Source organism: Cervus canadensis, chromosome 7 (genome assembly GCF_019320065.1).
Source record: "Cervus canadensis isolate Bull #8, Minnesota chromosome 7, ASM1932006v1, whole genome shotgun sequence".
Lineage (NCBI taxonomy): Eukaryota > Metazoa > Chordata > Mammalia > Artiodactyla > Cervidae > Cervus > Cervus canadensis.
Window position 1 is genome coordinate 19,839,926 of NC_057392.1, and position 143,765 is coordinate 19,983,690.

The 143,765-nt window shown below is 49.1% G+C and overlaps 1 protein-coding gene across 1 annotated transcript; it reads left to right on the plus strand.

The window, feature by feature from the left end:
- Window positions 1-7,119: 7,119 nt before the first annotated feature.
- Window positions 7,120-85,146, plus strand: UMODL1 (uromodulin like 1). Its single transcript, XM_043474133.1, has 22 exons — window positions 7,120-7,204; window positions 11,650-11,892; window positions 19,372-19,533; window positions 20,996-21,117; window positions 23,485-23,671; window positions 25,727-25,867; window positions 39,738-39,992; window positions 42,603-42,715; window positions 44,667-44,886; window positions 50,979-51,232; window positions 52,453-53,104; window positions 54,262-54,519; window positions 56,322-56,434; window positions 60,099-60,312; window positions 61,928-62,065; window positions 63,793-64,112; window positions 74,181-74,326; window positions 74,823-75,059; window positions 75,657-75,816; window positions 78,039-78,123; window positions 83,023-83,224; window positions 84,809-85,146. Exons 1-21 carry the CDS (start codon window positions 7,120-7,122, stop codon window positions 83,202-83,204), a joined length of 4,287 nt encoding a protein of 1,428 aa, XP_043330068.1. The 3' UTR covers window positions 83,205-83,224; window positions 84,809-85,146.
- The last annotated feature ends 58,619 nt before the right edge of the window (window positions 85,147-143,765 follow it).

The window sequence follows — 143,765 nt, forward strand, 5'->3', positions numbered from 1 at the left end:
GGACCATAAAAAAGGCGGAGTGCTAAGGAATTGGTGCTTTTGAACTGCAATCCTGGAGAAGACTCTTGAGAATCCCTTGGACTGCGAAGAGATCAAAGCAGTCAATCCTAAAGGAAATCAACCCTGAATATTCACTGGAAGGACTGATGCTGAAGTTGAAGCTCCAATACTTTGGCCACCTGATGCGAAGAGCTGACTCATTGGAAAAGACCCTGATACTGGGAAAGATTGAAGATGGGAGGAGAAGAGGGTGGCAGAGAATGAGATGGTTGGGTGGCATCATGGACTCAATGGACATGAGTTTGAGTAACCTCTGGGAGATAGTGAAGGACAGGGAAGCCTGGCGTGCTGCAGTCTATGGGGTTGCAAAGAATTGGACATGGCTTAGTGACTCAACAACAACAAACCTTAATTAATCCCTTACTCCAAATACAGCCATAGTAGGATGAAAGATTCAATCTATGAATTTTGAGGAGACAAACATTCAGTCCACAATGTACTTGCCAATTTTTCAACACGAATCTATTTTCTTGCGAAGCACACAAGGATTGCTGCCAGGTAGTACTGGTTGGAGCCGTGACAGGCACAGAGGCAGAGCTGGCGTCTGGACTGGGGCCCTGGGCGCCCAGTGCTGGGTGCTGGGTGTTCTGGCACCACCCCCGGCTCTGCTAAGGCCCCAGTGCTCACCCCCAGGACTATACAGAGGGACTGAAGCTCAGGACAAAACAGCACTCACTGAAAACCGCCTACTGTGGGCAGTGTGAGAAACAACGTCAGGGAATCTCTAAGTGAGAGTGAGTGACGGTTTGCAAAGGAGCCAGGCAGGGCCAACGCCAAGTGTGAACAGCTGAGGGTGGGCCACTGTGAGTCGCCTCTGCAGGGGAATCACCCAGACGTGGCTGAGACAACACAGCCAAACCCCAAGCACACCTCCCTCCACCAGAGGATGGAAAAGGTGCTTTCCTAGTGGGACGAAGGTGTTATAGACCCATTCAATCAAAGGGAGGGACCTTCCTGGGCATGGCTGGCAGAGCAGGGCCGTGGGCTGGGCGGTGAACGGGAAATGCCCAGGGTGGTGACTTCTCAGTCATCTCTGGAGACAAGTCCTGAGGGCCTTCTCCCGGCTCTGCAGGCTGCAGAAAGCCCCCCACACCTGGAAGCCCTGGAACCCGGCCGGGTTATTTTAGGTTGATGCCTACGCTTCCTGAAAGGATGAATGTACAAGTCGCCTCCAGACCCCACGATCTTCAAATGTTTCTCACTGTTCACCGCAAAGAAACTGCTGGACGTGTGACTGACTTGTGGAGTGGAGAAGGGGGGAGGTGGGCAGAGGGCGGGGGTGGTGGGAAGAGCACCTGACGAAAGGTGGCTGAGACTGCACCTCTGACCAGTGGGGTGCATGAGTGTCCTGGGGGTGACTGTAACACAGTCTGACAGGCAGGGCCCCCTGAAACAACTGACCTTCAGTTTCTGACGATCCTGGAGGCCAGAAGTCTGAAACCAAGGTGTCAGCAGCGTGGTTCCTTCTCAAGGCTCCTTCCTCACCTCTTCCAGTTTCTGCTGTGGCCAACAACTCTTGGTGTCCCTCAGCTGTGGATGCATCACTCCTGTCTCTGTCTTGGTTACATATGCAAGACTCTATTTCCAGATAAAGGCACATTCACAGAGACCAGGAGTTAGGACCTGGACATATGTTTTGGGAGGGCCACTTTTCAGCGGGGACACGGGGGCACCTTGTCCAAGGGCATCTCACTTCTGTCTCTTCGTTTGCAAACTGCCCTGGGTCTGGATTGGACAAGGGGTTGTCCACCTTGCTGTCTCCCTGAAACCACCCCCCTCAATATGCCTTAAAGGAAGAGGGTTCTTAATCAATGAGGTCCCTCTGCATAGCATAGGGAACTCTGCTCAATGTTATGTCGGAACCGGGATGAGAAAGTCTGGCGGAGAATGGACACATGGATGTGTATGGCTGAGTCCCCTTGCTGTCCACAACATCGTTAATTGGCTATACTCCAGTATGAAATAAAATGTTTTAGAAAAGAGAAAGAAGTAACTGCTCTTCCCCGAGAGGTTCTAAGCCATTTCCTGGGCTGGGGATGGGGAGAGGGAACTGCTGTTTCTTAACAAGATTCCCAGTAGTTGACAAACTCATCCTGGTTTTCATGGGACTTTCCTGGGGTTTGTAGTGAAAGTCCGACATCCTGAGAAATGCCTCAGCCTTGGCAAACCAGGATGGTTTGTGACCCCATCCTTAGGGCAGGCAGGAGTGAAAACCTCCAGCTTGACACCCTGGGGTGGGCCCTCTGGCCAGGAGGGGGGACAGTGAGGCTGCCACCAGGAGTGTCACGCCCCCTACCACTGGCTTGCTCCTTCCCTCTGCCCCAGAAACGACTTCGCCCAGGGCAGGTGGTGTAGCCTCCAGGCGCCACAGGCAGAGTCGGATGTCCATCCAGAGGCAGCGCGGCTGTTGCAGAGTGTGCCTTGGGCGTGGGCCCCTGTTCCCAGGCCACCCTTCTCCTGCTCCTCCCCTCCCCGTTTCTGGGCCCTTCCGTGCATCCGTCTCTGTGTCTGTGTCTCTGTGTGTGCCTGTGTATGCTTATATGTTTGTGTGTGTGTGTCTCTGTGTGTGTTTATGGTGGAGGAGAGATGAGTGTGTGGGGAGGGACCATAAGAGCAACCACACTAAAAATGAGGATGCTCAGAACCCTCCAGAAGAGATGTCAGCCGTTATGGGGCAGGCTGACATGGTTTTGCCATCTGGTTTCAGGGAGGACCAGAACCCCCTGAGTGGTGGCTCCAGAGTGGAAGTCAACTTTGATGCCCGTCGAGAGGAGTTTTCCGGCAGACCCACACCCCATGGGAAGGGCTGCCCCACACAGGGCTGTGTCCTCGGGGATTTGGAAGGGTTTGGTGGGTTTGCTCAAGGGTCTGTGTGCTCCTGCGGGACTTGAGCCCCTGGGGCCCCTGAACAGTCTGAGAAGTTTGGGGTGAGGCTGGGGGCTCCTGCACTTCCAACAAGCCCATCCACATGATTCTGATGTGGGTGTCCTCACTGTGCCCCGGGAAACATGGCTCTAAGTGACCGGGGTGGCAGAGAGTGGCCTGGAGTGGGTCAGGAGCCGAGCCAGGATCCTAGGGAGTCTTTGAAATCCAACATTTTCCCATCTTGATGAAGCTCCTCTTCAGCTCTTCATCCATCATGGACTAGTGTCCAACAGACTTTGTCCATTCAGGACTTCATCCATCATGGCTAGTGTCCCTGGAAATGACCCTTTAGAGATGGGGGCACCTCCCTGTCTCCAGCACCAACCTCACCATGGGCAACAAGCAGAGCTGTCTCCAGACCTCACCCCGTCCCCAGGTGCCCCATGCGGCTCTCACCCCCCATCGCCACCTCTGCCACCCACGCCTCTTCTGTGCATCCCGCCCCTGCCTGGGTCAGAGAGAGCAGGAGAGCACCTGGCACCCCATGGCCCCACCTGCCCACACTTCCTGGTGGACAGTGGTCCCCTGGGCTGCGTGTGGAGCAGGATTCTAGGAAGGAGGCTGTGAGCAAAGCCGCCCATGCCCTCCCCGCCCCAGATGACCTCTGGAGCCCGTAATGGCCCTGCACACGCAGACGCACATGATGCCGCATCCCAGGTTGACCCTGGGCATGTATACATTCTGGCCTGTGGGGTAACGGCAGGTGTGATTCTGTAGTGGAGTCAGCTGAACCTCCCTCTTAGGACCACAGAACTCAGAGCCAGAGACGAGAAAGGCCCTCTGGAGGTCACCTAACTCAACCCCTCCTCCTCCAGATGGCTCAGCCCAGGCTCCGTCACAGATGGCAGCGAGCACAACTCTGTCCTTGAAGATGTGTGTTCCAGGGTAGGGGAGCTCACCCTCGTCCTGCCTGTTTGTATGTGTTTGAGAGAATGTGAGGGTGTGTGTCTGCACATACGGGCACACATGTGAGCTTGTGAGTGTGCAAGCATGCTTGTGCAGTGTGCCTGCAAGCATTGTGAGACAGCACACACACACACGTGTGTGCCAGCATGCATGTGTGCTCACACACACACACATGTGGGTGTGAATGTGGACATGTGTGAGTGAGCCTGCAAGTGTGAGAGTGAGTGTGAGTGTGTCATAGGTGACTGTGTGAACGTGCCTACATGTGTGGATACTGTGGTGTGAATGTGTGAGTGTGAACGAGTGTGTGTGCAGGTCCTTGGATCCAGCCTGCACCCCGCTGGCTTCCCCCAGTCCCCTCGTTCTTGGACACGGCATCGGCAGGATGCTGGACTTTGTGCTCCAGAAGGGGCACCTGGGGGCCCTTTGCTGGTTGAATCAGTGGCCAGATGCACCCAGATGTGACGTCCTGGAGGGCCATCCATCGCCCTGCTGGTTACAGGGCATGGTTCTTTCTCCTCAGCGTGTTAACAGGGGAAAGTCAAATGTGGGAAATCCCTGTGGCATCAGGCAGAAAAGCACGCTGGAGGGAAACACCTTGCTGTGGATGAGCCAGAAACACACAGCCTACATGCTTACTCTGCCTGTGCCTGGAGGATGCAAATGCAGGGTAAGAGAGGACAGCTAGACCAGGCTGCCGAGAGTGAGGGAATTTTTAATCCCATAGTTTTGATATGAAGAGAAAGCATACTGTAACAATATTTCATGGACAATTTCTAGTTGGCAGGAAGCGCTCAGCAGACAAAAGGTCTGGATTTTGCTCCCTTCTCTGAGTCTGAGGCTGGGTTCTCTCCTGGTTGAACTGTGTCCAGACAGGGGTGGAGTGTGAAGAATGTGGGCTTCAGAACTGAATCCCACTTGCTGAGGGCCTCTTGGACTCTCAGTCTCTTTATCTGTACAAGGAAGATAAGGGACCTACTTCATAGGGTGGTTCTGAAGATGAGAAAAAGTGGTGCCCAAGGCCAATTTCCAGTTTCACAAAATACAAGATTATCTTTGATTCCACCTCATCTTTTAAAGAAGTGCTTGTATCTTATAGCAGCAAAAGTTCTAAGAGGTGATAGAATACTGGAATACAGATTCAACTCATATTTTAAATGTTCATATTTAGCGTCATTGTAATACTTTTCCTACTGGTAGCTCAGCTGGTAAAGAATCTGCCTGCAACTCTGAAGATCTGGGTTCAATCCCTGGGTCAGGAAGATCCCTTGGAGAAAGGGATGGCAACCCACTCCAGTATTCTTGCCTGGAGAATTCCATGGAGAGAGGACCCTGGCAGTCCATGGGCTTGCAAAGAGTTGGGCATGACTGAGCGAGTAACACACATACACACATTTATTCTGTTAGTGCTAATTGAACTTTATTCTCTTGAATGTTCTATTACAACTTTAGCTTGCATTTTTTTCTTATTGACACTTTTTTTAAACCTCCGTTAGAGCAGCAGGATTTGTGAGTCAATCCTGGAGTACTGTTTTTTCTATAAAGGGTACTGGCTCCCAGGAGACTCGCTCTGAGCCCCTTAACTGTATGATTATTTCCAATTCCTTCTTTTTTTTTTTCCTCATCCTGGCATCTGTGATCTAGTCGTTAACCATGCAAATGAGCAGTTAATCATCTCAGGGGTTAATCTCTGGAGAATTAAAGATGTAGTCATGTTCTTAGGGAGTTAGGCCAGAAGGGCCCTCCTGGCAGAACTGTTCTGTATGCTGAGCATGAGGGAATTATACATCTGAACCATGGAGCTGAGCTGGATCTTTATTATCCTATTTGAAAGTTTTCTCACTAGAACCAATGAGATCTTTGTATAATGTTCACAACTGTGCCTAGTTTAATATTAAAAATTGTACCACGTGATGAAAGATGACCCAACAGAGGAATAAGAAAGTGGCATTGACTAGGAAGTATATGATATGAAATTTACAAATTCAGTTTACACATGATGGCTACTGAAATAAAACATAAATCATCTATCATTCTGTCATCATTTGTTGTTGTTCTGTCTCTCAGTCATGTCTGACTCTTTGCGACCCCATGAATGGCAGCGCACCAGACTTCTCTGTCCTTCACTATCTCCCAGAGTTTGCTCAAACTCATGTCCATTAAGTTGATGATGCCATTCAACCATCTCATTCTCTGTCGCCCCCTTCTCCTCCCGCCCTCATTCTTTCCCAGCACCAGGATATTTTCCAGTGAGTTGGCTCTTTGCATCGGGTGGCCAAAGTATTGGAGCTTCAGCTTCAGCATCAGTCCTTCCAATGAATATTTGGGGTTGATTTCTTTTAGGATTGACTAGTTTGATCTCCTTACAGTCCAAGAGACTCTCAAGAGTCTTCTCCAGCACCACAGTTTGAAAGTATCAGTTCATCCTTACCATGTTTTATTCCTCTGGCCCTTCTTGGGCTGGGCCCACTTTTATAGAATCGTGGAGTTGTTATTTTTTTTGGAGACAGAACTGTTTGAGGCTCTGCTTTGATGTCACAAGATGAGAAGCTGTTTCCACGCTGTTAAGTGTCCTCCCGGGGTGCATGTCTGGGCGATGTTACATTCACATGCTCTGTACTAACTCACTACCCCCCTTCCTCCCGAAGGCTCACTTCCACGCCCTATGGCTTTAAATTCTGGCAAGTGATGAGAGCTCTGAGACCGCAGCTTCATGGCCCTCAGACCCAGCCTCAGGCAGGGATCGCTGGGTCACAGGGGTAGGTTTATGGCTTTTGATCTATTTGTCCAATTGTGCAAAGGATGCTCTCTGAATCTGATGTACCACTTTGATTTGCTGCTGTTTTCTCCTGCCAGTTCACGACGATAAAGTAAGAGAATACTTTGGACTTGATGGAGGGAGTCAGATTCGGGTCTGAGATGTGTTTTTTGCGTAACAACGAGATGGGACCCAGCGATGTAGTCTGGCAGGTGGGTACTCACCTTTCCTGAAAGATGCCATCTGCCTGGATGGAGGATGGGCCATGGCACCCCGGTGACCCGGCCACAGTGGTGGCTGGTGTTTACAAGCAGGCATAAGGGACTGCTCCCGGCAGTCCCTCCTGTCTGAAGTCACTGCCTCGGTCAGTGGTGCCGGGGAGAGACGGGCCCTCTCTCTGGGTCCAGGCAGCCCAGGCCCCTTCGTGCTGCCACTCAGGAGAGACCTGGAGTCACCACCACTGCCCAGCCATGCTCAGGACCCTTGGGCTGGCCCTGCTGGCCCTGCTGGCCCTGGTCATCATTGTGAACCCAAGCCAGGCCAGCGGCTTCACAGGTGAGGGGTCTGGGCTCTGTGTGGGCGATGCTGGAGGGGCAAGGGCTCCCAGGAGAGGGTCTCCTGAGGACAACAGCCCTGCTGAGAGTGGGGGCAGGCACAGATGCACCTGCTGGGAGAGTCAGGGTCTGCTCCTTTTCAGGCAAACTTTCTGTCACCGCAAAAGAGGTGATAGGAATGCTTCAGAATCAGCTGGGGGTCAGTGGGGTTCAAGGGCAGGTTCTGAGTCATGGGGTCTGGGGTGGGACCCAGAACTCTGCATTTCTGACAGCGGCACAGATGCTATAGGCCTGCTGAGAGTAGCACATGCCTGGAGACTGAGAATTGAAGCCCCTGGAGCCTTGGCACATTAGTCTTCAATTTACAGAAAAGGGGAGGGAGACCCAGAGTGGCCAGGGATGCACAGAGGGCCACACAGCTGGCCAAGGGCAAGATTTCCACCAGGACGACCCTGCCCTAGACCCAGACTCTGACCCCCTTTCCCCCACCAGGGAGGGGGGTTCAGGATGTGGGTCTTCCCGCTCAGCTGGGGCTCTGCCAACCCCATTTCCTCGACATTAAATGAGGGAGCTTGTGGCCCAGGGGTATGTGAAGGGTGAAGAACACATCCAGGGCCTTTTAGAGACACATGTCAGCTGCCAAAAACACACTGGGATTCTCAAGCCCCAGATTTCAGAGCACTGAGATTGCAAAGCTTTTAAGTAATTTTCTCCTACACATCCATCTTTTTCTGTTGGGAATTCAAACAGAGCCATTCTGTTCCTATTCTCAGTTTCAGTTTTGAACTGGTTTAAAATTTCTTCACAACTAGGCAGAATTTTGTTATTTCTTTTTTATGAACTGTGATTTTGTAAGAAAACTTGGTATTTCCTCCAGAATGAGTAACGTGCACATCGTTCAGGTCAGTGGCAGGACGATGGGACTGTCGGGAAGCCAGAGGAGATCTCAGGGGGCGTTTCGAGTGCATGAGGACTTGGGTGGGGGCAACTCAGTGGTCCATCAGGGCTGTAGGTCTGTCTGCTCCCAGATTCCACAGACTGGGGCAACGGCCGTGATGTCATTTAATCCTCCTACAGTCCCAGGCACAGCTACGATTTTACAAAAGGCAAGACCAGGGCATTGAGGGGACATGAAATGAGGTCAGAACCACACGGCTGGTATTTGTGGAGCTGGTGTAGTGCTGACCTCAGCACCCACCAGAGCACTTAGGTTTTCTCCCTCTGGGATTAGAATCTGGGAACCCCACCTCCTGTGCTCCTGAAAGGATTTGTTGAGCAGCAGGATATGCCCAGTGGTTTCTGTGGTGGGCTCCGGCAAGAAGTCAGGCCTGGGGAGGACTTGGTGGCCTCCAGCAGAATGTAAAAAACGAAACGAGGAGAGGCAAGTGTAGTTCGGAAGATTTGTGTGTGTGTCTGTGTGTGTCTGTCTGTGTGCCTGTGTCTCTGTGTGTGTTTGTATCTATGTCTGTGTGTGTGTCTGTGTGTCTCTATGTGTCTGTGTGTCTGTGTGTTTGTGTCTGTATGTGTGCCTGTGTCTCTGTGTGTGAGTGTATATCTGCTGTGTGTATGTGTCTGTGCGTTTGTGTGCATGTGTGTGTGCGTCTGTGTGTGTGTGTGTGTGCTCATGCCTGTGTGCAGAGGGCTCTGCTGAGGATCAGCTGGGACCTTGTCATGATCAGGCCCAGAGGCTTTCTGGAGGCAGAGGAGTAATCTTTATCAGTGGTTGCATCTTGTCTTCAGTTCAGATGAAAAACAAGGTCTAGGTCAGCCTCACCAACTTCTCCACGCAGGAAGTTTTGTCCTTTTCACCCCATTGCTCCACAGTGACCCTGTTCACTGTGCGTCTTCTTCAGCCCCCGCAGTCACCTCTAAGCTCTGGCCTCGGAAGCCGCCTGCTGCTGCCCCACCCCACCCAGCCAGGGGCCTCCTGGTCCCTCCCAAGGCTTCCTGGGACCCGCTCTTTGGTGGCTGCAGGTTGCGTCCACCCCCAGGGGCCTGCCATCCCCAGGGAGGCCACCATGTGGCTTGGGAGTAGACTCGCTCTGGGGTGGTGGGATTCAGCTCCCGGCTCTGTCCAGAGGAAGGCTGCAGGCTCTGCCGCCAGCCTGGGCATGAGGGCTGGCTTGGCCTCGTTTCTTCTGGGCATCACCAACCCCCAAGCCTTGCTTTCTGCATGCTTGTGGGCACCCATGGGCTTCCCAGGTGGCACTAGTGGTAAAGAGCCTGCCTGCCAATGCAGGAGATATAAGACACGCGGGTTCAATCCCTGGATCAGGAAGATCCTCTGGAGGAAGGCATGGCAACCCACTCTAGTATTCTTGCCTGGAGAATCCCACGGACAGAGGAGCTATCGGGCTACAGTCCATGGGGTCACAAAGAGTCGGACACGACTGAAGCAACTTAGCACCCAGGAGGACAAAGGTGGGAGTCTCCAAGGGTGTTGTCCTGGCATGGGGATGAAGGTGATTTCTGATGTCCCCTCTGGGCTCTGCCCCAGAAATCCGGCTTCTCCCTGAAGGTTTACACTATAACATAGAGCCCCTACCCAGTCTCATAGAGCTTAGAGTTCTATATGATGTTGAGTATATGAAAACTGAAGATACAGCCAAGTCATTCATTTGTCCTTCACTGACAGCCCATGAATGCAGTGGGTCCCACACTAGCCTCAAATGTGGAGGGCACCCCATGGTCCCCATATCAGCCCCGGGGTCTGCCTTGGCAAAGAACCACAGACTGAGGGGCTTGGTGGTGGTGGTTTGGTCGCTGAGTTGTGTCTGACTCTTTGCGACCCCAAGGGCTGCAGCCTGCCAAGCTCTTCCATCCATGTGATTCTCCAGGCAAGAATACTGGAATGAGTTGCCATTTCCTTCTCCAGGGAATCTTCCTGACCCAGGGGTTGAACCCGGGTCTCCTGCATCGCAGGAGGCCTCTTTACCACTGAGTCACCAGGGATTCCTGGGGGACTTAACAGTTGAGATTTATTTCCTCTCAGGCTGGAGGCCAGAAGTTCAAGATCAAGGTGTGGGCACGGTGGATTCCTCCTAAGTCTGGGATGGAGGGTCTGTCCTAGACACATGTCTCCTCAGCTTCCGGGGGCTTGGGTCTGCTTATGATTTGAGTGACCTTGGCCTGTAGGAGCATCACCCTGATCTCAGCCTTCATCTCCCATCTTATCTCCCTGTGTCAATTTCCCCTCTCATAAGGACGCTGGTCATGTTGCATTAGAGGCCACTCTGCTCCAGTATAAACTCATCTCAACCAGTTATGTCTGCAGAAACCGTACTTCCAATTAAGGTCACATTATAAGGTCCTGGGCCTTAGAACTTCAGTGTGTGAATTTGGGGTGGGACACACTTCAGCCTGGATGTGAAGAGCTGATGCATTGGAAAAGACCCTGATGCTGGGAAAGATTGAGGGCAGGAGGAGAAAGGGACGACAAAGGACAAGATGGCTAGATAGCTTCACTGAATCAACAGACATGAATCTGAGCAAACTCTGGGAGACAGTGAAGGACAGGGAAGTCTGCATGCTGCTGTCCATGGGGTCGCAAAGACTCGGACATGACTGAGCCACTGAACAACAGCCACCATCCTTCAGCCCATAATAACGGTCCCTGCTCCATGCGGCAGTAGAGGCTCCCTGGGCAGATAGAACACCCCAGGACCCCAGGTGAGCTGGTCCATGACATTGAGGCACGGGGCTGGTGGGAGCAGGTGCCACAGGGTCTCAAGAACCAAGTAATGATGCTGGCGAAGGCCATGGGCATCTGTGCCCAGGAGCCAAGCTCCAGGTGAAAGACATTCAGGGCCAGATAAGGCTACCTGGATGTTTCACTGCAGGCGCCGTACCCTCATCTCCTGCTGACGATAGCAAAAATCAGACTGCACTTTACTGTCTATGCACGTCTCACATGAGCTTGACCTGTGTGTTTATTTTCCATCTCATTCCAAAACGGGTGTCACTGCCAGTGTGCCCAGCACATGTTGGGCTGGTGTATTCATTGAGGGAAATGCTATGTATTCATGTTCCATGTGACAGCCCTTACTATGGAGATGAGAGGTGTGCACAGTCTCTCTGGCCCAGAGAGTCTGAGGACACGAAGCAGAGCCCAGGACATGAGCCCCAGATGCTTTGTTCCTGTGTATGCCTCCCTCCGGTGTAGAGTCAGCACCGCTAGGATAGGGAGCAAGGGTCAGGCTGGGAGGCACCTCCTGCCTTGCAGAGGAGGATTGCTCAGCGCAGGTGTCATGCTTTATCCCTTGAGTCTCCATGCCTGCATTGCCTTCTCAGATACAGGCCAGTGGGCAGATCCCCTGGGGTCTGCCCTGTGCAGGGGTTTTGCTTCACCTGCTCTTGCAGAAGCGGGGGACTTGCAGAGGACCCCTCAGATGATTTGATCCTGGCATTTTCTTCTCTTGTTTCTCCATCCTCCTCCCTCCCTCGTAGAAAAAGGCCTCTCTCTGCTGGGCTTCCGGCTGTGCAACTACAGTGTGATCCGGAGCGTGCAGAGCGTGGAGGCTGTGCAGATGTCCCGCCTGACCCGCGTTCCCTGCGGCGGCTGGATCCCCTGGCGGCGCTGCCCCAAGACCATCTACCAGACCCGGTACCTGGCGGTGGAGGTTCCGGAGCCCAGGAATGTGACCGACTGCTGCGAGGGCTATGAGCAGCTGGGCCTCTACTGTGTTCTGCGTGAGTCCTGTCTGATCTTGGGATAGCCACTGTTCACGCCCTTAGCCCCGAACTGACTAGCTCCTTCTGGAACGCTGCTTCTCAGCCTCCCGTGTGCACCTGGGTCATTCAGAGGGCTGGCCCAAGCACAGGGCACTGGCCTCAGCCCAAGGTTTCATATCCAGTGGGTCGGGCGTGGAGTACACGTTCTCACGGGTACTGATGCTGCTGGCATGAGGCCCCACCTTGAGAACCTGTTATGGGTGTTGGCTGTCAGACATGGCTGCATATTAAAGTCCCCAGAGCTTTAAAAATGCCGATGGCTGGGTCCCTTCTCAGAGACTGATGGATTCCATCTGGGGCAGAGCTTGGGCACGGAGATCTTTTTTTTTTAAGGCTCCTCCAGCAATTCTGGGGCTTCCCCGGTGGCACTAATGGTAAACAATCCACCTGCCAATGCAGGAGACATAGGGTTTGATCCCTGGGTCGGGAAGATCCCCTGGAGGAGGAAACGGCCACTCCAGTATCCTTGCCTGGAGAATCCCAAGGACAGAGGAGCCTGGTAGGCTACAGTCAGTGAGGTCACACAGAGTCAGACGTGACTTAGCGCTTAACAGGCACAAATGTGCACCAGGAATTCTAGCTGGCAGCTAAGTTTGAGAACCAGCATTTGTATCTCCTCTATATTGGCAGCCAGTTTTTCATTCTAAAGACTGTGAAATCCTTATCTAACTCCAATCTGTAAGCGATGGAAAGGGGCCCCTAGGGGCCCCTAACTGTCCAGAGGCCTCCAGGCCCTCTTATCCTTTCTGTGTGACTTAAAGATGCTTGGGGTGGTGGCCAGCACTGGTGTGGCTGGTCCAGGCCGTGTCTGAGATTGAGGGGACCAGGCTGTGTGGGGGTTTGGGGCTCAGCCTCTTGACCCAAAGGGAACTTCCCAGACTTCTTCCAGGGCGAGGGTGCAGGCGGGTGCATGTGTGAATGTGGGGGAGGTGTGATCGTTACTTTGAGTCAGTTCCAGAGCTAAGATGAGTTTCTGAGCAGTCAGGAGGTCGCCCTGTCCCCACACCCGTGGTGGAGGGGAAGCGAGAAGGGTGGGGCTCCGTGGGAGGCCATGGGGCACCCTGAGATGCAAGGGCCACCACCTCCAAAAGCAGAAAGCGCCAGTTTGGGAGGGTGCAGGGAGGTCCCACATACGCCAACGCCGGGGCTGGAGGCCAGGACAGGCAGCAGGCTAGGTGTGGACCCTGCACCCTCAACCCCGGGGGCTATAAGATGTAGAGTCGGGGATCAGTCAGATCCTGCGGATGGTTGCGTGGGTGGCACACAGAGTCTGTCTGAGCTTCCCTCCCCTCAGGCCCCCGAAGCTCTCAGAGGTCAGGAGAGCTATGTGCACTGACCCCACTCAGAGGCCAGACTCAGAGATGTCCGGACAGCTCAGAGTGAGCAGGTCCGAGGAGCGTACCTCTCCCTGGAGCTTTGATGACACCACGATTACCAACGCCACCACCAGTAAAAGCCAGGAAGGGCCAGGGGCGTCAGGTCTGGGGCTGGGCGGCTGCTGTGTGTTCATGCTGGTTCCCTAAAGGGAAATTTGTGGGCACTGGGGGGGCTGTCCCTTGGTGCTGGGTCCGAGGAGTCTCTCCCTGCGCTGACTGTGGGCCTCTCTCCACTCTCCCTGTTTCTAAGGGCCACGTGTACAAAGGGTGGTTCCCCCGCCCTGGGAGCACCCTATTCCTGGGGGCGGGGTTGCCATGCTGGGGAGGCTTTGGATGGGGCTCATGGCACTTAGCTTGGCGCATCAGATTCTGGTTGATGGAGGGGCCACCCTGCCCCGCCCACCTTCACCTGTGGAGGCCACACTTCCCACTTGCTGGCTGTCATGGGGCTGGTGAGGTCACAAGTCCAGAGGGCCGGAAGCATCCTTGGCCCCACCCAGCCCCAGCAGTCACTTTTCTCTGCCTTCTGCTGTCCTGCAATTCTGACAAGCGAATTCTCCCGGAGAGAAGGCAGGGAGGAACCTGCCGCTCATGTTTCTTCCCAGCAGACCAGCCTCTTGGGGACTCAGCCCCACTTTTAAAGTGATAGTGCTTTTAAATAGAAACCCACCAGGCAGGAGAGGCCCAGAACGTTCTAGCTAAGAGTCCCGTGGGAAGATCTGCTCTGGGAACTGCAGGTCGTGGGGTGGCTGGTTTTTGAGGGTGGGGAGCGGGTGGAGGCGCTGGGAGTGACGGAAGGAGCAGTCACCCAGAAGGTCCCCCTAGGCCCCACAAAGGGGGCTGAGATGGGGTGGGGGGTCCGCAGTCCCCCCGGACCTTAGAAGGGTCACTCCAGAAGCAGCAGGAAGAGGAGCCAGTCAGGATCCCCAAAGGATGGAGAAGAGAGAGGAAAAGGGGGCTTGATTGCGGACATCCTATAACGTTCAGTGGAGATTCCTGGTCACCACTGGACAAGAGCTGATGGGGACACAGACCAGGGAAGGCAGGTGCCTTGACCAAGATGGGGCAGACTCGGGCGTGAGTCTCCCTGACCCCCGTCAGGTTCAGTGTGTGGTGTTGGGCCCAGAGCCCACTGGGAAAGTCCTGGTTCGGTGTCTGGACCCCGCTGGGCAATGCGGCTGCTGAGGGGGCTGGTGTGTGACGGCAGAGCTAGGGCAGGGACCGGCAGCGCTCATTCTCTATGGCTTGTGAGGTCCCCGGCGAGCATCTGATTCCCCCCACCTCCAAGCTCGGGGGCACCATGTGGGCAGCTGGAAAGTACCGGTCGGAAGAGTTTACGCCATGGGTACCGGCAGCTCAATTCTCTCCACGCCTGCCTGGCTTTTCTGACCAAAGCCTGAATGTTGGACCAAAGTTGGTTCCATGATGCCTCCTGACACCCTGGCTCTTTGGAACCGGAAGTGAGAAGTCTCTGGAAGTGATGCACGGAGACCTGTGCCTGGGGCTGACCGTCAGAGAACCCGGCAGAGGCCAGACCCTGGACGTGGTGGCCACAGGAGGAGCCGGGTGTCTGGGAAAGGAGGAGGGCAGAAAGCAGCTCACCTGGGTGTGGGGCTTCTCACATCTCAGCAACCTCAGCTCAGAGGTCTCATCCTCAGCAGCACCAAAACCTCAGCCTTGCTCTCTTCTTTCTCCTCCCACTCAACAGCCAAGGACCTAAAAAAGGGAAGAGCATTATGAGAACGCGTGGCATGTTTTTCAGTCTAGATGACCTTTTCAATTTTTTTAAGTCCCACATTTTGAAAGCAATGATAAGCCATACATGGTTTTATTTAAATGTCTTCTTAAAATACAAAAAAAGAATACACAAGCCATGGAGAAAATTTGGAAACAAAGAAGTGGAAAAAAAAAATGGGAAATGGCCCATAATCACCCCCCTCCTTGCCCCACAAGAATAACCACTGTTAACATTTTCTTCTAGTTTCCTTCAGGGCAGACGTTTTACAAAAGCATGGTCACCCTGTTGAAGACATTTTGTTGTACGCTTTCACCCCTTGGCAATTTATCTGGAACATCTTCTGTGTCAATGGATCGCATTCTCCAGCATGATTTAATGCCCACAAGGCATTACCTCATAGGGATGGATCAGCACTAAGCAATCTCCTACCGCTTAACATCTCGTAGTTTCCAAGCTTTTTTTTTTCATTATAAATAATGCTGCAATGGGTAACGTATGGTGCAAACCCGGCTGCACACAAGTTGGACTATTGACCCAGGATGGATTCCTCAGAGGAGGACCGAACATCCCAGTGGACGCTCAATACCTGCAGTTCCTGCTTGGCTGGTCTCCTTCACACGACACGCCTAGGACCCCGCTGGACTGGGAGCCTACCCCAAACTTCCCATCTCCTGGGCTGATGGCCAGGGTCCCTTTGAGGAAAGAGGATTCTGAGGAGGAGTATAATCTGATTATTCCAGAGTGGATCAGACTCCCTGGCCCTGGAGAGTCCTCAGGGCGGTGGCTCAGATAGAAAGCTCTGCCTTATCTCATTGAACTGTGACTAACGTGGGATGGCCAGGTATTGGGCAGTCCAGAGGCATTGTTTGTGTTGGGTTAGGGAAGGAGAAGCAGATTTTTAACTTTCTACCAAGCTGGAACTGTTGACTGTTCTCTTGGGCTCTCCGTAGGCTGGCCAGCCCTGAGGGACAGAGAGAAAGTGCCAGAAGCCTTCAAATTAAGCCAGACTGTAACTTAAAAGCACTTCTATTGTGATCAAGCAACCATTCTGGGAAGTCAATTTTTCTTCGTGTCCTATAGTTTCCTTTCATTCAGATAAACCTCTTGTTGTTCAGTCGCTCAGTCGTGTCCAGCTCTTTGCAATCCCATGGGCTGCAGCACCCCAGGCTTCCCTGTCCATCACCAACTCCCGGACCTTGCTCAAACTCGTGTCCATTGAGTCAACGATGCCATCCAACCATCTCAACCTCTGTCGTCCCCTTCGCTTCCTGCCTTTGATCTTTCCCAGCATCAGGCTCTTTTCCAATGAGTCGGCTGTTCACGTCAGGTGGCCTAAGTATTGGAGCTTCAGCTTCAGCATCAGACCTTCCAATGAATATTCGGGGTTGATTTCCTTTAGGATTGACTGCTTTGATCTCCTTGCTGTCCAAGGGACTGTCAAGAGTCTTCTTTAGCACCACAGTTCAAAAGCTTCAATTCTTCGGTGCTCATCCTTTTTGGTTGAGAATAATTTTAGATTTCCAGACAAAGATTTGTCAAGACAGTAAAGAAAGTCCCCCGCCTCCTCTCCCAGAGTCCCTAATGTTAGTTCTGACATTTCCAGGGTGCATGTACCAGTAAGTACCAACCCGGGTGCCTTGCTCTCAGCTCTACTCCATGCTTTATTTGGATTTCCATTCCCCACCCCCCCGCCCCAAGATCACTTTTCTGTCCCAGGGCCCAGGTTATTAATACATTCAGATTCATGTATCAAATATCTTCAGTGGTGAGGTTGCTGGTTTTTATGATGGGCGAGAAAGTACGGAGCTCCGGATTCCTGGTTGGTGGCCCTCCAGGGATTCCCGCATTTCCATCCCAGCCCCGCCTCTTGGGCTGCCCTGCACGTCTGTTCTTCATGCCCCCAAAACCTTCCCTGTGTGGCCGCTTCTCCAGGACTTCAGACGTCGAATTAGCCACTGAGACAATTAGGAAGTGAGGAAGGAGCGAAGGGCAGCGTGGAGAGGAGAACACTCCTGAAAGTGACCGCCAAGCCTGGACTCAGCTTCCACAAGGAGAGAGCTAATGGGGACCCTCTCTGCATGTGTTTCAGCAGCTAAATCTTCTTGGGTGATGCAGCCACCCTGGTGATGTGTTCCCAGCAGGAGGGGCCACTCCCTCTTTTCTGTCTGTGGAGCACCCTGCAGAGAGCCCAGGGGACCCCGAAGGACCACCGTCAGTACTCAGCACTTCCCTTCCACCGGGCGAGCCCACAAGTCCCCCGAGGGACGGGTCCTCCCCAGCTCTGTAGGCTTCTTTCCAGAGTGTGGTTGTCACGCCTCCTCTGACTTTCCAGGGGTTTGAGGGGCCTGGAGCTGTGCTTCTGAATGTCGTGTGGGACACAGAGCCTTACGTGGATCTGGGCGGGAGCCGAATGGGTTTGAGTGACACTCATGCTGGCATGGAGCACTTATCCTTGGGTGGGTAGCCAGACCTCATGCAGGCCCTTTCTCAGATGCTGGTGCTGGGGTCTCACCTTCCTGGTGCTTTTCTCCCTGCTGCTCTTAGCCCCCTGGAGCTCAGGGCTGTGAAGCCTTTGGTGTCCTGTGCTGCCCTCAGCTCCATCCACTGCTAGGCTTGCACAGACCCACAGGTTCTCCTGGGGGTCAGCCCTGCTGCCCCCGATGCCTGGATACTGAGTGTCCTGTAGCGTTGGCTCACCCCTGGCCACCTTCCTCCAGAGCAGCATACCCGGCTTCTCGCAGGTTCCCGCTCTGCCCATCCTCTGTGCTTTTCTGTCCCTGAATATGGGCACCCTGGCTCCTGGCTAGATCCCCTAGGAGCCTGCAGATTCTTAGATAGTTCCTGCCTTTCTTAGATTGCTAAAAGCCCTTTTTCTTTAAATGCCCACTCATGACTCCCCCAGGCCCCTGGCTAAGGGTCAGGGCACTGGTTTCCCCGAGTCTCACATGGTGGCTTCAATCACATCTGCCCGCACGCCCTGCCCCCCCACATCATTTTCACTTCCTGCGGGCTCTTGCCTACGCATCCGCATCGTCTGCCCGGAGCTGTATCACTCCACGCAGAGCACGTTGTGAGTGGTGGCCCTGGAGACGTGCAGCCCACAGCCCTGCTGCCTGACCTCAGTGGACCTCCCGGGAATTGACCAGGGGAGGGGACAGTCCACGCTGCCCACATTTCCATGGGCAGGTCCTGGAGGCTTGCCAAGCTTCCCATCTGCACAGCCAAACCCTGGCTGTGCCCGAGCCCGTTCTTCCTATAGCTTTCTGACCCAGTCCACCTGCTCACCCACTATGCCATCACTAGGCCCACTCCTCATTCTTGCCTTTACCCCTCACTCTGCACACTGCTGCCCCCTGCCCAGGCACAAAGGCTGATGGCTTGCAGGCTCCTATAGACCCCATCTCATGTTATTCTGTGTCCCCATCTTCCAGGACCCTCAGGTGGCTCTCGGGGACCGGAGCTGCCGCACACCATATGTAGAGCCCCCAGTACCTGCAGTTTGACAAACCACCTTTCCACCCCTCGGCCAACGCCATGAAATCATCCACATTCTCTGCTCCTTCCCTCTCCTATCCTGCTTCGCTGACCTCCCCAAGGGCAGTCTGACATGCTCGTCTGAGCTGTGTCCTGCTTGCCGGGGAGGCAGGGGCCTATCTGAGAGCCCATTGCGATGGTCCAGGTGAGAGATGGTGCAGTCTGGACCAGGGTGATGGGTGCAGGCAGCGGGAAGCCTCCGATGCTGGAGCCCTGTAGACTCTTCTCTCCAGTTCAGTCTTCTCTGCCCACCTGCTCCCGGACCCTGCCTTCCTCCCCGCAGTGTTCATCTGCTCGAACTCCCATAGTTCCGTTTGTACACTGGCCCCCATCCGCTGGACTCCAAGTACCCTGAAGGCAGAGACTTTGCCTCTGGCCTTCTCCTGGGTCCTGGACACCTTGTCCTGAGCCTGGCACATAGTAGGTGCTCCATAAATACTGGATGAGTGAGCTGTTAAGATGCAAAGCAGCAAGGGGGCCTCTCAGGGGGTGGTGGGGGCCCCCTGTACATGGACTCCTAAGGCCAAGAGAAAGAGGATACCCAGGCCCCCAGCCAAAGTTGCCCTCCTCCCAGAAAAGTTGGTCAGGATATATTAGAGTCAGAGCAAACGGTCTTAATGGCTGCTCTGCAGGGTGTGGCGAGGCCCTTGAGCGGGTTGCTCTGCGTGGCTCGGAGCTGCAGACAGATCCCTCTGCCCAGAGGCATCCGGATGTAGCACCACGTGTCCCATTGGGGATTCTAGAGTCAACACCACTCATCACTCATCACCTCATCACCTGTCCCCCCAGCCCTGAACCAGTCTCAGGAGTTTGCCTCCAGACCTGGGAGCTGCCCGGTGATGGGGCTGGAAGCGTCCGCCTTGCTGTGCACCCTGGATGCTGACTGTCCTGGTCTTCAGAAGTGCTGCCCCTCATCAGGGGGCCACTGCTGCTCAGCCCCTGCAGCCCCAGGTAGGGCAGGGGCCTGATCTGGGAGGAGCGGGGGTGGGTTTCTGGAAGCAGCAGCCTGGGTTTTACAGGGAGCCTACAGCCTGTGTCTGGCCTGTTTCACTCATCAATATCCGGCCACTGACCCCTCAGGGGGACGTGTGCTCACAGATGCCCTGAGTGGGGAAGATGTTCCCGGAAGAGCAGGGGCCCCAGTTTCCCCAGACTGATAGGGGGAGCCCTTGGGGCTCCGATGAGTCTTCTGGGAGCTGAGCTGTGTCAGAGCTGGGTGGTGTCGGGCTGTCAGCCGGTGCAGCCCCGTGGGGACCCCCCTGTCTGGCAGGTCCGTGGCCTGGTTCTCAGTGTGGGACCCTAGGAGAAGGCATTCGTCAAGGTTCAGAGCTAGGGAAACACATAAAATTGTATTCGTTTTATATAGGCTTCCCAGGTGGCACTAGGAGGTAAAGAATCTGCCAGCCAATGCAGGAGCCACAGGAGACTCGGGTTCAATCCCTGGTTTGGGAAGATCTGCTGGAGAAGGAAATGGGAACCCACTCTAGTATTCTTGTTTGGGAAATCCCATGAACAGAGGAGCCTGGTGGGCTATGGTCCATGGAAAGAGTTGGAAAAACTGAGCACACACACATCATATTATATATGGTGCAATATATATTGTAATTCATTATTTATTGGTATAACACATAACTTAGCATAGTATAAAGTAATAGTATATATAATTTACTGTATTATATTACAGGGTTCCCTGGTAGCTCAGCTGGTAAAAAGAAATCTGGCTGTAATGCAAGAGATCACAGTTTGATGCCTGGGTTGGGAAGATCCACTGGAGAAGGGATAGGCTACCCACTCCAGTATTCTTGGGCTTCCCTGGTGGCCCAGCTGGTAAAAAATCTGCCCGCAATGCGGGAGACCTGTGTTCAATTCCTGGGTTGGGAAGATCCCCTGGAGACAGGAACAGCTACCCACACCAGTATTCTGGCCTGGAGAATTCCATGGACTGTATAGGCCAGGAGGTATTATATTATATATGTATGCATTATAGTTTATATACTATAAATAATATATACAGTATTTTCTAGTATCGAAGTGAAGTTAAACTGTTAGTCTCTCAGTTGTGTCTAACTCTTTGCGATCCCATGGATGGTAATCTGCTGGGTTCCCTAGTCAATGGGATTGTCCAGGCAAGAACACGGAAGGGGTTGCCATTCCCTTCTCCCGAGGATCTTCCTGACCAAGGATGGAAAGCAGGTCTCCTGCATTGCAGGCAGATACTTTACCGCCTGAGCTACCAGGGAAGCCCATCTAGTATACATTGTATGCAATAATACACTATATAGTATACCTAGGATTATCTGTAGTATGAGAGGAGCCGGGAGAGGAGGTGGGGGAGTGTGTCACACGGCCCCAGTGACCTCTGGTGGCCCCACTCTGTCCTGGGCCCGTGGCTCACCCACATTCCTTTGCACAGCTCCAGAGAGCAAGCCGGAGGGCTGCTGGTACAATGTGACAGTTGTGGTGAAGATGGACTTCAAGGAGCTCCGGCAGGTGGACCCGAGACTTCTGGATCACATGAGGCTCCTGCACTCCATGGTAGGTTGTGGGGGAGGAAGGGGCTCCATGAGTAACCCCAAGTGATTGCCTCTGAGCCAAAAGTGAGATCTTCCTTAAAAATGGCTTGAAAGAGGTATGATTTTCATGCAGCAAAATGCACTCTTGCAAGCATGCCGTTTGGCGTGTTTTGAGGTACCCAGTATACAAGCCCCGCATCCTCATGGCATAGAGCAGGGAACTCCTCCTCTCTCCAGGGTCTGTTGCTTAAGCACAAGCGTGCTGGGTGCAGCCGGCCCAGGCCCTGGAGCTGTGCCTTTGAGTACCTCCCTTAGGGATCCCGAGTTCTGGCTCCCGATTGAGGGAGCATCTCAGAAGTTTGGAAGGTGCTGGAGGGGGCCTCTAGGTAGGGCTCCACCCCCTCAGCACCATCCACAATTGGGGCTGGACCGGTCTTTGCTGTGGGTCTGCCTGTCCCATAGGATTTTGCAGCAGGCCTGGCTCTAAGCACAAAATGTGCCCAGCTGTGACAACCAAAACTGTCTCTAGGCGAAGCCACAGGTCCCCTGAGGGGTGACACCAGCCCCCTGGGGAGCCCCAGCCTAGACACAGCTCAAACTTTCTGATGCCTCAGCAACGCCTCCAACCAGCAGGATATCTTCACCTGCTGGGTGTCCCCCGCGCCGCCACCCAGGTCCTAGGAATCCAGTTGGCAGGGGCAGGCACTGCCCGTCACCCACTGTGAGGTGCCTGCCCTATATGATGGTCTGACCTCAGGCCCAGCTTCCCAGGCGAATGACCCACACAATCCCCCACATGCGCCGAAGGGCCCTGCACCTGGGGAGTTGCTCGGCCATTGCCTCTTGAAATGCTTAATGATTTCTGAACAAGGGGCTGCCCGTTTTCCTTGTGCACTGGGCGTGGCTGGTCCCGCCTGACCATCAGGCCCCACAGATGTGTCCCATGTGCCATGACATCAGAGCCAGAGTTGGCTAGGGAGAACCCCTAGCCACTCCCTCTCATTGCTCTGGGCTGTCCAGTAACTGGTTTGAGAGGTACTCTCAGTCATCACCTTGACCCAGAAGTGTCCTTGACTGCCCCCACTGGAAGAGATTTCTGTCTCTCCTTAGCTTGTTGCAGAGTTTGGGATGCACAGTAGGCCAGTAAGAACATGGCCAGTCTGCAGCCAGACTGCTTGGATTCAAATCTCAGCACTGTCACTCATCAACTGTGTGACCTTGGGCAAGTTACTTAACCTCTCTGTGCCTTAGATTCTGTTAAACAGAAATCATCATAATCCTACCTGAGACAGCAGCTGTGAGGTTTAGACAGTCCATGTAAAGAGCTTAAGATGGTGCTGATCTGGGTAGGTTCTGAGCTGCTGTGGTTGCTGGTTTTTGAATGTCGGTGTCTCCTGTCACCCTTTAACTCTTCATGTGTATAGGGTTTTTTCCTCCCTGCCAGAGGAGCCTGTCCACATGGGCTCCTGACTATAGCAAATGCTAGGCACTCTGACTAAGGGCTTTGAAAAGAGGCCAGTGTTGGCTTTCTGCTCTGCCAACCCCAGTGAAGGGTTTCAAGCCTGCTGAGGAGGGTACAGGCTTTGGTGCCCCAAAACACCTTCTGGTTCCCTGGGGAGACTCGGGAGCTTCTTGGCAAAGCCCGCTTCAGTGAGGCTCTTCTGCCTGGTGGTCATGCTGCTTTGCCTGGCTTCCCAAGGCAAATAATACCTTGAGATGTCAAGATACTAGACTGGAACAAAAGGAAGTCAAGTGGAATGAGAAAAGGGATCATTAAACTTCAGAAAATATCAGACATGACTTGACACCTAATTCCAGACCTGCTTCTCTGTTGTCAGCTGCAAGGGGTTGGGGGGGTGGTCCCATGCTGACCTGTGTCTCTTTTTGGGGCTACGGTGGCAGAGCTCACAGGCGGGGTACACATCAGATCTCTCCTTGGCTTCCCCCCGTGTCCTCACACCATTTCCTTCTGCCAGTGTCTGTCTGTGTCCAAATTCCTTGGTGGAAGGACACTAGTCATGTTGGAGCGAGGCCCACCCTAATGAGCTCATCTCAATAATTAATCTGCAGCAGCCTTGCCTCCAAATAAGGTCACAGTCTGAGGTGCTGGGGGGCTAGAACTCCAATGTGGAGATTGTTTTTGGTTGGAGCGGGGGTCACGATTCAGCCACAAAGTATTTATAATCTGGTTTGCAGGACTTTTATTGGGATGAAGGCAGAAGTAAAAATATTGTAGAGATTTTTCTTTTTTGTGCAGGAGAATGGTGCATGTGTGTGCGTGCTCCATGTGTGTGTGTACAGCTTATAACATCTCTGGACCTCCATCCTCTCCCAGTCTACCTGATGGGGTACCCTTCTACCGCGTGATGCTCTGACCCTGGTTTCACAGGTCACCAGTGCTCTACAGCCTCTGGACACCACTGTCCACCACCTGCACTCAGCCGGGAGGGACACCTCGACCACAGTGTCCTGGCTGCTGCTGGGCCTGCCAAGGCCGGTGCCCATGGCCCATGTCTCCGCAGTGCTGGACGGCGTGGTGAAGCGCATCTATGAAGTGATTGATGTCCAAGTGCAAGGTGGGGCTTCCCTCAGTGGTCCCCTTGGGGTCAGGGGCCGCAGGAGTGCTGGGAGGATCATCCAGCTGGGGGGTAGGGCGGACTCACCTCTGGCTCACCCCAGCTCGAAGTTTAAACTCTAGATGCCGAAGCCAAGATTTTGAGAACTGGTTCTGTACCAGCACCGCCTTCCTCTCCCCTCACCCCACCTTGTCCACCTCTCACGATGGGTTTCTCCCTCCATCCAGGTGGGACTGGAGGCTGAGTCCCAGAACAGCCCACAAGTAACCCGCGTCATCTGTTCGTGGGGTCCCAGATTGCCCTTTAGTCTCTTTCCCACCATGGCCAAGGACATCCTTGTATCTAAAAGGCTCTTTTTTCCCAAGGACATCCTTGTATCTAGAAAGATTTTTTTTGGCCATGCCACACGACATGTGGGATCTTAGTTCCCTGACCAGGGATTGAACCTGAGTTCCCTGCATTGGAAGGCAGATTCTTAACCACTGGACCATCAGGGAAGTCCCCAAAGAGTCTTGAACCAGAATTTACACAGAGCTGAATTTGGTGAAGCACATTGATGTGTTTCTGGAAGAAATTATCTGATATTTGTGTGTGTGTGTGTGTGTGTTTTTCTATGTCAGAGGTCAGCAAACTTTCTGAAAAAGGTCAGATAGTAAATTTTGTTTGGCTGTGGGCCTCATGGGCTGTTTCAGCTGCTTAGCTTTGCCACGTGGCGTGAAAGTAGCTGTGACCAGTCTGTGAGCAGACGGGTGGACTTCAGTAGAAGGTTCTTTCGAGCTACAGGAGGCAGCTGAAGATTGCAGTGTCCCTGGGAGGGTGGCTGCTCTTGTGAGACAGCTCATTCCAGGACGCTGGAGGTCACACACCAAGATGCCAGAGTCTGCAGCCTGGGGAAAGCTGTTTTGCTGTTGTTTAGTCACTAAGTAGTGTCTGACTCTTTGAGGGCCCGTGGACTATAGCCCACCAGACTCCTCTGTCCATGGGATTTCCCAGGCAAGAATCCTGGAGTGGCTTGCCATTTCCTTCTCCAAGGCGTCTTCCTGATCCAGGGATGGAACCCACATCTACATTGGCAGGTGGATTCTTTACCACTGAGCCACCGGGGAAGCCTGGGGAAAGCTCTAATGATGGCATTTAATTATCTTCAAATTCCACAACTATTATTGAAAACCAGATTGAGCAGTACCCATTAGCCAAGCACTCGTCTTGTCTGTTCTGACAGGTTTCTATTGGGGGAGCCCTGAGAACTCTCCTGTAGGTGAACAAGGAGGGATTGTGTCTCAATCACTTGCATCTCAGGGGCAGGGCATCGGAGAGCATCCATTATGGGTGCAGATTGAATTGGGTGGTTTGGGAGAAGAAGGGGTGAGGATGTGGGATTTGTTCTAGCTTGGATGCTGTCCCAAAGCAGAGGCAATTCTGTGACTGGTATCTCAACAAATCTTACCCACAGGAAGGGGCAGCCAGCATGAAGATGTGCTAGGGTTGGTAAAGAGTGGATAGCCCCGACAAAACCCACTGAAAAAATAAATAAATTAATTAAAAAAAAAAAAAGAATGGATAGCCCCTCACTGTGGCCAAGAGAGGGGGTTGGTACTTGGCGGGCGGTGCCGGTCTTCTTCTGTATGGCTTAGATAAGTGGTCTTGCCTTGTGTCACTCTGTCCTGGCCATGGAGAAGCCTGGTTGCCTGTTCTGAGCTGTGCTCCCACCAGATGGGGAGGGCCAGGCCCCTTCTGCACGGCAGGGGCTGCTGAGCCCTCTTTCCCCGTCCACACACTGCTGCCCACAGGGCTGATGCGTGGGGAGGATGCCCGGACCCCACGAGTTCAGGCTCAACACAGCCCCAGAGTGATTTGCTCAGGCCACAGCTGTGCCCTGAGCTGCGGGCTGGCTGCTCCGGTGGAGGAGGCTGTGGCCGATGGGGCCTCTAAGTCAGAGCGTTAAGAGGGCCCCCAAGACCGCAGCGCCATCCACTTCCTCAGCTCGTGTGACACATCTTGAGGTTGATGGGGATGGCCCCGACGAGCGTCCTCACCTGTTCTCCTTCTCCGCAGATGTGAACGAGTGTTCCTATGGTGAACTCAACACCTGCTCGGGGAGGGAACTGTGTCTGAACGTGGAGGGCTCGCACCAGTGTGTGGGTTACCTGAAGTCACCCGGCTCGTCTCCCCCGGAGCTGGACGGCACGTGTGCAGGTGAGCAACTGGGCTCTCCGGGTGGGGAAGGAGGGCCTCAAGGAATCTTGCAGGCCGGACGGTCCTCTGACCGCAAGACCCTCTCTTCTGGCAAAGAGGGAAAGACTGGCTTATAGAAGAGAAGCCTCACTTAGTTCTTTTGAGCGTTCTTGACCTCATAGCTGGATATTCTTTTCTTTTTTTTAATTGTAGTGTAGTTGATTTAGCATGTTGTGTTAGTTTCAGGTATATAGCAAAGTGATTCAGTTATATATATGTGTGTGTGCTTTATATATTTATATGTATATGTATATATGTATAAATATGTATTTATTATATTCATTATATAATATTCACATTATGTATTATATTGTATATTATATTATTATAATATAATATTATTATATTAAAATTATATGACAATATTATATAATATTATATTATATTTAATATATTATATTATTTAATATATTTATTATAATTATTTATTATATGTATATGAAACTATAAATATGTATTTATATCATATATTTATATGATTTTTCAGATTTTTTTGCCTTATAGGTATTACAAAATATTGAGTAGAGTTCCCTGTGAAAGAGTGGGCTATTCTTATCCTCTCCGAGTTGACAAATGTTTGTTTATGTGCCATTCACCATGCTAGATGCTGGTAAACATTTATGAGTATGGTGTGACAGATATATGAATAGGTCATAATCTTTGCTCTCGGGGAACTCGGTAGAGAATGTGCCAGATGCTCTCCAGGCTGGTATGTAAACAAGATGCCTGTATAATTTATTGTTTAAACGGGGACTCTTTAGGAGTGAAGGTGGCATGATTACTACTTACACTGGGTCCCCAGGAATAACCTGGACTGTCCATGGGTTGGTATGGTCAACTCCACACCAGTTTAAACTGGTTAAAAAAGCAGTTGAAAGCAACCAACTAGATGGTAAATGAAAGTGCCGAGCGCTGGTGGACACACCTGAAAGGAAGTCCTAGCTCTGTGCGGGTCTGGTCATGGGGTCATCTGCGGAAGCCAGGTGTGAACAAGCTACTGGTGTGTGTGTCTGGGTCCTGTAAGAAATCATTGTATTTCGCAAAGAGCTGGAATCTAGGTGGTGAAAGGCAGTGAGGAGAGGTGGATTCAAGGAACATTTTAGAGACTGAAGCTTTGGGACTTACTGATTAATGAGATGCAGAAGAGGAAGAGAGGAACAAGGCAGCGTGTCCTGGGGTAACCATGAGTGGATGGCAAATGAACTAGCAAGACTAGGGTTATTATAATCATGTTTGACAATAACAGTTTAAACTGAGATGGAGATGAAAGCAAGTGGAGATGCCAGGTGCTGACTGTGTTGGATCCTTGGGGCTGGAGATCAGAGCGGGGCCTGGGACGAAGTAAACCTGGGTCGTCCACGTGCAAGTGGCATTTGAACTCTGGGCTGGTTGGGAGAAGGGAAGGAACCCTGTATTTAATCATCTTCCCAGGTGGCTCAGTGGTAAAGAACATGCCTGCTAATACAGGAGACATGGGTTTGATCCCTGGGTTGGGAAGATCCCCTGGAGAAGGAAACGGCAACCTACTCTAGTATTCTTGCCTGGAAAATCCCATGGACAGAGGAGCCCTGCCATCTACAGTCCATGGGGTTGCAAAGAGTCAAACGCGACTGAGCGACTAAACGACTCCAGGAGCAGGGGCTTGCTGAAGTGAAGTGAGGTGGAAGGAAAAGCAGGAAAGATGATACCCAGAAGTCAAGAATGGGTGATGCTTTACAGACATTTACCAAGAAAGGGCTCAGAGAGATCAAGCAGGATCTGGAGACGATGTGGGCTTCCAGTTCAGTTCAGTTGCTCAGTTGTATCCGACTCTTTGCACTTCCAGGAGGGTCTTATTTAAAGGTGGTGATGCCAAAACATATCTGTGTGCAGTGGGAGAGACACACTCATTCTCACAGCTTCAAATGGTGGGTTGGAGATGAACAGGTAGAGGGTTCAGCTTGCACCGACAGGGCACTGATGGTCAGGGGCACATCCATTCACTTACCGGATACATTTTAAAGAGCACCTATTACATGCCAGTCACTAACTGCTCTAGTTGGGATTCTTCAGGGTCCGAGATTCCCTTGCTCCCTGGGAACTCATATTTCAGTGGGGAAGATGACAAAGATGTGGACAAATATGATATGAATTATGGTGCAGCAGTTCTGCTATGGAGGAAAATGGTGTAGGAAAGAGATGGGGCAGGTGCGCTGTCTCAGGTGGAGTGGCTGGGGTGGCCCCTGGGGTGGGGTGACCTTTGTGAGTGTGAGGGAGTCACGAGACTGACAAGGGACAAGAAGGAGGTGGTGGGCTGAGCCGTGATCCCCAAATGACTGCTTCCTACCCCAGTACCTGTGAGTAGGATATCTCACACCACAGAGGGGCTCTGCAGGTGGGATTAGGCTGAGAACCTTGACACCGAGGTGACCTGGATAATCTGGGTGGGTCCAATGTCATCACAGACTCCCCAGGATGGAGAGGCTGAGGGTCTGAGCCAGAGAGAGCAGATATGATGAGGCAGGCAGAGAGGGGAGAAGAGCTGCCTCGCTGGCTTTGGAGGTGGGACGGGACCACCAGCCTCAGGGTGTGCGACCCTCCAGGGACTAGAGCAGAACGAGATGGTTTTCCCTGGAGCCTCCAGAAGGATTGCAGCCACACCTCGATGTTAGGCTTCTGGTCTCCAGGGCTGTGAGAGCACATTTCTCTTGTCTTCAGCCACTAAATTAAAAGTTCTTTATAGCATAGACTTTACTTTCACCACCAGACACACCCACAACCTGTCATTGTTTCCACTTTGGTCCACCCCTTCACTCTTTCTGGGGCCATTTCTCTGTTCTTCCCCAGTAGCTTATTGGACACCTACCAATCTGGGGGCTCATCTTCCGGTGTCATGCCTTTTTGCCTCTACATACTGTTTATGGAGTTCTCAAGGCAAGAATGCTGCAGTGGTTTGCCATTCCCTTCTCCACATTTTGTCAAACTCTCCACCATGACCCGTCTATCTTGGGTGGCCCTACATAGCTTGACTCATGGTTTCATGGAGCTACACAAGGCTGTGATCCATGTGGTCATTTTGGTTAGTTTTCTGGATTGTGGTTTTGATTCTGGAGACGGTGGGATTGTGGTTCTTGTTTGTTCTATCTGCCCTCTGATGGAGGAGGAGAAGAGGCTTGTGCAAGCTTCCTAATGGGAGAGACTGGCTGTGGGGGAAAACTGGGTCCTGCTCCGGTGGGCAAAGACATTCTCAGTAAATCTTTAATTTTCTGTTAATGGGTGGGGCTGTGCTCCCTCCCGGTTAGTTGTTTAGTTGCCCTGAGGCAACTCAGTCCTGGGGTCTACAAACTCTATGGTAGGGCTCATGGTGACCTCCACGAGGACTTAGGCCGACACATGTCTCCCAGGACAGCTGCTGCCAGCGCCCTATCAGCAGATCACTGCTGACTCACGCGTCCGCAGGAGACCCTCAGAGAGTCAGACAAAACTTCGCAGCTGAACAACAATAAAGTGAAAGTGTTAGTCGCTCAGTCATGTCTGACTCTGCGGCCCCGTGAACTATGTAGCCTGCCAGGCTCCTCTGTGCATGGGCTTCTCCAGGCAAGAAGACTGGAGTGGGTTGCCATTTCCTTCTCCAGGGGATCTTCCCAAACCAGGGATCAAACCTGTGTTTCTTGCATTGCAGGCAGATTCTTTACTCTCTGAGTCACCAGGGAAGCCCAAAGTGTGTGGTAATTCTTCCCAGCGGCCACAGGAAATGAATACCAGGAATCAGGGCCCAGCAGCATGGAATTCAAGAACCGGGAAGCCGGTGGGGGTGGAGCCCGGCGGGAGGGTTGGGGACAGGAGGCAGAGCCAGGCAGGGCCCACATGGTGTAGACACGGCAAGACCACGGGGAATTATAACATTTTACTCTAGAAAATTGTAGACAAGTATACACACAGAGAGAAGAGGATAACAGATAATCTGATGATGCTTGGAGGACCCATGTATCATATCCCCCCCTCCATCCACCCCCTCCCCCCCATCCCCATTATGCTGAAGTCTCCTTCCTCAAACCACTTCATCTGTTACTACATCAGAATGAATTCCTAGGAGAGAAGAATGAGATTTTTAAAACACTTAAAAAACCAAAGCAATAATTCCTTAATATCATTGAACAGTGTGTTGAACTTTCTAGTGGTCTCACTATTGTCATAATTTTTCGGTTTGAGTTACAATTTAAATCAGGTCTACCCATTAGTAGGCTTCAGGTTTGATCCCTGATCGGGGAGATTCTCCTAGAGGAGGAAATGGCAACCCACTCTTGTATTCTTGCCTGAAAAATTCCACAACAGAGGAGCCTGGCGGGCTAGAGTCCATCCCCACAAAACAGCTGGACGCATGCATACTCACCCATTAGTAATGATGTCTCTTATGTCACTTTTTAAACTAGAAGTTTCCCCCTCCATCTCTGTTTCCTTGCAGTCGCTGGAGGATCCCGCTCCCTTAGCCCAGCAGAGTTTCCCACCGACTGGGGTCTGCCCTGACCCCTGCTGGAACTTCTGTAAACCACAGCTGGCTCTGGGGCAGGCCTCTTTGGCGGTGCCCAGGCCCCCTTTGTATCAGGTGAAGTTAATGAGTGCTTACAAGTGCGTTGAATTCATAGGGTGGCGGAGCAAACCAGCTCTACCGAGACGCAGCCGTCAAAATCTTACAAGCCCGGCCGGGTGACACAGCTGTCCCTTCCCACCCGCTGCAGTCGGAATGCGCTACACACTCAGCAGCGTTGCGTGCCCTGCTCCCTCACTCCAAAGCCCTCACCAGCGGCTCTGGAGTGGTTTAAGGGCACCCCCAGCTCCCTCGTTCTTCAGGGGAGGGGGTACATATGCTGCACCCCCTTCCGGACTTTCCTGAAGGGTCCCACTCTGCTCGCTGCCTGAATGACATACACTTCGCTGCCAACTTCCTTCCTCCTGTGACCACGTTATGCCCAAATGTCCCAAACAAACCGCCGGCTTTGGAATCCCTGTCTCTGGGCCAGCTCCCCAGAGAACTCACACCAAGTAGTAACCCAAGCACATCTTCACCCATCTATCAAACCTTGACGCTTGGCTGTGGGGGTGAGGAGTACAGGGGACACTGAGATGTTCCACATGGTCCCTCGACGTGAGACCACCTGGGATGTGAGTGCGTGCCAAAGTCACAACGACAGGAAATATGACGTTTTAGACAGAGGTCAGTGAAGAGAAAGATTTTTTTTTTTTCTCATCTGAATTTTGGACCTGAATGCTACCAAACCAAACTTAGGTCCGTTTGCCCCTGTGTCACAAAGCCAGTCTACTAATGCCAGTCATGGTGAAGGTCATGAGCCTGCTGAGGCAGGCTGGGCAGCGGACTGTGAAGGCTGAGTCGCATTGGTCATCAGAGTCATGCAGTGGCCATGTGGATAAGCCCCAGACACCAGGGATGGAGGAGCAGAGCGTGAAGGAGGCTGGGCCTGAGGGGCCAGGATGTTCTCTTAGGGCAGACTACCTAAGCCACCCCTCCAGCCTGACCCCTGGACCTGCCCCTACCCTCACCCCGTGTGAAGAACCAGCTCACAGCCCCTCTACTCCACACCTTGGAAGTGAGCAAGGGAAACTGTTACTTGTTCTTGTCCCACCCACCCCACCCTCACTGCAGCAGGGGCCCCTCTAGAGCCTCGCCTGAATTTCTACCATTAAAGAGGCCAAGAACCCGGGTCAGTAGCAGGGGGACAGAAGAGGATGCTGTTGGGTAGGTCTTTGATGGCCTTAGTATCTCCTCTCAAGCAGTTCAGCAGAAATGTGGGTACACCTGATTTAATCTGGCCTCTAGAACTTCCTCTTATCATTCTGGGACCTGATCTATTACTTTAACAACATGATAATAGCAGTGGAAAGATAAGTCACCCCCAGTCTTAGCACCCTAGCAAATTATTTTTATTTTCCCCTGTCCTTCTGTTTTTTTGCTTTTTTAATCTTATTTAAATCCTGCTACATATGCAATTTTATATTCTGGTTTCTTTACTTCTCATTATATCGTGTAAAGATTTCTGAGAAGCAACCTGGTCTTTGTGATTACGATTTTCGATGGTTGAGTAACAGTGGTATGTACAGCATATGATATAATGCGCTTAGCTATTTCCCTCAAGGGTGGCTTTTAGGTCACCTCCAACATTCTGCTCTGAAGACTAGAATGTTCTTGCTAACGTAAAGTGGTTATGGAGAATATTGTTATAATTGAGTTTGAATTAATAATTTAATCCACATGTTCCTTTCCCTTTGAAGGGAGGCTATTCCTAAAGTCTCTGGGTTTTTAAAAAACTTTTTATTTATATTGGAGTGTCTGGTGGCTCAGACTATAAAGGATCTGTCTGCAATGTAGGAGACCTGGGTTTAATCCCTGGGTCGGGAAGATCCCTTGGAGAAGGGAATGGCTACCCACTCCAGTATTTTTGCCTGAAGAATTTCATGGACAGAGGAACCCGACAGGCTACAGTCCATGGGATCACAAAGAGTTGGATACCACTGAGCAACTTTCACACTCATAGCCGATTAACAATGTCGCGATAGTGGACAGTGAAGGGACTCAGCCGTGCCTATACATGTATCCATTCTTCCCCAAACTTCCCTCCCATCCAGGCTGCCACATAATATCGAGCAGGGTTCCATGTCCTATACAGTAGGTCCTTGCTGGTTATTCATTTTAAACAAAGCAGTGTACTCATGACCATCCCAAACTCCCTAACTCCCTTACCCCACCATCTTATCCTCCTGACAACTCTAAGTTCTTTCTCTAAGTCTGCGAGTTGGTTTCTGTTCTGTTCAGTTCAGTTCAGTCGCTCAGTCGTGTCCGACTCTTTGTGACCCCACGAACTGCAGCACGGCAGGCCTCCCTGTTCATCACCAACTCCCGGAGTCCACCCAAACCCATGTCCATCGAATTGGTGATGCCATCAAACCATTTCATCCTCTGTCGTCCCCTTCTTTTCCTGCCCTCAATCTTTCCCAGCATCAGGGTCTTTTCAAATGAGTCAGCTCTTTGCATCAGGTGGCCAAAGTATTGCAGTTTCAGCTTCAGCATCAGTCCCTCCAATGAACACCCAGGACTGATCTCCTTTAGGATGGACTGGTTGGATCTCCTTGCAGTCCAAGGGACTCTCAAGAGTCTTCTCCAACACCACAGTTCAAAAGCATCAATTTTTTGGCACTCAGCTTTCTTCACAGTCCAACTCTCACATCCACACATGACCACTGGAAAAACCATAGCCTTGACTAGATGGACCTTTGTTGGCAAAGTAATGTCTCTGCTTTATAATATGCTATCTAGGTTGGTTGTAACTTTCCTTTCAAGGAGTAAGCGTCTTTTAATTTCATGGCTGCAATCACCATCTGTTTTGTAAATAAGTTCATTGGTATCATTTATTTTTAGATTCCACATAGTAGGGATGTCACACAACATTTCTTTCTCTGACTTAACTCAGTATGATAGTCTCTAGGCCCATCCATGTTGCTGCAAACAAAATTATTTCATTTCTTAATGGCGGAGTAATATTCTGCTGTATATGTGTGCGTGTGCATATGCGTGTGTGTGTGTGTGTATACAGACCACATAGTCTTTTTATCTTTTAAAAAAGCACCTGCCAGCCCCACTTCTGCAAGAAAACACTCCTCTCTTGTGCCCTGGGCTTTGTCTGATTAGAACCTTGTGCCTCTTCTGTGCACAAATGTGCCCACAAAGCTTTTCACAGAACCCCTTCAGACCATCCCAGATCACCTGGACTGACCCCCAGTGAGCATGAGTGCTAAGTCACTTCAGTCGTGTTCGCCTCTTTGAGACTCTACAGACTGTAGCCCACCAGGCTCCTCTGTCCATGGGATTCTCCAGGCAAGAATACTGAAGTGGATGCCACGCTCTCCTCCAGAGGATCTTTCCAACCAGTGGTTGAATCTGAGTCTCTTATGTCTCCTACATTGGCAGTAGATTCTTTAAATCCTAAAGGAAAAATCAATCCCAAGTATTTGTTGGAAAGACTGAAGCTGCAGCTCCAATATTTTGGCCACCTGATGTGAAGAGCTGACTGGAAAAGACCCTGATGCTGGGACAGATTGAAGGCAAAAGGAGAAGGGGGTGACAGAGGATGAGATGGTTGGATGGCATCTCCGACTCAATGGACACGATTTTGAGCAAACTCTGGAAGATGGTGAAGGACAGGGAAGCCTGGTGTGCTGCAGTCCATGGGGTCACAAAGAGTCAGACAGACAGAGACTCAACAACAAGTGCCACCTGAGAAGACCAATGACCATGGAAGGTTGGAATCTGCTCAGGCATCTGCAAAGACATCAGGCTCCATTTACAGAGAGAAATACTACCAAACTGCCACGCTGTTGCATTGTAAGTTTCCCTCAAGATAAAGGGCCACCTGATAGCTGAACATAAACAGAGAAAGCGAACCGCCCCAAATTCACTTCCAACAGGGCAGGAAAGACATAGCTAGTGTCTCAGATCAGAAATTTAGAGTGAATTCCAATTGCACATGGCTAAGGGAAACAGCACATGTTTTAAATTTAGAAGCTAATATAATAAATGAGCTATCTGCTGGAATGAGTTAGAGGTATAAATCCATGGAAAATACAGCACAAATATCAGATGCTTTTCTTGTGAAATTAGTCACCCAATTAATGACACACGGGGCAGCTGGATTCTTGCACAAAACAAAAACTGTAAGAGATGTCGCCCAGTTTGCACTTGATGTTCCAGGAACGTGTTCTGCATTTAGGATGGATGAAACTGGATTCAAGGGTCATCCTAACTCCCTTCAACATGGTCCCTTCCCAGTTGAAACCTGATGATGGTGTGCATCTTGGTAAATAACTGTTCTGGGTCTGCTGCTTGAGGAAGGCAGGCTGCCAAAGACGGCCACTCAAGTTCACATGCCTGATCTGCAATCAGTTTTTTGACAATTGAAGGCTCAACACCTTGGCTCTGGCCCAGTGTTTCTACTTTTATAAGGTTCAGGTGTCTAACTGAGAGGTCCAGGGGTTAAAGATGAGCGGAGCCTGACACGGGAGATTTGGGAAAGGTCATGGCGCCGTCATCAACCTTCCTGCCCCACCAGACATGGGTCAGGGCTGCCTGGAAAAAACGAGGGCTGAGACCCGTGGACGCAGAGAATCCAACGTGCCTCATGAGATCAATGTCGACTCCTGAATTCAGATTCACAGCCTTACCACAGGCAAGGGTACCCTGGGATCACTCGCAGTTGAGAATTGACTGATTTATTTTCTGGGACCACATTTTAAGAGGGAGGGGCATTGCCAAGCCGGCGGCAGCGACAGAAAGTGTCCTGGCCGATGAACTGAAATCCAAGTCAGAGGGAAGGCGGCAGGGTCAGAAACGAAGGATTATTTCCAGTTTACAGTATCTCAGAGTCTGTCCACAGAAGAGGGAGGCAGTGGCCTTAGCGTGTCAGAAGTTGGCTGGTTTTGCAGCAACACGGAGAACTTTCCAACCAGCTGTGCTGTCTCGCCAACAGCTGCCTTGAAAACTACTTAGACTGGGGAGGTGGATTCATTTTCTGGGGCTGCTATCATGAAGCGCCGCAAACTTAGGGGTTTAAAGCAACAGAGATTTGTTCTCCCACAGTTTGGAAGGGCAGAAGCCTGTCATCCTTATCCCTGGGTCCAGGTCAAGGTGTTGGCAGGGCAGGTCCACTTTGGAGGCTCTAGGGAGACCCCTGCTTTGTATCTCCCTCTTTCTGGGGGAGCACGAAGTCCTTGGCTTGTGGCCACATCACTCCCACCTTCGAGGCCGACACAGCATCTTCAGTTCTGCTCCTTCTTCACGTGGTCTCCTCCTGTGTGTGTGTGTGTTCACTCTCCCATCTTGTGATTGCACTCAGGGCCCACCTGGATAATCTGGGACCGTCTCTTCTCAAGACCCTTAATTTCATCATCCCTGAAAAGACTCTTTTTCCAAGTAAGGTCACATTTGCAGGTTCTAGGGATCGGGAGCTGGTGTCTTTGGAGGTCAGTCTGTTCCCGGTGATGGGATCATTTAGGAGTACAGCACAGGGCAGGGGGCAGGGAGCTTTGTCATTAGTTATTGGACAGCTTTGCCATTTACTTTCTCCTTGACCTTTCTGGGCCTCAGTTTTGTCCTCTGTAAAATGGGATCATAGTAGTACCTGGTATTGTTGGAAAGGCTGTGTGGTACGACATGTCCTGTGCAACAGCTTTCAGCCAATGGCATCTCTAAATGTGTCACCGAAAGCTTGGCCAGCAGTGTGATGGAGTCATGGAGGGGGCGCTCCATACACTGTGTCCCCTCTGCTGATATGATGCCAACCACACTGGCTGGCATGTCCCATGCATGCGTCTGGTATTGCTGTGGACATTAACCCATCTTTGTTTGCCTCACTGACTGGGGCACAGTAGGTGCTCAATAAACATCAAACCATATGAAATTGCCCCTGTAGTTGGTCAAGCACAGTTGAATCTGGACAATGGCAAATGTCTCCATTGGAGAAAGCTACACCTCACCATTTGGGAGACGGTGAGGGACAGAGAGGCCTGGCATACTGCAGTCCATGGGGTCACAGAGTTGGACAGGCCTGGGCGATTGAGCAACAACAGCTGCACAAATGAGGTAGCATTGTCTGCAGGGAGGATTTATGTCTGTGGATGAGAGGGCCACGTACCCACAGCATCTTCACTGCAGGAACCACAGATAGACGGCAGCTTCGGAGGGGTTCACAGTCATCTAAATGGCCTTTGATGGCTCCTCAGCCCAATGACCCAGGGACCCACTGGTATCTTAATTTAAACAGTGAAGATGGGAATTTGTCTGGTGGTCCAGTGGTTAAGACTTTGCACTCTCTGCGGGGGACATGAATTCAGTCCCTGGGTCAATCCCTAAGACCCCACATGCTACACAGCAAGGCCAAAAAAAATACATTTGAAAAAAACCCAAAAATACCCTTGAATGTGTCTCCAGCCAGCCTGATACTCTCAGCTCCTGGGAATTCTCTCCAAGAACTAGGAGACACTTTCTATTTTAATTTCCCTCAGCCCTGGAGACACTCTCTGTAGCACGTGCTTGTAAAGGGCCACACACAAGCCCTAAACATGGATTTGTTTGCAGTTCCCTGCCCAGTGATGCCTGAATGACAGCCGGGGTGTGGGGTCGGAGCCCTGATGAGAGCTGGCTGCCGCCGCCCAGACCTCGGGCCTCATTCTCAGCCCATTGTCCTGTTTGGTGGATGTTGTGTTACCATTTGTGGGATTGAAAACGTATTTGGTGTTGTGTGGTTTGACTGCGTGAATCAGATCATGCAGTGCTTTTAGCAGATTTCTAGGAAAGTTGTAGCTTTTCCTTACTTTTTCAGTGATTCACGTTCCTGGGGACAGACCTGAAAGCTCTGTGGTTGTTAGACCTGCAGCAGGTGACCGTCTGGATTCAGGGTCCCAGTGGGTTGGGGATGTGGGAATAAGACCTGTGGTCTCAGGGTCTGAGCTGTTGGCCAATCTTCAGCTGAAACAAAAGATGGTGTTGTAAAGAATGAAAATCGTCTGTGTGACAAAGGCACCAACGAACACTGGATGATTCCGTGCGAAGGACTGACATGTAGCGTACAGGCTCTCTCCTCCTGTGAGGAGAGGTCTCAGGAAGCTGCGGGAATTTAGATGGAGGGAAGCTGGGCTCGCCTGTCTCTCCAGCATCTACTAGGGTATACCCTCTGCTTTGAGGAGCCTTGCAAGGGCTTCTGGGGGCGGGGGGAAGCAGAGTCACTGGGCACTGCCATTTCTAAAGGGCAGCCCAGGGAGGACATGCAGGGCTGGGTTGCAGGGCAAGGGTGGGACCCCAATTTGATCCTGAGCCTCCTGGCAGCCAAGGCAAAAAGGGAGATGGTTGACTTGTACCAGTGATAATTTTTATTAAAAGGAAGCATACACCTTTGTCTGAAAAGACATTTTTTCATAATATTTGAAAACATATACCCTATGAATCCATATAAGAAGGGTTTTGGAAACCATGCATATTTTAATTATTCTCTAGTATGGTTTTTACAAAAGATTAAAAAAAAGAATCGGCTTCTTGCTTGTTTCTTATTGAACTCAAATTCTGCTGTAAAAGTGATGGTGCCTAGACTTTTGGCCACCCTACTTTTTGTATAATTCATGTTGTCCAGTTGCTTGCTATAAGGCCAGAATTTTTCTCCCACAAAAGGGATTTAATTCTATGTGAGTATTAAAATATATTTTGGTTGTTATATTCAAGTGTTGGTCTTTCAAACATGAGTTTCGATATGAAAACACAGAACACCTCAGCCTGACTCTGTCTGGTCTTGCTTCCCTACCGGGCCATTGTTTTGGGAATGAATTAGCCAGGCAGAAATCCACAGGCAAGTGATGAAGTGTTCGTGAATCAGAAGAGCGGGCCCTTTGATTTTGTGTTGAGATAAACGTAGCGCAGAAAGCTCACGCCATGTGTTAATCTGCTCAGGCTGCCATGACACACGTCACAAACTGGGAGCTTAAACAGTAGACAGGCTTTTCTGGTGGTTCAGCGATAAAGAATCCGCCTGCCAAAGCAGGAGACACAGGAGACTCGGGTTCAATCTGTGTTGGGAAGATCACTTGGAGGAGGGCATGGCAACCCACTCCAGTATTCTTGCCTAGAGAATCCCATGGACAGAGGAGCCTGGAGGGCTACAATCCATGGGATCACAAAGAGTCAGACACAACTCATGACTCTTCTGAGGCCTCTTGGCATGTAGATAGCTGTCTTCTCCCTGTGTCCTCACAGGGCCATCTCTCTGCATGTTTGTGTCCTAATTGCCTCTTCCTATAAGGACACCAGTCACACTGGGTTGGATCTAGCCTAATGACCTCACTTTAACTTAATAACTTCTTAAAGACTCTGCCTTCAAATACAGGCACATTTTGAGGCATTGGAGTTAGGACCCGAACACATGAATATTAGGGGGACACAATTCTGTCTATCACACACCATAATGTGTTTTGACCGCAGCTATAAAAACAAGTTGGTTATCTCCATGGCTTGGTTATTGTACATAATGATGCAATGAACATGGGGGTGCAGGTGTCTCTTTGAGCTAGTGATTTTGTTTCCTTTAGATCAATATCCAGGAATGGAATTACTGGGTCATATGGTAGTTCTATTTTTCTTTTCTGGAGGATACTCCATACTGTTTTGCATGGTGGCTGCACCAATTTACATTCCCGCCAGCAGTGCATGGGGGTTCTCATATTTTTTTTTCACATTTTAAAATCACTTTATTGAGGTGTGATTGGCATATAAAAAGTTGTATGTATTTAATGCACATGACTTGATGAGTTTGAAGATAAATATACACTCCTGAAACCATCAGAGGTTTCCCATTTTTCTATATCCTCGCCAATATTTATTATCTCTTATCCTTTTAATAATAGCCATTCTAACACTTATGAATTGCTACCTCAGGGTGGCTTTCATTTCTGTTTCCTGATGATTAGTGACACTGAGCATCTTTTCTTGGACCTGTTGACCATCTGTATGTCTTCTTTGGAAAAATGTCTATTCAGATCTTCCATCCATTTATAAATTGGAGTATTATATTTTTTTGCTATTGAGTTGTATGATTTCCTATATATTTTGGATATTATCCCCTGATCAGATAAATAATTTACAGGTATCTTCTCCCAGCCTGTAGGTAATCTTTCCATTTTGTGGCTGGTTTCCTTTGCTGGGCAGCAGCTTCTCAGATTGATGTTGGTTCACTTTTTGACTTTTGCTTCTTTTGCTTCCGTCTGATGTTTTCTGCATCTTTCTCATTCTACCCTTTTGTAGATTACCCTCCCATCAGAGACCTCATGATCCTCAATGTCACCAGCAGCAGCTTTCAAGTGTCCTGGAGCTTAAACTCCACCCAGAACCACACTTTCTGGGTGCAGGTTTACCGGGGTGAAGAGCTGTTCAGGAGCGCCAGCACCCCCGGGACGAGTCTGGAGGTGGCCGGGCTGGAGGCTGGAGTGAGGTATGGGGTGAAGACCAGCTACCAGGCGTGCGGGGCCAACATCACTGCCATGGTCACTGTCAGGACTGGTAAGGCCACGTCCAAAATCCCCATCACCTGTGAGTTTCTCAGTCTAGCCCAGTTCTGTTGGCCCTAGAGATTCAAATCATTGTGCTTCTTGTGGGCAGAGCAGGGGCGGTCCCTGGCCTGACCTCACCCCTCCTGGGAGGGGGACAGTGGGCGTGCTCCGTGTCCCGGAGCAGGGCCACGGCACTCCTTGTCTGCACAGGCTTCCTCGCTCCCCAGCACCTCACCCTGACTGAGGGCTCTCCTGACACCGGGTGATGAGGGCTCTATGGAGACCTCATCTTTCTGGGTTTTGAGGGATGCATGAAGCAGTCAGATAGAGCAAGGCCCCAAGTGAACTAGAGCTGAAGAGACTTTTCCCCCCAAATAAACACAACATATTCATGAACTGGGGATTTCAGTGTCCGTGTGACTCTGACTGATGGCTGACACTGGCCACCTCCCCGCTGCCTGGTCTCAGTGGTGCTGGGTTCTAGAAACCTCTGTCGGGTTTGGTCCCCGGGGTGGGGGAGTTCGCTCCTAGGCTGGCCCCTGGCATCAGGACAAGGAAGTGTGCATGGGGACAGTAGGCTCTGAGACATTCTGGGGACCAGAGAAGGGGGGAGCTCCAGCCTAGGGGTTCTGAGCAGGCAAAGGGCAGAAATCCCTGCATGAAGGACCCTATGAGGAAAGGGTGGGGAGGAGGGATATGTTGGGAGTTTGGGATCGACATGTACACACTACTATATTTAAAATGGATGACCAATAAGGACCTCCTGTATAGCATAGTAACTCTGCTCAATATTATGTGGCAACCTAAATGGGACAAGAATTTGAAAAAGAATAGATACATGTATATGCATAACTGAACCACTTTGCTCCATACCTGAAACTAACATAACATTGTTAATCAACTTTCAGTCAGTCAGTTCAGTACTACAATATAAAATAAAACTTTTTTTTAAAGAGGAAAAGACCCTATGGGGGTCAGTTTCATGCACAGGGATAATGCCCATGACTGAAATAAGTGAGGTATGAAAGAAGCAGTCCTACACCCTTTGTGAACCGATTCAAGGCTGCCCCATGCGAAACTGTCAAAGCACACAGCACAGGTCCCTACCTAGAGGGCCGCCAGAACCCTAGTCATGCAAAAAATGTAAGCCCTTGTCTTTGCACAAGCCTCCAATTTCCAAACTGGTGCCATCTCCTCTTCTTGTTTTATTTTCAAATTGTTCCATGGAGAAAATGGGGAGCACTTGCTTCCCTTTGAGGAGACTGGCATGGGGAGGGACTGATCCTTGTGGACCATCCTGGGGGTGGCCCAACCCTTCCGAGTCCCTGCTGGCTTCTGTCTTCCACCCTCTGCCCTCTACCTCCCCCCAGCTTGCCTCAGACATGACCATTTATGGAGCCAACATCCCAGCACAAATTCATCTCTGCTAGGACCTGTAGTAGGAACACGTAGCTCCCCCCACTCCCACTGCCCCCTACCCTCCCTTCCAATGCAGGATAGATAATTTGGAAGATTCCAGAAGACTCCTGATTACCAGCTTATTCATCCCCCAGCTGATTCTCTTTCCTTCTCTATATTGCAAAAATGCCTTCTATTTGCAGAACTTTTTTTCTTTTTTAAAGAAGCTTGATTGGCTTTAGAGGTCTTAGCTAATTAATTTGACACTGGTACAAGCCTGCTATGTTGGAGGCAGTGGAGGTTATTGTAGCAGTGGAGACCCAGGGCCTCATGGTGAATCCAGGTTCCCTAAGCACTGGTGAATACCAACCGCTCAGGAGGCTCTGTGATGTGGGCAGGGCTGGGGCTCAGGAATCCTGGGCCTCAAGGTTCACTCGTTTCTCTTGCTGAGGTGGGAGAAGGTTCAGAGGAGCCCTGGTCCAGAAATGGGCACTATTCAACCTTGGGGACATTTCTGGGGCTGTGTGTATGCAGTGGCGATAAATTCTGCCCTTGCTGGCTAGTGGAGAGCCAGGGTGGGGAAGGAGTGTGAGTGGCCTGTAGGTCATTAGAGCTGCTGCAGCATCTGCTGTGGGTGTGGACTTCATTCTTGATAACGAAAGAGATGTATGTAAGCTCCCACATCCCACCTTGAGGTTTCCATCTTCACTTATGTCCACAGGAAAGGATGCTTTCCTTGTAGGGTGACCAACCCTACCATTTTGCCCTAGAGTGGGCCCTGGAGAGGTGGGAGTTTTATTTTGAGAAAACCAGAAACTCCTGGGCAAATCAGGATGAATTGGTCATCTGAGAGGGTGGGATATGTGCTTGTGATCCAGGCCAAGGAAAGCAGTGGCCACATCTTGTGAGAAGGTGCTGGAGGGAGGGGTCTTCATACCCTATGTGGCTGGTTGACCAGTTCCCGCTGCTGTGTACCATGTGATATTTATACCTCGTTCCCCTGCTCTGGCTCTAAAGGTGTGTGTTTGAGTCTGAGTTTCCATCATGCCAGTGTAGATGTATCATATTCCTTATGTTCGTTTCTCCTAATTTGGCCACCAACCTGAGACTCATGCCTCAATCTGTTTTCTAAAGCCTCCCCCTCCAAAGAGTAAGGGAAATTGGAAAATGTTAACAGAAAAGCTCACGGATTTCAGCTAACTCCCATTATCATCTGTCTCAGATGCCCTAGTGTTTGAAGTCATGGTCAGGATCCTAAACCGCAGCGTGACGGAGGGGCTGCTGGACCGCGGGAGCCCTGAGTTCCAGGACTTCTCCCAGCAACTGATGCATGAGGTAAAGCCTGGGAGAGGGGCTTCTGAGGGTCTGAGCCAGAAACCCAACAAGAGGCCAGTGCAGGTGTGGGACGAGCGCCTGTCACCAGGGCTGGGGAGAGGGCAGTCTCAAATCCCATGGTAATTACTCAAAATGCCCCTTTTATGGGTAACTTACCTAGATTTGGGGCCAAAACATCTTGGATTCAAATGGGCTGGACCACTTGATGGCTTAGCTGGGTTTTCTGTTGAACCTTCCATCTGGGGGAGTCTGGGGCTGCTACCCTCCTACTTTGGGGCAGCTTCTCTGAAGACGTATTTACCAGTGATCACAGCATCTGTCCCTCCCTGGGGTTGAGGGGAGTCACCAGCACAAGGCTTGGGAGAACAGGGCCAGTAGCAACTACCATCTATCCTCATAAGCTGAGTAGGAGAAAAGAACAAAATGCTGAATTGTTAGAAACTATGAAAGGTCTAGGATTTCGCCCTGCCTGCAAGCTAGTAAGTTAGACTATTGGATGGATGCTGGCAGAGGACACGAGATGCCTGGGTCAGAGATAAGGACCTCATTGCTCACAGCAGAGCAGGCAGCATGAGCATCAGATGGGTGCCAGGTCCCCTGCTGGCCCCCAAGTCCCGAGCAGTTGGCACAGAGGGAACTTAGTTCCCTCTGCATGTGGTTGATGCGCATGCAGGACCTCTGCATCACTGCTGACGATCCCCATGCAAACCTGCCTAAACCTTGCAGAAAGAGACCTTATCTTTTTTTAAAATATTTGTTGCTATTGCTCAGTTGCTGAGTCCTGTCAAGCTCTTTGTCCATAAACTGTAGCACGCCAAGCTTCCCTGTCTTTCACCATCTCCCACTGTTTGCTCAGACTCATGTCTATTGAGTCAATGATGCCATCCAACCATCTCATCCTCTGTCACTCCCTTCTCCTCCTGCCCTCAACCTTTCCCATCATCAGGGTCTTTTCCAATGAATAGGTTTGTTGCATCAGGTGGCCAAAGTATTCAGCTTCAGAATCAGTCCTTCCAATGAATGTATTTGCTTTTATTTTTTATTTTTCTATCTACTTTGCTGTGACATGTGGCTTGTAGTTCCCTGATCAGGGATCGCACACAGGCCCCCTACATTGGGAGCCTGGAGTCTTAGCCACTGGACCACCAGGGAGTTCCCAAGAGACGTTATCTTTACGACATCAGACAGTGAATAGATCTGCCCTTGCTCTGGATCGGGCCATCCTCTCTCTCTCCCAAGGCATTCATCACACACGTGTCTTGGAAAGATATTCTGGAGCAAGAAAGAAGTTCTGCAAGTTCTACTTGCAGAATGTGTGGAAATGGGACAGACTGAAGGAGGGTTGCCCCTCTATGTTCACCTGCGGGGGCGGGGGTCAGTTTTTGACCTTTCTTGGAGAATTCTTCCTACTTTTTAGCAGTGCTTGGCCTGTGGGTGCAGGAGTGGTGGGGTAGGGTTGGGGTCTCCTTACTCCGGCACAGGCTGCCCTGAGCACCTGTTTGGGCCTGTGTTTCCTGGGGATACAGCCCAGGGAGGGGGGACAGTGCCAAAGAGCCATGAGATTGCTCCTCTTGGTCATTCCACCAATCCACCAGTCAACCCAATTATCTGCTTGTTTCTCACACACACATTAACCTTCACACCGGTTTCCAGGGCACAGGGAGTGGGCCGTGCATCTAGGGCTGTAGGATGGGGAGTTGACTGTCATGGTCTCGGCATCCTCAGAAAGACTGACGAGGCCTGGCCCACACTCCCAGGGCTCCAGTCATCTGGGGGGGCGACACTGTTGCCCCAAGAGGTGGGTGAGTGGGAACCTCCTCTTGGTCATGAAGGGGACCCATGGATTCTGTGCACCATCCACGTGCCACTCTGGGGGCCCCGATGAGCGGTTTTGAAGACCTTGATGGAAAAGTCCGCTCCATCTGAGTGTCTGTCGCCTTTCCCGGGCCAGGTCGCCGCCTCCTTGCCGCCGGCCATTTCCGACTTGTACCGAAGAGGGAAGCTGAGGCTGCAGGTCGTGTCTCTCCGGACCGGAAGCGTGGTGGTGAGGCTCAGGCTGACCATGTGGGACCCTGAGTTCCCAGTGGGCGTGTCCACGCTGGCCCCTCTGCTCCCGGCTCTGTGGGCGAGCACCGTGTTCCAGGTTGACCAGCGGGGGACACGTGTGCAAGGTGGGTCCCCCTCCCCGCACCCTGGGCATGCCACCCTGATGCCTTTGAGTCTAGGCCGCATCAGTTCTGGCCAACATTCACTTTATTCCAAAAGGTAGATGGTGGTGGTGGTGGTAAATTGCTTCAGTCATGTCCGACTCTTTGGGACCCTATGGGCAATAGCTCACCAGGCTCTTTCATCCATGGGATTCTCCAGGCGGGAATACTGGGGTGGGTTGCCATGCCCTTCTCCAGGGGATCTTTCCCACCCAGGGATAGAACCTGGGTCTCTTGTGTCTCCTGCATTGGTAGGCGGGTTTTAATCACTAGCGCCACCTGGGAAGCCCAAAAAGTAGATAATGTAAATGAAATGTGAGTCCTTATTCTGTGTTCCTCCTTGGGAACTGGGGCCTGGGGCCAGCCTCCCCAAACCATGGAGCCCACGTGCATCCCATACTTCCTGTTTCTGACAGGAGAAGTGACCTGCGGGGCCTGGAGACACTCACTCCCTTGGATGGATCCTCTCACCTGCAGTGGGCCTGGAACCCAGGGCAGAACCAGGCTGGAGGAATCACAAGGGGCACAAGGGTGGGAGATTCCTGGGTGTGCGTGGGGGTCCAGCGCCGCCTGGCCGCTGTGCGACGCGCCAGCATGGGGGTCTGTGTCATCAACCCGAACACCTGTAATTTGACTTGGTGACGCAGGAAGTCACGGATCAGTGAAGAGGGGGAGGTGGAGAAACAGGGCGGGGGCAGGGGCATGAGAGATGGGGGAGCAGGGGGGTCAGAGTCAAGGATAGGATAGAGACAGAGACACCGAGAGACAGAGAGAGAGATACAGGGGGTCCAGAGTGGACCAGGTGGGGAGAGACAGGGACTTGGAGAGACAGAGATACAGAGACGACAGAGACAGTGAGCTGTCATGTCAGGAAGGTTTTGCTGTCAACTCGGGGATGCAGTTGCCTCGCGTGGTGAGGGCACCGCAGTTTCTACATCAAAGAGCCTGTGTGGGGCTCAGTGTGGGCATGGCTGACCCCCCCCCCCCCGTGGAGGGGGACCCTGAGTGGGTGCTGCCAGCTCCTGTGAGCTCAGTCCCTTCTGGCTTGCTGTCTCTTTGCAGGTTAATTCTCTCTCTCTCTTGCTATCCCACAGTTTTGGTTGCTATCTCATGTTAGCTGCCTCCGATTGCCCTCAGGGCATTCAGGGCCGGTCCTTACCCTAAGCAATGCTGCCCGCTCCTCTCCGTTCAGCCCCTACTTGCTGGTGGCGGATGTGAGCGTCTAGGGTACTTTTCTGCTGGGAGTTGCTTTTAGGCATGTAACCTGTGGGTTTTATTTATTTTTCCTCCCGGTTAGGTTGCCTTCTGAGATTCGAAAACTTTCCCCAGACCCTCCAGTGAGAGGGTTTCCTAGTGTTTGGAAACTTCCTCTATTAAGACTCCCTTCCCGGGATGGATCTCTGTCCCTAACTCTTTTGTCTCTCTTTTTATCTTTTATATTTTGTCCTACCTCCTTTCAAAGACAATGGGCTGCTTTTTCTGGGCGCCTGATGTCCTCTGCTAGCGATCAGAAGTTGTTTTGTGGAGTTTGCTCTGCGTTCAAATGATCTTTCGATGAATTTGTAGGGGAGAAAGTGGTCTCCCTGTCCTATTCCTCTGCCATCTTTATGTTTCCCCTGGCTTACTGTCTCAACCTCCCCCAAAGCAAGAAGGCAGGGAAAGTGCCGCTGGAGTGTCACACCTGGGGCACACTGCCTGCTTAGCCTGCCGGCTCTTTGTCACTCACCCCCATGGGAATGGACTTGGTGGTGGCCCTCTCTAACATGATGAGCTCTGCCTGCCTGGGCTCAGAGGCCAAGTTCCGGGCAGACGCCAGGCAGCCTGTGGATAGATCCCCCAGGGCCCACCTGAGGCAGATCTGAACTGTCTTTGGAAGCCCCAGCCCTCCTCGAGGTGCCTCCCAGACACATCTCCCAACATCAAGGCTTAGGTTACTCCAGATCCTTGTCAAGTGAGGCTGTGGGTTGAATGGTGACCCCGCAAGATAAGAGAACTTCAGATGTGACCGTATTTGGAAGAAGGGTCTTTGCAGATGACCGGGTCCCAGCAGCGTGGCCGTCACATTGTCACAATCTCATAATGTCCCCGAGGTCTGTTGCCCCTGGTCACTGGGTGGCCGTGTGCCCCGGTCTTCCTCTGGGGTGGTGTACACGTGCAGGGAGGCCCAGTGTTGAGCAGCACCCTGGTTCTCGGATCCTGTCCACACTACCCAGCGAGGGAGGCTGGATGTGGTGGAATCCCAGCTCTGATGCTGGTTTGCCGTGGGCCACTGTACAGGGGGCTTTGCCTCCTGGGCCTCCGTGTTCTCATCTGGGAGATGGGAAGGTGAGGACACATCTCACCTCGTGGGCAAACGAGGGAGCACTGGGATCAGTTAGCAGGTGCCTGGCACAGCTCTGACAGCACCGCCCAACACATCGGGGTAACGCTTCTCTAGGACCTACATCCATATTTCGGAAGAGTTCTTGGGCCTGGACGGTCCCCCCCGGTCCTCCCCGCTGCTCCTTCCCCTTGTTCCCCTTGTCTCTCCAGCCTTCGCCCCCCACCCCTTCCTAAAACTCTGCTCAGAAAGGGCTGTGCTGCTCACCTGCTCCAAGCGCAGATGACCCACTGGGCCTCCGCGTGTGTCCACGTGGCCCCTTCATGCCGTCATGCTGTGTGCAGACCTTGGCCCAACACAGCCCTGACGTTGGCACCGCTCACTCTGAGGGGTCCCCTGGGTCCCCGCAGTACCCGGGCAGCAACACCTCCTCCTGTGAGCTCAGGACAGGCCCGGCCACGCTCCCCAAAACTTCCCATCGGCCACGGGCTCCTGACAGCCTCGCAGATGCAGGGGCCCTTCCTGTCGCCTCTGTGGGCAGAGTGAGAAGGTGTGGGCAGGGGAGCCTGGCCCCAGGACTGTCACCATCCCCCTGACCTGCTGATGGGGCTCTTTCCCCACCTTTGGTGGCGCTGCCTTTGGAGCCAGCTGCCGTTAGAACCCAGGTCTCTGTGCCCACCTGCCTTCTTGCGTGAGACTCTGATGCCAGTCCCCAGGAAGGGCTGAGGGCTCTAGCCAGGCAGGCTTCACCCCCAAAGGCCACCTGGGCCTCCAAGACAGCTTGGAGCCTCCCGAGGAGCCTGCCTTTTCAGGGATGGGGTGGCTTGTCCTTGGGCCTCCCTGCCTCATTCCTGAGGGTTACTTGTGTGGGGAGTTGCAAGTCTCCCATGGCCACCCCCTCCTCTGGACAGGGGGCCACACCCTCGTCCCAGCTTCCTGCCAGCAGGAGCAGAGCGCAGGCCCCATAGGGGATGGATTTCCGTCTGGTGGTCTGGGAGGCATGAAGCCTGCTCGGCAGCTCCCATGGCTCACAGGCCCGAAGCTGAGACCTGTATGGCCCCGGGCTTTGGTGCAAGACCAGGGTTGCTCCGGCTTGCTCATGAGCCCTGTGCTGGCTGAGTGAGCAGGCAACCACCTCCCCGAGATAACCTCTGAAGCTCTGCAGATTGAACTCAGGTCTCAGTGGGGCCTCCACTCTCCACGTGGCCCTCTGCCCCGGCTGGTCTGGCTCCGGCCCTGGCCTTAACTGCAGGCACCTTTGAGCCATCTGCAGGCTGGAGGTTGGGCAGCACTCCAGGAGATCTGGGCCTGCAGGGAGCCCAGGGTTGGGGTGTAACTGTTGCATCAGCTGATGAGCCTGCTGGTCTCAGCGGAGCTGCTTCCATGAAGATCACATGAAGCAAAACTGAGAACCACAAAACGGGCCTCTGAGCCCCCGGCTGCAGAGCTTTCTCTGCACAAAACTGGACACATGCCTTATCTTCACTTGAAGCCCGGCCAAGTCCAGGCTCCGTGGGCACCCTGAGCCTGGCCAGGGAACCTGCCCTGCAGCTCTTGGGAAACCTGTGCAGAGGGCTGGTGACCACCCCTCATGGGGACCCTCAGCCCCCTCAAGGTACCCAGCTTCCCCTGATGGCAGAGGGTGACTCTGCTCAGAGCCACCTGTTCTCTTGGCGTGGGGGTGGGACAGGCAGTGACCCACAGAGCCAGACCTGGGCTGAAGGATGGATTTCCGGGGCTGGGGGAAGACTGTTCTCCCACCTGGCTCCTCCCAGGAGATATAGCTTGAATGCTTTATTTTTGTTTACTTTTAAGTTGGAGTATAGTTGGTTTACAGTGTTGTGTTGATTTCAGGTGTACAACAAAGTGAATTAGTTTTACATATACACTTGTTGTTCTTCAGTAGCTAAGTCGTGTCCAACTTTTGCGGCCTCTCTTGGCCAGGCTTCCCTATCTTTACTCTCTCCCAGAGTTTGCTCAAATTCATGTCCATTGAGTTGATGATGCCATCCAACCATCTCATCCTCTGTCATCCTCTTCTCCTCCTGCCCTCAATCTTTCCCAGCATCAGGGTCTTTTCTAATGGATCAGCTCTTCGATTCAGGTGACCATAGTCTTGGAGCTTCATCTTCAGCATCAGTCCTTCTAATAAGATTCAGGAATAATTTCCTTTAGGAAATCCTTCCTTTAGGATTGACAGGTTTGATCTTACTGTCCGAGGGACTCTCAAGAGTCTTTTCCAGCACTATAGTTCAAAAGGATCAAGTCTTCATGGCTCAGTCTTCTTTATGGTACAACTATTGCACCATATCTGACTACTGGAAAAACTACTGAAAATACATATACATATATCCACTCTTCTCAGATTCTTTTCCCATATCAGTCATTATAGTGTACTGAACAGAGTTCTCTGTGCAATACAGTAGGTCCTTATTAGTTATCTATATTATTATACAGTAGGGTGTGTGTTGTATATGTCAGTCCCAGTCTATCCTTTCCCCCTTCCCCTTGTAACCATAAGGTTGTTTTCTACATCTGCGACTCTTTCTCTGTTTTGTAAATAAGTTCATTTGTACTTTTTTTTTCTTTTTCAGATTTCCCATATAAGTGATATATATTTGTCTTTCTTCCTTAAGGTTTTATCCTGCTTACTCTCCTGTAGCGTCTTATTGATCAGTCATGCATCAACATGTCCAAAGCTAGCAGATTCTTTGCTCCAGTAGGGCCACACATGGGGCTGGGGGTGACCAGGGGGCCCAGAAGAGGGGAGGAGAGGGAGTGGCCGGAGAAGGAGGGAGGGATGCTCCTGATGAGTTTTCCCTAAAGCTGGCCCTGGCTGAGAAAGGACGGGAGGCTTTGGGGGGATTTACAGGCCTGGGGAGTGGGTATTTACAGGGCTTACTTAATAGCCTACCTTGCCCAGATCAGAAGGCTCAGGGCTTCTGGTGGCTCGAGGCCTTTGAGTCTCTCTTGGCCATTTCTCAGACCTGGAGAGGAGGCGTGCAAGGGCCGTCCTGGGTCTCAGAAGGTTCATGTTGTAGTGACTGGACACCTCCTGGCTCAGTTATTTTCCTGTTTCTTTCTTGGGACACTAAATATTAGGGGTGGTTGGCACATCAGAGAGAAGAGACAGCCCCTTGGGAGCAAAGAATAAACAAGACGGGACTATATTCACACCTGTTGGCGCTGGTGGTGGTGATTTGGTGGTTTAGTCTCCAAGTTGTGTTTGACTCTTGCGACCCCATGGACTGTAGCCTGCTAGGTTCCTCTGTCCATGGGATTTTCCAGGCAAGAATACTGGAGTGGATTGCCCTTTCCTTCTCCAGGGAATCTTCCCAACCCAGGAAACGAACCCGGGTCTCCTGCATTGCAGGCAGATTCTTTACCAACTGAGCTACGAGGGAAGCCCGTGGGCTGTAGTACCCCCAAGGGAACCGACGCTGCCTAGTTTCTGCCTCCAGATCAGACGGCGATGGAAGCAGGCAGACACTCCGTTCAGATGGTCCTTGGTTCAGATGGAAGCTTCTGGGAGGGCTCTGTGCAGGGCCCCCCACCCCGACACCAGGTGCTGGATGCCAGGGCCTCACTGACGCCCTGCCCCAGCCCTCTGTGCATCTGCTGAAAAGACGGTCACGAAGAACTCGATGCCACGACCGCTCTGCTCTCTGAGCAGCCTCTGCCGTGTTCTCACCACGTGGCCGTGTTCACTCACGTCCTCTCTCCCTCCCGCCCGCAGACTGGGACGAGTGTGCAGACAGCCTGGAGCACGACTGCTCACCGGAGGCGGAGTGCATCAACCTCGAGGGCTCATACACCTGTCGGTGCCGGACAGCCAGGGATGCCCACCCCTCCAGACCGGGCCGGGTCTGCGACGGTGTGCGCCTTCCCCACCCCCAGCTCTGGGCTGAGCCCCCTCCCCTAGGGCCTGGGCTGGAGCAGGGACGACCTCCGTCCAGCAGGGTGGGAACAGTGCCTGGGGCCCACCATATTGTTAGGAACCCATGAGAATGACTTAATTCCTTTTAAAACCAAAAGAAAAAATTAATATAGTAATAGTAAATATCAATTATGAGTCTAGTCTTTATACCAAGGCAGTTTTCAGAAAATTTATTTGTTTATTTATTTTTGGCTGTGCTGGGTCTGTGCGGCCGCGTGCACTATTTGCAGTACACAAGCTTCTCATTGTGGCGGCTTCGCCTGTTGCAGAGCACGGGCTCTAGGGCACTCAGGCTTCAGTAGTTGCAGCCCTCTGGGCTCTAGAGAACTGGCTCGGTAGTTTAGGTGCACGGGCTCAGTTGCTCTGTGGCATGTGGGAACTTCCCGGATCAGGGATCGTGATCGAACTTGTATCTCCTGCATTGGCAGGCAGATTCTTTTCAACTGAGCCACCAGGGAAGCCCCTGGACCAATGCAGTTTTAAAGTACGATTTTAAGTTATTCTTTTGAGTGAAAAGACCTGAGAAAGTCATGATGAAACCCCTGGAGGGAGAGTGGTCCCTTCCTGGGTGGCCCACATCCTGAGAGGTGTAGGAGCCCAGGTAAGCAAGGAGAAAGCCTCGAGGTGAAGCCTCTGAGCTGCATTCTAGGCACATCTCAGCCCCAAGAAGGATGCGGTTCTGATCAGCTGGTTGGGGATACTTGGAGTGCTGAGCTAAGAAGCAGGAGGAGGTCATATACAGATCCGCAGTGCTGTGATTGACTAGCAATGCCTGCTCTGGGGGAGGTGGGCAGTGGAGGTGCTCAGCCACCTGTTTGCTCTGCCATCCCTGCTAAAGCCTTCTGGCTGGAAGCAGCAGCAGAGAATTTTTCCCGAGGGAGCAAGCCTCTAGTCCTTACCTACTGTGTATACTGTCCTGCTTCTTGAGACCCACACAGTCACTCCCCTCCCATCCTTTTTCTTACATGTGTAATGCCCAGCAGGCTGGTAAGAGTGACCAGCACCAACCCCCACAGTGAGCACACATTTGGGGAAAATGGTCCCAATTTCTCAAGGGCCAGATACACCCATCTGAGGCCTGCAGGAACCAAGCCCTGCATTTATGTCCTGGTTCAGCAGCCACTGGGTGGACCCCCTGCTCACAGTAGGGGCATCCTCACTGGTCAAATGAAGAAGCCCCCTGGCCTTTAAAGAGAGTTCTTGGGAAACCAAAAACATGGGTCCTGTTAAACACTCTGAATCACTCACTGGGACAGCCTATGTCCCCCTTCAGGTCCCCTGGGGGGTGGGAGCACTTGGTCAGGGTAGACCAGATGCCCCATCTGAGCCTGGCTGTGTCTTGGCAGGTGACATGCAGAGTCCTGTGGACATGCCGTCTCCAGTGTCAGAGGTCACAGCCTCGGTTCCCAGCACAGAAGCAACATCCTTCAGTCTGGAGACCCCTGCCTTGTCCCCCGGCCCTGGACACCTATGGAGCACCCCTGCAGCAGGCCAGGCCTGGACCCTAGGGCTCCCACCCAGGAGAGGAGTCAGCGGCTTGGGCAGCCACGGTGGTAACAGCACCGGGCATGGCATGAAGGCCAGCGTGGCCCCAGGCCTGGGGACCGGCCAGTGGACAGCCAGCAGGGTGGCCTTTTCCCCCAGGGTTCCTGGACCAACCCATAGCTCCTCTCCTGGGGCCACAAACAACCTGCCAGACACCCCTGAACAGTCTCCCCCTAACTCTACCACAGAGCTGCCCTTCTGGCCCACTCCTGCCCCGGATCCCACGGGCCACGTCGAGTGGCACTCCAGCCTCCCCATGAGGGACACACCCCCAGCACCTCTGGACCCCATGTGGGTGCAGAACTTGGACCCTGGGCCCTTCAGCTCTCCAGACCAGACCTTGGCCCCCACGCCTGCATCTCTGAAGACCCCGGCCTGCGGTGAGTGTCAGGGAGAGTGTGTCCTGGGGCTGTGTGGAGCCATGTGGTGTGTGAGCCCCCATAAGCAAAGGTTCACACAGTCCAGGGCCATCAGCAGCCCCGGGTGGGCCCTCATTTTATGCTGCGTAGACCCACTGCAGCACACTCAGTCCCCGGAAGGCCAGCTCTGAGTCTAGTTATGGTGAGAAGTTTGTCTCCCCTCTTTCTCTCCGGCCCTGTCCTCCCCCTTCCTGTTTCCCCACTGGCCAACAGCAGGAGCAGGAAATCAAGCAGGTGTCGCATTAAGGGCACTGAGCACGGGGGTACTTCCCCCCAGTAGTGTTGGGCCCCAACCTTTCTGCACCTCTCCAACAGTGCTGCACCCCCCAGCCTGCTGAAGCCCCTCCCAGCAGTGCTGCACCCCTCATCCAGGTACAGACCCCAGCAGTACTGCACCCTCAAGCCCGCTGCAGTCCCCCAGCAGTTCTATATTCCTCCCACTGCCCCCAGCCACACCGCCCCCAGCAGCTCCACATCATCCATTACCTGCAGAGGTTTGGCCATCATCAATAGTCCAGGGTGATACCCCGGGCGCCAGGTGGTCACTCTGAGAAGGAGACGGGCTTGGCAACGTGACTCCCATGGAAGGAGATAGCCCTGGCACGCTTGTGTGAGTTCCCCAAGCCAGTCTGACCCTGGATTGCGTCCACATGGAACCCACTGTCAACTGGCTCCACTGATGCATGTCCTCTGCTGCATGAGGCTGGATTCCGGACTAAACTCTTAAGCCTGCATAAACAGCCCCAAGTCACCTGCAGGAATGGTCTGTGACCAGCAGTGGCCACCTGGCTGATTCCTTGGGAAGTCTGCCTGGGGGTTGAGGAGGGCGACCCCTGGAGGAGCCGCCCAGAACCTCCTGAAGAAAACTTTATTTCTGGAGTTCCCGGGACCTCAGGGTGGACACAGAGCCAACCCGAGGGCAGGGGAGCTGTGCCCGGGAGCCCAGGGCTCAGGGGGCAATCCAGAGACCTTGCACCCGAGCGTGCAGCTGGCGGCAAGTGGGCTTGACATCCCCTGAGGATGCTCGTGTCCCCACATGGTGGGGTGAAGCTTATCCTTCCTGTTACTGGGAACCTTGGATTGATTTTAATCAGGGGCATTTATATTCCACTTCTCAGCTCCCGTCCCCATCGGAAGGGTCACTGTCTCCAATGTGACCAGCACGGGCTTTCACGTGGCCTGGGCGGCGGATCCCACCCTGCGCTCCACTTTCCAGCTCAGCCTGGTTTCTGCTCGGAGCCCCACCGTGCACCTGCAGACGTGGAAAGCAAGCCTCACGCTGTCAGGCCTGGAGCCCGGTGTCCTGTACCTGGTGGAGATCGTGGCCAGAGTGTGTGGGCAAGAAAGTGCCAGAGCCCAGCTGAAAGTGAGGACAGGTAACAAGCTTTAGAAACAATATCACCGTGGGTTCTTAAAGGGAGGAGAAAAAGTAGGACAGAGGTTTTCAATGGGTGAAAGTTTAAAACAGCTGCATTTATGTGTGGATGTTGGCTTTCCTTTCTACTCAGTGTAGGAACACCTGGCTCGCTTCTTCCTCAGCTGGGGTTCGAAGGCCATGTGGAAGGGGGCTTATTTCAGGGACAAATGAATGAATGAATGAAGTTACTCAGTCATGTCTGACTCTTTGCGACCCCATGGACTGTAGCCTGCCAAGCTCCTCTGTCCATGGAATTTTCCTGGCAAGGATACTGGAGTGGGTTGCCATTTCCTTCTCCAGGGGATCTTCCCAACCCAGGAATCAAACCCAGGTTTCATGCACTGCAGGCAGACTCTTTACCATCTGAGCCACCAAGGAAGCCCCATTTCAGGGACAGATGGTGGGCAAAGAGGTTGCTTTGCACAGTGGTCCAGACTCTGCAGAGGCTGCAGATCCTCAATCACCTGTGTCCTCGTGGGTATACGACAGGGAAATGGGTACAGTCATGTCCGACTCTTTGCAACTCAGTGGACTGTAGCCCACCAGGCTCGTCTGTCTATGGGATTTTCCAGGCAAGAACAGTGGAGTGGGTAGTCATTCCCTTCTCCAGGGGCTCTTCCTGACCCAGGGTCTCTTTCATTTCCTGCATCAGCAGACGGGTTCTTTACCACTAATGCCACTTGTACAGTGCTGGTCTATGCAATTTCTCTGACCTCTCTCACTCCTAGTGGACGTGGCTTTCAGGAAAGATGATGATGGATAGATCTGTGGGTCTGCCCCACCCTGAGCCTAGGGCTGCAGAGTAGAAGGGAGGGGAGTAGAATTAAGCAAGTCGGGTGTATTAGTACACTCTGATAAGTTGGAGCTGATTTTTTTTTTTTTTTTGGCTGGGTCTTCGTTGTGGCGCTTGTGTTCTACACAAGCTTGTGAGAGCTTGTGGCTCACAGGGGTGTCTCAAGTTGCAGAGTGTGGGCTCAGTAGGTACAGCATGCAGGTTAGTTGCCCCAAGGCATGTGAGATCTTAGTTCCCCAACCAGGGATCAAACCTGAGTCCCCTGTGTTAGAAGGAGGATTCTTAACCACTGGACCACCACGGCAGTCCCATGGTGAAAGTGATTCTTGTCGATAGGTATATATTCAGATAATATTCCTCTTTTCTCCTCATTAGCATTTGTCATCCACATATTTTCTCGAATATCTAACTTGCCAGAGCAGCCAAGGGCAGGCCTGGTGTTGCAGATTAGTTATCAAATCTTGGGCAGCCAGCCAAGAATCAGTAGCAGTCATCTCTGAGGTGGGGTGTGCACCCCTCGGGTGATGCCTAAGATGTCCCATTAGGGTGCAGTCAGAAATGTCTAGAACTTTTGTTTATGTGCTTTAAAGCAGGACTTCACTGTGGCCTGGGATTTAGAGAGGAGACGGTGGGTGAGGGTGCTAAGTGCAAGTTCACGGTAAGCTAGAGGAGGGGAGGTCACTGCTGGCTCTTGCTGGTCACTTGCTGATGAGTCCAAGTTGCAAGGGCTGATCTGGTTCTGTGGCTCCAGCAAGGTCTCTGTCTGTTTCCAGGCTTCGTCCCACTGTCCTCTGGACCTGAGGGGCTGTGCCTGCACATATCAGGTGCTCTTCCTTCTTTACAGAGTGCAAACCAGCCTCCCTTTGATGTTCTTCCTGACTGATGTGAAAATACTACTATTGAGACAAAGATGATAGTCTGTTACCTGACACTTACCATAGCAAACATGTTTATTCCCCATCCTGCAGCGGCTCAGAAGCTCATTGGGAAAGTCAGAATAGTGAACGTCAGGTATTTAGAATCCTTCAGCAACACCAGCAGCGAGCAGTCCCAGGCCTTCCTGGAGCTCTTCCTGAGGACGGTAAGTTGGTGGAATCGGTCCTCATTTTCTCCTGGGATGTGAAGGAGGGAGGTGGTTGCATCCTGAACAGCCAATGGGGGTTCAGACTTGACTGAGGAAGGCCACGGACTCCTCGTTTCTGGAGGAAGCTGGGGCATCCAGCTCTGGTGAGGGGCCTGTGTGTTCTGATCTGTCATTAAACAGACACACCAGCAGGTGAGGGACTCACCTTTTCCTCTGCTTCGCGTTGTTTCCAGTTCAAAGTCTCTATTGATGTGGGACCCTGTGGAGCAGAAAGCCTCCCCTGTGCCTTAAAAAGGAAAAGCATTTACAAATTGAGATCTATTTCACACACCATAAAACTCACTCTTTTAAAGTGCAGGATCCAGCGGTTTAGATGGTTTGCAAAATTGCGTAGCCATCACCACCATCTAATTTCACAACGTTTTCATCCTCTGAAAAAGAAACCAGTTTATCTCTTCATCTCCCCTTCTCTCTGCCCCTGGAACCAGATGTGTGCTTTCCGTCTCTATGCATTTGTCTGTTCTGGATATTTCACAGAAATGGAATCATACAATACATGACTTTTGTGTCTGGCTTATTTCACTGGGTATAATATCTTCAAGGTTCATCCCGTTGTATCAATATCAGAACTTCATTCCCTTTTATGACCAGGTGATATTCCTCCATAAAGAGAGACCATGTTCTGTTTAGCCATCATCCACTGATGAACATTTGGATTGCTTCCACTTTTTGGCTATTGGGAATAATGCTGCTGTGACTCCAGCCTTAAAAAATTCTTTTTCCTTCTCTTCGTTGCAGTGCAGTCTGCAACCCCTTTGGCATTTTTTGGCATCCCAAAGAATGTATACTGTTACAATTTATTTATAGTGGCAATATGTTATTTTTGCTGATGGTTAGGTTACCCTTTGATGAATAGAGAATGCACTTGTTGAGATCTTGTTTGTATAAAGCAGGAGTCCCCAGCCTCCAGGATCTAATGCCTGGAGATCTGAGATGGAGGTGGTGTAATAATAATAGAGATAGAGGGCACAATAAATGTAATGTGCTTGAATCATCCCAAACCATCTCCCCCCGGTTTGTGGAACATTTGTCTTCCACAGAACCAGTCCCTGGTGCCAAAAATGTTGGGGATCGCTGGCATAGAGGACATCTGAGATATTTTAGGTTTTCCTTACTTTGGGAGTTTAAGATGCAGAACTGAGAGAGCTTGGCAGCGCCACCTGTTGGTGGAGTCATAACAGGATGAAGCCTCAGCAATGCTGGTGGCTGTGATGTTTGGTGATTCTTTTCAACCCCATCAGCGTTACTGATAAAATAGGCATACTGCCTCCGGGAACCATCCCATTGGTGATCTTTGGGGTCTGGGATCCTGCTTTATTTATCCTGAGGTCCCCAGCTCCTGGCGCAGTGTGTGGATGGATTCAAGAGCTGTTGACGGTCTGATTCACGTGTCTATCACCAGCTTCCTTGGGATAGTTGCACATCACGAGTTGGACCACATAGAAGGCTGAGTGCCAAAGAATTGATGCTTTCAAATTGTGGTGCTGGAGAAGACTCCTGAGAGTCCCTTGGACTGCAAGGAGAGCAAACCAGTCAATCTTAAACGATATCAGTCCTGAATATTCATTGGAAGGACTGAAGCTGAAGTTGAAGCTCCACTACTTTAGCCACCTGATGCAAAGAGCCAACTCACTGGAAAAGACTCTGATGCTGGAAAAGATTGAAGGCAGGAGGAGAAGAGGATGGCAGAGGATGGTTAGACAGTATCACTGACTCAATAGACATGAATTTGAACAAACTCTGGGAGATAGTGAAGGACAGGGGAGCCTGGTATGCTCTAGTCCATGGGGTTGCAAAGAGTCAGAGACAACTTAGTGATTGAAAACGGACTGTAGCCTGGCCACCGGGCTCCTCTGCCCATGGGATTCTCCAGGCAAGCATACTGGAGTGGGTTGGCATGCCCTCCTGCAGGGGATCTTGCTGAACCAGGAATTGAGCCTGGGTCTCCTGCATTGGCAGGTGGATCCTTTACCACTGAGCCACCTGGAAGGCCCCTAACAACAACACACATCACAATAAGCAACAATCACTGAGATCAGATCACACAGCTCTAGTGGCCTCACGAGACAGCTTTTTTACCACTCAAGTTCCTTGATTAACCTTTCTTTTTAAAAGCATTTCATATTTTTGCCTATTTGGGGGGACAGTTTGCTATCTGGAATTTCTGCATTGCAAATAACTGTGCAACTTAACACCTATGTAGGACATTAGGACACATTTTTGGGATGTTGTGGGATAATGTGTTGCTTTTTTCTTTGTCATTTTCTAACAAGGGGCTTGGAACTTTGCTTTGAGACTGGCTTGTAATTCAGACAAGAGTGACTTTAACCCAAGACTCTACAGAGCCCTCTCTGGAAATCCCAGAGAGAAAGAAAGAGAGACAGAGATAGAGAAGACCAGCTCTTCCAACGACAATGGTGGCAGCCATGTGACTGCAGGAGGCTTTGGGGTCTCCTGAGCATCCACAGTCTCTCGTGGGTGATATGCTCACACTGGCTGTCCCAAGGCTGGGAATCCACAAGCCTGTGCCTGAACCTCATGCAGTTTAGACACAGATGAGGTATTCTTATGAGGGCAAACCATGGAGGTGGGCTCTTCCATGGCAGATTTGCGCTATATGGATCACTCAAATCTCATCATATGATGGGGGTACTTTTCTAGGCATTTAGGCCATGATAGGTTAGAATGGAATATTATGGTTATCATTACATACAGGGTTCTGTCCAAACTGATAGAATAATAAGCAAGGCTTATAAGGGCAGGACTCTTGAGAGTCCCTTAGACAGCAAGGAGATCCAACTAGTCAATCCTAAAGGAAATCAGTCCTGAATCTTCATTGGAAGGACTGATGATGAAGCTCCAATACTTTGGCTACCTGATGCTAAGAGCTGACTCACTGGAAAAGAACCTGATGCTGGGAAAGATTGAAGGCAGGAGGAGAAGAGGATGACAGAGGATAAGACAGTTGGATGGCATCACTGATTCAATGGACAGGAGTTTGAGCAAGCTCCGGGAGATAGTGAAGGACAGGGAAGCCTGGTGTCCTGCAGTCCATGAGGTCATGAACAGTCAGACATGACTGAGCAACTGAACAACGACAACAACTAGGATGCTCAAGGGAAGCAGTCTCCGGAAAGGCAGGCGGCAAGAAAGAAAGGGGGATGTCCTGCAGTGTGAGAATCACAAGGACTGTTCTAGAAAAAACCAAGTGTGGGAGGTGGGGTCCCTCCCTTTGACCACTCGTTCAGCCGTCCCCCACTCCCATGGCTCTGAGCCAAGAGTGATCAGCAGATCCTAACTGCCCTCGTGAGCCCCCTTCCAGGTTACAAGCCCCATAGGGTAGGGCTTTGGCACTCAGCCCCACGCTGACTGGCTGGTTGGTGGGGAGGACAGGGCTCCTTGTCTCAGACTCCACTGGTATTTGTGCTGGGTCTGGGGCCTTGGCAGACAGGGACCAGGCCAGAGCTGACCCGTGGCTTTGATGTCTTCCCCAAGGCCAGCCCTGCTGCTGGCCACAGTCCCCAGAGGAGCCACTTTAGAACGAGGACTCTGTCTCCTCTCTCAGCGGGCAGCTCTTTTCACCAGCCCTATTTCTCTAAAGGTGCGGAATTCCTTGCCAGCCTTCATGCTTCAGCACCTGGACACAGGCGGGGTGCGCATAGAAGTGACCCGCATCTCCAACGGGAGCATCGTGGTGGAGTTCACCTTGCTGGTCCTCGCAGACGTGGATGTTCGGGAGGTGTCTGCTGCGTTCCTGGCTGCCTTTTGGAACACCTCTCTGCTGGAGGTGGTCGGAGGCGACACCTTCATAGCGGGTAGGCGGAGGCCAGGCCCCGATGGAGACTCACTCCCCAAAGGAGGCAGTGAAATCCCCACACTGGCTTCGTTTCTGAAAGATGTGCCTCCTCGAAAGGGCTTCCCTGCATGGGATGAAAATGGAAACCTATAGGACCCTTGTCTGTCTTACTGCTACTATAGTTTTTTGAAAAGGTTTGCGGGTTGAAAACATCTTCTGGTGAACCTGCCAGGATGCCCAGGGACACTGCCTCCTCTCTGCGTCCTGCTCCTTCCTCCTCTGCTGCTGCCCTTAAGTGGGATGGGGGAGGGCAGACAGGTCCCTCTCTGCAGCCAGAGTTCCTCCCCAGCACAGTTGCCAAGGAGACCCTAGGAAGAATAATTGAAAAGAAAAGCAGGGAGTAGAGGCAGTTTAGAGTCTCTTCTCATATTGTATTGGTCAGCTCAAGCTGTTGTTAAAAAAAAAAAAAACAACCATGGATGGAGTGACTTAAACAACAGACATTTATTGTCTCACAATTCTAGACACTGGATGCTGGCTGATTTTGGTGAGGGCTCTCTTCTGACCTGTCGGGGCCACCCTGCGGCTGTGTCCTTGTGTGGCCTTTCCTCTATGCGTGTGGAGAGAGGGCTCTGCTGTCTCTTATTATAAGGCTGTCAGTCCTAACCAGATCAGCGCCCCTCTCTTATGACCTCAGCTAACCTTAACTATCTTCTGAAGGGCCCATCTCGAATTGCAGTCCTGCTGGGTGTCAAGGCTTCAACATATAGATTTTGAGGACACACAATTCCATGCTTAGCACATACCAGGCCCGAGAATACATGATAAGAGGCTTAGAGTTACATGGATGAGTAAAATCAAAGACAATATAGATGAATATTTTTCTGATTTTTGGAATGAGAAGGGTTACGCCTGCAAAGAACAAGACTGGAATAGCTACCTCTATAAAAAAATTCAAGCTCTCATATCAAATAAAATAGTCACCATTGTAAAGCAAGCAACAGACCAAAAAATAATTTCAACAATCTGGTGAAGAATTATATCCCAAATATAGAGTCATCACTTGCATTGGTAATAAAATACTAAGAACGCAATAGACACAGGCACAAAAGACCCAAATAGATGGTACATGAAAGATGAAACATAAAGATGGAAGGCTTTGCCAAGCCCTTTTAGTGTTTATCCATTTTCTTTAGTAAAGCTAAATGGTATTGCTTCTTGGTATTGCTAATAAGATGAGTAACTGAGTGTAGAGATGAGAGCAGGTGGGTGGCTGGGTCCCTCTGCCTGAGACCAGGGTGGGGGTGGGGTCCTCCTTGTCTCCTGGTCTCCAGGGAGCTGAGGGGATGTTGCTGTGCCCCTCCCCCACCCCAGCATCCCCGGGTCCAGGAATCCTCCTTCCAGAACAATCTTAGCAGACTTTCTGCCACCTGCTCCCACCCCATCCCCCGTAGAAATTCAAGGTGCCACTCTGCTCTTTAGCCCTCCAGAACTGGCCATCTTTGCTGTCACTTGATAATTTTAACTTTACTCCCCAAGAAGCACCTTCCCCATCAAGCTGCTGTGAACCGTGGCATGGCCGAGATGCTCAGGTCCCCACGAGGGTTTCCTGTCTTGCTTTCTGAATGCTGCAGATTACGATGAGTGTGCAAGCCAGGAGGATGACTGTGCCCCAGGCTCTGCCTGCCGCAACACGCTGGGCTCCTTCATCTGCAGCTGCGAGGGAGATGCCCCTGACCTCCTGGTGGAATTTTCTGGAAGACCCTGCGAAGGTAATATTATCAGGATCCTTTGTCTGGAACACCATCAGATAGTCTGTTCTTTTAAGGACACTCATCCCCAAAGTGCATCTTTTCTAAATGAGGTCAACACATTTTTAAGTCCTGGACAAGTTTCTGGAGTGTGCGTGTGCATCTGTGTGCCACACATGTGCATGTGTGGATACATATATGTGTACTTGTGCATGTGTGTGCACATATGTATGTTCTGGTACCTCCCCATCCTCCCACACACCTCCAGCCTTCTGGAAGCACCTCATCTCCTAAGTGCTTCTTCTGATGCCCGTGATGAGGAAACACACACAACCACTCAGGTGTGTCCTCTCAGGTGCTAAAAGATGATCTTTCAAAACCCAAGTCTGTGTGACAAACGACACATGGAAATCTTTCTACTCAGCCCCACTGTCCATGCAGCACTTCTTCCACTAAATGGGACGTTTGTGGATTCACTGTTGACCCTGAGATGACCCCTGCCCTCTAGGGATCTGTGATCAAATGGAGGAGACAGGCCTTTACAGGAGTGAACACGATGCCTCAGGGGATGCGAGATGTGGGCTACTTGAGGTAGAAGCAAGAGGACCAGAGGACACTTAAGTTGTTTCAGTCCCATGGGTGTGGTCAGGGTGTGGTCAGGAAAGAGGGGTCTTAGCGCCAGTGTTAAAGGATGGCTCAGTCCTCGTCTGGCAGAGGGGGCTGCTGCGGGGTGGGGTGTGGTGCTGGGTGCAGCAGTGGGAACGGAGCTGTTGAGGGTGGGCGGGGTCCAGGCCCACAACCTGCGCTGGCTGCGGGTAGTGCCTGCCGGAGGTGTGCGGGAGAGCTGGGGCAGGCTGCTCAGCGGGGCCAGATGAGGCCAGACGAGAAGGCTGTGAGCACTGGGAACAGGGGTTTGGCTGCCGCCCGGGGCCGGGCAGCTGGTAAGCACCTCGAGATGGGATGGCAGGGGTCAGGGGGGCGGGTGGTGGAGCCGGTCTGTAGCAGAGGCCCCAGGAGGGCTGAGCGTGTCCTGCGTCTGCCCTCAGAGGATGGGGGATGTTCTTACAGAGCCTCGTGTTCTCCCAGAAGTTGAAAGTGAGCGTGCTTTGAGGGAAGCGGGAAGCTGAGCAGGAGTGAGGAATTTGAGGATCCAGGGTGAACTTCATTAACCCATTTTACTTATTTATTTATTTTTGGCTGCACTGGGTCTTTGGTGCTGCGCGTGGGTTTCTATAGTTACAGCGAGCAGGGGCTACTCTCTAGTTGACACACAAGGTCTTAGTTGCTCTGTGGCATGTGGGATCTTCCCTGGACCAGGGATTGAACCCATGTCGCCTGCATTGACAGACAGATTCTTAACCACTGGACCACCGTAGAAGTCTTCCATAACCCATTTTACAGAGGAGACTCAGGGGACCCCGGGGGTGATGGCTGGTCCCAAGTCCATGGACTCATCACACGCCCAGTGTCAGCCTGGGAGGGCAGAGGGCCCCACAGTTCCCTGGCCATGGCAGCAAAAGTGAGCCAGGGCGTGCCCAGCTGCTTGGGCTGGCGGGAACATACAACACACATGTGCGTGCAGCTGTGCTGGCATGTGTGAGCTCCCCATGCGTGGCTGCAGATGCTTCTCATCTGCTGTCCACCTTCTGCCCATACCCTCCTGCCCTATGCCACCCCGCTGGCCAGGCTCACGTGGCTGACCCTTAACACAGACCCACTCTATGCTTCTGTCTCCTCCTGCCTTGCAGGTGACTCTCCTGGCAACACAAGCCAGGGCCCTGGCCCACAACAGCCCCCGACCCCAACAGGAGCTGGAGCCACCTCTGGGCAAGGTGCCCTCCCTGCCTCCCAGGGCGTGTCCCCACGGCTGAACCTGACTGGGGCAGTCAGGGTGCTCTGCGAGATCGAGAAGGTGGCCCTTGTCATCCAGAGGCGCTTCCTGCAGCAGGAGGGCATCCCCGAGTCCTCGCTCTACCTGGGGCAGCCGTCCTGCAACATCAGTGACCGAAACAGCACACACGTGACCCTGGCAGCCGCGTGGAATGAGTGCGGGACCGCCCTGCAGAGCGTGAGGCTGGGGAGAAGGCTCCGGGCATCTGGATCTCGGGGTGGGGAGGATCAGCATCTGGCCTGGGGGACTGGGAAGACGCTGCACCCTGGGGTCTCTGACTCTGAGTGCGGGACCGAGCCAGGGGTTAGAACAGGGTGGAGTTCTCATGGGGGAACATGTGCGAAGTCAGCATTTATAAAATCCTGCCGGTGATTTGAATGCACAGGCCAGAAGGAGAGGTAGTGAGGGAGAAGAAGGGGCAGGAAAGCCGGGAGTCTGTGTGTACATGTATGTTCACGTGTGCATGTATATGAGAAGGTGTCTGTGTACACGTGCATTTGTATGTGACAATGTGCCTGCATGTATATGAGAACGTGTCTGTGTGCGTGTCTGTGTGCATGTGTGTCAGCGGTTGCATGTGAAGTGGCAGGAAAGCTGGGAGCCTGTGTGTGCATGTGTGTTTGTGTATGACAAGGTGTCAGTGTTTGTGTATGTTGGGGGGGTGTTTGTGAAGAATGTATGAATACTTGTATGTGTGCGTGCGTTGGTGGGGGTTACCTGGCTGGAGGGCCATCCAAAATTTTGTTTGAGGGTCTTTCCTCTGCGATGCAGTGTGGGGAGTGGGCTTGTCCTGGCCAGAAGGCATTTACATTTCTTGTGCAGAGAGGGGGTCTTGGCCCCCCCGCCGCTGACTGCTGGGCTGACTCTGGGCCAGGCTCCCAGGCCCCCATCCGCATCTCTGGTTTGCAGCATCCCCATATGATGGGCTGACGGCTCCGGGTCCTAAGTCTCTGAAGGCTGTCTCTAGGTCACGGTTACATTCCTGCTTCCCCCCATCCCCACATTTGGCCCCTGAGCATGAGGGCTCTCCTTTCAGGGCCACACCAGGCAGTCAGCCAGCGCCGGGGCTCAGGGAGAAGATGCAGCCCCGAGCAGGTTGTCCTTGGAGAAACGTTTGGTCCTGGCATGGAGTGGGGGCCATAGCCCAGTAAAGCCAGGTGGGGCCAGGCCAGCACTCAGCCCAGCACCCAGCTTGTGCCCCAGGATGGGGAGAGGCCTCTGCAGGGAGCCTGTGAAAGGAGGCTGAAATGGTCCCAAGAGATGTATGGAGGGGACCATGCCTGTGGCCAGGGACAAGTGGTGCGGCCGATGAGGGAGGCCAGGAGTTTACAAGATACAGGGTATCTAAGTGGCTCTGGCCAGTGGGACAGGCTGGGCTCTGGGTGGGAGGGCCGCATCAAGGGGAAGGGTCCTCTTTTGGAGGTAGGCTGGGGAGGGTCTCAGCAGGGTGTCAGCCACGGCCCTGGGGGAGGGTAGTCCTTATCAGGGAAACTGCTGGGTTAACTGTGCTACTGGGTGGGGAGGGCCCTGGCGGGTCTTTGGCTTCATTTCCTGGAATAGGGGTGGGGAGGGTACTACTAGGACCTGCTGGCTGGGTGTTTAGCTCCCTCATCAGCGCCAGGCTGGGTATTATTAGAAAGAAAGAAAGTGAAGTCGTTCAGTTGTGTCCAACTCTCTGCGACCTCATGGACTGTAGCCTACCAGGCTCCTCCGTCCATGGAATTTTCCAGGCAAGAGTACTGGAGTGGGTTGCCATTTCCTTCTCCAGGGGATCTTTCTGATCCAGGGATCAAACCCAGGTCTCCTGCATTGCAGGCAGATGCTTTACCCTCTGAGCCACCAGGGAAGCCCCTGGGTATTATTATCCATGTTTAATCAATGGGACCTGGAAGCTCACCAAGGGGTAGCTTCCTAAGGGGTAGGTCAAGGTCAAGGTTGCCTGGCCTCCGAGGACCCTGTAGCCTCTGTGCCTCTGCAGCTCCAAGGGTCTCAATGGCACAGGGTGGGACCCTCAGAGGCTCTGGCTGGAGCCCTGGGTGAGCTCCCTCGTGGGGTGGGGGAGCCTGGGCACAGGCTGGCCTGAGCCTGCTGATGACCCCAAGTCTAGGGCAGAGGGAGGCAGCATCTTGGGCTGGAAGGGTCGGAATCGGTGTTGTGCTGAGCAGGAGGCCTGGACATGACCCCGGGCCTGAGCAGGAAGGGCTGGGGGAGGGGAGGTTGGAGGCCTGGTGCACACAGCTCAGAGTGCCAGCCCGCCTGGATGCCAGACCCCAGGCCGAGGGCAGGCCAGGCAGCTGGAGGTCAGCGGGGACTCGTGGGCCTGGCTGCCCCTTGAGGGGGTCCTCAGACCCACAGAGACGGGCCCTGGGTTGAAGGACCAGTTAGGATGTTTCTGGTGACCACAGCCTTCCTCAGCCCCTCTCCGACCCTCTAACCAGTACAACCAGAAAACAACCAGGGTTATGGTTCTCTTTCTTAAAGATCCCTAAGATTCTCACCAGCAGGTGAATGCACAGAGAGTGGGGCAAAGCTGCTGATGCGGTTCTCGGGGCCGCTTAGGTGCGGGGCCTGTAGAACCAGGGGGAAGATACGAGAAATAAGATGCTCCTGCCTGTGGTGTTCAGGCAGGAGGAGCCCTGGGCTACCCCGTGGGGGAGTCGTCGCCGCCTACACAACTGAAGGGCAGACAGGGGCCCAGAGACAAGGAGAAGGCTGCAGTTTTCAGCTCTCCTGCTTGCTTGTTTTTCCGAGCTGGACAAACACCTGGTTTAGCTATTAAATTCAGTAAGACTCGGAGCCCGTTCAGAGCAAAAGGAAATTCATGTCTTATGAGTCATATCCAAGCCCTGGAAGCCACAGGAGCTCTTATGTGTTTTCAAATTTGTCAAAAACTAAGATTCCCCTGAAGGCTCACTTATACAAATACAACAGAGTATATACTGTTAGTGGGTTCTGCCTCCTCTTCTTTTATTTTTGGTTAAATTTTATTGACTTCCTAATTTTTAATAAAACTGAAATTTAGGGTCTCACTTCTGAGTTTGATTGACTCTATACAGATAATTTTAGGGCTTCCCTGGTGGCTCAGAGGTTAAAGCGTCTCCCTGCAATGCAGGAGACCCGGGTTCGATCCCTGAGTCGGGAAGATCCCCCGGAGAAGGAAATGACAACCCACTCCAGTATTCTTGCCTGGAGAATCCCATGGAGGGAGGAGCCTGGTAGGCTACAGTCCATGGGGTCGCTAAGAGTCAGACACGACTGAGTGACTTCACTCACTCACTCACTCAGGAAGAGATAGGGCTTCCCTGATATCTCAGTGGTAAAGAACCCGCTTGCCAATGCAGGAGGCGAAACATGTGGATTTGATCCCTGGGTCAGGAAGATCCTCTGGAGGAGGAAATGGCAACCCACTCCAGTATTCTTGCCTGGAAAATCCCCTGGACAGAGGAGACTGGCAGGCTACAGTCCACGGCGTCTCAAAGAGTTGGGCACAACTGAGTGGCTGAACACAGCACAGCAGAGCCCTGGAAGAGACAGAAACGAGCCCATGCCCCAGAGATTTCCTGGAGTACAGAATCATCTTCACAATTTGTGTAAAATTCTTACAATGATGGAAGGACACTGTCCAGGTTTTCTGAGGCAGTTTTCAAAGTGAGTCAAGGCACGTGACGTCCACCGCTGGGAGGGCACATATTCTAGATTCATTGTCTTTAATAAAGCTCATCCAAGATGTGACTTCACGGCTCCGTAAAACCAGATGTGCTCAATGAGATTCTGCTTCTGAACTGAAAAAACACAGAACCTATAAACATCATGCACATCATTCAAAAACATGAAAAGATGAACCTGTGTGAGGGCTTCATAGATCAGTCGTGTCTGACTCTTTGTGACCCCATGGACTGGAGCCCACCAGTCTCCTCTGTCCATGGAGTTGGCGAGGCTAGAATACTGGGGTGGGTTGCCATTTCCCTTTCCAGGGAATCTTCCTGACCCAGGGATTGAACCCACATCTACTGTGTCTCCTGCATTGGCAGGAGGACTCTTTACCACAGCTCCACTTGCGAAGCTTGGAGATATGAACACACTTTATTTTAAAAAGCAATCACAGGAGATAGATATAAATTCAAAGACATTTAAATGTTTTCATTTTGAATTGTTCACTTAAGAACCTGTGTGACTTTGTTCCCAGAAGCTAATGCATCTGGAGTGTCTACCAAGGAAAATGAACTCTAAAAATTATGATGATTTTCACTCTAATTTCAGTGTTTGTATAATAACCTAGAGAGACCAATACTATCCAAGAGCTAAAGATTCTTTAAAAACAATGTTTTCTTCCGGTTTTATTGAGAGATAACTGGCATACAGCACTGTAGAAGTTTAAGGTATATAACAAAATGACTAGGGATTACCCTGGTGGCTCAGACGGTAAGGAATCTGCCTGCAATGCAGGAGATCCAGGTTTGATCCCTGGGTCAGGAAGATCCCCATGGAGGAGGAAATGGCAACCCACTCCTGTATTCTTGCCTGGGAAATCCCACGGACAGAGGAGCCAGATGGGCTACAGTCCATGGGGTCGCCAAGAGTCAGATATGACTGAACACATGCATACACATACACAGGCCTACATACATCGTGAAATACTTATCACAATAAGTGTAGTGAACATCCATCATCTCATATAGATACAAAATTTAAAAATAGAAAAAATTATTTTTCCTTGGGATAAGAGCTCTGATGATTTATTCTCTAACAACTTCCATGTATAAAGTGCAGCAGGGCTAATTATATGTATTATGTTGTGATACATACGAGGTATGATACATCTTACCTCTCTAGTACTTATTCATCTTTTAACTGCAGGTTTGTACCTTTCGATCACCCTCATCCAATTCCCCCTCTCTCACTCCTGCCTCTGGTAACCACAAATCTGATCTCTTTTTCTATGTTTGTTTGTTTCTTTTTGAAGTGTAATTGATCTATAACACTGTGTTAGTATCTGTTGCAATGTAGTAATTCAATATTTCTATGCATTTCAAAATGATCACCATGTAAGTCTAGTTCTGATATGTCACCATACAAAGATATCAACTAGCTATTGACTATATTCCCCACACTGTACATTTCATACCATGACTCATTCATTTTGTAGCTGGAAGTTTGAATCTCTTACTCTCCTTCACCTATTTCTCTCATCCTCCCTCCCTTCCACCTGGCAACCACTCTTTGTTCTCTGTATCTGTAACTATTTCTATTTTGTTACGTTTGTTCGTTTGTTTTGTGTTTTAGATTCCACACACAAGGGATAACGTGCTGTATTTGCCTTTTTCTGTCTGACTTATTTCCTTTAGCATAATACCCTCTAGGTCTATCCATGTTGTCACAAATGGCAAAATTCCATTCTTTTTATGGCTCAGTAAGTATTCCATTATGTATATTGTTGTTCAACTGTCCTGTCATGACTGACTCTTTGCAATTCCTTGCATAGCAGCACACAAGGCCTCCCTGTCCCTCACCATCTCCCAGAGTTTGCCCAAGTCCATGTCCATTGCATCAGTGATGCCATCCAGCCATCTCATCCTCTGATGCCCTCTTCTCCTCCTGCCCTCAATCTTTCCCAGCATCAGGGACTTTTCCAGTTAGTTGGTTGATCGCATCAGGTAACCAAAATACTGGAACTTCAACTTCAGCATCAGTCCTTCCAATGAGTATTCAGAGTTGATTTCCTTTAAGGTTGACAGGTTGGATCTCCTTGCTGTCCAAGGGAATCATAGGAGTATTCTCCAGCCCCACAGTTCAAAGATATCAATTCTTTGGCACTCTGCCTTCTTTACAGTCTAGCTCTCACAACTGTACATGACGACTGGGGAGACCATAGCCTTGACTATATGGACCTTTGTCGCAAAGTAATGTTTCTGCTTTTCAACACACTGTCTAGGTTTGTCATAGCTTTCCTGCCAGGAAGCAATCATCTTCTGATTTCATGGCTGCAGTCACCATCTACAGTGATTTTAGAGCCCAAGAAGAGGAAATCTGTCACTGCTTCCAGCTTTTCCCCTTCTATTTGCCATGAAGTGATGGGGCTGGATGCCATGATCTTAGTTTTTTTAACATTTAGTTTTAGGCCAGCTTTTTCACTCTTCTCCTTCACCTTCATCAAGAGGTTCTTTAGTTCCTGTTTGCTTTCTGCCATTAAAGTGCTATCATCTGCATATCTGAGGTTGTTGATGTTTCTCCCGCCTATCTTGATTCCAGCTTATACCTCACCCAGCCCAGCATTTCTCATGCTGTGCTCAGCATATAGATTAAATAAACAGGGTGACGGCAGACAGCCCTGTGGTACTCCTTTCTCAATCCTGAACCAGGCAGTTGTTCCATACAGGGTGCTAACTGTTGCTTTTTGACCCATATACAGGTTTCTCAGGAGACAGCTAAGATGGTATGGAATTTCCATCTCTTTAAGAGCTTTCCACAGTTTGTTATGATCCACAAAGTCAAAGGCTCTAGGGTAGTTGATGAAACAGAGGTAGATGTTTTTCTGGAACTCCCTTGCTTTCTATATGATCCAGTGAAAGTTGGCAATTCGATCTCTGGTTCCTGTACCTTTTTAAAAACTCATTCTGTACATCTTAATGTACTTGATTCGCATAATGCTGAAGACTAGCATGCAAGTTCTTAGGCACGACCTTACTAGCACGGGTTCAGTTCAGTTCAGTCGCTCAGTCGTGTCCGACTCTTTTCGACCCCAACTAGCATGGGAAATGAATGCAATTGTCTAATGCTCAGCACATTCTTTAGTACTACCCTTCTTGGGAATTGGGATGAGGATTGACCTTTTCCAGTCCTGTGGCCACTACTGGGTCTTCCAGATTTGCTGACATATTGATTGCAACATTTTGATAGCATCATTTTTAGGGTTATTCAGATCCTGTGCCCATTTTTAAATTGGGTTTGTTTTTTTGATGTTGAGTTGTATGAGCTCTTTGTATGTCTTAGATATTAACCCCTTATCAGATATGTGGTGGGTTAGTTGCTAAGTTGTGTCTGATTCTGGCAATCCCACGGACTGCAGCCCACCAGATTCCTCTGTCCATGGGAATTTCCAGTCAAGAATACTGGAATGGGTTGACATTTCCTTCTCCAGGGGATCTTCCTGACCCAGGAATTGAACCTGGGTCTCCTGCATTGCGGGCAGATTCTTTACCAACTGACCTACCATATATCATTTGCAAATATCTTCTCCCATTCAGTAGGTTGCCTTGTTTTGTTGATAATTTTGTTCATGATGTAAGTTTTTAGTTTATGTAGTCCCATTTGTTTACTGTTGCTTTTGTTTCTGTTTCCTGAGGAGACATATCAAAAAATACTAATAAGACCAATTTCAAAGAGCACACTGCCTATGTTTTCTTCTACAAGTTTTATGGTTACAGGTCTTACATTTAAGTCTGTATCCATTTTGAACTTATTTTTTTGCATGGCATGAGAGTTAACCAATTTGATTCTTTGGCATGTAGCTGTCTAGTTTTCCCGAAACAATTTTTCGGAAAAGTTGACTTATCTGCATTGTGTATTCTCATAGATTAATTTCCCAAGTAAGTGTAGGTTAACTCCTGGGCTCTCTATTCTGTCCTATAGATCTATGTGTCTGTTTAGGTGCCAGTACCATGCTATTTTAATTACTGTAGCTTTGTAGTATAGTCTAAAGTCAGGAAGTATGATACTTCCAATTTTGTTCTTTCTAAAGATTGTTTTGGTTGCTTGGGGTCTTTATGTTTCCATACAAATTTTAGAATTTTTTGTTCTAGTTCTGTGAAAAATGCCATTGGTTATTTTGATAAGGATTGCATTGAATCTGTAGATTGCCCTGGTAGAATGGTCATTTTAACAATATTAATTCTTCCAGTCCATTTACATAGTGTATCTATCCATCTATTTGTGTTGGTCTCCAGTTTCTTTTGTCAGTGTCTTACAGTTTTCTGAGTACAAGTATTTTACCTCCTTAGTTAAATTTATTCCTAGGTTTTTAATTTTATTTTTTGATGTAATTGTAAATGAGATTGTTTTCTCTTTCTGACAGCTTATTAGTTAGTTTGATAGCTCCTGTTAGTGTGTAGAAATGCAGCAGATTTCTATATATTAATTATGTCTTTGCAACTTTACTGATTTCATTGATGAGGTGTTTTTGGTGATGTCTTTAGGATTTGGGGGCTTCCCTGATAGCTCAGTTGGTAAAGAATCTGCCTGCAATGCAGGAGATCCCAGTTCATTTCCTGGGTTGGGAAGATCCTCTGGAGAAGGGAAAGGCTACCCACTCCAGTATTCTGGCCTGGAGAATTCCATGGACTGCATAGCCCATGGGGTCACAAAGAGTCCAGCATGAGTGACTTTCACTTTAGGATTTTCTATGTATAGCCTCATGTCATCTGCAAAGGGTGACAGCTTTACTTCTTTCTTTCCAATTTGGATTCCTTCTATTTTCCCTTGTCTAATTGCTGTGACTGGGACTTCATACTATGCTGAATAGAAGTGGTGACAGTGAGCATTCTTGTTTTGTTCCTGATCTTAGAGGAAATGCGTTCAGCTCTGAGTGTGATGTTAAAGAGCTGAAGATTCTTTGATGTAAACAACTTTACCAGTTTGTCCAGGTCTGTTTAATATGCACATAAGTAAAACATACTCATTCTATAATTTATTATAAAACAGCAAGTAAGGAGTAGATGTAGAAGGAAAGATAATTTAAAATGTCCTCCTGTTCAGGGACTTTCCGATCATCAGAGAGCAGACAGTTCCCTTCCTACTCCTCTAAGCTTCATCCTGCAGATGAAGTTTTGTTTGCAGACCCACTCAAGTCAAGGCTTAATTGTCCCTTGGGTTTCTCATCCGTTAGAGGCACAGGTCACATTAGTACTGGTAATCTCAGAATCTCTATTTTCAGCAAATGCTCTACTGGCAACCTTATCAGGATTCGACCATTTGTCATATGGCTCATCCTCTGCTTTGCTCTATCGTCCTTCAAGCAGTCCAATAATATTTACTTTACTTGGCTGTGTATTTCCACCAACTCTAATTCCAACTTCTTCATTGGCATAATTTTCAGCCACGCCTCCTGTTTCCTCTCCACACAAAATTTCCCTTGTCTAGTTCTAAACTGTTAAGGTTGGTGACCTTAACACAAGCAGAACAAGGCCCACCGCTGGCCGTGGCGCACAGCAAGTTTCACAACCACAGGTCATTCAGGCTGTTCCTGGCTGGTCCTGGGCTCCGTCCTTCTAGTGATACTTTTGAAGGCGTCAATAATGGGTATTGATCTTGGGGAGGCCACTGCCATGACAGTCAAACCCCAAGCCACTAGCCAAAGCAACTCAAACAGATAATTACAACTTTAGGCATTTTGTCAAACAAAAGACTTTGCCTTCAGTATAGAGATGGCAATTTTCACAGAAATTCTTATCTCCTCCTGCAATGTTCTCCACTAAATCAGATGATGAAACTGCCCATCTCAGGGTTTTCATCTCTGTTTTGACTCTGGAGAAATTTCAGAGCTCTCTTTGATGTTGGCAAGCCTATCTCCTTGTGCTGGTACACAACTGCCTGAACATCTTTTTTTCCTGCTAAACATTCACATTCGGAGCAGCCAGTCCTTAATACCAGCTGACCGTGGGGTCATTTCTCTAGCATGAAACCGATTTGCTTTGCATTTCTGTTTATGGGCTTAACCTCGTTAATACTACCTCGTTAATACTCATTAGTTCCCTGGGGACTCGTGTCCTCAGGCGAGAACTGCATTACCACCTCACATCCCCCAGTCCTCTTCCAGATCACACTCATTTTCTTCAGGTTGCCCTCTGGACCTTTCGGTTCTGTGTTATTCTCCGCAGAATTACAGTGCAGTGTTCTGAGTCGCAGACTTTAACTGGTTTATTTTAACTTGATTTCTTGGGTGAGGGCGCTGCACTCTCATTTTCAGAAATGCCCTTGAGGATTATTTGGGCAGGAGCCTGATCTGTTGTTCGGGGTATCTGATCTAGTTTGTCTCTGACTCTCTTTTAATGCAGAAAAAGAGCACAGGAAATAGGCTAAACCAGTGTCCCAGTGTTAAGTTCGCTGCTTTATGCTGGGGAAAAGTTGTCAGCGTTTTCACACGTGGAGGGGGTAAACTTTAAACAGCCCCTGCACCCAGAGCCGTGGTCGGCAGTCACGTTGGGGGCCGACTGGGGCCCGGGAGCTCACTCACTTCCCGTTTGTTCTCAGAACATGACCACTACGGTGGTGAGGACCACGCTGAGGAACGACGTGTCCCCAGAAGGCATCATCCACCACATGAAGATCGAGAGCCCCATCCACTGTGCCTTCCAGAACGACCTCCTGACCTCATCCGGCTACACGCCCGAGTGGGGGTGAGTGCAGAGGTCTCTCCCGTAATCCCTGGGGCTCACGCTCCTCCCAGCGCCTTCACCTGGGGGTTCCTTTAGGGCTTCAGTCACTTGAGGACCCTTCTGAGAGACTGAACATACAAATGGATACTGACCATGATTAACTGCCAGTTTCCCTAGATTTGTCCCCTTTTCCAGTTTCAACCAACCAGAGAAAGTCAGGTCTGCTCCCCTAGCCAGTCACATAGGATGCCATCAGGGCACCCCTGAGCACCCCTTTCCCTTGTGAAACTCACCCCCCGCCCTGCCTGCCTTCAGGTCTCCACCAAGCTCTAGTGACTGGGGCTGGCCCCAGCTCCGGCCAGCTTGGGGAAAAAAATAGCCTTTCTCTGCATGTTCTCACTGGATGGTCTTTTATTCCCCCCCGCCCCCCCCCCTCCCCGTCTGGAGTTGCATTTTGGAGAAGAACGGGAACAAGTGGGTCAAAGAAGCAGACCCCTGCAAACACTCCCTCTTGCAGGGTCTACACCATCATTGAGGACCTCCACGGCGCTGGAAGTTTTGTCACTGAAATGCAGTTATTTATTGGAGACTCTCCGATTCCTCAAAATTACAGCGTGTCTGCCAGCGATGACGTTAAGATCGAAGTAGGGCTCTATAAACAGAAAAGCAACCTGAAGGTGGTCCTGACCGAGTGCTGGGCCACGCCATCCAGCAATGCCAGGGACCCAGTCATGTTTGGCTTCATTAACAACAGGTGAGGACTCAGGGGCCACTGGGCACCTGGCCCCTGCTGCGTAGTCTGGTTTTGTTGTTGTTGTTCAGTTGCTCAGCCATGTCTGACTCTTTGCAACCCCATGAACTGCAACATGGCAGGCTCCTCTGTCCTTCACTATCTCCCAGAATTTGCTCAAACTCATGTCTGTTGAGTCAGTGATGCCATCCAAACATCTCATCCTCTGTCACCCCCTTCTCCTTCTGCCCTCAATCTTTCCTAGCATCAGTGCGTTTTCCAATGAGTTGGCTCTTCACATCAGGTGGCCAAAGTATTGGAACTTCAGCTTCAGCATCAGTCCTTCCAATGAATATTCAGGGTTGATTTCCTTTAGGGTTGATCAAATATTCTGGTTTGATCTCCTTGCAGTCAAAGGGACTCCCAAGAGAATTCCCAGACACAAGTGGATGAAGATCTGGGTTTAGGCAGTGCCCTCAGAATGCCCTCCTGTTGGGAACTGGAGACCTAGCCATCCTTGCCTACTTGGAGACTTGTGGACATGCAATGTAAGGAAATTCATCTGGCAACAAAAACAGGAGGGCCAGTTTAGAACTAATGAGTCACCTTCTCTCTTCCCAGCTGCCCCATCCCCAATACACACACGAACGTGATCGAGAACGGCAATTCCAACAAGGCCCGGTTTAAGCTGAAAATCTTTTCCTTCATCAACAACTCCATAGTCTATTTGCACTGCAAACTCCGCGTCTGCATGGAATCCCCTGGAGCCACGTGCAAAATAGTAGGTGTTTTGCTATTCTAAACCTCTGGACTCAGGCTCTATGCTATGAGGAGGGAGGCTCCAGGATCAGAAGCCCAGGGTTTGGCCAGCTCTGGGACCTGGCTTCATGGAGGAAGGGCTGGGCCCCACAGAATTGGCTTTTAAAAGGCATGAAATGAGGTCTTGATGGTGGACAGCCTTGAGTGGAAGACCAATGTTCCTGGGTTGTTCACTCGAGCCCTTCCTGGGGCCATAACCCTTCCACTGGCCATCACATCAGACCTTCCGTCTCATAGAGCTGTAGTGCTTCTCTTCAAGGTGATCAAACACATATTTAGGTGTAAAAATGTTTTAATTTGAAATTCTTTTTAGCAAGTCGACAGAACGCTACTGAATCCTCGCCATTACACTGTTTAATCTTTTTTTTTTCCTTTCCTGTTCAACATTTATGCTGGGATTATGAATAACTTTACAGTCTCATTTCCTCAGACCTTTGAAACTGAGGTGTGCTTTGCGTTCCTGGGTTGGAGAGTTATTCTTTGTCCACAGACAAGTAGGTGCAGTGACTGTCACATGTCGCCTGTGGCGGAGGATGGCGTGGAGGGCTCTGCTGGTCTTTGGGTCAGCTACTGGCTGTTTCTCTTTCCTTTGGGGGACACGCTTGTTCCTGTGCTCCTCACGGAAGTTGGGTGGTTTTCCAGGGTGATCAGCGGCAGGGCATCGTCTGAATGCACAGGAGAAAAAGCCCAGGGACTCCTGGTTTTGTTGTTACTTTTTCTCAAACAGAAGATCTTCTGGAACAGCAGGAGGAGAGGAGCACTCCGAGTGCTTGCCTGTGGAGGGACCCTGACCTGCATCGGCCCCTTAGAAACACTAAGGGGGGGGTTATTATTGATTTATTTGGCTGCACTGGGTCTTAGTTGTGGTGCACAGGATATTTAGTTGTGGCATGTGAATTAGTTGGGGCATGTGGGATCTAGTTTCCTGACCAGGGATCAAACCCGGGCCCCCTGCTTTGGAAGCGTGGAATGGTCTTAGTCGTTGGACCACCATGGAGGTTCCAACACTAAGGGTGTTAATGGCCATGACGGCCTCAGTAAGGAGCTGCCAGTTCTCAGATTCTCTATTATATGGGCTGCACGTATTTCTTTCCAACTTCCTTTGGGATGGGTGTTTATTGTCTTCCCAGGGCTGCTGTGGCAAAGTGTGTGTGTGCATACCTGCGTGCGAAGTTGCTTCAGTTGTGTCCAATTCTTTGTGACTTTATGGACTCTAGCCCGCTAGACTCCTCTGTCCATGGGATTTCCCAGGCAAGGATACTGGAGTGGGTTGCCATGCCCTCCTCCAGGGGATCCTCCCACCCCAGGGATCAAATCCACATCTTTTGCATCTCTTGCATTGGCAGGAGGGTTCTTTACCATTAACACCACCTGGGAAGCCCTGCTGTAACAAAGTACCATAGGCTTAAATATCAGAAATCTCTCCTCACACAGCTCTGGAAGCTGGAAGTCCAAGATCGAGGTGTCGGCCAGCTTATTCCTCCTGAGGCTGTGGGGAGAATCTGTTGAGGTCCGGCTCTCTGGCTGGTCAGGGCCACCTTCTCCCTATGTCTTTACACATCTTCCCTCTGTGCTTGCCTGTGTCTGTGTGCAAATGCTCCCTGTTTACAAGGACACACTCACACTGGGTTAGGGTCCACCCTAATGGCCTCATCTTACCTGGATCCTCTGCAAAGACTTTGTTTCCACATAGGGTCACATCTACAGGTACTGGGGTTAGTACTGTAACATCTTTGAGGGGAGGGAGTACACTCCATCACAGGTATATAGTAAGTAGATTCTATGTCACTAGTAGATTCTATGTCACTGAAACTTTTTGTAAGGCAAAGGCTTGAAAAGGAGCAAGTGTCTACAGCAGGCTGGGAAAAACACAAAGGTGACTCTGAGATGAGGCCAGAGCTAGTAACTGAAGACAGCTCAGGGGGCTACATCCCACTTCCTTCAACCCACCTGCTGCCTCGTCCTCCCCTCATCCCGCCGGGCATCCAGCCTGGCACAGCCCTTTGATCCAGGTGATCTGGCCTCCCCAACATCCTTCCCCCTTGACTGAACTCATCCATCGTGACTTGACGTTTCTAGCAGGAAAGAGCATGTGCGAATCAGTGTACTATCCCTGAGAGTGGGTACCTTTCTCATAACCATTGTTCAACTAATGTGAACACCTTTTTCCTATGAAAACAACAGAACTGTGATGACTTTCGGTCACTGAGAAGCAGCGAGCCATCCGTGATGCACCAGATGTCCTGGGGACCCCTGATTCGGTCTGAAGGTGAGCAGGTGACTCGGGTTAGACAACTAAACCTGGGTATTGATTCAGAAGCTGCTAGCTGTCCCCAAATATCTGTTCTTCCCTCCTTCAATGGTAATAGAACCTTTAGTTTTTAGGGGACAGGTGGCTGCCAGGGAAAATCTATAGTTCCCAGCCAACCTCACAGCAAGAGTGGCTGCATGAGTGAACTCTGGTTAATAAGATGCAAAAGGAGTGTCAAATGCCCTCCTTATAAACACCTGGCACACACCCAGCTGCCTGACATGCAGGAGAGGTGGCTTCAGCTAGCCACCACCTGGGGCCATGAGGACCATCCAGACAGGAGCTGAAATGAGCTGGTGCCCCAGGGCACCCTGGAGCAAAGCTTCGGGGCCAGGCTTGAGCTCTGACCTCCTATTTTTATGCCAGAAAGAAATAAACTTCCATTTTCTTTGTACCACTATCTTGGGGTTTTCTCTTTCTTGCAGTTAAACCTAATCCTAGTTGATTTTCCCTTTTTATTTTGTTTCTTCCTAATCTGGATGGGCTTCTTTGTCTCTCTATTATCTTGTTCAAGAACTTCTGAGTTCTGGAGGTAGGGTGTAAACCAGGACAGGAGTCCTGACCCGAGCTTGGGAAGGAAGGTTTTTGGCCAATGATATTCAGCTGCTGGTTCTCATCCAGAACACTTCAGAGATTTAAAAGATGACAGGTCCCCAGCCAGGCCCCACGCCTCTCTGCTCAGGGTCCCCCAAGCTGGACTCCCGGCCCTGGTGTTTGCATTGGTCCTTGGGCGATCACTGGCCTGGGTGCTGGGACAATGCTTTTCCTGCCCTCTTCATTGTCTTAAATTGCTGAGAGCTGGTTGATCTGGGGCTCTAATATGAAAGAGAACATATATGTGAATCACATTCACTAAGAATCATAAACTGAGTGGTTAAAATAACAGAAAATACTCCTGAAATCTGGAGACACAAATCCAAGATCACATAATGGGTGGTGCTGGCTCCTTCCAAAGTCTCTGAGGGCCTCAGTTCCAGGCCTGGCTCCCAGCCTCTGCAGGTCCTGCTGGGTGACCTGGCCGTGGCCGCCTCCCTCCAGCCTCTGCCTCTGTCATCACGTGGCTTCTCCTGAACATCTCTGTCTTCTTACGGGGACACTGATCATTGAATTAGGGGCCTCTCCCACTTCAGTATAACTTCTTAACTAATGACATCCGCAAAGAACCTATTTCCGAATAAGGTCGCATTCTGAGGCACTGGGGGTTCGGACCCAACACACATGTTTTTGAGGATTGTGCTTCAACATGTAACACTGTTTGCTGGCCTTTTAAAGGAAGAATCCGCCCGGGCAATCCCTGAATCTGTGCTGCCAACAGATTATCTGTCAGTATCATACTTCTTGCACTTAATTTTTGGAAATCGTCCATGGTCATTTGCTTTTCCAGAGAACATAATTTCTCAGTCACTAGAGTTGTGTGTGTGTGTGTGTGTGTGTAAGAAGAAGTTGAGAAAGTTTGAGGTTAGTGTCCTGTAGGCTCCTGAAATGAACCAGTGGGAAGGGTCTGGAACAATTGTGGAGGAGGCTCGAAAGTGAGAAGCCTGGGGGTCCCTGGATGGTGACTGAGCTCAGCCTCTGAAAGGGGCCTGGGTTCTAGGCCCCCAGCTCCTGGGTTTTTGCACACCTCCGTCACTACCCCTCACTGAGATGTGTCCCCTTCACAGGGGCAGTGACAGGTCAGTGTCTTTGCAGAAGAAGTGGTCATGTACCTCACACCATGATGTCATCACCGCCCTGTGCATGGCTGCTCACACTTCTGGGGGAGGACCCTTGTCTTTTAAGTGTCTCATCCATCAGGGCTGACATGTGGATGCTATGTTTAAAGAGACATTCCCACTGATGGTGTGGGTCATGTTGCAATGCAGGCTCCCTCTCTATTTGGAAGCATCTCTCCTGAACCAGTCACCGTTCCTGGACCCTGATAACCAGTGGACAGTACTGGCCTGTGGACTCCACTCAGAGGTGCTCTGAGTCTGTGGCTGGTTAAGAGCACTTGACTGTAGGGAACAAGCCCAGCTGGAGAGGCAGCAACCAAACAGGTTCACTTGCCTCTGGAGCTGGCAGTCTGGGGCTGCGGCTAGACTCCATGGGGCCAACCATGGGGGGCCTCTTCTGCTTTTCTGCTGTGGCATCCTCAAGGGAGATAGTGCCCCCTTATGGTCACAAGTTTGTCCCTGACATGAGATACAGGAGGAAGGGGTATCCATGGTACCATCCACTGGAGGCTGGATTTAAGGGCCAGCTGTGAATGAATTGTTAGGAAGCTGGTGACCCAGAGTCTTGGGGCCTCTGATTCCTTAGAAGGTTTCAGGTGCTCCAGCAATCATTCCCAGTATCCTCATCCCAGTGTGGCCCTCCCTCTGGAAGACAGGGTTGCCCGGTTTCCAGCTGACCCATCATACAGGCAGTCTGAAGGGAGCCTCTTCTAAGCCATCGTTGACCACTTTGTTGTAAATGCCCGAGCTGTGACTGGGGGGCCCAGAGAAGCAGGCATTTCAGGCCATAGCCCCAGAAATGGGAAATGGGATCTCAAGTGTTCCTTGTTGCCCAGGAAGGCTTTCCTACCCAGACCTTTCTGATAAGCTCGTGTGATAAGATTGAGATAAAATTTACCTAATATAAAGTTAACTTTTAAAATAAACTATTGGGTAGAATTTAGCACGTTCACAGTGTGGTATGACCATTACCTTTCTCTAGTTTCAAAACATATTCATCCCCCAAAGCAGTTCCAAGCCCACAGAGAGTGAACCCCCAGCCCCAACCCCACCCCTGAAACCATGAGGTCGGCTTCCTGACTCGTTTCCCTAAAAACAGGATCACATGACTACTTGTGGTCCTCAGCAACCGTACCTGTCACTCAGCTCAGCGGATGTTTTCAAGGCTCATCTGCGTCCCATGTTACGTGTGGCAGAACCTCCTCCCTTTTATGGCTGAATGCCATTCCTCTGGGTGATGGACCACATTTGTTTGTTCATTCAGCCTTTGATGGATTCGGGTCTGTTTCACCTTTCCGCTGCTGTGAACCTGCATATATGAGTATTTATTTGCATCCCTGTTTTCAGCAGTTTGGGATCCAGACTCCCATGTGCTTTCTTGCCCCCGAGTCTGGGGAAGGCCGGCTCCCTGGTGCTGAGTTGCATGTGGGTACAGGCAACGTGTCCCTGTGCCGAGTCTGCTGAGCTCTCTGCCCCCATCTGCACTGCCTGTGGCTCCCACGTGGCCTCTTCTTGGCCAGTGACCATCCAGGGGATGAGCAGGAGGAGCTGTCCCCTCTGCTGTGCTCTCCTGGGCTTGAGGCACCTGCCCTGGCACCTCTGGGAGCCCCTGGGTTCACGGGCACACGGAGCGGCTGCCACGGGAGAGCCTGCTCCATCACGGGCTCTGACCTGAGTCCTCCATCTCGGGGCGATGCTGGGGCCAGCCGGGACCTGGCCCCGCTGCGTGGGGGGACCTCCCACCCGCACCATCTCACCCCTGAAGGTGTTACCCAGTCCAAGCTCACTCCGTTCGCTCCACAATAGGCCAATAAATCTGAGAGACAGGGGGTTAAGATAAGCGACTTTATTCAGGCAGCCTGCTGACCAAGAAGATGGCAGGCTTGCGCCTCAAAATAAACATCTTGTCGGGGTCTGGGTGCCAGGTTCCTTTATAGAGTCAGAGAGAAAGAAACAAGGAGGAACTAAAGTCAGAAGGCAGAATAGAGAGGGAGAGGCAGTGGGGAAGTAAAGTGAAAGGGTCTTCAGTCTTGCAAAACATCTCCAAGGGAATGGCCAACATTTGGAAGGGGTGTGCTAATCCCTTCTATTCACAGGTGGGTCAGTTCAGTTGCTCAAGTGTGTTCTACTCTTTGCTACCCCATGGACTGCAGCACGCCAGGCTTCCCTGTCCATCACCAACTCCTGGAGCTTCCTCAAACTCATGTCCATCGAGTCAGTGATGCCTTCCAACCATCTCATCCTCTGTCATCCCCTTCTTCTCCTGCCTTCAATCTTTCCCAGCATCAGGGTCTTTTCCAATGAGTCAGGTCTTCAGATCAGGTGGCTAAAGCATTGGAGCTTCAGCTTCAACATCAGTCCCTCCAATGAACATTCAGGACTGATTTCCTTTAGGATGGACTGGTTGGATCTCCTTGCAGTCCAAGGGACTCTCAAGAGTCTTCTCCAACACCACAGTTCAAAAGCATCAATTCTTCGGTGCTCAGTTTTCTTTATGGTCCAACTCTCACATCCATAAATGACCACTGGAAAAACCATAGCTTTGACTAGATGGACATTTGTGGGCAAAGTAATGCCTCTGCTTTTTAATATGCTGTCTAGGTTGGTCATAGCTTTTCTTCCAAGAAGCAAGTGTCGTTTAATTTCATGGCTGCAGTCACCATCTGCTGTGATTTTGGAGCCCCCCCCTCCAAAATAAAGTCTCTGTTTCCATTGATTTCCCATCTATTTGCTATGACGCAACGGGACCAGATGCCATGATCTTTGTTTTCTGAATGTTGAGTTTTAAGCCAACTTTTTCCCTCTCCTCTTTCACTTTTATCGAGGCTCTTTGTTCTTCTTCACTTTCTGCCGTAAGTGTGGTGTCATCTGCGTATCTGAGGTTATTGATATTTCTCCCGGCAATCTTGACTCCAGCTTGTGCTTCATCCAGTCTGGCATTTCGCATGATGTACTCTGCATGTGGGTAGGGTCAGATTATCTATGAGCTGAGCAAAGGCACTCTAGCTTACAGACAGGCAGAGGGACAGAGTCCTCTGAGGCTGACTGTTGTGTATGATTGTAATAACAATCAAAAGCAATGAAAAGCAAGTTAAAGAAACAGTTCCAACATGGAGTCAGAACTGGCTTCTTTTGTGCAACACAGGGTCACCTCCAGCGGCAGGGCCGGGCCTGGGAGCCGGCTACCTGGTCCTCATTTTGGGGGCTGCCTGCGCCTTGGTGGCTGGGGCAATTGCCCTCCTCGTCCAGCATTACCAGAGAATGACTGGAAAATACGACTTCAAAGCCGGGTCCGACAACTTTAGCTACCAGGCGTTCCACGAGTAAGGAGCCCGGCTGCCCCGCAGGTGGGTGACAAGTGAGACCCTCTGACATGCGAGCCCTGCCTTCGCCACTGATGGTGACCACACAGTGTGTCCGGGGGTTTTGGCTGCAGGTAGATTTGTGGGTGTTGGTGTCTCATGCCTGCAATACTGTGTGATTTTTAATATGAAATATATATTTGGTCTTCATCCACTGTTCCTGGTACATGTGTGTGTGCTCACTTGCTAAGTCATGTCTGACTCTTTTGTGACCCCATGGACTATAGCCCACCAGGCTCCTCTGTCCGTGGGATTCTCCGGGCAAGAATACTGGAGTGGGTTGCCATGCCCTCCTCCAGGGGATCTTCCTGACCCAGGGATCAAACCCACATCTCTTATGTCTTCTGCATTGGCAAGCAGGTTCTTTACCACTAGTGCCACCTGGGAAGCCCAACTTCAGCTCAACTTTCCTCTAACGTTAAAGACAACAGCCGCCTTGGCCGGGTGCCTTCTCGTCTGATTTGGGACCCACAGGGTGTGGATATGAAGACCCTTCCATTTACTGACCCTGCTCCACACTGTCCTCATTGGGGGTACAGTCACATGGACATGCTCCGCAGTGGCTAGCCCACGTCCCCTTCTTCCATCCCCACGTTTAGCCTGTCATTCTTTCAAGATAACAGACCTTCAGCACAATTCAGTCCTACAGTGTGGTAGACCTGGGATTCGTTCCTTAAATGAAGACAGCGGGCTCCAAGAGCTCAGGTCAATCACCCGGGTCACACGCAGAGCCTGGGTTACTTCTCCATGAGGCAGCGTCTCTTTCTGGTCGACTTTGTTGTGGCCAGAGAAATTGTCCCCTGGAGACTCTGGGAGCGTGATGTCCTCACCTTATCTCACCTGGCCTCAGCCCCCATCAACCTGAGAGCCCTTGTGAGTCCAGGCCCTGGAGCCCTAACATCCGCATGGGAAGGATTGGGCCCAGGGCCCATGACCACCCTGCATAGAATCACAAGGACATTCCAGTTTCTTACTTCAGATATAAAATAAGAATGACAACAAGGAGGCCAATACTTTTCCTGGGGCATTTCCAAAGAAATCTGGTGAGTTGACCAGGGAGGCTGGCCCCTCCTCAAAATTAAGACACGGAGGGAAAATTGGCCACTGGTCTTTTCTTACGCTCCCGGGACTTCTGTCTTCCAAAGTATATAAGGAAGAAATCGATAACTAGTTCTCAAGTTCTTGCAAAAATCTACTCTTTGGAAAACATCAAACAAACATCCCCAAGGTTGACACCTGGCAGAGCCCCAGTGGGCAATGAGCCGTGTCCGGGTGGGTGGTCCACAAACAGTGCAGACTCACCGAGTCCCCAGGGTGTGGCCGCCTGGCGCAGGTGTGTGCACCCGTCACACCTGCTTGCTTCCCCGAGGGAGTGGCCCTCACCCGGACCAGGTTCCCATACTCCCTGGGAGTCCCTGCCCTTTTGTTGGGCCCGGCCTGGCATTGTTCAGCGAGCACAGATGTCGTATCCTTAGGATTGGCAGTAACTCTCTACTCACCCTCCCAGGGTTTCCGGCAGAAACCTTGCTTTTCCCGGGACAGACTGACCCAGATGATCTTCCCATGCAGGTAGCTGTGCTCAAGTTCCGTCTTTACTCGAGCCTCGATGGGAGCCTGTTTTGTCCTACATCCAGGCTTCGATGAGCCCCAGAGATGGAGAACGCACAGACTACGCCTACCCCCAGGGAGCCCGTCCTCCATGTGGGCCCCAGACAATCAGCGGTGCCAGGAGGGTGAGAGGAGCTGGTGGAGAAGCATGCAGGGGCCGGGACTCCAGGAGCCCCAGACGCACGGATTTTCAAACCAAGCTCCAATAAACAGCTCTGCCATCCCCCAATCACCACCACCACCCAGAGCGCCCAGCCCTGTTACCACCCCAAGTGGTCCAAGCCCCTGTCTTGGCTTTGCTCACTATTGACACCTATCACCTACCACCTAACCACCCAACCATCCTTGTGCCCCTCTGTTAAATACATAATATTTCACTTTCTCAAAAATATTTGACATCACACTTGAAATCCTATTTTTAAAAATAGGTCAGTCATAAAAAAATACTGCTAATGTGATTTTTAGTAGACACATATACCCTTTGACTTTAGTCCTACATTATTACCAAGATATTGTTTCTATTTACACAGCAGTGACTCAAAAGGCATTCTATTAATATGAAAAGTTTTACAGCAAGTAGGAAAATATTATATATATATATATCTCTCCCTATAAAATAGGGAGAGATATATATAGATATATATTTTTTCCCAAGCATTTTCACAGATACTAAATTAAATAATTTACCTGGGGGTGAGGTAATATTTACCCACTGCATAATGGGTAACCATAAAATGAATGGGCGAGTTATTTACATAAGTTTACAAAATGAGCTCATGAGGAAATAGGTCTAGAAACCAAGTTTTAGTTTAGAATTTTCTTCATTGCACCATGCTAAGAGACAATGCTTCTTTCTTTACTTGAAGTACATGGAGTTGCATTTGATACCTAACACCTCAGAGTATAGTGTTTTCCCTTGATGAACTTAGAATTAGAACATGGTCTTAGTTTTTAATTCATGGGGTTAATTTTATTGAATGTTTTTAATTCATAGGATTAATTTTATTGGATGTAATTAACATGGGACATTAGGGAAATGTGAGTATTTTGATTTATTGAAAATCTCAGAGTCAGGATAGAATTGCAATATGTGATACCATGGATAACGATTCTGAGCGAATGGAATAAATTGCTACAACACTGAAAGAGGCCCATGCTGACTGCTCTGTCTGGTTTCATCCACCTCACAAGCTCACTCAGCGTCCGCAAGGGTGGGCGCGGTGCTGTGTCTCAAGGAGACCAGGAGCCCGTCTCTGGCTCTTCCTCAGCTGTGTCCACTTGTCCTGACATCAGCTCAGGACCTCTCATTGACCTTTCTTGAGGAAGAGACAGTCAGTGTTCAGTAAACCCAGGCTTGAGACCTGTGACTGTGTGGATCTGAGGTAAAGTGGTTGATGTGGACTTTAGAACTCCATCTTTAAAACTTCATCCACAGTGTTCATGTAATCTCAGTAACCACTGTGTCCATTCACTAGTGTTTTCTGTAATAATGGAACTTTGGTCACCCCCTTTTTCCTTCCACTGCCCTAGTCCCTTCTTCGACAAATATTTCCTGAGCATGCACCAGGCCCTGAGCTCAGAGCTGGAGATCATGAGAGGCAGGCTTGGTTCTGCCCTCAAAGGGCACATGGTCTTGTGGGGGAGAGACACTCAAATCAACTGACGTCGGGGGGGGCCATGACAAGTGCTGAGAGGGGCAAGAATGTGTGTGTCGTGAGGTACCCCTGACCTGGTCCACCCATCCACTCATCCACCCACCCACCATTCTCCTCTCTGCCCATCCACCCAACCACTCATCATCCATCTCTCCCTCCCTCCCTCTATCCTTCCTTCCATCCATCCTTCCTCCCATTCATCCATCCATCCAACCAGCAAATATCATTGAGTTCCCGTTCTTATGCTGACATTGTGTGCGTGCATGCTAAGTCGCTTTAGCCGTGTCTGACTCTTTGCGACCCCACGGACGGTAACCCGCTAAACTCCTCTATCCATGGGATTCTCCAGGCAAGAATACTGGAGTGGGTTGCCATGCCCTCCCCCAGGGGATCTTCCCAACCCAGATATCAAACCTGTGTCTCTTATGCCTCCTACTTTTACCACTAGCGCTACCTGGGAAGCTGTATACTGACATTTGGAAAACAGAAAGAGTGAGGTGGAATCCATGTCCCCTGAAACTCAACATCCATCTAAAGAAAAGCCCCTATGAGTCCTACTTGCAGTTAAGTCAAGGAAGCCAAGGAGAGAGGGAGGGAGCCAGAATTATGCATGTGTGTGCCCATGTGCTCACATGACTTCTCCAAGAGAGTCTGGGGTGCTGCTGGGAGAAGGTAGGCTCAGTCTGTATGTTGCTTGTCGTTTAATCCCTCTGATTTAAGACTCTGCTGGCATGGCTCAGGAATTGAATTCGTAGCATTCTGAAACAGAAGGAGGAAGGGCAGGATCCAGGGTGGCCCTGGACATCTGTAGAGGTCGTTCACTGCTCTCCAGTGCAGCGGTCACCCCCAGAATTGTGAAAGGCACACTCTGTGAGGCCAGACTTGGGAACCTCGGAGACCCTCCAGAAGACCCCTCCCAGGACAGAGTGGGCTGTCCTGCCTATCCAGGGTGGGGATTGTATGAGTGTGGTGCACACACCTATGAAAGTGAAAGTTGTTACGTCACGTCCAACTCTTTGCTACCCCATGGACTATACAGTCTGTGGAATTCTCCAGGCCAGAATACTGGAGTGGGTAGCCTTTCCCTTCTCCAGGGGATCTTCCCAACCCAGGGATCGAACCCAGGTCTCGCATTGCAGGCGGATTCTTTACCAGCTGAGCACACACAAGAGAAGCCTGTGCACACACATTGTAGATATTAATTATACACCTTCTCACTTTAAAATGGAGAAAATGGGGGAAATGGAGTCGTTATGCAACTTTCCCAAACAGCTAGTAAGTGGAGAGACTGGAATTGAAACCAGGCCTGCCTGCTTGTAAAGTCCTATGATCCTCTCTGCTGGGGAGGGTCTGATGAAAACCAGGGATCTGATGGAGGCGGAGACTCACCGCATCCGCCTGGTACCCTCCGGCCCAAGCTGCGCTACCCCTAAACCACCACGAGATGGCGCTGCAGACCAGGGAGGGAGACCCGTTTTTCTGCAGCCACCGGTGAGTGCCCTGCTTCTCTGGTTTGAATGCTTTCGCCCTTTGAGCTTCTCGGCTGCGAAGGAAGGAAATCTGAAATCATTCCACAGAGCTTCGGGTCTCAGGGGCACGTGTCTGCTGGGGTGGGGCTCAGACAACCGCGCTGGTGGTGAGGAAAAAATTAATCAATAGTCAGTCTAAGAATGAAGTGAAAGTTTTTATTCTAGCCAACCTGAGGATTATCGCCCAGGAGACGTCTTGCAGTGGCTCCGGGGAATGTTCCAAGGAGGTCGGGGAGGGGGAGTGTACGTGTGGTTTGGGGGAGGGGGTGTGCAGTCAAGCATACACCTTAGCGGAAGGCTGCTGCAGTCACCAGGAACAGCATCTGGGTTAACGGTTTGGGTGCTCTCCTGAGTATGGAAACACGCAACAATCCAGGATCATACAAAATTTCTCCTGAAAATCTCTGACTCTCTGAGGGCTGGTCTTCCCAGAGCACAGAGGGCCTCATCCTGATCTTCACCTTGTAGGTCAGCGACTGCAGAGCTTGCTGACTTTTATAGTCCCCTCCCCTTTGATCTTAATTTCAACCAACGTTTGGAGGCATTTCGTGACCAGTTTGTTCCAAGGCCCTAAGAACGCTCATTCCGGGGTCAGGTGCAGACTTGACAGGCTGCTCCACGCGCTGTTCTTGGACAAGGCCTTGATGACAGGGGCCCAAAGCCTCTGGGCCGCCTGTCCTACTGGTCTGTTCTGGCCCAGGAAGTGGGTCCCTCTTGTTGCTTCTTTCTACAACTAATTATACGATTGCAATCATTTTTCTTATAAGACTACATATTTGGTCAATCATTTCAGGTCACCTAGTTGTTATTGGGACTTCCCTGATGGCTCAGTGGTAAAGAATCCACCTGCGATGCAGGAGATGTGGGTTCGATCCCTGGGTTGGGAAGATCCCCTGGAGGAGGCACTGGCAATCCACTTCAGTATTCTTGCCTGGACAATCCCATGGACAGAGGAGCCTGGTGGGTTACAGTCCATGTGGTTGTGAAGAGTTGGACATGACTGAGCACATACAACACACAAAGTATTTCAGCTAAGAACTTCCGTGAAGTACAGCCCAGTACTCGCTAGGTCATCTGAGCAGTCTGTTCCAATGGCTCCCTTTAAAGGAAATGCTATATTGGCATTTTACATCAAGTTAACTGAAGATGTCTACACGTACATGGTGAGTGGAGGGTCATTGTGACCCCTTACAGGACTGAGAAAGGGAAGCTGTCTTCTAAGGAGTTACGGGGTTGGTGTCAGGAGAAGAAAAATTGATGTTTCTGGTTGAGCAGGAATTTCTGCTCTGGGGAGGTCTGGTTAATGTACCCTGGAGGGAAGGGAGGGGAGAGAAAGCAGGCCCAACAACAGGCCTGGGGGAAAATAAACATATTTGCAATAGGTTTCCCATATTTTTCTACATTTGCTTCTTTTTGTCCCCCTTCTCTACAAGGATGGTGTTTAAAAAAATTAATGCACATTTAATTTTCTTAAAAGGGGGGCCCAACAGACCCCACAACAGCAGAGAAAAAGGTTTATATTCAAAGGTTCCCTGTTTTGCCTTAAGATATGAGGTTTTACTTCATTCCTGGTCTTTCAGGGTGGACAAACCTAGTGCCTTCATAGCAGGGGAGGCGCCGGCCTGGGCGGCTAGGGGGCCAGCTCTGCGTGGACTCTGCCTTCCTGCCTGAACTTCCTGAGGGAGGGGCGCCTTCCTTCTCACCCGGCTTTGTTTCTGGGAGGAAGAGGGCAGCCACGGCAGGAAACGGTGTCTGTGTGCAGTAAAACCCGGGGTAAACTTCCCTGGACCGGCACTGGGGTGTTGGGGCCACAGCGGAAGCGCCGGCAGCGGGAGTTCCGGCTGGCATGGGGAGGCGAGTCCTAGAACCAGGCAGGCGCGGGCTGAGCTTCACCAGCCTCACGTGGGCGCCAGGCCCCTGGGACGCGTCTTGAACACTCTCTGCGGTTGTCCTGAGTCTTGGGCACGTCTGTTTCCAGGGACACAGGATGAAGGTCAGGGTGGCAGCGTGGCCAGGCCTGGGATGAAGACCCAGTCCACCACCCGCTCAAGGTGCTGAGAGGTCCCGTCTGTGTCCAGGGTCCCCGGTAGCCCGGTCACCACGGGGAGCCCTGGTGGAGGAGGAGAGCGCTCAGTGAGGGAACGGGGTGGAGCCTGGGCTGAACGTGAACGGGGCAGCTCTGTGCTCGCATCGCGTCACCGTGGAGCCCGGTGAGGCCTCCGGCTCCCGCTGTGACCCTGCGCTCCGGAGACTCTTCCACCCCTGGACCGAGGTTCGCGCTCCCTCGGGGAGGGGGCTGGCTGGCCCAGCCTCAGGAGCGCGTGGGCCTTCCTGGGAGCTGGTCGACTTCTGTCCCGTGGACCGGCCCCTGTCACGTTTAGTTCCCCCTTTCGCCGAGATGGAACCACAGCCATCGTTTGCCGGTGTCCCCACCCCAGCAGCCCACAGGGCACCCCAATCCAGTTTCTAAGCTGAGCTGCCCTCTCCAGAGGCCTGGTCCCCATGACAGAGGTCCGGCTCACGAGACATCCCGTCTCTTTCCCAGCAAACCTCCTGTAACTCTGGAGTTTCACCAGGTCTGGCCACGGGCTGCCCTGGGGGTGGGCAGACTGGACCCTGCATGCCCCAGGAGCCCCTGGACACCTCGGTCATGGATGGAAGTGCTACCACCAAGCTGATTCTAGAGCCCTGCCTGGAGCAGCAGGTGGGGACTCCACGTGGGCAGCCCAGTGGCCGGGTGACCTGCTTTTCAGGTCAGCGAAGATCTGTCACCCGCTTCCCACCCCACGCCCGGAAGGGGGTGGGCAAATGCCCCCCTGCCTGCTGGGTCGCCTCCACCGGGCCCCTCCCTTACCTGCGGGCCTGCAGCCAGGCCCACCCCTGTGGGGAGGGATGGGACCCAGCACAGGATCCAGGTTGCTGCCCTGGCTTGTTCACCACCCCTGGGCCTCCGGCCTCCAGTTCTTGGAACGTCTGGCTCCCACTCCTGCTGGCTGCTGACCAAGGTCTGGGGCTCTGATGTCCTGGGAGGCTGCTGGGTGCAGAAAACACCTTCATGGCTCCTGAAAATTTAATGTCATTTCTGAGGTTGATTTTTAAAAGACAATTCAGTTCCCTTAATTAAATTCAACTTGTGAATCTTTAAAATTTATTTTGCATGCATGTGGGGACTTCTACCAATCACTTTGAAGGGGACCTTGGAGTTTAATGAAAAGTGACAGAAACTGTTGTGACCAATCCTGTTAATTAAATTCCCTTGGGCATTTAAAACTGTATTTACAAATTTGATTTCTTTGATTTTCCTTCTAAGGAGCTTCAGCTGTATGACCCATGTGCTTTAAAAATCTCCAGTGAGGCTGCTGAGAACAGACCAAACCTAGAAGCTTGGTCTCAGGGTCTGAGATACACATGTTATAGCCACGCTCTCCGGGAAACAAACTCACTCAGAAGGACAATGCAGATAGTGGAGTGCAGTTTATTACACCGGCGGGCCCAAGGCAGAGTCTCCTCTTAGCCAAGGACCTCAACCAGCATTTGTGAAAATCTTTTATACCCCATGTGTAAGTGTCCAAACCCACCAGCCCAAATTCCTTGAAACTTACATAAACAAAGGAAGGATAAATACAACTACAATAACCCCATCATTCACGTGTTATGTCTTCAAACAGTTAATAATCAATAAGCCCACGGTTACATTCCAACCAGTTGATAACCGATAAGCCTGTGATTACATCCCGATAGATACGGAAAAAATATATGACCTGTCCAGAGGCAGGAGTGATTATGGTATGTTTCTTCTTAGGCAATGAGTAACCTAAATGTGATCTTCAAGATTCCCCTGCACAGAGGGGGTCTTATCCTTCCATTGTCATTCCCACAGGCGCTAAGCACAGAGTTCAGAGTCCACTGGAGAGGTGGCCGTGCACGACCAGCACGGACAGGCCTGAGGTGGAGTCCAGGCCCTATGAATTCCTTCTTCACATACAGATTCTCTTTACATATCTAATCCATTTCTTTTATGCCTTTCAACTTGAATGTACAAGCCTACAAGGAGCAGGGCATTTTTAAACTAGAATCAGCTCTTCTATTCATTGTTGTTTAGTTGCTCAATTGTGTCTGACTCTGCAAGCCCATGGACTGCAGCACGCTAGGCTTCCCTATCCTTCACCATCTTCGGGAGTTTGCTCAAACTGATGTCCGTTGAGTCAGTGATGCCATCCAACCATCTCATCCTCTGTCATCCCCATCACTTGCCCTCAATCTTTCCCAGCATCAAGTTCTTTTCTAATGAGCTGGCTCTTCACATCAGGTGGCCAGAGTATGGGAGCTTCAGCGTCAATCCTTCCAATGAATATTCAGGGTTGATTTCCTTTAGGATTGACTGGTTTGGTCTCCTTGCAGTCCAAGGGACTCTCAAGAGTCTTCTCCAATGCCACAGTTCAAAAGCATCAATTCTTTGGCGCTCAGCCTTTCTTATGGTCCAACTCTCCATACATGACTACTGGAAAAAACATAGCTTTGACTATACAGACCTTTGTTGGCAAAATGATGTCTCTACTTTTTAATACACTGTCTAGGTTTGTCATAGCTTTTCTTTCATGGAGCAAGCGTCTTTTAATTTCATGGCTGCAGTCACTGTCCGTAGTGATTTTGGAGCCAAGGAAATAAAGTCTCTCACTGTTTCCATTTCTTCCCCATCTATTTGCCATGAAGTGATGGGACTGGATGCCATGATCTTAGTTTTTAGAATGTTGAACTTTAAGCCAGTTTTTAGCTATTCTATGGGATAAACTAGAAAAAAAAATCTGTGCTGTGGGAGCCTCTAATATGCCTCATTCTCTTAAATATGGCAGATTTTAAAGCAAATACACAGACTCTTCCTGAACGTAACAGGAAAGAATTAAAACAATGGGTCTGATGTATTTTATCATCTGCCCGTGATTCTAAACATCCCTAGAGTTAAAAGAGGCTTCTCCACTTCAGAAACGATTTCACCACTCTAAGCAAGTTATCCTGTCACAGTGGGAGAGGATTGGGCCTGGACTTGAGACCAGGGACTGTGGCATTCCAGATGCTTCTATCAGGCCACTGGTGAGGCCTCTGGTGAGAGTCATCACCCTGACACCCTCTGAAGTGTCACCCAGGCATCTGTCTCCCAGGCTGAGCCCTTGGGTTCCCCCAGATCATTTCCCATCCGGCCCTCTGGTCGTCAGTCACATCCCAGTGGTTCCATCAGTGACCAGATTCTACTCTCTGTGGCTGAGTGATCTGGCAGGGGGGTGACCGCTGCCAGGCCTGCTGGTCAGAGTTCAGGGCTGGGACTCTACCTCTGACTTGGGCGTGGGCACTCTTTCTGGGGCTCACACTGACAGAACCTCAAGCTTCACATAGATCTTACAGTTTCATCCACCCTTGGAGGCAGGAATCCAGCTACACATTCTTCAGGTGGGGAAACTGAGCCCAGAGGGAGGAAGGAACTTGCCTGAGGCCCAGGGTGGTGGCGGGGCCAGGCTTCCGAGTGGCTGACCACCATGCCTGGCTTCAGTGTAGAAGCCCCAGCTTGGGAGCAAGACCCTGGTTGTAACCAGGATGGGCACCGCCCTGCTCTGACTGTCCTAGAGCCCGTGAAGAGAGGCCTTGTGCCTTCTCCCGGGTTTCATCCTGCAGACGAGGGCTGGGCCACATCAGCCGGATCTCAAGTCTTAGAAGCACCGAACGAGGTGATGTCATTTTCCTCCCCTTCATAACTGCCCACCCCTCCTCCTGTCATGAGAATGTGAGAAAGTCCCATAAAAGGCAGGAATCATCTCGATCTTGTTTTGATGGAGGCTCCAGTCAGGGATGGGCTTTCCTGGTAGCTCAGCTGGTAAAGAATCCACCTGCAATGCAGGAGACCCTGGTTTGATTCCTGGGTTGGGAAGATCTCCTGGAGAAGGGATAGGCTGCCCACTCCAGTATTCTTGGACTTCCCTGGAGGCTCAGTCTACTGTAAAGAATCTGCCTGCAATGAGGGAGATCTGGGTTCAATCCCTGGGTTGGGAAGATCCCCTGGAGGAGGGCATGGCAACCCACTCCAGTATTCTTGCCTGGAGAATCCCATGGACAGAGGAGCCTGGCGGGCTGCAGCCCACAGAGTCGCAGAGTCAGACACAACTGAATGACTAAGCACAGCGCAACCAGTCAGGGACGTTGTTGCGGAGAAGCGTGTGCTGGGGTTCCCAAGACCACCTTTAGGTTTGATGACGCTCTAGAAAGACTCAAGGCACAGAAGTTAGTTTATCACCCCATGGACTGTGGCTGGCCTGGCTCCTCTGTCCGTGGAATTCTCTGGTTAAGAATACTGGAGTGGGTTCAGTTCAGTCGCTCAGTCGTGTCCGACTCTTTGCAACCCCATGAACTGCAGCACACCAGGCCTCCCTGTCCATCACCAACTCCCGGAGTCCACCCAAACCCATGTCCATTGAGTCGGTGATGCCATCCAAACATCTCATCCTCTGTCATCCCCTTCTCCTCCCGCCCTCAATCTTTCCCAGCATCAGGGTCTTTCCCAGTGAGTCAGCTCTTCACATCAGGTGGCCAAAGTATTGGAGTTTCAGCTTCAATATCAGTCCTTCCAATGAACACCCAGGACTGATCTCCTTTAGGATGGACTGGTTGGATCTCTTTGCAGTCCAAGGGACTCTCAAGAGTCTTCTCCAACACCACAGTTCAAAAGCATCAATTCTTCGGCGCTCAGCTTTCTTTATGGTCCACCTCTCACATCCATACATGACCACTGGAAAAACCATAGCTTTGACTAGACAGACCTTTGTTGACAATGTAATGTCTCTGCTTTTTAATATGCTGACCAGGTTGATCGTAACTTTTCTTCCAAGGAGTAAGTGTCTTTTAATTTCATGGCTGTAGCCTTTCCCCTCTCCAGGGGATATTCTTGACCCAGGGATTGAACTCGGGTCTCCCGCATTGCGGGCAGATTCTTCAGCATCTGAGTCACCAGGGAAGCCCCTATTACAGTGAGAGGATGCAGATGAAGATCAGCAAGAGAGAGGACACACGGGAGGAGCTCAGAGGAGAGCAGGCTGAGCTCATGATGTCCTGTCTTGTGGATGATGCTAAGCTCTGACAATGGCATGTGATGACCCATGCGGGTCACTGCCAACCAGGGCAGCTCACAGGCCTCCGTGTCCAGGGTTTTACTGGTCAGTTGTGTGGCGTGGAGCACCTACACTGGTGATCTGAACTACTCAGACCCCAGCCGCTTCCCCCGCCAGGCCAGACTGAGGCGCTCAGCCCATAGCTCCCTCATCATTCACAGCATTTGCAGGAATACCAGGCTGGGTCTGGGCCCCTGGGTGCACACACAGCCCCATCAGGTGAACATTCCTCAGTTTAGTTCAGTTCAGTCACTCAGTCACGTCCTACTCTTTGCAACCCCACGGACTGCAGCATGCCTGGCTTCCGTGTCCATCACCAACTCCCCGAGCTTGCTCAAACTCATGTCCATCGAGTCAATGATGCAATCCAACAATCTCATCCTCTGTCGTCCCCTTCTCCTCCTGCCCTCAATCTTTCCCAGCATCAGGGTCTTTTCCAAGGAGTCAGTTCACATCAGGTGGCCGAAGTATTGGAGCTTCAGCTTCAGCATCAGTCCCTTCCAATGAATATTCAGGGTTGATTTCCTTTAGGATTCACTGGTTGGATCTCCCTGCTGTCCAAGGGACTCTCAAGAGTCTTCTCCAACACCACAGTTGAAAAGCATCAATTCTTTGGCCCTCAGCTTTCTTTGTGGTCCAACTCTCAAATCCATACATAACTGCTGGGAAAACCATAGCTTTGACTATGGACATTCCTAGGACCCAGCTGGAACTGGAAAGTGCAGGGTTCAACACCCTAGCCCCACTGAACCTCTCCTGCACAGGGGCGGGTAGGGGGTGTGCAGAAGGGGCCGGGCATCTGAAGTCATCGAGGGCCCCTCTGAGAGCCGAATCTGGCTGAAGAGATGCTCAGGCTGCCAGGAGACAGCTCTGCCCTCTCTGCCCCAGCTCTGATTTCCTTAAAGAGCAGAGAAGTCACCCCATGACCCCGGCAGAGCTGGGCTAAGGGGATGGGGGTGGCCTCAGCTCAAAGCCCCAGACCTGGCCATGTGTAACAGCCAGCAGCGGGGGGATGGGGTGATAAGAGTATGCAGGGGAAAACATTCCCTCCATCATTTTGGGCAGCATTGTATTTTACACATCTCTCCAAGTGTTTATAAATATGTTGTAGAATGTTGCTGAAATTGCCATCATCTCAGTGAAATAAACATGTTGGTAATCATGGGGACTTGGGTGTTTCCGCCCAGGGCAGAAACCACAGCAGGCGGACTCAAGGTTTAATGGTTATCCTGGGGTTAGATTCCAGGTGGAATCAATCAGACTGAAGATCTTTGCGGTATTTTTCATCCTCCTGCAGAGTGTCTGTCCAGTTTCACAACCTTGGAAGCCCCAGGCCGGTCCCCTGAGGCCACAGGCAGGAGTTCCCCAGGCACAGGTTCTGTCTACCTGGGGCCAGAGTCCTGCACACGGCATGGCCAGGCATCCTTCCCTGTGGCCCAATGCTGCTCGGTCTCTTTTTCACAAAGTTGTTGCCAGGAAGCCCAAGTACTGCAAAGTTGACCAGCTAACTCCAGCCTTCTCTCTGTGGATTTTGTGATTAAAGAAAAAAAGAGAGAGAGAATGAAAAACAACAAAACCCCAAGGGACTAAGACAGAGGGGAAAAATATATATATACTCAGCATGTAGAACTTTCAGTGGAAAATTACCCCCAAGTCATCAGCAACTTCTCCACAAATTGTGGAGCCCTGAATACAACCATCTGGTACAAGTCACAGCTAGCTCATCACATCCACGCCAGGTAAGGTGAGAGGACAGCCCTGCAGGGTGACTGAGTTTGGGCTCCTTGTCTATGTTAAGGTGTGCTCTTGAGTTCTCTCCACCCTGTAACAGGAGACGGAGGCACCGTGGGGCAGAGAAGGCAGGGGACAGGGAACACGACAGAGGGCCGGCAGGGAGCCTATTCGCCCAGGAAGCAAGGACTGTGATCCTGGGAGGAGAGAGGGGCCTCGGCACGGCCAGCATCTGGTCTGAGTGTTCGGGTCTGGGCATGTGTGCATTCTTGGCATGAGCTAAGCTGGGGTTGGCAGCCTTAGAAGAAATGTTTTGTGAAGGCGATCTCAGCATATTTGGAAAATGCAGACAGGACCCCACACCTCCTTCCCGTGGCTTTGCCCTCCCCTTCCAGGGCAGTCCAGAAAGTTCTATGACCTCAAATGTGCTGTGGCCACGGCGGCCAAGCTGAGGGAGGGCCAGCCTGCTGGGTGCTCACCATCAGCGACCCTTGGTGGTCCTTGGGGCCGGTGGGGGCACGGGCAGCCCCTCCCACTGTGAAGCCCTCCTACAGGCACCAGGGAGAGTGTGAGCTTGAACCAGAGCGCATGGCAGGAAGCCTGGCTATGCTGGAGGTGGGCCAGTGGGCACGTGGCAGGAAGCCTTTCCTGAGAGTGGGTCTGGGGGACGCCACGCTGGTGGCACCTGTGCGGGGCTCCTTGGGAATGAATAGCACAGGGTGACCCCGAGCAGGGCGGGAGGAGGGGGCTGGGAGGACGGGCAGAAGGGGAGCCTGGTGTCCCACAGCTCATCCCCAGCTCCCTACTTTGCTCTCAGCATGCCCTGCTGCAGCAGCTCAATTCTGTGGATTTTTCTAGGCTCTGAAGCCTGTATTTTTTTTTAATTGAAGTATAGGTGATTTGCAGTGTTGTGCCAATCTCTGCTGCACGGCAAAGTGACTCAGTTTTACATATAGACATTCTTATTTAAATATTCTCTTCCATTATGGTTTATCCCGGGAAATTGGATATATTTCCTTTTGTGTTACAGGCTTCCCAAGTGACACAGCAGTAAAGAACTACCTGCCAATGCAAGAGACGCAGGTTTGATCCCTGGGTCGGGAAGATCCCCTGGAAGAGGAAATGGCAACCCACTCCAGTATTCTTGCCTGGGAAATCCCGTGGACAGGGGAGCCTGGTGGGCTGCAGTCCATGTGAGGTGGCGAAGAGTCAGACACAACTGACACTCATGCGATGTCCATCACAGGAGGACCTTGTTTATCCATCCTACACGCAATAGTTCGCACCTCCCAACCTCACACTCTCGGTCCGTCCCTTCCTGTCCGCGTCCCCGTTGGCCTGTGTCTTTGAATCCAGAGGGACTCTGACTCGGCCAGGACTAGACGGTCTGCTGTGGCAGGTGGGGGGAACCTTGGAAACAGGAGACAGTTGCCTTGGTTTCTGGTCTTTATCCCTCATTTTCTCAGCATGTGCTTCTATAATGTGGTCTGCTGGTCCACGTCCTAGCCTCTGCCAGCGCTTATACCTGCTCTGCCTCCAACACCTGTTCTCAGGTGAGACCACGCACAGAGCTGGAGGTGGGCACCTCCATCTGAGCCCTGGGCACCCACGATGTGGACTCCAGAGGCTGGGGGGAGGGGCTGACACTCCCCTGCCACACACCACCCCCCGCCCCACCCCCCCGCCCCATCCAGCTATGGCAGAGAAAAGGGGCATTTTCTGCTTTGTTGATCTGTTTGAAGGACGTGTAGCCCAGAGATGGCTTTTGGCCAAGACGTTAAAGGACAAAGGCAGGCAAATACATGTGTGGCCTCACTGGCTGGGGGCCACGCCACGGTCAGGACTGGGGAGCTGCCGCAGCCACAGCGGTGGGAAACAATGCCAGCCGGAGGTCTGACTCCCATCTGTGGCTGACTCTGGACAAAGAGCCCCGGGCAGCCTCCTAGAGAAGCTGGCTTCATAAGGACTGGCCCCTTCCTGCCTCCGGTTTCTGCAGCCGCGAAGATAATCGTGGCCCACGGGCACTCGGGGCTTCACCTGCACTTGTGATCTTCTTTAATCCTTAAAATAACCCACCAAAATCAAGGCGGCTCTTCTGGGTCCTCTTTCAGGAGCTAAGTCCCACCCAAGGCCCCAGTGGTCAGCACAGATCCCCCAGCTGTTCCCCCGCTGGGCCATTCACAGGAGTCAGAGGACGGGAGCTAGAAATATGGAAGGTGATGCACTTCCCTCCTCTGGCTGAAACACATCAACACAAACTTGGTGGTTTAAAACTATACAAATCGATCATTGTACGTGTCAGGGGTTAAATCTCTGACGTGAGTCTCACTGGGCTCAAATCAGGGTGTGGGCAGGGCTGGCCCCTCCTGGACACTCCAGGGGAAGACTCATCTTTGCAACTCAAGGGGTGCCCTCAGTTCTTGGCTTATGGCCCTTTCTCCATCTGCAAGGGCAGGAGGGTAGGTCATGGCCTCCTCATGTCCCATGGCTCTGAGCCTCTCTGCCGCCTCCCTCTGCCCGGTTTAAGGATCTGGTTGATTATTCTGGGCCCACCCTGATAATCCAGAATAAGCTCCCTATTTTAAGGCCAGCTGGTCACCCACTTCAATTCCATCTGCTCCCCTTAGTCCTTCATGAGTATAAAATAATACATTCGTGAATTCCAGGATGAGGACCTGGAGAGGCATGGTGGGATCTGTGTCTCCACGGCCACCGGCCCCTCTGTTGCTTGGACTGGCTGCCCCTCCAAGGTCCAGTCTCTACCTGCAGATTAGCTTTTGAGAGCTGAGTGTTATGAAACAGCTGTTACTAAAAGCGGATATAAACGTGCAATGAAATATATTAAAAAAACAAAGGTAACAAATGCTCAAAACTCATCACTTTCTTAAGTCAGACAGAGGAGAAACAGCGTATGACATCCCCTATATGTGGACTCTAAAAAGAAATGATACAAATGAACAGAAAGAAACCCACAGACTTAGAGAATGAATTTATGGCTGTCTGGGGTGGAGGTGGGGGGCAGGGAAGGGATAGTTAGGGAGTTTGGGATGGACGTGTACACACTGCTATATTTAAAATGGATAACCAGCAAGGACCTACTGTATAGCACAGGGAACTCTGCTCAATGTAATGGGGCAGCTTGGATGGGAGGGGAGTTTGGGAGAGAAGGGGCACATGTGTTTGTATGGTTGAGTCCCTTTGTTGTCCACCTGGAACTATCACAACATTGATAATTGGCTGTACCCCAATATAACATAAAAAGTTTAAAGGGAAAAAACTCAACCCTTCCTAATCCTTTTACCGCAGGTTACTATCATCTCTGCCTTTCTGGTTATTTGCCTCTATTGCCTCTGAGGGGCAGAAGTCCTAGCTAATCCCCTGTTCCCCGCAGCCCACCCCCACTGCACAACTCTTTTGACTCTGCCTCCAGTGACATCATTGCAGCAGCTTGAAATCAGCCACGGGGGTTGGGGGTGGGGGGTGGGGGAGTGTTTACATCCCAGAATTCAGCAGAGGCTACAGATCAGGGCTTGATATATTTTGGGTTGATGACTTAGTCTTTCGAAAGTGGCAGAGAAAAGATTAGTAATGCAGATTGACCTAAAGGTATGTCGTGTTTGTAACTATTACATTGTGAAGAGCATAGAAAATTGTCCCATCAGAGCTGAACTGCAGCTCCAGATTGGCTACAGATGCAAGAGTTTGGCAAGAAATGAGGACTCCCCTGGTTGTCCTGTGGTTAGGACACCATGCTTCCAATGCAGGGGGCAGGGATTGATCCCTCATCTGGAAAGTTCTAAGTGCCTTGCAGTCAAAATAAAGTTATCAAAAAAGAAAAAAAAGAAAAGTTTGGCAAAAATCAACAAAAGCATTATGAGTGATTCATGGCCACAGGGACTTTATAACAAAAAGTACTTTCTCCTTTGTTATTATGTGTAAACCGCATACTATACTTTTTTTAATCTCAGGAAAATGGAGACTAAACTGACATCTGTATGCTTGCCCATGCTTCTCTTTGCAGACAGCTGGTTATTAATCACTTACCAGCACACCCCCACCTACTCCTCCTTCCCTCAGACTCTCCTGCCAGTCCCGGTGCTTCTTGCCTCTATCCTCTGAACCTCTTACATTTTCCAGGATCCTCCCTGCTGTACACACACTGTTTGCACAGTGGCGTGACCCCTTCCCGCTCCGCCTGTCCCCTTGTCCAGCTGGCCCTGCAGGTACCACGCCGGAGCCGCCTTCCTGGGAGCCTTCCTGGCCCTGGGTGGGGTGGATTGCCCACCCTGGGTGCTCGCTGCCCCCCACCCCTGGCCTCATCTCAGCTCACGGTGCTCCCCACTCCCTACCCCCGGCTTGGAACCCAGCCACTTCTCTGTCTCTGCCACTGGCCCTGGCTGGGCAGAGCCCAAAACCACCCCAACATAGCAGGTGCTTGACGAACATCCCTGGAAGGAGCTGGGACTGTTTTCAATGGGTAAGGCCTTCGAGTCTCTCCCAGGACCCAGGAGGAAGCCCTGCTACTGACAGTTGTGGAGGGAGCCAGTTCCTAGCTTATAAGGCTCTCCAGGGAATGTCAAGGGGATGAGAGGACGGCCCCCCACCACATCCCCTCAAGTCTGGAGGGAGCCCCTCCCCTTCCGCCTGCACACTTAACATTCCCGACAAAGGGCTTCTGGATGCAAACCCACACGGGTTAGGGATCTGTTGGGGGTCTAGGCCAGATTAGTGGCCTCCTGGGGGATCCTGGGAGCTGAGATCCTGGGTCGGGTGTGCTCAGAGGATCGGCAGGAGTAAAAGCGAGGTGGTTAATGAGGAGACAGCTCCAAGAGCCCCTGGGGAGACGGGGAGGCAGGGAGATTGTCTGGATGGGGGGCCCTCCCCACCGCCCCACCTCCCCACTTGCCCACCCCCACCAGGCACATGGTGGAGGCGCTGATGAAGGCTGCAGGCCTCACCTGCCTCACATGTTAGAGTAGTTACTGGTGGGCAGGGTGATGGTGGAGGTGGAGGAGAGACTAGATGGACTCCCAGGAGAGATGCCGAGTCAGGCGGGGTGCCTCGGCTGTGCTGGCTGGCACCCTGCCCTGCCGGCCCGGGCCTTCTTTATGTGCAGGTCCACGTGGTTGACTTTCAGGATCACTCATTTTGCAGATGGAATACTGAAAGTTTGTCCCTGATGAATGCCAGCACCAAGATGGCCTCCCAGATACAGGCTGGGACAAAATACCACAAAATACTCTCTGTCCGTGATATTCAAGCACGGGGTGCCATTGGCAAGTTCCTGGCCTGGCTTGAACTGCGAGCCCGTAACATCCTCTGTGCTTGTCACTGACTGAGGGGCTTCTCTCCTGTCCCCAGCTGATCCCCAGGTGGACACACCCACCTGGGGAGGGCGGGGTGGGAAGGCAGGACCACTGGGTCCCTGAGGCCCCTCCCAGCTGTGGGCCTTCATGCTGTCTGTCTGTCCTCCTGTCAGGACGCAGCCATGAAATGCCAGCCAGCATCAAGGCAGGTGGCGAGTTAGGGAATCAATGAAGAGCAAGACATGTGGCCTCTTTCTGGACTTGGGAAGTGGTGGGAAAGCAGTTTGCCTTCAGGAAGGCCTACTGACCTGGGGTAGACAGGAAGGAGAGACGGGGAGACATACAGACAGGGAGACGGCAGAAGGACAGATCTCCGGGGGGATGGCACCAGCGCTGTTGGCTACAGGATTCGCTGAGATGCCCTCATACATCTCAGGGTATGGCCGAGTGCCTGTGGCCACAAGAAATATGAATACATTCTTTTATGGTGCAAAGAAGCTAAACTCAGGATGATAAGAAGTGGCAAGAAGGATGCTCTGAGCAACTCCCACTAGGAACAGTGCCAGTTTTTACCATGACTGCAAACGTAGTTAGTATCACTTCCAATCAGAGATGCGATGGGCTTGAGGTAGCAGCAGTTCACAGGCAAAGGTTAAGTGACTTGCTTGTTTATTCAGCATGTTACACGCTCTCACACACATGTACACACACACACACACAGAGGTGCACACTTGTGGCCACCCCCAGTTGCCAGGACACATCAGTTTACCTGCCACCCTGCTCACAAGCTGCTCCTATTTGCATAAACACTACCAAACAAAGCCTCTTTGAGTTTTCAAAATACTTGTGGTCTTAATCTCCTCACTCCAAGGTCTCAGGAGGAAGTTTCTATTGTTCTCATTTGCTTTTCAGATGAAAAAATACTCAGGAGACCCCTGTGAGAAGGGGACAGGGTAGGAAGAAGAGATGTGGGGAGGGGCAGGGTGGGTCACAGAGAGGTGGGGGAGGAGGGGGTGGGAGGGGGAGAGGGGAGGCGAAAGGGGAGGAGAGGGGGCGAGGAGAGGGGGCGAGGAGAGGGAGCTGCCCGCAGGTGGCACCGAGAGGCAACTGGAACCGTGCAAGTGGCCTTGAGCTGAGGTGGGGGCGTTCAGGAGGCTGGGTTAGATGGAGGGGCTGATGGGAGGCGGTCCCCAAACCTGCTTTGGTTCTGAGAAGCTGAGCATGAGGGGCCGAGCGAGTGAGGAATTGCCTGGCAGCTCATACTACACGGAGTCTGTGTGTGGGTGCCCTATCTTCTCACTATAAAAAAAGAAGGCAAACCCTACACAAATACAAGACAGGGAGGATCACACACACCTTGGGTCATTAAATACAAGTGGAATCAGTTCAGTTCAGGACTGAACTCCTTTAGGATGGACTGGTTGGATCTCCTTGCAGTCCAAGGGACTCTCAAGAGTCTTCTCCAACACCACAGTTCAAAAGCATCAATTCTTCAGCCCTCAGCTTTCTTTATAGTCCAGCTCTCACATCCATACACGACTACTGGAAAAACCATAGCCTTGACTAGACAGACCTTTGTTGGCAAAGTAATGTCTTTGCTGCTCATAGCTTTCCTGCCATAGGCTGGTTATGCCTAGGCTGCTCATAACTTTCCTTTCAAGCAGTAAGCGTCTTTTAATTTCATGGCTGCAATCACCATCTGCAGTGATTTTGGAGCCCCAAAAAATAAATTCTGACACTGTTTCCACTGTTTCTCCATCTATTTGCCATAAAGTGATGGGACTGGATGCCATGATCTTTGTTTTCTGAATGTTGAGCTTTAAGCCAGCTTTTCCACTCTCCTCTTTCACTTTCATCAAGAGGCTCTTTAGTTCTTCACTTTCTGCCATAAAGGTGGTGTCATCTGCATTTCTGAGGCTATTGATATTTCTCCCGGCAATCTTGATTCCAACTTGTGCTTCATCCAGCCCAGCATTTCTCATGATATACTCTGCACATAAGTTAGATAAGCAAGGTGACAATATACAGCCTTGAGGTACTCCTTTTCCTATTTGGAACCAGTCTGTTGTTTCATGTCCAGTTCTAACTGTTGCTTCCTGATCTGCGTACAGATTTCTCAAGAGGCAGGTCAGATGGTCTGGTATTCCCATCCCTTTCAGAATTTTCCACAGTTTATTGTGATTCATATAGTCAAAGGCTTTAGCATATTCAATAAAGCAGAAATAGATGTTTTTCTGGAACTCTCTTGCTTTTTCGATGACCCAGCGGCTGTTAGCAATTTGATCTCTGGTTCCTCTGCCTTTTCTAAAACCAGCTTGAACATCTGGAAGTTCACGGTTCACATATTGCTGAAGCCTGGCTTGGAGAATTTTGAGCATTACTTTACTAGCATTTGAGATGAGTGCTTTTGTGCGGTAGTTTGAGCATTCTTTGGCATTGTCTTTCTTAGGGATTGGAATGAAAACTGACCTTTTCCAGTCCTGTGGCCACTGCTGAGTTTTCCAAATCTGCTGGCATATTGAGTGCAGCACTTTCACAGCATGGTCTTTTAGGATTTGAAATAGCTCAACTGGAATTCCATCACATCCACTAGCTTTGTTTGTAGTGATGCTTCCTAAGGCCCACTTGACTTCACATTCCAGGATGTTTGGCTCTAGGTGAGTGATCACACCATAATGATTATCTGGGTTGTGAAGATCCCTTTTGTACAGTTCCTCTGTGTATTCTTGCCACCTCTTCTTAATATCTTCTGCTTCTGTCAGGTCCATAGTATTTCTGTCCTTTATTGAGCCCATCTTTGCATGAAATGTTCTCTTGGTATCTCTAATTTTCTTGAAAATATCTCTAGTCTTTCCCATTCTGTTGTTTTCCTTTATTTCTTTGCATTGATCCCTAAGGAAGGCTTTCTTATCTCTTCTTGCTATTCTTTGGAAGTCTGCATTCAAATGGATATATCTTTCCTTTTCTCCTCTGCTTTTGGCTTCTCTTCTTTTCACAGCTATTTGTAAGGCCTCCTCAGACAGCCATTTTGTTTTTTTGCATTTCTTTTCCATGGGGATGGTCTTAATCCCTGTCTCCTGTACAGTGTCATGAACTTCTGTTCATAGTTCATCAGGCACTCTGTCTATCAGATCTAGCCCCTTAAATCTATTTCTCACTTCCACTGATTTGACTTAGGTCATACATGAATGGTCTAGAGGTTTTCCCCACTTTCTTCAATTTAAGTCTGAATTTGGCAATAAAGAGTTCATGATCTGAGCCACAGTCAGCTACCAGTCTTGTTTTTGCTGACAGTATATAGCTTTTCCACCTTTGGCTGCAGAGAGTATAATCAATCTGGTTTCGGTATTGACCATTTGGTGATGTCCTTGTGTACAGTCTTCCTTGTGTTGTTGGAAGAGCGTGTTTGCTATGACCAGTGCATTCTCTTGGCAAAACTCTATTAGCCTTTGCCCTGCTTCATTCTGTACTCCAAGGCCAAATTTGCCTGTTACTCCAGGTGTTTCTTGACTTATTACTTTTGCATTCCCATCCCTTATAATGGAAAGGACATCTTTTTGGGGTGTTAGTTCTAAAAGGTCTTGTAGGTCTTTTAGAAGTGGAATAAACTCAACAATCAAAAATGCAATTCTGTGCCTTATCCAGGGGCACTCCTAACCCAGAAGATAGGTTTGAAGACTGGTAGGTTATGTCAGGCCAGACTGGGTTTAAGTAGAGAAGCATTGAGCAAGACCAAGAAGGGCTCTTTTGATGAGTCAAGAATGCAGTTCACAACCAACAGGTCCCAGGCATGAACACAGAGGACAGGTTTCAACATGTACAGAGTAAGAATTACAGGAGATACAGTGACATACGCATAGGATCATAGTGCTAATAACTGACTTAAGAAAATACATGCTGTGGTTAATTTTTTACCCTTTTTTAGTATTTTGCCCAATATTTTACTATGAAAAGGTTCCAAACACACAGAAAAAAGGAAAAAATTACACATTGAACACTCATATACCCATCCCTTAGATCAGGGGTCAGCCACCTGTGGTCTGTGGGCCCAGACTCACCACTGCCTATTTTTATAGGACCTGCCAGCTAAGGACACCTGTCTTTATGTTCCTTTTTAAAAAAAAAATAATTTATCTATTTTAGTTGGAGGATAATGACTTTACTTTTTTTTTTTTTTTTGCTGTCTTTATATTCTTAAACAGTGAAAAAGCAATCAAAAGAAGAAAAATATCTTGTGACACATAAAAATTATGTGAAATTGAAATTCCACATCCCTAAATAAAGCTGTCTGGAAACACAAGCTCAGGCATTTACATACAGTCTGTGGTGGATCTCTTGCACCAATCAACGAGCTGAATGGATGGGTCAGATAGTTTTTAAAGTCTAAAGTATTTACTATTTGACCCTTTATGGAAAAAGTTTATCCACCCCTGCCCTAGATTCTAAAGTTAATATTTTTCTATAATTGCTTTATCACACATCTGTCTATCCCTCCATCCATCTATTAACCCAGACTGTTTTGGAATCATCTTAGCATTTTAGATAGCAATACATTTCACTGTTTAAATAATTCAACATGCATATCATTAATTAGAGTTCATTACAGTAAGTTCCCAACATATGAACAAATTCCGGTCTAAGAGCATGTTCCTAAGTCTAATTTGTTTGTTAGTCTAGCTACCCAACTAACACAGTCCACAAGATAGCACCGTGCCTGTGCACTTCAGTTTTGTTCGAATCTTTGCGATCAGGCTCCTCTGTCCATGGGATTCTTTCTGCTGGCCAAACTCTTGGCCTTCTCTGCCCACCGAAGCCAAACACAAAAAAAGAAAAAAAAGAAAAAAGAAAAAACATACAGAGACAGAGTTTGGAGGAAATAAAAAGGTGGGTTTGATACTCAGCCGACAGAGATCAGAACACAGTAGGCTCATGGTTCAAGAACTGTGCCCCCCTTCCATGAGGAGTCTAGGGGCGTACACAGGCAAAAACCTGCAGTCAGGAGTCAGTGATGAGGAGCAAAGATGGTAGGAACTTGATTTCTTCCTCTTGCATTGCTTCAAAGACAGTCACAAACTGGCATCAGTAAGACAGTCATTGAGTCTGACAGTTTGGTCGCTCTGCTCTGAAGCCTCCTTTCCTTCTTCCTGATATGTAACTACAAGGGGAAGGGTGTTGTAAGGATAAACACCAGATAGGGAATGTATTTAGCATAGAGTCAAAGGTAAAAAAAAATGTGAAGTGTAGCGAGTTAGGGCGCAGAAAAGCAAACTTAGTTACAGACATGCAGAGTTAAGAGCAGTTAAAGTAAAAAAAAAAAAAGGAATGTTCAGGCCTGCTCATTGTTCTATTTATCTTCTTTGTTCTCAGGAAAGGTAAAGAGAAAAACTCATTCCTCTTTTTTCCTTTTCATGGCAACATTCTCCAGGCGACAATACTGGAGTGGGTTGCCATGCCCTCCTCCAGGGGAACTTTCCAACTCAGGGATCAAACCCAGGTCTCTTAGGTCTCCTGCATTGGCAGGCAGGTTCTTTACCACTAGTGCTCCCTGGGAAGCACTATAGTACTGTACTATAATAAGTTTATAATACTTTTCACACAGATAATTATAAAAAAACATAAAAAATAAAGAAAACAGTTTTAATCTTATAGTATAGTACAATATAGTGCATTAGGTCCGTCTAGTCAAAGCTATGGTTTTTCCAGTGGTCATGTATGGTTTTGAGAGTTGGACTATAAAGAAAACTGAGCACTGAAGAATTAATGTTTTTGAACTATGGTGTTAGAGAAGACTCTTGAGAGTCCCTTGGACTGCAAGGAGACCAAACCAGTCCATCCTAAAGGAAATCAGTCCTGAATATTCATTGGAAGGACCTGATGCTGAAGCCGAAGCTCCAATACTTTTGCCTCCTGATACGAAGAACTGATTCATTGGAAAAGATGCTGATGTTGCGAAAGATTGAAGGCAGGAGGAAAAGGGGATGACAGAGGATGAGATGGCTGGGTGGCATCACTGACTCGATGGACAAGAGTTTGAGCAAGCTCTGGGAGATGGTGAAGGACAGGGCAGCCTGGAGTGCTGCAGTTCAAGGGATCACAGAGTCTGAGTGACTGAGTGACTGACCTGAGCTGATAGCACCTTGAAAAGTACAATAGTCTAGTACAGCAGCTGACATACAGGGGCTGGCATCGGGTGAACAGACAAGGAGAGTTATTGACTGGAGGAGGGAGAGGAGGTAGGAGATGGTAGGACTGAAGGATAGTCGGAGACAGGAGATGAAGGGCAAGCTACAATGTCACTCATGCCTGGTTTTGATAGGAAAGCACGTTCACATCTTTGAAAGTTTGCAATGTGAAGGCTCATAGGTATGGGACTTACTGTATTAGTTTATGGGGGTATTTTTTGATAAAATTTCTAGGCAGCAAAATATATCAAATTTAAGCCTAACCCAAACTTCTATCAAAATAGACAAAGTTCCAGACCTGTGGTTGCCAAAGGAGAAAGTGATGAGGAAGGGGTAGATTGGGAGTTTGGGAATAGCAGATGTAAACTATTATATTTAGAATGGATCAACAACAAGGTCCTACTGTATAGCACAGGGAACTATATTCAATATCCTGTGATAAACCATATGGAAAAGAATATGTGAAATGTATATATAAGAAATGTATATGTATGTATAACTGAATTACTTTGCTATACAGTAGAAATTAACACAATATTGTAAATTAACTATATTGTAATAAAATATAACTTTAAAAAATCCTTACATTAAAAAAAAAATAACATGCCCTCAAGGTCTTTCCCAGGCTTCTCCCAACACTAAAGCAACCCAGTGCTGGTTTTTTCCACTCTGGTTAGCTTGCCAGTTCTAGATCTTCCTGTAAACATAAGTGCAGGTACTGCTGTGTGTAAGCGTTCTTTCCCTCGGCATGGTATTCTGAGAGCCACACTGCTGTACGTACTGATGATGAAGACTTTGTCCTGAAGAGTATCATTCCATTGTATGAAGATGGCTCGAGTGGTAAAGAATCCGCCTGCAATGCAGGAGATGCAGGTTTGAGCCCTGGGTCCATAAGATCCCCTGGAGGAGGAAATGACAACCCACTCCAGTATTCTTGCCTGAGAAATCCCATGGACAGAGGAGCCTGGTGGACTGCAGTCCACGGGGTCGCAAAGAGTCAAACACGACTGGGTGAATAAGCATGCATGCAAGTGCTCACTACCAGACATTATTCTTTCTTAAGTTGGGTGTGATTCACTGTTGTATTTCTAGTCTCTTGACTGGCAAACTTAGATCAATTACTTGAGGCCTTTGTTCTTTCCTTACAAAAGTCTTGAAAACTATAAATTTCCTTCTAGGCATTAATTAGGCTACCTCCTATGAATTTTGATATGCTCTGATTTCATTTTCACTCTATATAGGATATTTCCTAATTTTCTCTGTGAGTTTTTCTTTGGCCCATGTGTGTGTATGTGTGTTGTCTCCAACTCTCTTTGCTACCTCATGAACTGTAGCCTGCCAAGCTTCTCGGTCCATGGGATGTCTCAGGCAAGAATATATGGAAGTGAAAGTGAAAGTGAAAATCGATCAGTCGTGTCTGACTCTTTGTGACCCCATGGACCATACAGTCCATGGAATTCTCCAGGCCAGAATACTCGAGAAGGTAGCCGTTCTCTTCTCCAGGGGATCTTCCCAATCCAGGGATTGGACCCAGGTCTCCCACATTGCAGGTGGATTCTTTACCAGCTGAGTCACAAAGGAAGCCCAAGAATATTGGAGTGAGTTGCCATTTCCTTTTCAGGGGATCTTTCCCACCCAGAGATCAAACCCAAGTCTCCTGAGTCTCCTGCATTGCAGGCAGATTCTTTACCACTGAGCTACCAGGGAAGCCCATGGGCTATTTAGAAATGCATGATTAATTTCCAAATATTTAGGAGATTTCCTTTTTTTTAAGGAGAGTTTCTACATAATTTTCTGTTACTGACTTCTAGTCTAATTCTTTTATGGTAAAGGAATGGACATTATGTAATTTGAATCACTACATTTATTGTGACTCCTAGTCTGGCATATGGTCTTTCTGGGTGAATGGTCCATGTGTACTTGAAAAGACTGGATGGTGCAACTCTTGGGCAGAGTGTCTGAAACCATAAATTAGGGAAGTGTGTCGATTCTGTGTTCTCGAGTAAAGGTGATATTATTGCTAATTTTCTCTCTACTTGGTCTGTCAGTTATTGAGAGAGAAACATTTAAATGTCCAACTACAATTGTTGATTTGTCTGTTTCCTTTTAGATCTAGCAGTTTTCCCTTTATGTACATTTGAAGACCTGTAACGAGGTGTGTACACATTTAGAATTGTTATGTCTTATGCTGAACCTCTTCCCTCATCATTTTGAAATGTACTTTTAAAAAAACTTATTGATTTTTTTTGGTTGCTCTGGGTTTTCACTGCTGCATGGGCTTCTCACAGAGGTGACTTCTCTTGTCCACAAGCACAGGCTCTAGGGTGCACATGGTCTTCAGTTGTGGTACATGGGCTTAGCTGTTCTGTGGCATGTGGAATCTTCCAAGACTAGGGATTGAATTCATGTCCCTTGCATCGGCAGGAGATCCTTATCCCCTGCACCACCAGGAAGTCTCTGGAATGTCCTCTTTAAGATATTTGTTCTGAAGTCTAGTTTGTCTGTATTCATATGGCTACTCCAGCTAGTCTCATGCACAGTATATCTTTTTCTATTCCTTTACCTTTCCTCCATCTATATCATTATATTTTAAATGGGTTTCTTACAGAAACATGAATTCAGGTTCTGTTTTTTGAACCACTTTGACAATATCGTCTATGGGGTCACACAGAGTCAGACATGACTGGAGCGACTTAGCAGCAGCAGCAGCAGACAGTATCTGACTTTTAATTGGAATGTTTCGCTCAATTAAGGATATGGTCCAGTTTAAATCTATCATCTTGTTACTTTTTCTTTTTTTCCTCTCCCTTACTTGATCAGCTGAGCTTTGGATATTTTAAAAAATTGTGGTAAAATATACATAACATTTGTTTTAAATGGAATACTGTTTAGAATCCCATTTGCTTGCCTCTACTGGCTTATTACTTGTGCTCTCATATTTTGTTACTTTGTGGGCATGGGATTGTTACTAGTGTTACATTCTTTTGTATCTTTAACCTTCAGATAACATTGCACCACTTCACTTAGAATGTTCCAACTGTGGCACCTGCAGTGGTGTGTCTTCCTTTCCACACCCCTTCCTTTGTAATCCTACGTTCATACCTTTCATTTGCACACATATTGTTGTTGTTCTGTCGCTGAGTGGTGTCCAACTCTGTGACTCTATGGACTGCAGCACGCCAGGCTTCCCTGTCCTTCACCATCTCCCTCAGAGTCAGTGATGCCATCCAACCATCCCATCCTCTGTCACCCCTTTCTCCTCCTGCTCTCAATTTTCCCCAGCATCAGGATCTTTTCTAATAAGTCCGCTCTTCGCATCAGGTGGCCAAAGTATTGGAGCTTCAGCTTCAGCATCAATTCCTTCCAATGAATATTCAGGATTTACATCCTTTAGGATCGACTGACCTGATCTCCCTGCTGTCCAAGGGACTCTCAAGAGTCTCCTCCATCACCACAGTTCAAAAACATCAATTCTTCACTGCTCAGTTTTCTTTATGGTCCAACTCTCACATCTCTACATGACTACTGGAAAAAATCATAGCTTTGACTATATGGACCTTTGTCAGCAAAGTGATGTCTCTGCTTTGTAATACACTGTCTGCACACGTATTAGGGATCCCACAATAATTGGTATCAGTTTTTAAAAGTTTTTGCTTTAAATCACAATTTAAAGAAACTAAATACATTTCAAATAAAAATATTCACACAAAAAGTCAAAATAACACAAGTGCATGGCTTCTTCTTGCTTCCAGAAATGTACTGTTCGTGCTGTGATCGAAGCCTTTTTATGCAGTTATTATTTGTTTGTCCTTCTCCCGCCTTAGACAATAAAGTCCTTGAGAGCTGAAACAATATCTATTCATTGGGTAACCTTAGCACAGTGCCTGGAGCTCGGAGGAGCATAACAAATATTCTACCACTCACTAATTTCCCAACTGACTTGCTGACATACAAATATTGAGCAGAGATGGAGCAGACTCTAGCAGACAGACAGGTGTGCACACCACCTACACAACTCCTTATGTGTGTAACTTCTCCCCTCTGTCTTCACTCTTACCATCAGCCTGCCATTTAAAACTTGACAGGTGGGAAGAGGAAGACATGGATTTCCAAAGTTCACTTCAAAGAGACACGACTGGAGTTTTGGGATCAACATGCACACACTACTATCTGTAAAATACATAACCAACAAGGACCTACTGTATAGCACAGGGAACTCTGCTCAATATTCTATAATAACTGAAATGGGAAAAGAATTTGAAAAAGAATAGATACATATGTATGTGTAACAAAAATAATAAAGAGAAAGTCTTACCTTCGCTTTTATTGTTTGGAAAAAAATTATGGAGAGTCAATATTTTCTCTACCTTGAATGTTTTGTGGAACTCACCAGAGACCGTTTGGGCCAGGTGAAAAACAAAAACCAAGGAGACATGACCTTAAAAGGTCACAGTCAGGGCTCAGGGCTCAGTGTGGAGTCTTTGGCTGCCTTCTGGGCCCTGCCTTCTGGATGGATATGTCACTATGTCTGGAGGCCTCAGATGTTTGTGCTGTGAACAAAGGTGACTGTGGGTGGGTCTGGGAATGGAGAGCAGGTCACTTTGGGCTGTGCTCTAGTTGGCCTGGAAAGTGGCCTGGTGGCCCGTGCCTGCTGCTTGAATCTTTGTGAACCTGAGTGCTCCCAACCTCACTGGGGAAACTGAGGCCCAAAGCATTATCAAATGCAGAGTTCTCTATAGCTAAGCTAGAGCGAAGCCTGCTTAACAGTGCAGATGGTGTAATTGTCTGGGACGTGGAATCAGACCTGCAGCTCTTTTCGTTTATTTCGGGATGTGAACCGTTCTAAAGTCTTCATTGATTTTTTTTTTTTTTTTCGGCTGGGAGGCATTTGGATCAAACCCACAGCCCCTATATTGGAAGGTGAAGTCTTCACCGCTGGGCCACCAGGGAATCCCCTGCCTGCAACTTAGAAGTTATATCCTGAGTGCTTCCTGAAGCGGCTGGGTGACTTGGCAATAGCCACAGGGAGTTCTTCTGGAAATGACAGTGTGGGGATATTTTCTCTTCTTGGTTTTGAATTTAGAACAATCAGAGCATTGTGGATTTTAGCCTGCTTCGCTGACCTTTCTCTAATTTTCTAATTCTTAAAATGTTGGGCAGATTCTAAAAATGTTAACAATGTGCTTAAAAGAAGTTTCCACATTAATAAATAAAACCCTGAAATAATATTTCCCCCTTCCAGTTAGTCAGTCTTAACCCTGTATGATAGGAAAAAACTTATTTCCAAGAGGAATTTTTTTTAAAAAAACTCAATAGCACAGTCAGTAAAAGCTACACTACTATTTATTTTCATTTCCAAGAGAGATCTTAAATGCAAACGTAAGTAAAATTTCTTATAAAACTAAAGAATTTTCTTTCAAATGTGAAATTAAAATTAGGTTCAACAAGCTTCCTAAAAAAACAAAACCAAGCTTCCTGTTTCATGTTTTGTTAATATTTTGCACCTATGTATGAAGCACTCACTGATGGGTGAGAGAGGTGACGTCACTGTGGAACCAGGCAATCGTGTTTCAGGCCCAAAGACAGTCTTGGGCCAGCGCCCCTGCCCCCTAGCTGATCACTGGCTCTCTCTGGATTGATTGTATCTTCTTTGCCCTGGTGGGTAAATCCCATTCATTGTATCACAACTTGGAAAGGCCTTTGAGGATAATGTACTGGGCTGGAGGTGGGAGGTGGGGTTCAAACTACTTTTAGCCAAGGAGCCCACTGTCTAGCAATTCTGGTGGAAGAGGCATCACCCGACTGCTGAGGGGACAGGAGACTCACACTTCTGCCTCTGCCCTTCAGCCCTGCCACCTGGCCCGAGCTGTAAGCAGTAATTGTTTGAAAAACACTGACCTATTCAAATTCCCTCACTGACCCAGTCCAAATTCCCTCACTGACCCCGTCCAAATTCCCTCACTGACCCCGTCCAAATTCCCTCACTGACCCAGTCCAAATTCCCATGGGGAAGTTGTGGCCCAGAGAGGCTCAGTGACTTGTCTAAGGCCACACAGCCCCCTGCGGCAGAGCTGGTCTGGATGCGGGGTCTTGTGACTCCTGGGCCGCTGTTGCCTTATTCTCAGAGCTTTGTCCCTCTGTGGTAGCCAGGGGTGTGGGCAAGGAGACAGGGCGCAACCATGGAAAATGGCCAGCACCTCGGCATTTGGGCAGGGGCTTGCAGCGGTGTGACTGGCTGAGTCAGTGGTCAGGAGTCCCGGCGTCCAGGGGGCCTTGAAACGAGATCCCTCTGAGCCTGAAGGCTAGTCCAGGTCCCAACGTAAATGCCTGTTCTGTGTCTTTTGGGGCTCTGGACAGCAAGGAGTGCTGCTGGCTATGGTGGGAGGGGCACGGGGACCCCTGACCTAGAGATATCCAGGAGATTCCCCCGACAGGAATTAGGTGGGGCTTTTCCCTCAGGAAACCCCCTATATGGATGTCAGGGAAGAGGTAGCACATCTGATCTGGAAGAACTTTCCAGATTGTTATCTGAGACCCCAAGTGATTACATCAAAGTAGGGCAATATCTCTTTTAGATTCATAATGCAGTCTACTGCCAGAGCTGGGGATTTTCTGGAACTATTCAGCCTGATTCAACTAATTCAAAAACTGCTCTGAGAAAGTGAGCCAGGTGTTGTTCTAGAAGTTCTATTAACTCTTCCAAAGGGAGAAGGCCATTTAGTAAATTACCGCTCTCTAGTACTTGATGACATCCTGCTGCTGCTGCTAAGTCACTTCAGTTGTGTCCGACTCTGTGCGACCCTATGGACAGTAGCCCACCAGGCTCTTCTGTCCACAGGATTCTCTAGGCAAGAACACTGGAGTGGATTGCCATTTCCTTCTCCATGATGACATCCTAGACCCTGGGAAAATTTATTTCATCTCCTAACACTCTCTAAGTGTGTGTGTGTGAGAGAGATAAAGGGGACAGGGAGAGAGAGAGTGTGTTTGAGGAAACAATGTATAATGCAGAGGTGTATTTGTGCCTCTAAAATGTAGAACATTCCTCTCTCAGTGGCCTGAATTAATAGCCACTTGTTTCTATTTTGGGCAATTATTAGCTATAATTTCCTTTAAAAGCCATTTAAAAAGCCATTATCATAAAGGCTGATTACTCAGGACTCTCTCTGAGCTGAAACTGTCTCAAACTAGCCTAGGCAGAGCAGAGCGCTTGCTGGCTCCCATAAGTGGGAAGTCCAGGAGCACAAAGGGGCCCAGGAGGGCACCAGTGATGTCATCTCTCACACCAGGCCAGGGCCAAGCGCCTGGCAGAGCCCGGGCTCATCATGTGGCACATGGCAGAGGTCCCAGAGCGATTTTGATTGGCCGGGATGAGTCACATGACTGTGTCCAAACCAATCACTGTGGCCGAGAGGGCGGGGCTCTGATTACTCAGAGCTGGACCACATGCTTGCAAGCCAGCCCTGCCTGAGCCAGGCAGAGGGACTTTTTTCATCACCAGGGTTGGTAAACTGAAGGACGGCAGGACACACAGAGCCTGCCAGAGTTAGAGCCTGTTCTTCAGCTCTTATCTTGAAGTGTTAAAGTGTTAGTTGCTCAGTCACGTCCAACTCTTTGTGACTCCATGGACTGTAGCCCACCAGGATCCTCTGTTCATGAGATTCTCCAGGCGGGAATGCTGGAGTGGGGTGCCATTTCCTTCTACACGGGGTCTTTCCCACACGAACCTGCGTCTCCTGCATTGTAGGCAAATTCTTTACCTTTTGAGCCACCCGGGAAGCCCTTAAATTATCTTAACAGGCTCACAAATAGCACCATTCACTTTCTGGAACAAGTGTGGGTCCCAATATACATATGTGTAAACATATATTGTGGTTCATATAGAAATCTTGTTGCCAATGTCTTTGTTGCCCATGCTTTAATTCTTTTTTTTATTTAAAATTTTTTAATTAAAAAAATTTTAATGGGGTATAGTTGCTTTACACTGTTGTGTTAGCTTCTGCTGTCCAGTGAAGTGAATCAGCCATATGTATACACATGTCCCCTCCTTGTTGAGCTCCCTCCCACCCTCCTGCCCCCACCGTTTCACCCCTCTAGGTCATCACACAGCACTGAGCTGAGCTCCCAGTCTGTACGGCAGGTTCCCACTAGCTGTCTGTTTACTTCCGACCTCCCTCCCTGTTCCACATGTCCGTTGTCTATGTCTGTGTTTATATTCCTGCCCTGCCGTTGGGTTCATCCGTACCATATTTCTAGATTCCACATACGTATATTAATATACGATATTTGTTTTTTCTCTTTCTGACTTACTTTGCTCTATATGATAGGCTCTAGGTCCATCCACAACAATCCTATTTAATTTTCAGTCTCGTTACCTTTGTTCAGGTAGAGACACTTGTTCTGGCACCACAACCTTGATTTTGAGAATTCAGAGATTTAGCAACACCTCCACGAAGGGCGCTTTAGCTCTGGGATGTCTTTGCAACATATACTCTTCCACCTGCTGCCCTTGGTTACCTGAGTTCCCTGAGACACCAACCTTCAACCTGCCAGGAATACCTTCAGCAGGGGAGGCGACAGGCATTCCTGACCTTCCTGGTGTTGATGAAAATTCAACTAACTCTCAAGTTAAGACGGAAAGAAGAGAATTTTATTTGATGCACACTAAGGACTATATATATAAACTTTGAGTACTGTTCTGCCCCTTAGAAGTCAAGGCACAGTCGTGTACATTTTTGAGACAAAGGATCGTCCGTCAAAATGGCATGCTAATATTTTACATCAAGTTCACCAAGGAAACATAGTCCAGGTAAACTCATACCAAGCAAGCAGCAGGTCACCATGACCCCCTGTGGAGCTGGAAAAGAACTGTGTTCTTTCAAGAAGTTATGTTGCTAGTGTCAGAAGAAAGGAAAAAAATAACAGATCTTTACAGTGGAGCAGCCCTTCCCTCCTTGAAGAAGGTGTGGTCAGTGTGTAAGGCAGAGACACCCTGTACAGTAGGGAGGGAGGGAGGATCCCCAAACAAACACCTGGAGAGAACTCTATGTTTAATTTTCTTGTTCTGCCTTAAAGATAAATTTTATTTCATTACAGGCAATGTTCTCAAAAACATCCACATTTTCCCCAGAGTCATCAAGCTCTTACCTGTTCCCCTTCACCCTGGGCCATCTGCCTGCCACGGAGACCTTGTGATCAGCACCCTTCTCATCACAACGTCTCAGAGCTTCTTGGCTCCTCACGCCTTCTCTTAGATGTTTTAATTTGATGTAGTTTTTTTATTCCTAATATCAAATAATTGGTAATTTCAGTGCCTCCCTTTTTGTAAACTGGACTATAGTTGCTTTACATTGTTGTGTTAATTTCTGCTATACAACATTCAGCTCTTTGTATATACACATCCCCTCCTTCTTTGATCTCCCTCTTCCCCCCACCCCGCAGACTACCTCTCTAGGTCTTCACAGAGCACTGAGCTGAGCTCCCTGTGTTATACGGCAACTTCCCACTAACTATCTACTTTACATATGGCAGTGTATATATGGGGCTTCCGAGCTGGTGTCACTGGGAAATAATTGTACTGCCAATGCAGGAGACAGAAGAGATGCTGGTTCGATCCCTAGGTTGGGAAGATCCCCTAGGGAAGGGCATGGCAAGCCACTCCAGCATTCTTGCCTGGAGAATCCCATGGACAGAGGAGCCTGGTGGGCCACACAAATAGTTGGACACAACTGAGTGACTTAGCATGCACACACAATGTGTATATGCCAATGCTACTCTCCAAATTCATCCCATCTGCCTTTTCCTCCTGGTGTCCACATGTCTGTTCTCTACATCTGCATCTCTGTTTCTGCCCTGCAAATAGGTAATCTGATGTATTTTCATAAGAAATGACTTCAGTAGTAGTTTAGAAGTTGGCTTTGTAAAGCAGGGATGAACTGCTCTAGATGGTCAAAGCCAGGGACCGTACACCAGGTTGCTTGGTGATCTGACCCAGCGGCTGCATCCCTGTGAATTTAACTCCAACACACACCTGACACACTCCCACTTCTTTCTAGAAGACATCCTACTGCTCCAATCTGTGGCAGTACTTTCTCCTCTGAGCTTCTACAAAACAGTGATGCCTGAGCAAAGGGGGAGTCAGTTCAGTTCAGTCTCTCAGTCATATCCGACTCTTTGCGACCCCATGGACTGCAGCACGCCAGGCTTCCCTGTCCATCACGAACTCCCGGAGCTTGCTCAAGCTCATACCCATCAAGTCAGAGATGCCATTTAACCATCTCATCCTCTGTCATCCCCTTCTCCTCCTGCTTTTTATCTTCCCCAGCATCAGGGTCTTTTCAAATGAGTCAGTTCATCGCATCAGGTGGCCCAAGGATTGGAGCTTCAGTTTCAGCATCAATCCTTCCAATGAATATCCGGGACTGATTTCCTTTATGATTGACTGGTTGGATCTCCTTGCAGTCCAAGGGACTCTCAAGTGTCTTCTCCAACATCACAGTTCAAAAGCATCAATTCTTCAGCGCCCGTCTTTCTTTATAGTCCAACTCTCTCATCCAAACATTACTACTGGAAAAACCATAGCTTTGACTAGATGGACCTTTGTCAACAAAGTAATGTCTCTACTTTTTAATATGCTGTCTAGGTTGGTCATAGCTTTTCTTCCAAGGAGCAAGTGTCCTTTAAAGGGGGAGTAAAGAGTCCCTAACTCAGCACCCTTTCAGCACCTGCCTCAGATGATGACTTACATTAGAGCCTCTGCTCGATAAATGCTTTTTAAACATTTTTTCTAAAATATAAAGTCTTTATTGAATTTGTTACAATATTTCTTTTGTTCTTTGTTTTGGTTTTTTGGCCACAAGGCGTGTGGGATCTCAGCTTCCCGACCAGGGATCAAACCTGTGCCCCCTTCATTGGGAGGCAATGTGTTTTTATTATTTATTTACTTTTCAGCTGACCTGGTTCTTTGTGGCTGCATGCGGGCTTTCTCTAGTTCTGGCTCGAGGGCCCTAGAGCATGTAGGTAGGCTTCAGTAGTCGTGGTACACGGGCTTAGTTGCTCTGTGGCATGTGGGATCTTCCTGGATCAGGGATCAAACCCGCGTCCCCTGCACTGTCAGGTGGACTCTTATCCACTGCACCATCAGGGGAGTTCTGGAGGGTGAAGTCTTAACGAGTGATCACCGAGGATAAATGCTTTTAAATGAACTCAAGGGCTTCCCAGGTGGCTCAGTGGTAAAGAATCTGCCTGCCAATGCAGGAGACACAAGAGATGCAGGTTTGATCCTGGGTCAGGAAGATCCTCTGGAGAAGGAAATGACAACCTACTCCAGTAGTCTTGCCTGGGAAATCCCATGGACAGAGCAGCCTGGCGGGCTACAGTCCACGGCGTCACAAAGAGTCGGATACAGCTAAGCACTGCTGCTGCTACTGCCAAGACTTATTTCGATATATACCAATGTGTCCTTTCCTTCCTGCTCTCTATTTCCCAGCTCTGCAGGGCACCCTGACAGATCAGAGCTCACAGTCCCCATCCGTTGGCCTGTCCTCCTGCCCGCCCAGCCCCTAGAGCCCCGCAGACACAGAGAGGATGACGACGGAACTGCTTTCATGCTTCTTTCTGGAAACTCCGTGTGGCACTGATTTTAAGGACCAACATCTGAATGTACAAAACCTGATGACACTGAGGAATCCGTGCAACTCTTGAAGACTTTGGGGCACCTTTCCTTCCATGGACACTTCACTCCCCCAAAGCAGAGAAGGATGACCAGGTAGACCAGGTAGCTAGGGAGACACTTTAATGTATCCCCAAGAACTCCCAGTGAAACAGGAAAAATACACATGCCGTTCTTCATCTGTAAATTAAAGAGCCCAAGTCAGACACTCACTGTGTTCCTTCCAACTAAAAGCCTGTCTCTCAAGAGCACAGTCTATGTGGCAGGATTGGAGGACATGATTCCTAAAAGTGGTCCCTTATTTAGATGATTCCTGAAAGTGGTCTGGCCATTCACCCAGAATCTGACTCGGCCTCTTAGAAACATGGATTTCCCCCAGTAAAATAGCCTCGGTTTCCTTTTAGAAAACAGGCCACTTTTAAGTGGTTAAAATGTTCTTGGAAACATTTTCACATGATTGCACTGGATGATCTATGTTAGCATTAAAGCTAAAAATACACCCACTGTCTTTTTCTCTACTTGCAATTTTGACATCCTTTATATCAACACACTCAAGGGGGTGGCATCTGATGGTTAGATCTTCTATTTGGATTAAACACTTTAGAAGTTTTTTTTTTTGTTTTAAGTTTTGAGACACCCTTAGAATGAACAAAATGTCCAAGTGCTGTTAGAAATTGATCACCACTCAGGACGAACCCCCTGATTAGAGAGGCAGGCCGTCTGATGGACAGAGCCCAGCCCTGTCCTGAGCTGAACATGTACCTGGACTGAGTGGTTTGTCTCTGTCGCCTTAAAAGAGCTACATTGTAGAAGACAGGTGTCTTCAAATTCACCAAGGACTGCCATTCGCCCTGCAAAGTGTAACATTTTGTCTGAAGATTTAAGCTATTTACCCGTCTGAGGAGCGTGAAATGGTATTTCATTGTTTTACTTTCTAGGTCAGTGTTTCCTGACAAATTTGAGCATCTTTTCATGTGTTTGTTTATTAGACGCTTGAGTTTCTCCTGTGAATTTCTTGCTTGTCAACTTTGCATACTTTAAATGTTATGTTGTTCGGATTTTTTTGCTATTAGTTTGTAGGATTTCTTTACCTAGTCCATATACTCCTTGTGGTTGAGTTGCACATATATAGGGGCTTCCCAGGTGGCGCCACGGTAAAGGATTCTCCTGCCAATGCAGGAGATGCAAGATACTTGGGTTTAATATATTTTCCTAGTCTTTATTATCAAGCTCGTTGTTGTTGCTGTTATTTAGTTGATAAAGTCGTGTCCGACTCTTTTCCACCCCATGGACTGCAGCACACCTGGCTTCCCTGTCCTTCACTGTCTCCCAGAGTTTGCTCAGACTCATGTCTGTTGAGTCCATGATGCCATCCAACCATCTCATCCTCTGTCGTCCCCTTCTCCTCCTGCCCTCAATCCATCCCAGCATCAGGGTCTTTTCCAATGAGTCCGTTCTTCACATCAGGTGGCCAAAGTATTGGAGTCTCAGCTTCAGCATCAGTCCTTCCAATGAATATTCAGGACTGAACTCCTTTAGGATGGACCGGTTGGATCTCCTTGCAGTCCAAGGGACTCTCAAGGGTCTTCTCCAAAACCACAGTTCAAAAGCATCAAGCTTGTATTGGCAGCTTAAAATGAACTGTAATAGCACTCCCTCTTTTCCTGTTGTTTGAAACAATTTGTGTAAAATGAAGATGACCTACTTCTTGAATATTTGATAAAATTCACCTGAAAATCTGCCTGGGATACCTGGGAAGGTGGGAAACTTTTAACTACTGACTTTATGTAAGAGGTCATAGGTTTACTCAGGCTTTTGTTTTCCTCTCGATTCAATTTTGGTGATTTTTACTTTTCTGAAGATTATCCATTTCATTGCTGTTTTCAGATTCATTGGATAAAGTTATTCATAGTATCTTTTAAATGTGTTTTTAGCTTTCACTTCTGTTAAACTCCACCTTTCATTCTTCTGAGTCATTGTTTGTTCTCCCCCTCCTCCTACTCCTCGCTCCCGCCCCTGCCTCTTCTTCTCTATCTCTCTGGCAGTAGGTTTGTTTTCTTAGCTTTTTTTTTTTTTTTTTAACAAAGAACTCACTTCTAAGTTTACTGATTTGTTGTTGTTTCTAGAGATATTTGACTATTACTGTCATAGGGAAGAACAGATCTGACTCCATATTAGATCTGTTTCTTATACTTTAACCTTTATTCTATTGCTTTTGCTATAAGTAAAGAATGTTGCCTGTAGCCTGAAATGTACAGGGTGGTCCCTACTCAAGGCTCTGACCTTAATTAAAAGTATAACGTTTTCCATTCACAGAAAGATGAAAAGTTTCAGGACAGGGAATAACATTTGTCTTAGAGGTTTATTGGAATATTGTGACCAGACCTCGGGAGACCCCTGCAAGATGGAAGAATTCAGACACCAAGAAGCTTGCAACAACCAACCATACTCCCTCCCCTCTGAGTGGGAAAGATGTCTGAATTCTGACTTGAGTAAGATGGCTCTTTGGGACACTAGTCCACTACCTTCTCAGTCGGCCAGCTTTCTGAATAAAGTTATTTCTTGCCTCCAACAACTCATCTCTCAATTTATTTGCCTGCTGTGCAGTGAGCAGTACTAGCTTGGACTCAGTAACATTATGAAATTTTGTGTTCTTGCGTTAATCATCCATTCCAGTGGGACCAGCGTCTCACAATTTCTATTGCAATTTCCTAACTCGAGTCATTTATGAGAACACTGAAATTTCCTAAACATTTTGAAGAGTTTATGTTGTTGATTTGTAATTTAATTGCCCTGAGGTCTGAGAATGTGCTCTGGATGATGGCAATTTAAAAAGAATGTTGAAACTTAAAAAAAAAAACCTCACTCATTAATTAACCTTTTTCCACAAGGACTTGAAGGAATACAGGTTTTCTGCTGGCCACTGCTGTGGGTAACTGGGGCTTGGCCTGGCTGGGACCTATTGAGATGGGTGTACAATTCGCCTAGACATTTCTGTACAAGAAATGAAAGACTGGGACTCCTGCTTCCTATAGGTGGGGATGGGGCAGTCATCCTATGTGGTGGTAACCTCCTGTACTTCTGGGCTGCTCTGGAGTGAGCGCTGAGTGGGGTCCTGATCAGAGACCTGAGAGATGTGGGGTGAAGTGAGAGCCATCAGCTGGAAGCTGAGACCACAGCAGGCAACAGGCAGAGGCCGGGCTGAATTGAGCTGCACATGGCATCTGGTACAATTTGTCTTCTGATTTATTAATGTCTGCTCTGCGTTAATTAGTTCCTTCCTTCTGTTCTCCTTGTGTTTATTTGCTTGTTGTTTTTCTAACCTCTTGTGTTGGAAACATGTTATTACCATTTTAGTCTCTGCTTTTTTTTTCTAACATAAGCTTTGAGGGTTTAAAAAAATTATTTTTAATTGAGATAGAGTTAATACGGTCTTCTCTGGTGACTCAGACGGTAAAGGATCCACTTGGAATGGAGGAAACCTGGGTTTGATCTCTGGGTTGGGAAGATTCCCCTGGAGAAGGGAATGGCTACTCACTCCAGTATTCTTGCCTAGAGAATTACGATATTACCTAAGTTTCAGGTATACGACATAGTGATTCACAATTAGTTATTGTAAAATACTGATTCTATTCCCTGTGCTGTACAACATATCCTTGTAGCTTATTTATTTTATATGTTGTAGTTTGTACCTCTTAATCCCCTTCCCCTATCTTGTTCCTCTCCTCTTCCTTCTCCCAGCTGGTAACTGCTACCAGCCTGGGAGTCTGTTTCTTTTTTGTTATGTTCACTAGTTTGTTTTATATTTTTATATTTCACATGTAAGTGATATCATATAGTATTTGTCTTTCTCTCTCTGACATTTCGCTAAGCGTGATAACTTGCAAGTCCATTCATGTTGTTGGAAATGGCAAAATTTCGTTCTTTTTATGGCTAATATTCCATTGTATATATACGGATGGATATAGGTAGGTAGATATATCGCCTCTTCCTTATCCATCCGTCTGTTGATGGAAGAATTTAAATATTTATCTAAAAAATATTTTAGTTGCATCCCTCTAGATTTAAGATGTAATGGTTTTAAAAAAGTATTTTCTAATTTCAATTTGGGCTTTCCCAGGTGGCGCTAGTGGTAAAGAACACATCTGTCTATGCAGGAGACATAAGAGACTCCAGTTTGATCCCTGGGTGGGGAAGATCCCCTGCAGAAGGAAACGGCAACCCGCTCCAGTATTCTTATTTGGAGCATCCCACAGACAGAGGAGCCTGGTGGGCTACATAGCCCACGGGGTCGCAAAGGGTCAGACATGACTGAAGCAACTGAGCGCACAGCACAATTCCAATTTAGTTTTTTTAAATCATTAGTTAGAAGTTTATTTATTAATTCCCTGTCCCCAGGTTATTTTTTATAATGTTATATATTTGTCTATGCCGGGGCTATTCTTCATTTTGGTGGGCAGGCTTCTCATTGCGGTGGCTTCCCTTGCTGTGGGAACTGCTCAGTGGTTGTGGCACATGGGCTCAATTGCTCTGTGGCCTGTGGAATCTTCCCAGATCAGGGATCGAACCCATGTCCCCGGCATTGACAGGTGGATTCTCACCCATGGGCCACAGGGAAGTCCCCCCAAGTTATTTTCTGTGGTTCATCTCTTACTTAGGTACAAAGAAGGTGATGCTAATGCAGCTAAGCTTGAAAATTTTTGAGACTTGCTCTGTGCCCCAGATTGCAGGTGAATTTTTTAGATGTTCTGTATGTGCCTGAAAAATGCCTGTTCTCGCTGGTGACCGGTCTGTTAGTGCCCTCAGGGAAGTTTTGCCCAACTTCCAGCTACCAGTATCTTCATCTCTGCATCTGAAGGCTTATCCAGGCTTGTCTGCAGAAGGCAGAGCAGGAAGAGATGCAGGGCAAGTTGATGGCCCAGGGGAGCCATCAGACAGTGGGGCTGAGAGCTGGGGACTAGCTAGCTGCTGACCCTGACTGTCCAGTTGTCCTGTGAGTGCAACCTTAGGCTGGGGGCCCACACTCTCGATTTGCTGTTATGATTTCTCCTTACGTTTTGTCTGATATTGATATATAGCTCTTGGTTAATATTTCCCGATTATTTTTCTCTCTCTGTCTTTTTCTCTTTACCTTGTAATAAAAATTTCTAAGCATAGAAGTGGAGAGAGCAGTATGACAAAGACTATACCCTTGATCAAGCTTCAAGAACCATCAACAAATCTGTTTTTATTTTCTGTTCCTTTTAGATAATTAGGTTAACTCTTGGTTTTTCTATTCTAATAGAGTTTTTTTTTAAAGAGCCAGCCTATTTATTTATTTATTCATTCAACTAATTATCTATTTATAATATAACAGCAATTTCTCCCTTTATGTACATTACTTTGTTCTTTTCTGTCAGGTATAATAGTGTTTTAACTTTTTTTTGAATAATTCTATCTTTCCTTTCCTACAGTTTTGAGTGGCTCTTCTGTATACATAATTTTGTCATAAAACTTTTTCTTTTAAAAAAAGTAATTTTTAAAATTTGTGTCTGCCAGAATATCTGATAAAATTAAATTTATTTGGAGTAAATTCATGTTTCAGTGTTTCATTTGACCTTTAAATTTAGGGTTGCAGGTTCACTGGGGGTGAGAATTTTGTTTGTGTCTATCTGTCCCCCTGGGCTTCCGTCTCACTCACCACTGGTTCTGTGGCTGACTTGCACCCTCACACCCTCCCCACCCAGGCCAGCCTTCTGTCCTTCTCTGTGGTTGGGGGTCCCTGTATGGCATTGGTGATGCCCATAACTTCCCTGCTGTCCTCATCCTAGAGGACATCACCCCCAGAGCTGTCTGCAGCAGCTGTTTCTCAGCTGCTTGTCACCAGCAAGGCCGGGCTGCCCCTCCTTGGCTTTAAGTGGAGGCTGGCTCACTCTTGACCTTGACACCTGCTTCCAATACCAGATCCCGGTGAGGCTGTGGCTCTGCGCTTCCATGTCCTACCGGGGCCTCAAGAATTTCGAATCTGCCTTTGGCCACAGTTTCTCTGTTCAGATCTTACACTTGGGCAGCATGAGTTTCCTGCACCTTCTTGGCTGGATATGCCTTCTCCCTTTAAGGGGAAGAGGTAGGAAAAAAGATGGGCTTGCCCAGGACCACATGTGGGTGAGCTGAGGTTCAGGAGCAGAGGCTGGCTCTTCCATCTCTCAGAGATCGCTTCACTGGACCACGTGACTCTGAGGCACTAACAACAGCCTTTAAAATAGTCAGAGAAAATGGACAACTGCCAAAACTTACTTAAACTATTATGAAACTGTTTAGTAAACAAACTAACCAAGGCCAGTCGTTTTTGTTGATGGAAAAGGTAAACGTGTGGTGTGTGGAAAAGCAGCCGGGAGCTTCCTGAGTTCACCTATCAGGGTCCTCCTGGAAAACTGGGCCTGAGATTTTTGTTTTTTTAAACCTTAGTGGTTAGAAGGTGGGAAGATAGTTTTCTAAAACCATAAGCACTTTCTGTGTGCCGAAGTGAAGAATTCCTTGCGCAGCCAACCACATTGTTTAGGCGAGCCTCCCCTGCATGAGTGATGTGCCTCGGGCTGGTACAGGAGGAAAGGAATACGGAGGCGGCCGATCACACGGCTGGGGACCCCGCGCAGGCTGCGCCAGTGTGGGCTTCCTCCAGCCCACGAGAGCCAATGGCAAATCCAGTCATTCTTCAAAATAAGGGATTTTAAAACCAAAGGTAATAAACACTTAAACCACACCACTTCCTGATCATTTTTTAACACATTTTACTCTTACTTGTGTTCTTGAAGTTATTGACGTCCGTGGTACCAGTATGATGGGAATACTCTGTGATGGTCTCTTCCTAACGCTGTGGTCAGTGAAGTTGCGTTGGAACTTGAAACTGATCAATGGTGGGAGCATTTGCACTTGGAAACTGGGAAACTCTATAAGTCAGAGATATTCCCTCCCCACCCCCAACCCTACCCCCCAACAGCTAGCTGATAGCCATTCTCAACACACTGCTTCTTAAAGCTGTAGCTTTTTAGTTTTGCAGTTGATGAACCTCACTCACCCCTCACATCTGTGTCATGTGGTTAAAATAGGAGATTAGCAATGTAGGTAACCGTTATCTTATTGGAAAGTGAGTGTTTCACAGTCTTAGTTGAGCAAGTGGAAAAGATAGTCCTGCCAAATCAAAGAAAACCCTGTTTCAAATATAAGAGGCAAAATTGGAAAAATACATGTCAAAGAAAAACTGTCAATTTCTTAGAAACAAACTAAGGTAAGGAAAAACCATGGCTCACAGAGAATGCAATATTTTTGTCCATTCTCTGAATCAAGCTAAGATGTAAGTGACATTTAGATCAGCTGAGAAAGAACAAAGAAAAAAAAAGTAACTAGGGTTGTCTTTATTAACAGAAAAAAAAAAAAAAAGTCAGACATTCCATGTTCATACATAAAGAAGTGGCTGAATAATTTATGGCATTTACAATTCAATGATGTGGTCAATAAAACAATTGGCAAGATATCTTTATTTTGCTGTGAGATCCTTTCATGTGATAAAAAAGCAATATGTCAAATATAGTTCCATATCTACTTAAAAGAAAACATTTTACATAAATCACACACACAAGTGCACACAATTGTTTATTTTATGACTAAAGAGAAAATTATGGAGGGATAATTTCTTGTTCTGCTCAGGCTATTATAACAAAATACCACAGACTGAGTGACTTGTCAAGAACAGAAATTTGCTTCTCATGATTCTAGAGGCTGAAAGACCAAGACCAGGGTTGGGTCTCTGGGCAGGGTTGGGTTCTGATGAGAGTCCTCTTCTGGTTTGCAAATGGACATCTTCTCACTGTGTCCTCACATGGCAGAGAGAGACAAACACAGAGAGACAGAGAGACAGTGAGAGATAGAGAGAAAGGAGAAAGCTCTCTGTCTTCTCTCCTTACAAGGTTGCTAATTTCATTATGAACACCGCCACCCCCCCAACCTTATTACCTCCAAAGCCCTCACCTCCAAACACTTTCACAGGTATGTTAGGGCTTCACCTATGAATCTGGGGGGACACAATTCAGTCCATGGCAGGTATACACCAGCCTTTTACACTGGCATTGAGTGTGTGTGGTAGAGGTAAAGAAGGTCATAAGCATTTGTTCATGTATCTTTATTTTGTTACAATAAGCACGTATATTTCATCTTATTGTAAATAGAGACCTTCCTCTTCCTCACCCTTTCTGAAAAGTTTGGTCCTTAAGTCCTCAGGTGGGTGGGGCAGGGCAGAGCCCCTGGTGGGGGGACAATGCCAGGGTTCAGAAGGATGGGCTGGGGCTTGAGCAGGACAAGGGCCATCCACCCGGATGGGAGATGTGATGTGGGGCGGGGAGCCAGAGGCAGGTGTGGGGTGTCCTCAGGGTTGGGAGCTGCATGTGAAGCTTAGGTCCACGCAAGTCCATCCCATGTTCTGCTCCAATGTCCTCAGGATTATTTTAAGGCTGGGAAACCGACATTCTCAGCACATTCTGAGTCTAGATCATTAGGAAAGATGTTTTGATGGTTCTGTATAAATGAGAATGTGCAGGAGCAACCTCCGGTGGGCGGCCGGGAGCACAGGCCTTGGCATTGGACTCAACAAGATAAGGATCCAGCTGCCCACTCCCTGTTTGCCCTGGACAAGCTGTGGACTCCTCTGAGCCTCAGTTGCCTCATCCATAAAATAGGGCTAATACAGGGTGATCAATTCACGCTGGTTTATCACTGAAAGTCCCACATTCCAGGAACTCCTCACCCTTCGTCTCTCAGTCCTGAAAAAAACCTGATAGCTGGTCACCCCACATAATACCCCACCTCTAGGCTATCCTGGGCTTCCCTGGTGGCTAAGACAGTAAAGAATTTGCCTGCGATGCTGGAGATGCAGGTTCAATCCCTGGGTTGGGAGGATCCCCTAGAGAAGGGCATGGCAACCTATTGAAGTATTCTTGCCTAGAGAATTCCATGGACAGAGGAGCCTAGTGGGCCATGGTCCATGGGGTCACAAAAAGTCAACATGACTGAGAGACTAACATGACACCACAGGCTGTCCTAAGGAGTGAGTGTGGGAAACATGATAACAGCTCAAGGAGGTGCCAGGCATATGTAAGACGCTTGGAAAAAGGAAATTATTATTTCCATAAATAATGGAAACAGTTTGCAAACATTTTCTACTTGGGAGAAAGTGTGAAATATTAAAATCTAGTGTATCAAACAGACTAGCTAAGGCTTATAAACAAGCCAGCTGATCAGAAGCCCATGTTTATATGTTTCTATTTTACTTAACTCTGCAGGCCAGTGATGAGCGGGAGGGATGGCCAGGTGCTGGCAGCCTGGACACACACCTCCCCCACCTCTGGGGTGAACACTGCTAGGTCTATTTTACACGCAGCAGCTGTGGCGAGGATGAGTGCAGCGGTGACCACACTCCAGGAGGGCACTCTGCCCAGCCGGCTGCAGTCTGACACCGCTAGGCTGCCGGAGGGCTTGGGAGCCTGGCTTCCTGCATCCTTCTCCCCTCAGGCAGAGAGGGGCTGCAGGAGCCTTAGCAACAAGCTTAGAAGGAGAAACCAGGCTATTGACTGTGATCAGACGTTATGGCTGAGGCCTTGACAACCAGGAGCCCACGCGGCCAGTCCTTAAGGAGCAAGACGGCCCGTCCTTAAGGAGTGGGCTCTGGAATGCAGAGCAAACCTTCAACCAGGAAGAGCTGCGTCCTCAGCCCAGAATTTAGACCTCAGAGCAGAAGTCAAATAAAGACCAGCAAACGGGACAAAGTCAGGCATTTACTCATCTAAAAGTTTGTTTTACCTTTCAGCTGTCATATCTCCCTCTATCTAATTCATTATTTATTCATCCATCCATCTGTGTATCTATTTATCCATCTATTAATACTATTATCGATCTATTTTCTATCATCTATCTGTTCATCCATCTCTCTATACATTATCCACCCATTATATATCATTCATCTATTTTCTGTCCATTTCTATCTCTATCATCCATCCACATCTATATCTATCATCTATCTACCTTTCATTCATTCATTCATTTAGGAAGGTGTCCTAAATGTGGTTGCTTTGTGTGAGTTGCACTCACTTACATTAATAAATAAAGCTTTTTTATTAAAAAAAAACATGAAAGTTTCGCAGTGGATTTCAGTGGAGACCTGACCTCTGCAGGGGTCAGGGAGCTAACCAGCGCTTCCTACCTGAAGCTCTGGACCAGCACGCACAGCTCTGCTGGAGGGCACAGTTGGGGACCACATAAATGCTTGTAGGTCAATAGGCCTTGGGCTGTTTGTGCTGAAGCTAATTCTCTCAGTGGAGCATCATGAATATTGAAATCTCCCAAGGAGCCTCCTGTTCCGGGATTGATGCCATGTTCCCCTCGAGGTCTGGAACACGTACCCCGCATAAACACTACATGAGGGGTGATTCCTAAACCTACACGGAAACCTACAGTTTGAGGGGTAATTGCAGAAGAAAAACATTTTAAAGCCACAATAATAAAATTTTAGTATTCTAGAGATGTGAAAGTGAAAGTAGTTCAGTCGTGTCCAACTCTGTGATCCCATGGACTGTAGCCCACCAGGCTCTTCTATCCATGGAGATTCTCCAGGCAAGAATACTGGAGTGGGTTGCTACGCCCTCCTCCAGGGAATCTTCCCAACTCAGGGATCGAACCCAGGCCTCCCACATTGCAGGTGGATTTTTTACCAGCTGAGCCACCAGGGAAGCCCAAGAATACTGAAGTGGGTAGTCTATCCCTTCTCCAGTGGATCTTTCAGAACCAGCAATTGAATTGGGGTCTCCTGCATTGCAGGAGGATTCTTTACCAACTGAGCTATTAAGCCTGCATTCTAGAGATAAAGCATCATTTAAATTATGTTGCAAAACAATCAATGAAATAGTAGTTTACTTTCCCCAACAGGGGAAATGCACACAAAGTCTGGTGAGATACAATCACAATAAAAATTCACGTGTAATGCATAGTGGCCTGGAGGAGGGCACAGCAACCCACTCCAGTATTCCTGCCTGGAGAATCCCATGGACTGGGGAGCCTGGCAGGCTACAGTCCTTGGGGTCACAAAGAGTCAGACACAACTTAGCAACTATATACACACAGTGACCGCATAACTACGTTTTCCTGGATACTTACAATTTTCAATAGTACTGATATCCACTTTCCAGGGTACACTTAGTTCATGTACCCAAAGACAACACCTTTCCCGCAGAACATGGCCACTTTCTTTTTCTGTACATTGTATAGATATCATTTGGTGTAAGATATTTTTAGATTTACATATATGCCCAACTGTATAATCTCTGACAAGTAATGCTTCTATTATGGACTTCTGAAAATGCTCCAAATGTCTGTTTGTATATAAGAGCACATCTTTCCTGGGAGAATTCTAAAAATCAGGGAGGTGCTGAAATCCCACGGACAGAGGAGCCTGGCAGGCTACAGTCCATGGGGCTGCAAAGAGTCGGACATGACTGAACGACTTAAACAACAACTGACTTTCCCAGGGAGGGTGCATCCCACCAGGTAGACTATCCCTGTCTTTTCCCTTGGCAGACATCCCCAATCAATCAGGACATCGAGTGCTGCTGAGTCTGGACTTGGTATAATAGAGATGAAAGCAATGACAGCCTTCCTGAGGGATCCAACTCAGCTTGAGGGATGAACCTTAACTTTTCTTCTCCAGATTAAAGCCTTTGTCCAGATGGGGACCTCTGGCTGGAGTCACTCCATCCACTCTTGCTTGCGTGGGATCAGAAACTTTAGCAGGATGTTCAAGGCTTCCCCTGCAGACTTTGGGGGACCAGCTGATATTCTTGATGTATGAGAGCTTGCCTCAGGCTGGGGATCAGTTCTTCCCATCTTTTTCCTCCCTGACTCGCAGCCCTGCTCGGGATTGACACCACAGCCTTGAACCACCCTCCTGGACTTCCACCTGGACAGATGGGCACCCCAGGACCTGGGTCACTGAACCACACCTTCTGGAGGCCTGAACTGGAGGCATTTTCTGACAAGCTCAGTGTTGGAGAGATCTCTATACTGAGAGCTCCATATTGTAGTGTCATGAAGAATGGCAGTAATGCAGTTTATCTACAAATGAAACAAAAACAGTCTTTTATAGATGGGCCTGGGAACCTAACCCCAGCATCTATGGGAAAATGCATTCTCAATGCTCAACAATAAGCCAGAGAAAGCCATGGCACGCCCTGCGTGGGACTGCCAACTCTCCGGATGTGGTGTGCCCTCGTGGATTGGAGGTCGGTGCCGAGGGCAGCTGACAGTGCATGAGCCGGGAGGGAGCTGAGCTTAGAAATTCTTTCTCCAGGGCTCCAGCAGGATTTTATAAAGAGAGTCTAAGATCCAAAATCTTTAAGCAGGGATTTCTGTGATTCCAAGAGGCAAAAAGCCTTTGGAAGTCCATGTCCTGTTAACCAGCTCACAATTTTGTTCTGGGTTTGGGGTGACTTAAAGAGCACGGCTGGGAGACAGGCTGACATTGAATCACAGTTACCCCTCGGCTGCTCTTCAGCTCTGTTGGAAGAGGACTGTTCACTGCCTGATGGAATTTTCTTAGGCACTCAGTGGTCAAGGCTGGTTCTCATAGGTTGTAGACACTGGGTGATGTGGCCCCATGTTCTCGGCCACCTTGCACAGCCTGCTGTGCCGGATGGCCAGCTTTCCATGCCCGGACCCCAATGTCATCACCCAGAGACCTGACTGTGATATGTTTTTGACTCATCCACATTTGATGGTGACCTTGTGGGGATTTTCAGCACATTGGAAGCAGTGAGAGACTTTATTTTCTTGGGCTCCAAAATCACTCCAGATGGTGACTGCAGCCAAGAAATTAAAAGACACCTGCTCCTTGGAAGAAAAGCTATGACAAACCTAGAGAGCATATTAAAAAGCAGAGACACCACTTTGCCAGCAAAGGTCTGTCTAGTCAAAGCTATGGTTTTGTCAGTAGTCATGTATGGATGTGAGAGTTGGACCATAAAGAAGGCTGAGCACTGAAGGATTGATGCTTTTGAACAAGAAGATCAACCCAGTCAATCCTAAAGGAAATCAACCCTGGATATTCATTGGAAGGACTGATGTTGAAGCTCCAATACTTTGGCCACCTGATGTGAAGAACTAACTCATTGGAAAAGACCCTGATGTTGGGAAAGATTGAAGGCAGGAGGAGAAGGGCATGACGGAGGATGAGATAGTTAGTTGGCATCACTGACTCAATGGACATGAGTATGAGCAAACTGCAGGAGATAGTGAAGGACAGGGAAGCTTGGCATGCTGCAGTCCACGGGGTCACAAAGAGTGGGACGCGACTTAGTGACTAAACAAAAGCAACCCATGCAGACCCCCAGCTACCTGACACCCCTGCCCTCAAGGTCCCCTGGCCCTGAGAGAGGTACTTGCTAGCTTTGCTTTCGTCTCTCCTCTTGCTCGTAGGAACACAAACAGCCTTCCCTCAGGGCCACTGGGACTGTCCCAGCCACGTGGGCAGGACCCAGGCTGTCCTGGTGAGATTTGAGATTTGGCCAACACACTTGTGATTTCTATCAGCCCACAGCTCGATCTATCTATTTTTCAATCTCAACTGTGTGAGAAATTCTTACGTGGTTTTCCAGTTTCCACATTCCGAAATTGTTCCACGGGTAGAGGTGGCTATAAGAACTTGCAGCTGATGCCTGGGGATGTCCTAGGACCTCTTTTCCTGTGTTGAGGGGCAAAAGTCTCTGCCCTTGTCATCTGGTTCTGCTGCTAGGTGTTCTTAAGCTGTTTCAGCTTTGGCATCTGGAGAAGAGGCTCTAGGACATTTTTCTGAGACTGCAAATAAGGCAGTTGACTGGGGCTTATGTTTCACTTTTCATTTCTTATCCTGTGGTTCATCAGGAGAAAACCACCCCCCATCCTCATGCCCTCAGGGGCCTGCTCCTGCCCTGTAGTGACCTCAGACACATGGCCACATGGAACAGGCAGCTGGACAGACTCAGTGCAACAGGCTGGGTGATGGAAGGAGGACAGCCACCTCTAGCATGGAGATAAAGCTGCCAGGGGTTGGGGGCATTGGCGAAGGGATGTGAGAGGAATCGGGTATTGGGGCATCCAGCCCTCTGTCCACCTGGGCCATCCTGTCACTCAGGATGGGTTCTGAGGTGTGGCCATCAGGATACTCTTTCCTGAATCCTACCCAGAGGTTCCAATTCATGAGTCTGTGGTGATCATAGCCCCTCCCCCAGGAGATTCTACTGGGCAGCCTGGTTATGGCAGGACTCATCGTATTGTGGGGCTTCCTTGATGTCTCAGTGTGTAAAGAATCTGCCTGCAAATCAGGAGACACAGGAGATGTGGGTTCCATCCCTGGGCTGGGAGGATCCCCTGGAGAAGGAAATGGCAACCCACTCCAGTATTCTTCCCAGGAGAATCCCAAGGACAGAGGAGCCTGGTGGGCTACGGTCCATGGGGTTGCAAAGAGTTGGACATGACTGAGTGAGGTCACTGATGACAGGAGTGTAAGTGCCGGGGCTGGGGGGAGGGCTGCACATCAATGACACATCAGGGAGAGGAGTCCTCAAGCTCACCTCCAGGGAGGACTTCATGAGGACGACGCCCGTATTCACAGGGAGACAGGTGCTTCGGGCATTCGGAGGAGCTGGGTAAAAGCGCCAGGGCTCACCCACTGACTGTGTGTGGCATGGTGTGTCTGACAAGGAAAATTCCCAGGAATTTCTCATGCACATTCACCTTTAGGTCCAGGTCTCTCGTTCTAATATTTGAATTCATATTTGCATCACCTGGAAGCTGTTCAGACTCTGGACACCAAGACCTTTGCCATCAGGGTCTCGGGGGGTCCCTGCTGGGGGGATTCCAGGTTGCAGGCATTGCTACAGGACACAGGACAGGCATGGAGTGAGTCCATCAGAAAAGGGGGAACTGGATACCATCCCGGGTCGGTCACCATGGCGGGGACAGGAGAAGAGTGGCCGTCAAGCATGTGGAGCTGGAAAGACATCACATTCTTGAGATGATGAAGCAAAGGGGGAGGAGGGTGACATCTGGTGGAATGGATTCCCCCCCACAGCCCTGCGGAGCCCCCAGGATCCAGTGATTCAGGGCTCACAGGTGGCCACACTCAGCTGCCCTCAGGAGGAGCCCTGAGAGCTGTGGATCTCGGCTGCTCTCAGGAGGGAATCGAGTGTCCCAGATGCGTTCACATAGCTGTCAGCACCAGGGGCCCCCCACCTAGGGGCACACTTGTTCCCTGCCTGTTTAAGGTGCTGCTAGAGTCATCAGGGCCCTGCAGCTACTCAGGAGGGAGAGGTCATGAGCTGGGGGAGGGCCAGGATCCTAGGAAATGCAGGGGTGGGGGAAGCGGGAGGAACCACTGGACAACGAGCTTGGCCAGGATGACTGGGCAAAGCCAGGTTCCACTGAAGCTGTGTTGGTGTCACGTGGCAGGAACAGTATTGGCCTCAGATGTGTGTCCTGATCTCCTCTGGGAACTCAGGCCCTCCGGGGAGGGAGCACAGAGTGGGCACCGCTTCTTATGAGAGGCCTTGGGACCCACGCACATCCAGAGCCCATATCAGGTGATGGACAGGTGCAGGATGTCCAGACTGGAGACATGAAGGGCAGTGTGAGGGTGCTGGGACACCGGTGCTCAACCGGCAGGAGACAGACCAGCACGGTGGGGATGAGGTTGGCTGGGAAAGGTGGGGCCAGAAAGGCTCCAGGGACACTGGACATCAGGGAGCAGACCCCAGGCTGTTCCCCCGTCCACAGGGCCCTGTGCATAGTGCTCATGGCCTCAGTTCTAGGTCTGAATCCTTGCCTGGTGTGGTTTCTTTGAAACCCTTCCAGGCATTGCCAGCTGACAGCCCAAATAGCGCTTCTGATCTCTCCTGTGGTTAAGAGTTGAAAACTTGGTGCAGTTGAAATAACAAGGTATCTGCATTGTGTCAAATGCTATTGTGTAGCAATTGAGGCATAAGAGAATCGGAGCACTCTCAGTTCTTCCAGGTGAGATATTTATCACAAATCACAGTGCCCATATAGGGGCTCATTTCCAGTCACAAACCTTTACAAAATCCCTCAAAATCCTCCATTGACAGAGGCAGACAAAACCCCAGTGAACCAGTTATGGTAACCATGAGTTACCTTTGTTCAATAGGGTTTGTACCATGCACCACAGGCTACTTTAGTTAAATTGTCATTAACATCAGTTTTAGGACTTTTTGAGAAATAAAGAACAATTTACTCAAACTGTGGGTTGTGATGGGTGTATTGGCAATCCTAAGTGTCAATGGGCCATTCAGGGAAAATGGTGAAAATGGTTTCGAGACAACTAGCTTCCCAAACTGTTAAGGGAAAAGTGCCTCCTGATCTCCGGTGACTCAACACTGTTTGGGTTATTGCATTGGAGTTACTGCTGCAACATGTACTTCCTGGCCTGGTTCCTGGGGGTGCGGTCACAGACTCTAAGGCAAACCAACCCAGACGTCCCAACTGGCAGGTGAAAGTTGATGAACAAATACAATAACCAGAGCACAGACATCAGGAGACACAGTTCATTCCTTGTCTGTGGAAACAACTGGTATGTTTAGAGGCCAGCCTTCTGAGAATGACCCAGAGAATAAGGACTTCAAAATTACTGTGACAAATATGTTATAATAGGGTAAAAGAAAGACAAAGCTGGGTGCAAAGTGGGAGCATTTCAATGAAGGACTGGAATCTACAAAAATTGTCAAATGGGCTTTCTGGAAGGGCAAACGAATATCTGAAATGAGGGTGTTTCAGATGGCTTTGATAGAAGACTGGATATAACAGGACACAAGATTATTATGTTTAAAGATAGATCAAGAGAAAATATCCAAAATGAATCACAGAGAGAGAAAAAATTGTGAAAATAGAACAAAGTGTGAGACAGGTAGGGAGGGTGTGATTAATATCAACATGGATGTAACCGGAGTCCTAGGGAAGAGAAGGAGGGAAAGATGGAGAAAAACAGGGAGAAGGGAGGAGAACAAAGGAGGAGGGTAGAGAGAAAAGTGATACTTAAAAAAATAATAGCCAAATATTTTCTAAATGTTATGAAAGGTAACAACCCACAGATTCAAAAAGCTAATTCCAATCAGGATGAATAATTAAGAAAAAAAAAATCAAACATCATAGTTCAGCTATCTATAAACAAATGTGTACATTATTGTCATTAATAAATGATTTTAGAAAATTCACTATGTGCACATCAAACAACACTATTCTAAGTAATCAGATATTCAAAGAAGAAGCCACAAGGGAACTTAGAATATACTTCACAATGAATGAAAATAAAGGCACAATATACCAAAACTTATAGGATACAGTGAAAGCAGTATCTAGAGGGAAATTTATAGATGTAAGAGTTAAAAAAGATCTCAAATCAATAAACTTCCACTTTAAGAACCTAAATCTTCCACTTTAAGAACCTGGAAGAAGCACAAACAAAACCCAAACCAAGCAGAAGGAAAGAAATAATAAATAGTGAAGCAAGAATAAGTGCTTAGTTATTTAGGAAAAGATTCCTAAATAATCTTTTAGGAAGATTACAAGATACAAAGTCAGTCTAGAAAAATCAATTTTATTTCTACATACTGCAAATAATTGGACAATGAGTTTAAAACATATCCTTTACAATAATAAAAAAAGAATAACTCTAGCTAAAGATGAACTTAAAACTTGGTAATACTGAAGAGAGACACTGTAGATGATGCATACATGGTGAGATATTCTATACTAGTGGGTTAGGATCTTTAAGGGGCTTCCCTGGTAGCTCGGTTGGTAAAGAATCTGCCTGCAATGCAGGAGACCCTGGTTCGATTCCCGGGTTGGGAAGGTCCCCAGGAGAACGGATAGGCTATCCACTCCAGTATTCTTGGGCTTCCTTTATGGCTCAGAAGGTAAAGGACCCTCCTATAATGTGGGAAAGCTGGCTTCGATCCCTGAGTTGGGAAGATCCCCTGGAAGAGGTCATAGCAACCCACTCCAGTATTCTTGCCTGGAGAATCTCCACAGACAGAGGAGCCTGGTGGGCTACAGTCCTTGGTGTCACAAAGAGTTGGACAGGACTTAGTGACTAAACAACAGCAAACACACCTAAATACGATCTATGAAATAGAACATAGTCGCCGAGCAACTAAGAATAGCACAGCGTCGGGTACTTAATGCTGTCAAGATGTGCTCTTCTCTGGGGAGCACCTGTGGTCTTCCCAGCATTCTTGCCTGGAGAATCCCATGGACAGAGGAACCTGGTAGGCTATGGTCTATGGGGGCGCAAGAGTCAGACATGACTTAGTGACTAAACCACCAAGATGAGGGCTTCACATGAAGTAATCTATTGATGGATTCAATCCCAGTCAAAATTCCACTAGGTTTGCCTTTCCTCTCCCCCTCCTTTTGGGATGACAACTGATAAATCGATTTTAAAATCTATGTGGAAATCCGAAGGACCCAGGATGTTATCCTATTCCAGGACTTACTTTTTAAACAATGTAACAAAGATGGTGCAATATTGGTGTAAGACCAATGGACAGCTGTTGGGAAGAATAGATACTCCAGAAAGGCACCTTCCTCTCATGTATGGTGATGTGATGAAATCAAAGTGCTGGTGCAATTCAGGGGAAAAAGGATGGTGTTTTCAGCAAACTGATGCTTGGAGCTATTAAATATACAGAAAAATAAACTTTGGCCTCTGCCTTTCGGCACACACAGAAATTAATTCAAGGTGGATCATAAACTGAGAACTGAAAACCAAAACAATGGCACTTTTAGAAGAAAATATTAAAAATATTTTCATATTCTTGTGGTAGGTAGAGATTTCTTAAAGACATACATACAAAGAACCTATAACCACAGAGGAAAATATTGACAAATTGGATTTTGTTAAAACTAGGAACGCTAATCATAAAAAAAAAAAATTAAGAAGCTAAATGGCAAGCTGCAGACTGGGAGAACATATTCACAAAATATTTGGGCAACAGGGAACATATATGTAGAACAGGTAGGCAAATTCTACAAGTCGTTAAACACAAAACAATCCAATTTTTTAAAAACAATCCAATTTTAAAATGGGGGGGGGGAATTGAACAGACACATCACTAGTCAGTAGAGAAAGGCAAATTAAAACCTTGGTGCTGTAATCAGCAAACACCCAAGAGAACAGCTACAGTAAAAAAGAAAAAAAAAACAAAAACTGGAAATGCAAAGATGTGGGCCAGCTGGAACTCTTACATGGCTGGTGGGAATATGTTGGTATAAATTTGGAAAACTGGTTGGTAGTATCTACTCAAGTTAACCACATTCTTGTCCCATTACCCATCAATTTCACTGCTAGATATATTCTCAAGAGAAATTAATATTTATGTCCACCAAGATACATTTACAAGAATGTTGATAGCATCTTTATTTATAATAGTCTCAAACTGGAAACAACACAAGTGTCATCAATAAGAGAATGAAAAAACTGTGTGTAAAGGAATGAACCATGAGTATGTACAACAACAAGGGTGAATCTCAAATACATAATATGGAGTGAAAGAAGGAATACACAAAATAGTATATATGGTATTCCAATTAAACAGAGATCAAGAATAAACACTAATCTATGGTGTTTACTTCTAGAGACTGGAATTGATGGAGCAAGTGCCCAAGAAACATTTTCACAGATGAATATGTTCTATTTTGTAGTTGATATTTAGGTGTATTTGCTGTTTAGTCACTCGGTAGTATCTAACTCTTTGCAACTCTATGGTCTATGGCCCACCAGGCTCCTCTGTCCATGGGATTTCCCAGGCAAGAGTACTGGAGTAGGTTGCCATGCACTCCTCCAAGCGATCTTCCCAACTCAGGGATCGAATCTGCATCTTTAGCATTGCAAGCAGATTCTTTACCACTGAGCTACCTGGGACGTCCTAAGTAAGTGAATAGACATGCACAATTTATCAAGTTTTAACATTAAAATATTTGTGCTTTACTTTAAAAAAGAAAAGAAAAAATATCCTTCTTACAGGAAAAAAAGAATCTGCAACTTCTGGAGCCAACCCTGACTATTTTGGATCTGAGATTGGTACTTTTTTGCTGTGTGACCCCAGGTAAGTTACATAACCTCTCTGTGCCTTATTTCCCCGTTGTGAAATATAATAGAGTGAAGAATAATTATAGAGTCTGGTTCATGGGCTTCCCTGGTAGCTCAGCTGGTAAAGAATCCACCTTCAATGCAGGAGATCCCAGTTCTATTCCTGGGTTTGGAGGATCCCCTGGAGAAGGGATAGGCTACCCACTTCAGTATTCTTGAATGTCCCTGGTGGCTCAGTTGGTAAAAAATCTGCCTGCAGTGCAGGAGACCTGGGTTTGATTCCAGGGTTGGGAAGATCCCCTGGAGGAGAATGGCAATCCATTCCAGTATTCTTGCCTGGAGAATCCCATGTATGGAGGAGCCTGGAGGGCTACAGTCCACGGGGTTGCAGAGAGTTGGACACAACTGAGAGACTAAGCACACAGCACTGGCTCATGGAGCTGTGGTAAGGATTAAGTGAATCAATGGCTCTAATGTTCAAGGTGCTGGGCACCTAGTACAATCTCCCAGGCTTAGTTCTTGTTATCAGATGATGGTTAAGCTCCCTTCAAGCTCTGAAGTCTCAGAAGCTTCCCCAGCTCACTTTTTTCCACTTTGCAGCAATAATCTTTAGCTGGAGCTATCATGATGTGATGTTTACAAGTTATTCTAGAACTTCTACTAAGAAGTACTCCATTTACCTTTGTTATTACCCTGTAAACCTTGATGGATTTCAATTTTTGCTGTAATTGTGTTCAATGCATGCTATTGAAAAAAATTCCAAGTTCACAAATGCAGAATATATCATCTGACTACCTGCGGAAAATACCTAGATTTCACACTTGGTCAGTCCTTGGACAGACAGGTAGTGGATGCTTTTCTATGCCAGTGACCTGGGAATGAGCAAAACTGACCGTTAGTAACCTCACTCCCTTCCTGTTTTCTACAGTAGCAATTATATTGGGCAATATTATTACACAGAATATTACATCATGCCTATTTTAAAATAATTCTCCTTGTGGCATAAGACAGAAACGGAATCATGGTTTGTGGTCTGGGGTTTTTCACGTGTCTGCAGGGGTGAGAGCTGGAACCTGCCCTACATCAGGCAGGGGCTTCTTCCCTTTGTTAATTGCAAAATAAATATGCTTCACTCAGGGGGGTCAGTTTTGCAGCAAAAAGGTTCCTTGGGAAGTGTTTATACCTAAGCTGTGAGTAAGTCACTGACAAAATGTATTTTAGTAAAAAAAAGTCTTTAATATGAATGTAAGTCAAGGCTGTATATTGTCACCCTGCTTATTTAACTTATATGCAGAGTACATCATGAGAAATGCTGGGCTGGAGGAAGCACAAGCTGGAATCAAGATTGCCGGGAGAAATATCAGTAACCTCAGAGATGCAGATGACACCACCCTTATGGCAGAAAGTGAAGAGGAACTAAAGAGCCTCTTGATGAAAGTGAAAGAGGAGAGTGAAAAAGTTGGCTTAAAGCTCAACATTCAGAAAACTAAGATCATGGCATCTGGTCCTATCACTTCATGGCAAATAGATGGGAAAACAGTGGAAACAGTGGCTGACTTTATTTTTGGGGGCTCCAAAATCACTGCAGATGGTGACTGCAGCCATGAAATAAAAAGACGCTTACTCCTTGGAAGGAAAGTTATGACCAACCTAGACAGCATATTAAAAAGCAGAGACACTACTGTGCCAACAAAGGTCCGTCTAGTCAAGGCTATGGTTTTTCCAGTGGTCATGTATGATGTGAGAGTTGGACCATAAAGAAAGCTGAGCGCCGAAGAATTGATGCTTTTGAACTGTAGTGTTGGAGAAGACTCTTGAGAGTCCCTTGGACTGCAAGGAGATCTAGCCAGTCCATCCTAAAAGAGATCAGTCCTGGGTGTTCATTTGAAAGACTGACGCTGAAGCTGAAACTCCAATACTTTGGCCACCTGATGCAAAGAGCTGACTCATTGGAAAAGACCCTGATGCTGGGAAAGATTGAGGGCAGGAGGAGAAGAGGACGACAGAGGATGAGATGGCTGGATGGCATCACCGACTCAATGGACATGGGTTTGGGTGGACTCTGGGAGTTGGTGATGGACCAGGAGGCCTGGCGTGCTGCAGTTCATGGGGTCGCAAAGAGTCGGACACAACTGAGCGACTGAACTGAACTGAAATGAAGGAGTAAATGTAAGGAGATGTGTATCAGGGAAAAAACAAGTCATGTCTCCTAGTATAGGCAGCCAACAACAATTTGTAATTTAAACTCTGATATAAAGTGTCTGTGACAAATCAACCAGTCCACAGATACTGAAGAATCTCCTTACTGGCAGATACCTGCTAAATGGTGGGGACCAGTGAGAAGCAGTCAGTGTCTCCATCCTCTGGGTCCAGAGACTAGTGGGGGAAGCAGAACAAATCTGTAAATTCAGATGAAGTGAGTGTCAGCAAAAAGTAAGATGCCTCAATGTTTTCTCCAGTTGTATTGAGAAATAATTGATATACAATATTATATTAGTTTAAGGTAAGTAAGATAATGGCCTGATATATGGATTGCAAAATGATCACCATAATAAATTTAATTAACATCAATCACCTATAGTTACAGACTTTTTTTCTTGTGATGAGAACATTTATGATTTATTTTCTTAGCAATTTTCAAATATACAGTATAGTATTAACTCTATTCACCATAGCACATTATGTGCTTGTATGCTCAGTCACTCATCGTGTCCAACTCTTTGCAACCCCATGGACTGTAGCCTGCCAGGTTCCTCTGTCCTTGGGATTTCCCAGGCAAGGATACTGGAGTGGGTTACCATTTCGTCCTCCAGGAGATCTTCTGGGCCCAGGGATTGAACCCGTCTCCTGTATTGGCAGGTGGATTCTTTACCACTGCATAACCTGGAAAGCCTGTACATTACATCTGCAGGAATTATCTTTTAACTGGAAGCTTTTACCTTTGCCCACCATATTGATGCTTTAATATTTATTGTCAAAATATGTCATTGTGAGGTTGGTGACAATGTTCCTCTGTACATTTATCCATCCATTTTTTTCTTTATAGAATATCCCACACGGCAGTTCATCATAGAAGGCAAAGAAGAATAAATTCACTGGATGAGATGAGCAATGAAAACAATGGAGGAGGGAAGTGGGCAGGTCAGGGTCTCAGGATGTGAAAAAAATGTTAGATGCACATGAAACATCCTCTCTTCTCAGCTCCCAGGCACCTGAACTACCCAATATTATTCAAGCATCACAATGGTACTCTTTTTATTCCCATTTTACTGAAGAAGATGAAGGCTTTAAGAGGTTAGAAACCAACTTGGCACAGTGATGGCCAGCAATGGGGCTGCCATCTTGCCCACCATTGTCTGCCTGCAGATGCCTGGACCTGAGCGTGTGCATGCGTGTGCACATGCACACACACACACACACACACACTCTCTCTCTCTCTCTCTCTCTCTCTCTCTGTCTCTCTGAGTTCTAGTAAGGAGGAAGAGCATCATTCCTGGTCCTCACCTTCTGAGGTTGACAAAGGATGGTCACAGTC

Excerpts from the sequence above, each read along its gene's own strand:
- UMODL1 (XM_043474133.1), top strand. The coding sequence starts at position 7,120 with ATGCTCAGGACCCTTGGGCTGGCCCTGCTGGCCCTGCTGGCCCTGGTC. Across the intron at positions 62,066-63,792 it reads TTCTGGAAGACCCTGCGAAG|GTGACTCTCCTGGCAACACA; the intron begins GTAATATTATCA and ends CCTGCCTTGCAG. Across the intron at positions 75,060-75,656 it reads TTTGGCTTCATTAACAACAG|CTGCCCCATCCCCAATACAC; the intron begins GTGAGGACTCAG and ends CTCTCTTCCCAG.